Source organism: Hylobates moloch, unplaced genomic scaffold (genome assembly GCF_009828535.3).
Source record: "Hylobates moloch isolate HMO894 unplaced genomic scaffold, HMol_V3 SCAFFOLD_13, whole genome shotgun sequence".
NCBI classification, from domain to species: domain Eukaryota; kingdom Metazoa; phylum Chordata; class Mammalia; order Primates; family Hylobatidae; genus Hylobates; species Hylobates moloch.
Genome location: NW_026652288.1, coordinates 78,485,014 through 78,594,574, shown reverse-complemented (window position 1 = coordinate 78,594,574; position 109,561 = coordinate 78,485,014). Strand labels below are relative to the sequence as shown.

General features: G+C 36.8%; 1 protein-coding gene and 1 pseudogene across 6 annotated transcripts; one reads left to right on the top strand and one right to left on the bottom strand.

The window, feature by feature from the left end:
• The first annotated feature begins 24,707 nt into the window (after positions 1 to 24,707).
• Positions 24,708 to 25,023, top strand: LOC116480099 (cytochrome c, somatic-like; annotated as a pseudogene).
• Positions 25,024 to 49,264: 24,241 nt separating this feature from the next.
• LOC116480299 (uncharacterized) lies at positions 49,265 to 85,297 on the bottom strand. 6 transcript variants are annotated; one of them, XR_009209488.1, is made up of 10 exons: positions 85,161 to 85,254; positions 77,524 to 77,668; positions 75,020 to 75,113; positions 67,959 to 68,076; positions 65,691 to 65,833; positions 61,456 to 61,517; positions 61,117 to 61,253; positions 59,380 to 59,458; positions 51,587 to 51,638; positions 49,265 to 49,563 (listed from the first exon to the last, which is right to left on the bottom strand). XR_009209488.1 is itself a non-coding variant. In XM_032172269.1 (7 exons), the coding sequence occupies exons 1-5, from the start codon at positions 85,169 to 85,171 to the stop codon at positions 65,827 to 65,829; spliced, it is 375 nt and encodes a 124-aa protein (XP_032028160.1). In that variant the 5' UTR covers positions 85,172 to 85,297; the 3' UTR covers positions 56,878 to 58,503; positions 58,856 to 58,948; positions 65,691 to 65,826. The 6 variants fall into 6 exon arrangements, 2 of the variants coding, with proteins under 2 accessions (XP_032028160.1, XP_058282968.1); XR_009209489.1 differs by having other exon boundaries at positions 65,739 to 65,833; XR_009209490.1 differs by lacking the exon at positions 61,456 to 61,517.
• Between the last annotated feature and the right edge of the window lie 24,264 nt (positions 85,298 to 109,561).

The window sequence follows — 109,561 nt, the reverse complement described above, 5'->3', positions numbered from 1 at the left end:
GAGATTACAGGCGTAAGCCACCGCGCCTGGCCCTAACACTTGCACCTTTCAACCTGGGAAAAACCCACAGTGAATCACTGGCTGATATTAGAATGAGGAAGACCAGCCCCCTTGCCTCTAGATGGGTCAATTCTGCAGCTGGCACAAAGCCTAGAACATAGCAGAGATTCAATAAATACGTATTGAATGATTGAATAAATAGGGAGACACTTGAATATACATAATGGTACATACAAAGCAAATATTTTCTGAAAATATATTAATATTTTCTTTTTTGGTTTCTAAGTTGTAAATCACGGTAAAAAAGATTTTCCCACTTTAATAAAGGATTTTGCTCATGGCTTCTTTAACTACTTTTTAAGATTTTTTTTCTTATGATCAATACACACTTGAGTTTTTCACTATTGTGGCTAACATAGGTCATTGCACCACCTTAGTTTATATTTATTTAGGCTGTTGTGTCCTCCAAATTTGGAGCCAGCTTGTGTGCAACTTAAATTGACAGCTTTTTTTTTTTTTTGGCCTGGAGGTGGAATGGGAGCAGTAGTGGCTGGCAGCAGATATGGTTCCTCGTATCAAAATTCCTCCAGAAAAGAATAGAATTTAGGTGAAGATCAATTTAAGCCTAAAATGACCCCAAATTTTAAGAAGGGGAGAGAGGCCAAAGTAGGAACTTTTTAGGTAGAGGGAATAGCATTATATCGGCTCTGAGTTGGGGAGGAGCTACAAATATTTGAGAAGCCAAAAGAAGGCCACAGCTATTAGTGGAGATGATAAGAAGCCTGAGATGAAACTTGTAAAACAAGCTGGGGTCAAATTATACAAAACCAAAGTCTGGAGCTTACATGAGCCTATTTGAATCTTGTAAAGATCATTCCAGCTGTTTTGCAAAGAACGAACTAGAGTAAGAAGAGATTAATGGCCTGAACCAGGGAAGTTGCAGTGGGGTCGGAGGATGAATGGAAGAGATAAATTGCCAAGACTTGACAACCAATTGGTTGTTGTGGACAAGGAAGAAGGAGTAGTAAAAGGTAACAGATTTGGAGTATGAGACGGCCATAAAGACAAAGACAGGAGAAAAAGCAGTATAAGAGGAAAGCTAGTAAGTACATTTTGGGGCACATGATGTTTGTGGGGCCTGTGAAATGTCCAGGCAATTTGAAATGTGTGGCTACAATTCAGAAGAAGACAGAAATTTGGGAGCCACCTGATGGATATTATCCTGTGCTAGCAATGAGGTGGAATGAGTTCCACCAAAGAGAGAGAATATAGAGGAAAGAGAGAGAAGTCTTCAAACATATTCTTTGGAATCTTTTCTAAGCAATTGTAGATTGGGGTTTCTGTGCCATTTCTTACGTGAGTAAGTGGTAATGTCTGAATACTTACTTTCCAGCTTTCCAATTTAAGCAGAAGAATAAAATAATTGTTTTAGGGTGCTTGCAGTTTGGAACATGATTATAAATTAAATAGTATATTTATGAGATGTGAATCTTTTGAGAAATGCAGAAAGTAGGTCAGATAAAATAAATATTGCTACAAATAAGCACATCCAATAGGCAATTCCAAAGTGTCCTGATTTTGTACAGCAAGCCATCAATCTTCTAATACTTTTGGCAAGAGGAGAGGAGGTTATGGCCAAATGAAAATTGTAACGAACAGATGGCTGTCCTCAGGTGACAAATGTTTGACATGAGGCATGCAGACATTTCTCAGTAGGTTGAAAAGACCTTAATGACTGAAAATTTATTTTCGCTTTCTCTGCTTTAATGAAAGGGAGTACAAACTTCCCAGCCTTCTCAGGCAGTTTATTGTTATAGCTATGCTGCTGAAGACAAAACATTGACCTGTGCTATCTTGACAAGGTGGAAGACAGCTGCAAGGCAGAGTTACCAAACTTTCTCTGTTCAGGTGGCCCTTGGTGTTTATTATTCCACAGCATCCCAGGCCAAGAGAAATATCTGACACTTCAGTATAGTAAGTAGTTAGGTCCAAACAACTTAATAAGTATTTAAGTCCTAGCAAATTATTAATAGTAGCTGCTTAAAATAATCCACATAAATTTAAAGAGAAAATATTTTATGTCATTCTTGAATAACCACAATTACTTCCTAATGAGAAGCATGCACTCACTGGGCACTGCACAGCTTCTCAAACCTCAGAGTCAGTTTAGAGACCACTACCCTCACTTCCTGTTCCACATTACTTTTTGTGCAGTCCTTGCTTTTTATTACATAATCTGTGAAAAACCCAGCTTCTAAAAGATATGATGGCATGCAGAGGAATGGTATGCAATCTGTGAATTACCTTCAGCTTGTAATTAATTCATGGAACATCTGACAGGTGCTAAAGACCACTGTGTTTTCCTTAAAAATATAAAGCATTTCACAGTACTCTCTATGGATTTTCTGCATCACCTCGAGGTGCTTTGGCACATAGTTGGGAAACTGTAGCTTTACAGAGTTTGAAGGTAATCAGAAATCAAAATGGGATCAGGGAACAGACAGGCATTTAGGAGATTATCTCTTTGAGTAACCATTTGAATTTCTAACTATAAAAACCTAAGTTTTTTGAGGTCTTAAGAGGCCTTATCATTTGTTCCCAGTTATGCATCAACATTCGTTTGCATGATGTCCTTTCTAAATAATGGAATTAGTTTTCAGGATAAAGCTATAACCTTTTTTCCCAAGATACCATCAGATTTCTTGAGTTAAAAAGAAAAAGGTTAGGCGATGTTACTACTTCAGTGGGCAGAATCTCAAAATAATGTAGGTCTGGCAGGGTTTGATTTGTTTTCCTCTTGGAGTATATTGAACTGTTTCTTTAACACTTTGTTAAAGGACACAGTGTCAGAGCTATTATCTATTAGAGGGGACAGGAAACGACTCTGCATATAATCACTTGCAAGCCTAGGTATTTTATTAGACAAATGAAATATTAGGTTCCTACATCACCTTAATTGTGTTCTAAATTGATCTCAAAATTAAATCCTTATTTCCTGTCTCTTACTGCTTAACTTGCGTTTTTTTTTTTTACTGCTATGACAATATATTCATTGTAAGTTACAATTTATCAGCTGTCTATAACGTAACCATTGAGTAAAACAAGATTACCTTTAGCTCCTAAGCCAATTATGAAGAAAACTTATCTCTCTTTTCCCATTTTTCACAGAATCAACCTGATTCTAGAATATGTCATTTGTGAAAGGAAGAAGAAGAAAAAAATTACGGTACTTTTTTTTCTAGTGCTTATTGTGCGCTATGCAGTTTACCTGCCTTAGTGAATTTGGAGCTCACAAAAACTCTTGTCCAGTAGATTTTTGTTTTTTTCTGATGTGTAAAACATTCCTCGGAATCAGTAAGTGTTAGGGTAAGAATTCAAACCCTGCCATCCATGTTCTTTTTACTATATACTGTCTCCTCTCTCTAGGACATTAGGACAATGCAACCAGACAAAGCAAAGCCCACATCTCATCTGTGTCCCTCCATTTCAGTATCACGAAAACAGGATCAAGCCAAGTTAGAGTTAGCATTAGAGCCATCGATGGGGAATGTCCCACCAGCTAATGTGCAGAGAAATTGTTCATGGTGTGTTTCCTTACATTCCTGAGTTGAGATCATGAGGCTTACAAACCCTTAAAAACTTTACCAAGAAATCCAAAGAAATATGGTCCCAAGAAACTTTGGTACTGGGAGAGACTTTAGAGATTAGTTAGTTTAATGCCATATTATAGACAAGGAAAGAAGGACCAGAGTAGTTTAGTCACCATATCAAATTAATGAGGAGCTGCTTTAGAACCCAGGTTACCTGACACCAAATCTAGAGTTGCTTCTACTATGTCACATAGCCTTTTTTCCATCATGTGCTTTTTTCTTCAACAACACAACAACATGTATTCATTATAGAAACTTCTCTGAAGACTTCTGCTAAATGTCTTTCTATCCACATATATTCATATACATGTTTTCTTTTTAATTTTTATGGGTACATAGTGAACATATTTATGGGGTACATGAAATAATTTAATACAGACATACCATGTGTAATAATTGCATCAGAGTAAATGGGGTATCCATCACCACAAGCATTTATCATTTGTCTATATTACAAACATTTCAATTCTATTTTTTAAAATTATTTTAAAATGTACAATAAATTGTTGTTTGCTCAAACTATTGTGCGCTCAAATACTAGTTCTTCTTTATTCTATTTAACTATATATTTTTTACCTCTTAACGATCCCCATTTCCTGCCCTCGCATCCTTCCTAGCCTCTGGTAACCATCGTTCTAGTTTATCTCCATGAGTTCAATGTTTTAAATTTTAGCTCCCACAGTAAGTGAGAACACAAAAGGCATGTGTTTCTGGGTCTGGGTTATTTTATTTAATATAATATCCTCCAGTTCCATCCATGTTGTTGCAAATGACTGCATCTCATTTTTTTAATGGCAGAATAATACTACCTTAGGAATATGTATGTGTACCACATTTTCTTTATCCATTCATCTGTCGATGAACACTTAGGTTGCTTTCAAATCTTGGCTATTGTGAGTAGTGCTGCAATAAACACAGGAGTGTAGATATCTCTTTGATATATTAATGTCCTTTATTTTGGGTATATACCTAGCAGTGGGATTGCCAGATCATATGGTAGTTCTATTTTTAGTTTTTTGAGAGACCTCCATACTATTGTCTATAGTGGCTACACTAATTTACATTTCACCAACAGTGTGCAAGAAGCCTCTTTTCTCCACATCCTCATCAGCATTTAATATTGCCTGTCTTTTGAATAAAACCAGTTTTAACTGTGGTGAGGTGCTATCTCATTGTAGTTTTCATTTGCATTTTTCCAATGATCAGTGATGTTGAGCATGTTTTCATGTATCTGTTTGCCATTTGTAGGTCTTCTTTTGAGAACTGTCTGTTCAGATTTTTGCCCATTCTTAAATTAGATTATTAGATTTTTTCCTATGGAGTTGTTTGAGCTCCTTGTATATTCTGGTTATTAATTCCTTGCTAGATGGATAGTTTGAAAATATTTTCTCCAATTCTATGGATTATCTTTTCACTTTTGTATTGTTTCCTTTGCTGTGCAGAAACTTATGAACTTGATGTGATCCCATTTGTCTGTTTTTTCTTTGGTTGCCTGTTCTTGTGGGGTATTACGCAATAAACCTTTGACCAGACCAATTTCTGGGAAACTTCCCCAGTGTTTTATTTTGGTATTTTCATAGTTTAAGGTCTTATATTTAAGTCATTAATCTATTTTTATTTGATTTTTGTATTTGATGAGAGATAGGGGTCTAGTGTCATTCTTCTGCATATGGATATCAGTTTTTAAAACACCATTTATTGAAGAGACTGTTCTTTCCCCAATGTGTGTTCCTGGCACCATTGTCTAAAATGAGTTCATTGTAGGTGTATGGATTTATTTCTGTGTTCTCTATTCTGTTCCACTGGTTTATGTGTCTGTTTTTATGCCAGGGCCATGTTGTTTTTGTTATTGTAGCTCTGTAATATAATTTGAAGTCAAGTAATGTGATTACTCCAGTTTTGATCTTTTTGCTCAGGATAGCTCTGGCTATTCTGGGTGTTTTGTGGTTCCATATAAATTTTAGGATTATTTTCTCTATTTCTGTGAAGAATGTCACTGGAATTTTTTATAGAGATTGCATTGAATCTGTAGATTGCTTTAGGTAGTATAGACTTTTAACAATATTAATTTTTGGAATCCATGAACATAAAATATCTTTCCATTTTTGGTGTCCTTTTTAATTTATTGCATCAATGTTTTATAGTTTTCATTGTAGAGATTTTTATTTTTATTTTTTTTTATTATACTTTAGGGTTTTAGGGTATATGTGCACAATGTGCAGGTTTGTTACATATGTATCCATGTGCCATGTTGATTTCCTGCACCCATTAACTCGTCATTTAGCATTAGGTGCATCTCCTAATGCTGTCCCTCCCCCCTCCCCCCACCCCACAACAGTCCCCGGAGTGTGATGTTCCCCTTCCTGTGTCCATGAGTTCTCATTGTTCAATTCCCACCTATGAGTGAGAACATGCGGTGTTTGGTTTTTTGTCCTTGCGATAGTTTACTGAGAATGATGTTTTCCAGTTTCATCCATGTCCCTACAAAGGACACGAACTCATCATTTTTTATGGCTGCATAGTATTCCATGGTGTATATGTGCCACATTTTCTTAATCCAGTCTATCGTTGTTGGACATTTGGGTTGGTTCCAACTCTTTGCTATTGTGAATAGTGCCGCAATAAACATACGTGTGCATGTGTCTTTATAGCAGCATGATTTATAGTCCTTTGGGTATATACCCAGTAATGGGATGGCTGGGTCAAATGGTATTTCTAGTTCTAGATCCCTGAGGAATCGCCACACTGACTTCCACAATGGTTGAACTAGTTTACAGTCCCACCAACAGTGTAAAAGTGTTCCTATTTCTCCACATCCTCTCCAGCACCTGTTGTTTCCTGATTTTTTAATGATGGCCATTCTAACTGGTGTGAGATGGTATCTCACTGTGGTTTTGATTTGCATTTCTCTGATGGCCAGTGATGATGAGCATTTCTTCATGTGTTTTTTGGCTGCATAAATGTCTTCTTTTGAGAAGTGTCTGTTCATGTCCTCTGCCCACTTTTTGATGGGGTTGTTTGTTTTTTTCTTGTAAATTTGTTTGAGTTCATTGTAGATTCTGGATATTAGCCCTTTGTCAGATGAGTAGGTTGCAAAAATTTTCTCCCATTCTGTAGGTTGCCTGTTCACTCTGATGATAGTTTCTTTTGCTGTGCAGAAGCTCTTTAGTTTAATGAGATCCCATTTGTCAATTTTGGCTTTTGTTGCCATTGCTTTTGGTGTTTTAGACATGAAGTCCTTGCCCACGCCTATGTCCTGAATGGTATTGCCTAGGTTTTCTTGTAGGATTTTAATGGTTTTAGGTCTAACATATAAGTCTTTAATCCATCTTGAATTAATTTTTGTATAAGGTGTAAGGAAGGGATCCAGTTTCAGCTTTCTACATATGGCTAGCCAGTTTTCCCAGCACCATTTATTAAATAGGGAATCCTTTCCCCATTTCTTGTTTTTGTCAGGTTTGTCAAAGATCAGATAGTTGTAGCTATGCGGCATCATTTCTGAGGGCTCTGTTCTGTTCCATTGATCTATGTCTCTGTTGTGGTACCAGTACCATGCTGTTTTGGTTACTGTAGCCTTGTAGTATAGTTTAAAGTCAGGTAGCCTGATGCCTCCAGCTTTGTTCTTTTGGCTTAGGATTGACTTGGCGATGCGGGCTCTTTTTTGGTTCCATATGAACTTTAAAGTAGTTTTTTCCAATTCTTTGAAGAAAGTCATTGGTAGCTTGATGGGGATGGCATTGAATCTATAAATTACCTTGGGCAGTATGGCCATTTTCACGATATTGATTCTTCCAACCCATGAGCGTGGAATGTTCTTCCATTTGTTTGTATCCTCTTTTATTTCATTGAGCAGTGGTTTGTAGTTCTCCTTGAAGAGGTCCTTCACATCCCTTGTAAGTTGGATTCCTAGGTATTTGATTCTCTTTGAAGCAATTGTGAATGGGAGTTCACTCATGATTTGGCTCTCTGTTTGTCTGTTATTGGTGTACAAGAATGCTTGTGATTTTTGTACATTGATTTTGTATCCTGAGACTTTGCTGAAGTTGCTTATCAGCTTAAGGAGATTTTGGGCTGAGACAATGGGGTTTTCTAGATATACAATCATGTCATCTGCAGATATGGACAATTTGACTTCCTCTTTTCCTAATTGAATACCCTTTATTTCCTTCTCCTGCCTGATTGCCCTGGCCAGAACTTCCAGCACTATGTTGAATAGGAGTGGTGAGAGAGGGCATCCCTGTCTTGTGCCAGTTTTCAAAGGGAATGCTTCCAGTTTTTGCCCATTCAGTATGATATTGGCTGTGGGTTTGTCGTAGATAGCTCTTATTATTTTGAGATACGTCCCATCAATACCTAATTTATTGAGAGTTTTTAGCATGAAGGGTTGTTGAATTTTGTCAAAGGCCTTTTCTGCATCTATTGAGATAATCATGTGGTTTTTGTCTTTGGTTCTGTTTATATGCTGGATTACATTTATTGATTTGCGTATGTTGAACCAGCCTTGCATCCCAGGGATGAAGCCCACTTGATCATGGTGGATAAGCTTTTTGATGTGCTGCTGGATTTCGTTTGCCAGTATTTTATTGAGGATTTTTGCATCAATGTTCATCAAGGATATTGGTCTGAAATTCTCTTTTTTGGTTATGTCTCTGCCAGGTTTTGGTATCAGGACGATGCTGGCTTCATAAAATGTGTTAGGGAGGATTCCCTCTTTTTCTATCGATTGGAATAGTTTCAGAAGGAATGGTAGCAGTTCCTCCTTGTACCTCTGGTAGAATTCAGCTGTGAATCCATCAGGTCCTGGACTCTTTTTGGTTGGTAAGCTATTGATTATTGCCACAATTTCAGAACCTGTTATTGGTCTATTCAGAGATTCAACTTCTTCCTGGTTTAATCTTGGGAGGATGTATTTGTCGAGGAATTTATCCATTTCTTCTAGATTTTCTAGTTTATTTGCATAGAGGTGTTTGTAGTATTCTCTGATGGTAGATTGTATTTCTGTGGGATCGGTGGTGATATCCCCTTTTTCGTTTTTTATTGCATCTATTTGATTCTTCTCTCTTTTCTTCTTTATTAGTCTTGCTAGCGGTCCATCAATTTTGTTGATCTTTTCAAAAAACCAGCTCCTGGATTCAGTAATTTTTTGAAGGGTTTTTTGTGTCTCTATTTCCTTCAGTTCTGCTCTGATTTTAGTTATTTCTAGCCTTCTGCTAGCTTTTAAATGTGTTTGCTCTTGCTTTTCTAGTTCTTTTAATTGTGATGTTAGGGTGTCAATTTTGGATCTTTCCTGCTTTCTCTTGTGGGCATTTAGTGCTATAAATTTCCCTCTACACACTGCTTTGAATGTGTCCCAGAGATTCTGGTATGTTGTGTCTTTATTCTCGTTGGTTTCAAAGAACATCTTTATTTCTCTCTTCATTTCATTATGTACCCAATAGTCATTCAGGAGCAGGTTGTTCAGTTTCCATGTAGTTGAGCGGTTTTGAGTGAGTTTCTTAATCCTGAGTTCTAGTTTGATTGCACTGTGGTCTGAGAGACAGTTTGTTATAATTGCTGTTCTTTTACATTTGCTGAGGAGAGCTTTACTTCCAACTATGTGGTCAATTTTGGAATAGGTGTGGTGTGGTGCTGAAAAAAATGTATATTCTGTTGACTTGGGGTGGAGAGTTCTGTAGATGTCTATTAGGTCCACTTTTTTTTTTTTTTTTTTTTTTTTGAGACGGAGTCTCGCTCTGTCGCCCAGGCTGGAGTGCAGTGGCGCAATCTCGGCTCACTGCAAGCTCCGCCTCCCGGGTTCACGCCATTCTCCTGCCTCAGCCTCCGAGTAGCTGGGACTACAGGCGCCCGCCACCGCGCCTGGCTAATTTTTTGTATTTTTTAGTAGAGACGGGGTTTCACCGTGGTCTCGATCTCCTGACCTCATGATCCGCCCGCCTCGGCCTCCCAAAGTGCTGGGATTACAAGCGTGAGCCACCGCGCCCGGCCTATTAGGTCCACTTTATGTAGAGCTGAGTTCAATTCCTGGATATCCTTGTTAACTTTCTGTCTCATTGATCTGTCTAATGCTGACAGTGGGGTGTTAAAATCTCCCATTATTATTGTGTGGGAGTTTAAGTCCCTTTGTAGGTCACTGAGGACTTGCTTTATGAATCTGGGTGCTCCTGTGTTGGGTGCATATATATTTAGGATAGTTAGCTCTTCTTGTTGAATTGATCCCTTTACCATTATGTAATGGCCTTCTTTGTCTCTTTTGATCTTTGTTGGTTTAAAGTCTATATTATCAGAGACTAGGATTGCAACCCCTGCCTTTTTTTTGTTTTCCATTTGCTTGATAGATCTTCCTCCATCCCTTTATTTTGAGTCTATGTGTGTCTCTGCACATGAGATGGGTTTCCTGAATACAGCACACTGATGGGTCCTGACTCCTTATCCAGTTTGCCAGTCTGTGTCTTTTGATTGGAGCATTTAGCCCATTTACATCTAATGTTAATATTGTTTTGTGTGAATCTGATCCTGTCATTATGATGTTAGTTGGTTATTTTGCTCATTACTTGCTATAATTTCTTCCTAGCCTCGATGATCTTTACAATTTGGCATGTTTTTGCAGTGGCTGGTACCGGTTGTTCCTTTCCATGTTTAGTGCTTCCTTCAGGAGCTCTTTTAGGGCAGGCCTGGTGGTGACAAAATCACTCAGCATTTGCTTGTCTGTAAAGTATTTTATTTCTCCTTCACTTATGAAGCTTAGTTTGGCTGGATATGAAATTCTGGGTTGAAAATTCTTTTCTTTAAGAATGTTGAATATCGGCCCCCACTCTCTTCTGGCTTGTAGAGTTTCTGCCGAGAGATCAGCTGTTAGTCTGATGGGCTTCCCTTTGTGGGTAACCCAACCTTTATCTCTGGCCACCCTTAACATTTTTTCCTTCATTTCAACTTTGGTGAATCTGACAATTATGTGTCTTGGAGTTGCTCTTCTCGAGGAGTATCTTTGTGGCATTCTCTGTATTTCCTGAATCTGAATGTTAGCCTGCCTTGCTAGATTGGGGAAGTTCTCCTGGATAATATCTTGCAGAGTGTTTTCCAACTTGGTTCCATTCTCCCCATCATTTTCAGGTACACCAATCAGACGTAGGTTTGGTCTTTTCACATAGTCCCAAATTTCTTAGAGGCTTTGTTCATTTCTTTTTATTCTTTTTTCTCTAAACTTCCCTTCTCTCTTCATTTCATTCATTTCATCTTCCATCAGCGATACCCTTTCTTCCAGTTGATCGCATCTGCTACTGAGGCTTCTGCAATCTTCACGTAGTTCTCGAAACTTGGCTTTCAGCTCCATCAGCTCCTTTAAGCCCTTCTCTCCATTGGTTATTCTAGCTATCCATTCTTCTAATTTTTTTTCAAAGTTTTTAACTTCTTTGCTATTGTTTTGAATTTCCTCTCATAGCTCAGAGTAGTTTGATCGTCTGAAGCCTTCTTCTCTCAACTCATCAAAGTCATCCTCCATCCAGCTTTGTTCCGTTGCTGGTGAGGAACTGCATCCCTTTGGAGGAGGAGAGGTGCTCTGCTTTTTAGAGTTTCCAGTTTTTTTGCTCTGTTTTTTCCCCATCTTTGTGGTTTTATCTACTTTTTGTCTTTGATGATGGTGATGTACAGATGGGTTTTTGGTGTGGATGTCCTTTCTGTTTGTTAGTTTTCCTTCTACCAGACAGGACCCTCAGCTGCAGGTCTGTTGGAGTTTACTAGAGGTGCACTCCAGACCCTGTTTGGCTGGGTGTCAGCAGCGGTGGCTGCAGAACAGCGGATTTTCGTGAGACCACAAATTCAGCTGTCTGATAGTTCCTCTGAAAGTTTTGTCTCAGAGGAGTACCCGATTGAATGAGGTGTCAGTCTGTCCCTACTGGGGGGGTGCCTCCCAGTTAGGCTGCTCAGGGGTGAGGGACCCACTTTAGGAGGCAGTCTGTCCATTCTCAGATCTCCAGCTGCGTGCTGGGAGAACCACCACTCTCTTCAAAGCTGTCAGTCAGACAGGGACATTTAAGTCTGAGGAGGTTCTTGCTGAGTTTTTGTTTGTCTGTGCCCTGCCCCCAGAGGTGGAGCCTACAGAGGCAGGCAGGCCTCCTTGAGCTGTGGTGGGCTCCACCCAGTTCGAGCTTCCTGGCTGCTTTGTTTACCTAAGCAAGCCTGGGCAATGGCGGGCGCCCCTCCCCCAGCCTCGCTGCCGCCTTGCAGCTTGATCTCAGACTGCTGTGCTAGCAATCAGCGAGACTCCGTGGGCACAGGACCCTCCGAGCCAGGTGCGGGACACAATCTCCTAGTGTGCCGTTTTCCAGGCCCATTGGAAAAGCGCAGTATTAGGATGGGACTGACCCGATATTCCAGGTGCCGTCTGTTTCCCCTTTCTTTGACTAGGAAAGGGAACTCCCTGACCCCTTGCGCTTCCCGAGTGAGGCAATGCCTCGCCCTGCTTCGGCTCGCGCACAGTGCGCTTCACCGTCTGTCCTGCACCCACTGTTAGGCACTCCCTAGTGAGATGAAACAGGTACCTCAAGCAGAAATGCAGAAATCACCTGTCTTCTGTGTCGCTGGGGCTGGGAGCTGGAGACCGGAGCTGTTCCTATTCGGCCATCTTGGCTCCACCCTTCTGTAGAGATTTTTAAAATTTCTTTGGTTGGGTTTATTCCCAGGTATTTTATTTGTAGCTATTACAAATGGGATTACTTTCTTGATTTCTTTGTCAGATTGTTTGCTGTTGGCATATAGAAATGCTACTTATTTTTGTATGTTGATTTTGTATCCTGCAACTTTACTGAATTTATTTATGAGTTCTAATAGTTTCTGGTGGAGTCGTTAGGTTTTTTCAAATATAGGATCATATAACCTGCAAACAAGGATAATTTAAATTCTTCCTTTTCATTTTGGATACCCTTTATTTGTTTCTCTTTTCTGATTGCTTTAGTTAGGACTTGAAGTAATATGTTGAATAACATTGGTGAAAGTGGGCATCCTAATTGTGTTTCAGATATTAGAGGAAAGGCTTTCAGTTTTTCCTCATTCAGTATTATACTAATTGTGGATCTCTCATGTATGGCTTTTGTTGTATTGAGGTATGCTTCTTCTATAATAAGTTTTTTTGGTATCAGGGTAATACTGGCCTCACAGAATGAGTTTGGAAGTATTCCCCCATCATCTATACTTCAGAATAGTTGAAGTAGGATTAATATTAGTTCTTTTTTAAATGGTTGATACAATTCAGCAGTGAAGCCATTGGGTCCCAGGCTTTTCTTTGCTGGGAGACGTTTTTTATTAAAACTTAGCTGTCAACCTTTATTATTGGTCTATTCAGATTTTGGGTTTCTTCATGGTTCAACCTTGGAAGGTTGCATGTGTCTAGGAGTTTATCCATTGATTCTAGGTTTTCCAATTTATTAACATTTAGTTAGTCATAGTAGCCTCTAATTATCTTTTGAATTTCTCTACTATCATTTGTGATGTGCCTTTTTTTTAAGAAATACAATCTCTGATGTTATTTGAGTCTGCTCTCTTTTTTCTTAGTCTGGCTGTAGTTTTGTGGATTTTATTCCTCTTTTCAAAGCTCCAATATTTGTTTCATTAATCTTTTGTATTGTTTCCTCATTCCAATCCATTTGTTTCTGCTCTGATCTTTATTATTTCTTCTCCTAATTGGGGGTTTGGTTTGCTCTTGCTTTGCTCGTTGTTTAAGATGCATCATTATATTTTTTTTTTGAGGCTTTCCTATTTTTAAGTTATAAACTTAGTTTCAGGAACCTAAGGAATCTGGTTTGTGCTCTTTTCTACTGTGGCTGAGCTGGCACCCAAGCCACGAGACAAAGTTCTTCCCACTCTCACTTCACCTTTTCTTAAGCAGAAGGAGTCTCTCCTCATGGCCACTACCACCCCAGGCTCACAGTGAGTGCTGCTTAGCTACCACTGATGTTCACTCAAGGCTCAAGGGCTCTTCAGTAAGCCTGTGGTAAAGGCTGCCAGGCCTAGGTCCCTACTTTCAGGGAAGTCGGCTCCCCTCTGGCCTGGAGTGGGTCCAGAAATGCCTTCCAGGAGCCAAAGCCTAGAATAAGGGACTCAGGAACCCACTTCTTGCTTTAACCCACTGTGGCCCAGCTGGTACCCAAACTGCAAGACAAAGCCCCCTTTACCCATCCCTCTTCTTCCTCAAGCAGAAAGAGTCTCTCCCCATGACCACCACAGCTGAGGATGTTCTGAGTCACAGCTGAAGCCAGAATGGTACTGGATCTCACCCAAGGCCTGCAGCAAGTACTACCTGGCTACTGTTGATGTTTATTCAAAGCCCAAGTACTCTTTAGTCAGCAGTTGATGGATCCTACCAGAACTGGTTCCTTCCCTGGGCCAGAATGAAATCCCAGAAACCAATGGGTTCCCTTCTGGCCCAATGTATGTTTACACATGTCATCTGGGAGCTAGGGCCTGGAATGTGGGCCTCAGGACTCTGCCTCGTGCCCTCTCCAGCTGTGGCTGAGCTGGTATCCAAGTTTTAAGAGAAAGTCCTTTTTACACTTCCTTCTCCTCTCTTCAAACAGAGGGAAGGAGTCTCTTCCAGAACTGCAAACCTCACTGCCTGGGGTTGGGGGAAGGGTGACACAAGCACTCCATTTTCCACCCCAGGTAATGTATCACTAGGTCATGTGCACCCCAGGTCCACCGGCTCCAAGCCTTGCAAGCACAAAGACTTGCAATCCCTGTGGCCTACACTGCCTTTCATGTGCATTTAGAACCCCATAGCACTTCAGTCTGCAGAGGTTCAGCTAGTTGGAGCTCAGGTTCTAACTGCTGAGATGGATGATTCCTCTCTGGTGAGGATGGTCTAAATGCTCCCTCCATAGGTGCCGGCTGAATTCTGCCCTGTGTTGCTTTCCACTGTGACAGGCAATGCTAAGTTCAATGCAAAGTCCTAAAATCACTGTGCTCTCCCTACCCCAAGCACACATATTCTCTCTCCATACCAGGTGTCTGCTGCTGGAAAATGGGAGAGGGGCAGTGTCAGCAATTCAAGATTGTTTTTCCTACCACTTCACTGCCTCTTCCTTTGGTATGATGGTACAACCAGGTTCGGTGATTGCTCATCTGATTTTTGGTTCTTATGGAGGGGCTTTCTTGTGTGGATAGCTGTTCAATGTGGTGTTCCTGTAGGGGGAGTGATCACTGGAGGGTTCTATTTGGCCATCTTGCTCTGTATGATACATCCCATATACATTTTTAAAATGTGATTCTACTACGTATGGTCATTAGCAATTTGTTTGGTTGTTAGCAAATTTTTACTCAATGTTTTCTAAGTACCTTTTCACATAAATAAATGTCTATATCATAATTTTTGATATAATAGCATAGTAGGATATAAGAAAAACTTTGTTGTGGATGTTTATTTTCTTCCTAATTTGTTGCCATTATAGATATTCTTCCCACGAGCCTCTCACTATGTACAAGATATATAGCTATTATATATGGTATTGTACATATTACATACAGTCTCATATACTGTACATATATAGCTATCTATCTATTTGCATACCATCCAATTAATTTCTCAGGATATATTCCTAGAAGTACAATTCCAGGAATAAAGCATGTGTATTTCTCAGGACTTGCTAGAGAAACAACCAATACACACGCATATATATGGACACACACATACACTCACATGTATGCACACAATTTGTGTGTGTACATGGAATGCATACACGTGTTTATATATGTATGTGAAGAGATTTATTATAAATAATTGGCTTGTGCAATTATGGAAGTTGACAAGTCCCCAGATTTTCATGATGATTCAGCATGTTGGAGATCCAGGAGAGCCAACAGTGTAGGTTCTAGGCTGAGTCTAAGAGCCTGAGAATGAGGAGAGCCAATGTAGTTCCATCTGAAGGCTCAAGATCCATTAAGAGTAGATGCTTCAGCTTGAGTCCAAAGGTAGGAAAAAAATTGATGTTCCAGTTTGAAGGTGATTAGGCCAAAGGAATTATTTCCTTTTCAGAGAAAGATCAGCTTTCTTGTTCTAGTCAGACCTTCCACTGATTGGATGAGGCCCACACACATTGAGGATGGCAACCTGCTTTACTCAGTTTAGCAATTTAAATGTTAATCTCATCCAGAATCACCCTCACTGAAACGTCTAGAATAATGTTTGTTCAAACATCTGAGCAACCTGTGGCCCAGTCAAATTGACACATGAAATGAACCATCACAGCATGTGAACAATTTTAAGGTTTCTGATTCATATTTCCAAGTTGGTTTCTGGAAATTCTGTACTAATTTAAAAGGCACACACTAGCAGTGGAGTGTGTCCACTGTCCCTCATCCTTGCCAACACTAATCTTATCCAATTCTTTGTCAATATATAACCAGTCCTCATTATTCATAAATTCTGTATTCTTGAATTTGCCTAGTCATTAAGATGTATTTGAAACCCTGAAGCACTTTCCTGATCATTCATGAGCATTCATGAATGAATAAGTTGGGCAAAAAATTTGGCACATTTCCAGCTAAAGCTGAACAAGGCAACAATCTGCCTTCTTGTTTCAACTTTCTTATTGTAAACAAGCATTGCTTTTAGGTCAATTTAGTGCCAAAATTTTTGCATTTTTGTGCTTTTGCTAGTGGTTTTCCTGTTTAAAATGGTCCCCAATCCCAGTGCTAAAGTGCTGTTTAGTGTTCCTATATGTAAGAAAGCTGTAATGTGTCTTCTGGAGAAAATGCTTATGTCCAATAAGCTTCATTCAGGGCTGAGTTACAGTGCTGTTGGACATGAGGTTAATGTTAATAAATCAACGCTATGCTACATCCAGAAAAAGCAAGTGGCAATTTGTTCATCTATATATGAGGCAGCTCTGGAAAAATGCTCAAGTAACATATATAGTCCAGGCTGATGACATGGAAAAGATGGAAAAGCAGCGAACTTTGTAGATTTATAAGATGACAAGTAAAAAAAGAATAGTAGATAGCCTTGTTGTGATGCTAAATGTCAAAGAAATTTATGTTCATGTCACCCAGGGTTAGGAAAATGTTAAACCCTTCTCAGTTACTGTATATAATAAAATTAAATTATATTAATATATTAATCATTTGACAAAAATGTTGTCACTGAAATCTTACAGGAGTCTTATCCTATATTTCCTTTAAAAGCAATGACTCAGTACTCACTACTTTAGTATTCTCAACAACTTTATAGGACATAATTACTGTGAATAATGAGATCAACTATATGTGAAATGTGATTTCTTCTTGTTTTAAATTGCATATCTTTATTATTGTTAAAATTGGACTTTTCATGTTTATTAACTGTTTTTCCTTTTTCGTCAAGGGGCAGTATAGTGTAGCAGTTAAGAGTGTGTACACTGTCTGACATGATTTCTTAGCTCCTTACTTCTTTGATATCAAGAAATCTGTATTCCAAACATTTTCTGCCACATATGTTATTGCTTTTACTTTCTGAGTTTTTCTTTTCACATGCAAAATGAAGGTGTGATTATTTTTAATTCCAACATTGTGGGCTTTATGATCTGTAAAATGAGCCTGATATATATAAGATCAACTCTAAATTTATTCCCACCACATACATTTTGTGAATCAATGACTATTATCATCTTTCCCAGAGGCAGAACATAATTGATGGGATGCTATCACGTGATATCTACTATCTATGATTCCATCCTGAGGGACTCATGTGTCTGAAGAATTTTGGAGTGATTATATTCCTAGGAGTTGTTTTCTGGATATATAAATAATATTTAAATTGTTGGGCTAGCCTAGTTTCCTTATGTTATGTTGACTCAGATTAGCAAATGAAACTGGGACTCATCTCATCAAGTAACGATTCCAATTTTTGTTCTATATTATAGAATGGATTTGGACTTGATTTTCTCGTGTTCTTTATGTCTTCACTTGCCTTTAATTATTCAGAGATAATTATCCTGAAGATGAATCGGTATGTTTACTTCTTAACATAGTTGACAATCACATAATCACTGCTAATAAGTAAAGTAATTTTTGGTAATTTTAGCTAAAGAAAAATACAGTCACCAAGACTTGTACTTAAGATGGCTAATTTACAGCTAAAGTCAAAAGAATATTTAATGTGTAGTGTGTAGAAGAAATGAAGTTAGCAGTACAAAGCCATTCATAACTATTTTCTGAAGATGTTAATGTTTAAATCTGGTTGTCTGTACCTTTCCATATAACAAAATGTTTCAGCTGTTGTTCAAACTTGCTTTGTTAAATTCCAGCCCAGAATCTATACTTACTAGATTATGCTAAGTTATATCTAGCCCATCGCAACATATGAGTCGCCAGAAGTAGCCAGTCCAGAGGATTTTTTTTTAGAATTATTAATGAAGCTTTTATTTAAATGGTCAGATATCATAGAGAAAAACATACATTCTAGGAGAGGAATTATGCATCTGTATGTACTAAACTGTATCATTTCTGGATGCCCAGTATTTTTTGAACTCCTTGTCTATATTTTGATAATTCTCCATGCTTAAAGTTTTGCTTTTTCAAAGGAGGATCCAGAAAATTCACTTTTCTAGACTCCTTTGCTTCTCAGCTGAGGACATAACATTCACATTCTAGAAGACTGATTCAAAAGTAAGCAACCTGAAAGTGTAGCATCCATTTTTCTGGAAAGTGAGTTAGCTAGAATATGCAACTTTTGGTGGTAGAAATTTCTTTGTTGGACCAAATCTCTGTGTGCTCTTGGATGTTCAGTTCTGTTTCCTTAGCTCCATCTATATTCTTTAACAAATTCCTTCCTACTTAGATTAGGCAGGATGTACTTTCTGTTTTGCAAATTAATAAAAATAAATTGAGGATTTTCTTTTTTTTTTTTTCTTTTTTTTTGAGACAAAGTCTGCCTCTATTACCCAGGCTGGAGTGTAGTGGCCCTATCTCAGCTCACTGCAATCTCTGCCTTCCAGGCTCAAGCCATCCTCCCTCCTCAGCCTCCCAAGTAGCTGAGACTACAGGTACACGGCACCACACCTGGATAATTTTTGTATTTTTTGAAGAGACAGTTTTACCATGTTGCCCAGTCTGGTCTCTAACTCATGAGCTCAAGCGATCCACCCACCTCAGCACCCCAAAGTGCTGGGATTACAGACATGAGCCACTGTGACTGGCCAAAGATTTTTAATCAATATAATATACATATAGCTTTCTAAAAATAAAAGGTTATAATAAACATCAGATACATTCCCACATTTCTTCATTTCCAGTGCCATTACCCAGAGACATAACAAATTTAGTTGAGTCTTCTGACATTTCTCCCTCTTCCATATCTAAATTATATATGCACATCACTTTTTCTTGATTTATCACATGTAGATATTACTTATTGACTTACAAATTTCTCTTTTGCACTAACCTGTCTTCCTTTCCTCTATCTTCTCAATATCTTATAAAACATTTGCTTAAGTTATTGTCAGTATTTACTATGTACATATTGTTTATTAATGAGTTAAGTAGTATACCATTATTGTATTTTACTTTTTTTCAGTCTTTTGCTACTCTTGGAATTCATAACTGCTTTATTCTCTTTCTTGTTTTGTCTGAATTTCCATATACCTTTACAAATCCAGTGTCATTTCAACCAAACTCACCACTATTATTTCCTCAAATGTACAAATAACTATAATAATTTGTAAAGCTTACCTCTTGTTATGAACAAAATGTTTGTGTCCTCCCAAAATACGTATATTGAAACCTAATCGTCAATGTGAGGCTATTTGGAGGTAAGACTTTTGAGAGATGAATAGTTCATTTGGGCAGAGGGAGCCCTCCTGAATGGGATTAGTGCTCATATAAAAGAGACCCCAGTGATCTCCTCTTCCCTTTCCACCAAGTGAGGTTATCATTGATGAACCAGGAAGAGAGCCTTAACCAGAGCCTGGATCTACCACGGCGTTGATCTTAAACTTTCCACCCTCTAGAACCATGAGAAATAAATTTCTCTTGTTTGCAAGCCACCTAGTCTACAGCATTTTTTGTTGTAGCAGCCCAAATAAATTAAGATATCCCTGGAGTCTTTGTTCTTCCTGCTTTGACCTATACTGGTTACTTTCTAGCCTAAGTCATGGCTGTCCTTGTAAAACTCCACTTTGTAGCTCTCTGTGTTTGGTCGTCTATGTTCTGGATACAAATATGCCTCTTTCTTGTTTTTCTACCACATTTTGCTAGGACACATCTTATAATTACTTCTTGAACACATACATATGGGATTTTGAGTCCTTGCACTTTTGCAAATTCTTTATTAAATTCTCAGTACTTGATCATTTGGGCATAAAATTGAATATATTTTTTCCCGTATGATTTTTCTATGAGCAGCAAGTCTCCTTTTAATAAAAAGAATCAATTTCTCTTGTTAATTATCTTTCAATTTTTTATTTCATACAAATCAATTATTAACTCATGGCCATAATAAAGTGGGTATAACAGATGTCTACATTTTTAGCGAGCATTTTTATATCTAAGTATATTTTGTCATCATTAAAAGGAGCTAAATATTTTACTATGCTAAATTTATGAAATATTCTACATACCATCAAAATAATGTGAATATTAATTGATAGCTTTTTGGCTATCTTCTTCAAGACCCAAGAGAATTTAGTGAACTATGAGAAAACTTGGACTTATGATTTGATAGCTATTCCCAGCTGGGAGGATGAAAACTGTTTTGAATATTGTCATTTCTAACAAAATCTACCAGAGAAATCCTGAGATTTACAGGTGTTATGAAGACTTCTTTGATGCTTTAGTTTATTGCCAGAAATTCTGGCATCTCGATTTTACTCTCCTCCTCTATTTTTTTCTCAATATCTTACACAGGCATTGAATTATGTGTGTTATCACCACCTCTTCCACTTGATGGTAAACTTTAGGAGAATTGGATATTTGATAATTTATCTTTGTATTTACCTGAGTGGCTACCATTTTACTTTGCTTAGAGAAGGTGTTTAATCAATGTCTATAGAGTTAAGTCATTAAGCGAATCTTTGGTTGACCAGGTTCAACAATGTGATAGTAGTACTGTCCCAGTGAAAAAATAAAGAATGGATGTTGCACGGAAAAAGATATTGATGTAAACAATGGGACAAAAATATACACAGAGCAAAGGTAAATATAAGAATACATCTTTTAATAAACTCATCTGAAAATTTTACAATAATGCCTTCAATGTCTTTGGCAGACACTTTTAAATAAGACAAGAAGGATATTGATTTTTAACCAACAAGGGATTTGATTAGTGCCCTATTCTTGTTAAGATTAGGGCAATACCTTAAATTCAAAAAGTTTTCTCTCATAAAAACCTTTTTAAAGAAACGTATAGGCCTTTTGAAGCTCATCCATGCAAATACTTGAGGTTGAGATGCATTCGCAGTTTGGAAAGTTAACTTTTTAAAGGCTAGAGAAAAGATGAAAAAAAAGAATGAAGAAATCTGAGTAGAACTAAGTATGTTAATTAGAGGAGGAAGTTAAAAAAACAGAGTGCAAGGATCACCTAGGTGTTGGGATTAGCATCAGGATCAACCATGCAGAGGAATTTAATTCATCTGGGAAATCCAACTGAGATTTGACAGCTCTCTCATTATCTTATTGTGTTTGCTCATCCAACAAAGGTACTGGTTCATTATAATTTTTTATAACACTGAGGTGAAGCATCATAAGATTTAACTCTAAACATAACACCTACTCAAATTGCTATATTTCCTGGCTTACCTCTTTCTCTTAATCTTCTTGCCTGCTAGGCAAAATTCAAGTTCCTTGAGGGCAGGATTTACATGCACAGAGCATTTATTTATTTACTCCAAGCCAAACTGTATCCAACTTTATTAAAGGTATTTTTCATAAACAATCATGGTATTTCAGGTAGGACATGGGCAGACAATCATTAACAGTATGCAACAACTTTCAAACTCCCTTCTTCAATGGGCTACCAAAATCAGAAAGCCACTATAAAATGCAATGAAGTCTTTATTTGATGCTCTAAACAGGAAAAGTTTAGAATGAAGGTTGACATCTCCCATTTAGCATGTTGTTTAACAACTTTTCCCAAGCTGACCCTCACTTTTGGGAAGTGAAATGAAAATGGCAGAATTTATCTGAAGACCTACAGTCTAGAAATGCAATTGCTGCTCTTTTGTGGGGTACTAGCAAGTCCAGATTGCTTGACTGGTAACCAATTATTGAGGGTCAGGTCCCAAAAGGTGACTGGATTTAAGGGAGTTAAGCCTATGCTGAAGGTGGAAAGGGAGAAGAAGCATTAAAATGAATTTGTTTTTCTACACCACGAGCATTTGTGCTAAGTTGGATACGTGTGTCAATACCCGAGAATCTCTTTTGGGAGCTAAGAGGAAGTCTCAAAACTAGAAGGGAAAGGTGTTTTCCCCACATCAATCCAGCTTCAGTGACATTCTATTAGTGACATATGACCCTTTCCGAAAAACAATAAAGTGTTCTGTGAGCCAACAGCATAGCTTAAATTCTACATTTTTATAAAACTTGATAAAAAACAGTATTTCAAATTTTACAGTCACCAGAAGTCCAGAGTTATCAAAAAATGCACACACTTCACTTGTCATCTCACAACACCTTTAACTTTCTGTGCCTGGTCTGTTTTGACATCTTTGTTTATTGCAAAGTTATTTCCATCCTTGCCAACATAAGTTTTTCTCTTTTTCTCTTTATATAAACATTCTCCCTTCTTTGTAGGGGCCTTTTCTGGCTTGGGCTCTAGCTTTGGAGAAGGAGGTCTAGCAGACAATCTTGTGGATCTTTTCTGTGGTCTGTTCTTAACCTTGGTCCATCCTTCAGCCTTTTTCTTGGGCATGGTGTCAACAGCTGCGAGTCATAGGTACTGGCTGCAGGGATGCAGCTATACATGAGCTTTGGTGGGTCCAGGGGTCATTCTCACCTTTTCGCACTGCTTGCATGGCATTGAAAAGTATCCTTTGATGTTGATTAAGGTGGGACGTTTCTTCTATTCCTTACGGATTTTCTATTTGGTTATTTACAAGTTGTTATTATGCAGATCTGAAGTTCAGTGGTTATAAAAATTTGTTAGAAGGAACTGTCCTGAACTGAACTGTTTAGAAGGAAACACTGAATGTTGTCCCTGGATCAATTAGTTCAGTTGGAGGACCATGGCAATAAAGAAGGGTCCAGTTTCTATTACAGCCACTGGTTTGTTTTCCCCTCACATCAAAAATGTTTTTGTGCTGACATAAACTCTACCCTAATCTCAATTAGGTGGGATGCACACGTGTGTGAATGAGTCACAGCCGTTTATCAACAAGTCTGAATAAGCAGCTTAGTATCATGACTCTGGGTCAATAATATAATGCTTGTAGAGGGACAACACATTATCAAAGTCAGTCACACTTATTGAGCAATAAGGTGAAGTTTAAAACTGAATAAAAAATTCCTAACTCCTTTCATCTATTAGCTGCTCCTAAATGTTCCAAATTTAGAAACTAAAATCTATTTTGTGTACTCTTAAAAGTTTAATATGTTCCCCAACCCCCCAGGTTTTAGCTAAAAGAGCCAAATGAGAGGCAGATATATTGACTTATTAATAAATTATCATGATTAATAAATCAATATTATTTATTATTTTAAAAACTCTTGTCGCTCTACTTTGTGAAAATTATAAGGCAAAACTGACCTTGGATAACTAGTTAAGCCTTTCTTTCTAATTTCTCTGCTCCAGTAAGCATGTTGTAAGGTCTCGACTTGGTAGTAAATTAATGATTGACATTGAAATAACAATCTTTATAAATTAGGTACTGAAATAAATGAATGAAAAAAATAGTACTGTAGTCTAAATGATATCAGTAATTTTCAAATTTAGACTTAAATTTTAGAATGATCAAGAAAATAAAAGCTTATTTTCTTTTTAATTATGATTCCTTTTAAGAAAATAAATGCTGTTCATAGAAAATTAGAAAAAATAAAATGATAAAGAATAAAACTAAATGGCCTACTCACATTCTGTGATAAGAATATAACTCAGTGTAATTTTTATTCTAAATTGATAAATTATAATTGTATATATTTATGGGGTACAAAGTGATGTTATGATTTTTAAATACAATGTGGACCAGTGTGGGCTTCCCGGGAAGTGTCTCAGAATGCTGGGGAAGCTGGATATGCATCTCCAGTTCTCTTTTCCTCTTGAAGAATACATAGGCTTAGGGGAATCCTTTCCATGTGGCCTTGTGCCTATCTGGGGGAGAGGGAGGAGTGGTATCATCAAAGTGAAACCTTCTGATGCAACTTTCATCCAGTTCTGTGATCCATGCAGGTGTCCACATGGACATTATATATATGAAATATACATATAAATATATAAGAATATATATTTACATAAGTATATATAAATATATTTTTAATGTTTTTAAAATAAAAATGTAAATATCTATTCATAAATATTGTCAATTACTCTGTAAAGGTGTTATACCAAGAAGATTAAACTTGAGCAAGATGGCAGAATAGGAAGTCTTAGGCTTCACTACTTCCTCCCAATAGAAAGTTTAACTAACAACTATCCTCAGACAAGAACATCTTTGCGAAAACCCCAATGCTTGAGAACAAGACTTGACCAAATGTTTTAAATAGTTAAGTCGCTTTGAGTCTTTTAATGTAGAAAATCTTTCTTCCACTCCACTCTGTTTTGATATATGGAGATGTGCCCTTTATCAGCATTCAGATATCAGGATTTGGTTTGGATTTCATTTATTGATGTGCCTTTCTGCTCAACTAGCAATGTGCTTTGAATATGATGTTCATATAAATAATTAAGATATAAATTACATATAATAGAATAATCTTGTAAGTGGGCATTCTTTTTGATGATAAGCTAAAGCGTTTCATAAAGATAATGAATAAACTTCCCTCCAAAAATTAGTAATGTTTCAAGGATGTTAGATTTTGTTAGGATTCAAAATACAAGAGAGAGAAAGACGTTTGGCTTCTGAGAAAGAACCTTCGTAGTACAAGCATGAAAAGATAGAATTAAATATGAGTGATGCTGAGGAATGCAAGAAGATTTTTGTTTAAAAGTGTCCCCAGTGTCACACCATGGAAAAGAGGGGCAAGCACAAGACTGGGCCATATCTCCATGATTTTTGGGCAGAAGACAGGTCAGTCTGCTGCATTCTCTAATACAGATGCCAACAAAAACAAAGACATCAGCTGGGGAGAGGAGACACTGATGGAGTATTTGGAGAATCCCAAGAAGTACATCTCTGGAACAAAAATGATCTTCACCGGCATTTAGAAGAAGACAGAAAGAGTAGACTTGATAGCTTATCTCAAAAAAGTTACTGATATGTAATAATTGGCCATTGCTTTATTACAAAAGAGAAATGTCTCGTGATTTTTTTTATGTGTACCGTAATTTAACTGATCTCATACACCGGAATCCAGATCATGAATGACTGACAGGATATTTTTGTTGGGGAGTCCTGATTTAAGTAAGACTGGCTTGTGGTTAAATAAATACGATTAGTTTTTAAAAAATTGATAACAAGTCTTATCAGTAAATGCTGTCACTGTTTTCTCTCAGCCAAATCCACATACAAGGGACATACCTCAATCTAATAAAAGCCATCTATGACAAACCCACAGCCAACAAAATACTGAATGGGGAGAAGTTTAAAGCATTCTTTCTGAGAACTGGAAAAAGAGAAGGATGCCACTCTTACCACTTCCCTTTAATGTAGTACTGGAAGTCCTAGCCAGAGCAATCAGACAAGAGAAAGAAAAAAAGGGCATTCAAATTGATAAAGAGGAAGTCAAACTGTTGCTGTTTGCTGATGATAAGATAGTATACCTAGAAAACACTAAAGACTTCTCCAAAAAGCTCCTAGAACTGATAAAAGAATTCAGCAGTTTCCAGATACAAAATTAATGTACACACAGTAGCTCTCCTATACACCAACAGCAGCCAAGCCGAAAATCAAATCAAGAACTCAACTCCCTTTACGATGGCTGCTATATATATATATATATATATACACACACACACATATATATAATCTATGTACATATATGCACACATATATATGTGTATATATGTGTGTGTATTATATATGCACACATATATATGTGTATATATGTGTGTGTATTATATATGCACACATATATACGTATATATACATATATGTGTGTATATACATATACACACAAACACACATATATATATATATATTAATATACCTAACCATGGAGGTGAAAGACCTCTACAAGGAAAACTACAAAAACACTGCTGAAAGAATTCATAGATGACACAAACAAATGGAAACACATCCTATGCTCATAGATAGTTAGAATCAATATTATGAAAATGACCATAATGCCAAGAGCAATCTTCAAATTCAATGCAATTCCTATCAAAATACCACCATCATTCTTTACAGAACTAGGAAAAACAATCCTAAAATTCATATGAAACTAAAAAAGAGCCCACATAGCCAAAGCAAGACTAAGCAAAAAGAACAAATCTGGAGGCATCATATTACCTGATTTTAAACTATACTATAAGGCCATAGTCACCAAAATAGCATGGTACTGTTATAAAAATAGGCACATAGACCAATGGAACAGAATAGAGAACCCAGAAATAAAGCCAAATACTTACAGCCAACTGATCTTCAACAAAGCAAACAAAAACACAAAGTGGAGAAAGGGCCAGGTCTGTAATCCTAGCACTTTGGGAGGCCGATGTGGGTGGATCGTCTGAGTTTGAGACCAGCCTGGCCAACATGGTGAAACCTCATCTCTACTAAAAATACAAAAAATTAGCCAGGTGTGGTGATGCATGCCTGTAATCCCAGCTACGCAGGAGGCTGAGGCAGGGGAATTGCTTAAACTCAGGAGGCAGAGGTTGCAGTGAGATGAGACCGTGCCATTGCACTCCAGCCTGGGCGACAGAGTGAGACTCCGTCTCAAAAAAAAAAAAAAAAAAAAAAGTGGGGAAAGGACACCCTGTTCAATAAATGGTGCTGGGATAATTGGTAAGCCACATGCAGGAGAATGAAACTAGATACTTATCTCTCATCTTACACAAAAATCAACTCAAAATGGATCAAGGACTTAAATCTAACCCTGAAACTATAGATATTCTAGAAGATAACATCAGAAAAACCCTTCTACACATTGGCTTAGGCAAGGATTTCATGACCAAGAACCCAAAAGCAAACACAATAAAGACAAAGATAAATAGTTGGGGCTTAATTAACCTAAAGAGCTTCTGCACAGCAAAAGGAACAGTCAGCAGAGTAAACAGACAACCCATAGAGTGGGAGAAAATCTTCACAATCTATAAATCTGACAAAGGACTAATATCCAGAATCTACAACAAACTCAAGCAAATTAGCAAGAATAAAAACAAGCAATCCCATCAAACAGTGGGCTAATGACATGAATAGATAATTCTCAAAAGAAGATATACAAAAGGCCAACAAACATCAAAAAGTGCTCAATATCACTAATGATCAGGAAATGCAAATCAAAACCACAATGTGACACCACCTTACTCCTGCAAGAATGGCCATTATCAAAAAATCAAAAACTAATCGATGTTGGCACAGATGTGGTGAACAGGGAACACTTCACTGTTGGTGGGAATGTAAACTAGTACAACCACTGCGGAAAGCAGTGTGAAGACTCCTTAAAGAGCTAAAAGTAGGAGTACCATTTGATCCAGCAATTACGGTATCTGGCCAGAGGAAAAGAAGTCATTATATGAAAAAGATATTTGCACACTCATGTTTATAGCAGCTCAATTCAACAATTGCAAAAATATGGAACCAACCCAAATGCCCATCAACCAAAGAACGGATAAAGAAACTCTGGTATAGATATACGATGGAATAGTACCCAGCCATAAAACGGAATGAATTAATGGCATCTGCAGTAACCTGGGTGGGATTGGAGACTATTAGTCTAAGTGAAGTAACTCAGGAGTGGAAAATCAAACATCCTAAATGAAAGCTAAGCTATGAGGATGCAAAAGCATAAGAATGACTCAGGGGGAAAGGATGGGAAGGGGATGAGGGATAAAAGACTACAAATTGGGTTCAAGATATACTGCTCATGTGATGGATGCACAAAATCTCACATATCACCACTAAAGAACTTACTTATGTAACCAAACACCACCTGTTCCCCAAAAAACCTATGGAAAGTTTTTTTTAAACTTAGTTTAGGTACAAACCTCTTTGAAGTTGTTTTGAATATCAGATATAACAATCCAATGCACCTCAGCATGGGCTGGTTTTCTTCTTAGAGGCTACCTCATACCCATAGATTTAGCATTTCAGTGCATGGAAGTGAGGCCTCTGCATTCGTAAGAATAAGCTTTGCCGATTGCCCTGGGCTTTGAAGAAACGCTGTCTCCACCATTTTTTTTTTTAAAGAAACATATATAACCACTTATAAAAAAAGTAAATGCTATTACTCTTTTCTCCTTCTAAAGATATGATTAGACCTAATTAGTACTGTTCAACCTTTCACAGAGATGGGGGAATGTCATCTCACAACCTATTGGAGATTGGTTTTATATTTAGATTTCTATGACTAAATATATTGTCATAGAAATCTAAAGACGATAAAATATAGTAAATGATATTAAATATAATAATAAATATATTATAATAAATATAGATAAATTAGTATATTATATATAAACATATGATAATAATATATAACTGAATGTATTTAAATACTGGGGAAATTTGTTCACTGTCTCAGAACCAAGCATGATTTACTCGGGTTTTAATTTGTGTTCATCAGCCTGTTAAAGGCAAGGGCTGAAGATAAGGTAGCAATGTCTGCTTTACATTTTTGACTTTTATGCCAATCTAATTAGAATTATCTGAATCTAAAATGCTGCATTTTATTTATTGAAAGGCATTTTAATGTGGTTTATGTATAATATCACATAAAGAATATTTAACACTTCTCCCATTTTACAGACAATCTATAAGGTCAGATGCCTTTAAAAGTCAGTGTGACAAGAAATAGCAGCATGCTGAACTTTGCTTTTGAGCTCTTTACTAAGTCAGACTAACTTATAATTTAGAATTGTCTTTTAACAGCTATTCAGAAGCACAGAAAATGGTAGAACTGTGTATGCATGATTGGTAATGGTGATTTTCAACTCATTAGAAGGAATGAAGTAGAGGAGATATACACAAATTTATGAATTATGTGTGACCATAAGACTTAAAATAATTTTAAAAAAACAGATCACAATTTTAAAAATATATAAAATGCCATATGAAATGACTTCAGTAGGTTAGAATAGACTTATGCCTAAGATGAGGGGAGCTGAATGAGATTTTAGATAAATTTTAAAATTAATCTTCTTAGCAGAAATGCCAGTTATTGAAAATTATTTATCATAGGCAGGTATCTGATGCCTCTTGGTTAATAATTTTCTCAAAATTATGACTCTCCTCAAAAACAGTCATACAGCTTAATGACAGTTTCCCCTTGTTTAAAGGTATGTTTCTACTTCATTTCTCTAGCAATTTTTAAATTTTTAATAGCTTTACTGCAGAACTTTGGGCATACTTTAGAAGGTATGCCATTCTCTATTGCCCTGACAATTGGATGATACATTTCTGTCAATTCCAGAGATTAAAAAATACTAGTATCTTTTAAATTTGTTTTAAATTTGATAGACAGTGAGGACCAAGGAGTGGATGAAGTCCTTACTTGGTAATAAAGAGGATTACTTCATGGCAATTTTGGTGATATTATGAAACATCAATAAAAATTACGATGTCTGAGGTAAGGCTATCTTTGCTTAAGATTATAAGGGTTAACAATTTCTCTGCTTCATTGCTAAAGATAAACAACTCTTGGGAGTAAGTGCTTTTTTGCTTCACATAAACACAAGTGCACATTTACAATCTGTCAGTTTCAGAATATGGGCATCACCTATGCTGAGTGTTAGCCCACAGCTGGGATTAGATGACACAAAATTATTTAGTCCATTTTACAAGTGTAACTTTTTTTCTGGGTGGTTTGGTTTGTCTGTTTTATAAGTATCACCTTGGCTCTTTTCATTTTTAGGAGTACATCAGTTTTACATTTAATATATAAAACTTTAAATGACATATTCAGGGGACATTTGTGAGAGTGTTCCCTGCTGTCTACATCATTTTCCACCCATCATCAAAACTCGACAGGTAGCCTTGTGATGAATACTTTAAAAGACTGAGAACATTGTCTTTCACTAAGAAATGCTACCATTGGGATGAATCAGATATTGAATAAAAGCCAAAGATTTTAGGAATACTATTAATGTCCTGGGTACGCCAAAATATCTTGGTTGGCATATTAATGAAAAAATTGTTGACTGTGTATTTCCGATTCCGATTTCTTTTTGAGATTTTGCTTTACCTAATCTCAATAACAATAGTAGTAACAATGGTAATGAGAGCTAACCTAAATTAAACATGTACTATATGGCTGTTTATTTGTTAAGGATACACTATCTTATGAGGTAGATAGTGCTGTTCTTTCATTTTATGTGAAGAAACTGATACTCTGTGTATCAGTTTTCTATTTATTCATAACAAATCACTACATATTTAACAGCTTAAAATAACAGCCATTTAATAGCTCATAGTTCTGTAGGGCAGAAGTCCAGGGGCCACATGGCTCGGTTCTCTTCTCAGGATCTCACAATGCAAAAATCAAGAGGTCAGCTAGGCTGTGTTCTCATCTAGAGCCTCTGGGGAAGAATCTACTTCCAAGCTCTTTCAGGTTGTTGGCAGAATCTAGTTTCTGGAGACTGTGGAACAGAAGTCCCCGGTTCCTTGCTGGCTGTCAGCTGGGGGTCACTCTGCTCCCAAAAGTTGCCCACATGCCCTTGCCATGTGGCCCTTTCATCTTTAAAGAAGACAGTAGAAATTTCTTGACAAAGAAATCTCTGACTTTGTTTGTCTCGGACCTCTAGACCCAGACTTAAAAGGCTCATGTGGTAAGTCAGGTTCATCCCTTCTTAAAGTCGATTATGCTATATTAAACCATGGGAGTGGTTATTCTATAACATTCACAGTTCACATCCACACACAAGGAGCAGAACATTATACAGGGAGTGGTTCACTGCAGGTGATGTAATCATTCTGCCTGCTACACTCTGATGGCATAAATAACTTTCCTAGGCAACACATCTAAAATTTACTGACATTTGAACCCATGGCTGACGCTAGAGCTTTGCCTGTTTTGCCACATGGACCGCGCGTATTGAATTTAAAGCTACAGATTAAGTAGAGAATGTCTGGCCATTAGATTAGTATTAAATGATGTTCCTTGGAATTCTGGAGTGGTCCTCAATAGACCATATCATCTTTTGCCCCATTCTAAACCCATATTTGTTTTGTATCTTTAATGTTATCACCATGATACATGTATTTAGTTTAAAAATCATCACCATGAAGCTTATTTTTACTTTTTATTTTGAAATAAACTTCACTTCCATAAAAACTACAAAACTTAAAAGTCCCATATACCTATCACAAGATTCCTCAGTTATTAACCTTGTGATACATTTAACTTACTATTTTCTCTATATGTGCATATTATTTTTAATAGATTTGTGATATGGTTTACCTTATCATAAAGTTCACCTGTTAAAAGTTCATAATTCAATAATTTTTAGTACATTTGTAGTGCTAAAATCTAATTTTAGTAATTTTAGATTACTTCCATCACCCCCTAAAGAAACGTTACACCCATTATTGGTTATTCTCCTCCTTCCCCCACTTAGCTCCAGCTAACTACAGTCTACTCTCCATGTCTGTAGATTTGCTGATTGTGGCCATTTCATATAGATAGATTATACAATATGTCGTTCTTTGTGCCTGGCTTCAATCACTTATCATAATGTTTTCAGGTTCATCCATGTTGTAGCACCTATCCATACTTCATTCCTTTTAATGGGGACATGATTTTCCATTGTATAGATACACTACATTTTGCGTATCCTTTTATCTGTTGATGGACATTTGAGTTGTGTGTACTTTTTGTCTATTTTGAATATTCTATACAAGTTTTGTGTGAATATAAGTTTTCATGTCTTTTGGGCATATATGAAATTTCTGGGGCATCTAGTAATTCTATGTTTAACCGTTTGGGGAACTCACAATCTGTTTTCTAAAGGAGCTGCACTATTTTACATTCTCACCAAGCACTGTTTGAGTGTTCTAATTTCTTTACATCCTCACCAGTACTGGTTATTATTTGTCTTTTTTATTGTAGCCTTCCTAGCATGTGTGAAGGGGTATCTCATTGTGACTTTGAATTGCATTCCCTTAATGATTAATGACGTTGAGCGTCTTTTCATGTTCTTATTGACAATTTGAATATCTTCTATTCAAATTGTTTGCCCATTTTAAAATTCTGTTATTTCTAGGTAAGTTATGAGATTTTTATATATGCAACAGTTCTTCTTAACAATTTAAAAATATACATATTTTTAATTGACTCACAATCATTTAGATTTATGAAGCATATTTTGATGTTTTGATATTTGCATAAAATAAATAATGGTTGAATCAGGGTAATTAGAGGATCTACCACCTCAAACATTTATCATTTATTTGTGTAGGTAACATTCAAAATTCTCTCTTCTATTTGAAAAAATACAATGAATTATTGTTTATTATAGCCACCCTACATTGCTATAGAATACTAGAACTTCTTCCTCCTATCTACCTATAATTTTGTATTCATTATCCAAACTCTTCCATCCTCTCTTTCTCCTATCCTTCCTGGACTCTAGTAGCCGCTATTGTACTTTCTACTTCTATAAGATCAACCTTTTTTTAGTTTTCACATGTGAGTGAGACCATACAGTATTTATCTTCCTGTGCCTGACTTATTTCACTTAATATAATGCCCTCCATGCTCTTCCAGAGTTCAGCAAATGATGGGATTTCATTCATTTTTAAGGCTGTATAGTATTCCATATGTCTATCACAATTTCTTTATTCATCTGTGGATGGACACATAGGTTGATTCCATATCTTAGCTATTGTGAATAGTGCTGCAATAAACAAGAGAGTGCAGATATCTCTTTAGCATACTTCTTTCTTTTCCTTTGGATATGTACCCAGTTGAGGGATTGCTGGATTATATGGTTCTAGTTTTAGCTTTTAGAGGAATCTCAACACTGTTTTCATTAATGGCTGTACTAATTTACATTCCCACTTTCAGTGTATGAGTTCCCTTTTCTCTACATCCTCAACAGCATTTGTCTTTTGTCTTCTTGCTAATAGCCATTCTAACTGGGGTGATATAATGTCTCATTATGGTTTCCATTTGCATTTCCGTGGTGATTAGTGATTTTAAGCATTTTTGTATGAATCTGTTGGCTATTTGTAAGTCTTCATTTGAAAAATGTCTACTTAGATCTTTTGCCCAATTTTAAAAAGGATCATTTGGTTTTGTGCTATTGAGTTCCAGTACCTGGCCTGAATATTAATCCCTTATCCAATGAATGTTTTGCAAATGTTTTTCTCCCGTTCTTCAGGTTGTCTCTTGACTCTGTTGATTGTTTCCTTTACTGTGTACAAGCTTTTTAGTTAGAAATAATCTCACTTGTCTATTTTTGCTTTTGTTGCCTGTGTTTTTGAGGTCTTCACCATAAAATGTTTGCCTAGACATATGTCTTGGAGGATTTCTCCTATGTTTTCTTCAAGCACTTTAATAGATTAAGGTCTTGCATTTTAATCTTGAATTTTTTGAGTTGATTTTGTGTATGGTGATAGGGGTCTAGTTTCATTTTTTCTGCATATGGATATTCTGATTTCCCAGCACCATTTATTGAAAAGGTCGGCCTTTTCCCAATAAGAGTTCTTGGCACCATTGGTTGGCTGTAGATTTATGGATTAATTTCCGGGTTCTCTATTCTGTTTCATTGGTCTACGTGCCTGTTTTTATGCCAGTACTATGCTGTTTTGGTTACTACAGCTTTATAGTACATTTTGAAATTAGTTAGTGTGATGCTTCTAGCTTTGTTCTTTTTGCTCAAGAATTTTTGGCTATTTAAGGTATCTTGTGGTTCCATACAAATTTTAGAAATTTGTTTCTATTTCTGTGAAAAATGTCGTTGGTATTTTTATAGGACTTGCATTAAATCTGTAAAATGCTTTGGGTAGTATGGTCATTTAACAATATTAACATTTCTGATCCATGAGCATGGGATATGTGTTTCCATTTGTTTGTATCTTCTTCAATTTCTTTCATTAGTGTTTTGTAGTTTTTCTAGTAGATGTCTTTCACCTCCTTGGTTAAATTTATTCCTGGGTATTTTTTTTTTTATTGCTATTGTCCATGGGATTGCCTTCTTGATTTCTTTTTCAGCTAGTTTCTTGTTCACGTCTATTGAAACATTACTTATTTTTGTATGTTTATTTGTGTCCTGCAACTTTTCTGAATTCTTTTATAATTCTGAGAGGTTTTTTTCGTAGAGTGTTTAGGTTTTTCTGTATATAAGATCATATCATCTTCAAACAGGCACAATTTGACTTTCTCCTTTCCAATTTGAATGTCCTTTGTTTTTTCCTCTTTCATAATTGTTCTGGCTAGGACTTCCAGTTCTATGTTGAATAAGAGCGGTGAAAGTGGATATCCTTGTCTTTTTCCAGTTTTTTTTTTTTTTTTTTTTTTTTTAGACAAGGTCTTGCTCTGTTGCCCAGCTTGGAGTCACAGCTCACTGGAGCCTCGACCTCCCAGCCTCATGCGATCCTCTGTCAGCCTCTTGAGTAGCTGGGACTACAGGTGTGCACCACAATAGATAGTTATTTTTTTTTTTTTCATAGAGACAGGATCTCATCATGTTGCACAGGCTGATCTTGAATTCCTGGGCTCAAGCCATCCTCTCTCCTCAGCCTCCAAGGTGTTGAGATTACACGGATGAGCCACTGCACCTGGCCCTCATTTCAGTTCTCAAAGGGAGAACATTCAGCTTTTTCTTGTGTAGTGTAATATTGGCTGTCGTTTTGTCATATACGGCCTTTATTTATTGTGTTTGGGTATGTTTATTTTATCCCTAATTCATTGAGAGTTTTTATAAAGAACGGATGTTGAATTTTATCAAATAGTTTTTCTGTATCTATTGAAACAATCATGTGATTTTTGTCCTTTATTTTGTCGATGTGATATACCACATTTACTGATTGGCATATGTTTAAGTGTCCTTGTATCCTTGGGATAAATCTCACTTGATTATGGTGTATAATCTTTTTCATGTGCTGTTGGATTCAGTTTTATGCAATAGTTCTTTGTGTATTGATAGTGCCCTTTGAAGCACATTTTAAAATTTTGAGGAAGTCCACCTACTTTTTCCCTGTTTGTTTTTTTTTGTTTGTTTTCTGTTTTGTTTGTGTGTGTGTGTGTGTGTGTGTGTGTGTGTATTAGGTGTCATGCCTAAGAAAACATTACCTAACTTAAGGTCTTAAAAATTTACACCTTCACAGTGTATTATAGTTTAGCTCTTAAATTTAGGTCTTTGGTCCATTGTGAGTTAATTTCATTGACTGTGTGAGGTAAAAGTCCAACTTCATTCTTTGGCAAGCAAATATTTAGTTGTCTTAGTACTATATGTTGAAAAGACTGTTCCCCCACCACCTCCATTAAATTACTTGGCCCCGTTGTTGTTAGCCCATTACCTATAAATGCAAATATTTATTTCTGGACCCTAAGTTCTACCATTCACTTATATGTCTGCTATTATGGTAGAACCACATGTTCTTAATTACATACATAGTTTTATAATAAGTTTTAAATGCGGACGTGCGTATCTTCCGACTTTGTTCTTTATCAAGATTGTTTTGGTCATTCTAAGTCTCTTGTATTTCCAAAAGAATTTTAAGATTAGCTTGTTAATTGCTGCAAAAACAAAAAGGAATAAAAAAAGCAGTCAGCTAAGATTTTGATTGGAATTGATTCTGTAGACTAGTTTAGAGAGGTTTGCCATCTTAATATTAAGCATTTTGATTCATAAACATAGTATGTCTTTTCACTTATTTAGATGTCCTTTAATTCCTTTCAACAATGTTTTATAGTTTTCAGTGTACAAGTGTGGTGTTTCTTTTGTTGCTTTTGTCCCTGAAAATTTTTTTCTTTTTGATGCTATTGCAAATGAAATTGTTTTCTTAATTTAATTTTCAAATTGTTAATTACTAATACATATAAATATCACTGATTTTTGTATGTTGATCTTGTATGCCATAACTTTGTTGAATTCATTTATTAGCTTGAGTAATTTTTAGTATATTCATTAGAATTTTCTATACAGAAAATTATATATTGTTCTATATTTCTGTACAGAATATTATCTGCAAATAGAAATAACTTTACTTCTTACTTTTTATCTAGAAAAACCTAATTGACCTCGCTAGAATCCTCCAATAATGCTTTTATATCAAACTTTTTTCTTCTGGTCCAAATTCAATCCAAGATAATGTGCTGTGTTTACTTATAATTGCTTTTTAGTCACCGCCAATAGATAATTCTCCTCAGTATTGGTTAATTTTTTTTTTTGGTCTTTTATGACTTTGATATTTTTGAATAGTACAGGCTGGTTGTTTGGTAAAATGTTCCTCAATATGGCCTTCTCTGTTGTTTTCTCACGATTAGATTCAGGTAATATTTTGTGGTAAAAATTTTATAAAAATGATTTTGTGTTCTCAGTGAGGTACATGATATTGTTTTGCTTGATTACTTGTGGTATGAATTCTTTTAGTTATCATTCCTTCCAGTTATACTAGTTGGCCTTCTATTTTAATGTTCAGATCTCTCTTCTTCTCCACTTAAAAAATCATGCAGGAAATGGAACACAGTATTGGAGGAATACTGGACTTGTGAGTTGGGGTGCAGCTGTGGAGGTTAAATGTACTTTTGTCTCAGACCACACACATTTTAAAGTGAACCTGCCTGGGACTGTTCTTCACCACTTCCTGGGAAGTCTTTATTGCGTGATTTACTGTTTCGTGGTATATATGAGATATTTTCTGTTTGTCCCCTTGGGTCTATGTTCAAACTTTTCTCACTCTTGCTTTTGCCCAGGGTACTGACCTCTATGGTTTCTTGTTGGGTTCTGTCAATGATGGATGCTGGCTGGAGCTGGCAGCTTGGAAAAGAGTAAGTTTGAGGCACTTGCTCTTCTAGCTTGTGCCCTGAGAGGTGACTACAGGTTGGCTGTGTCCTGTGCTAAGGCCACATCTCTTGCCAGGTAGACTTTCCTGGAAAACTCACATCTTTGGTAATTGCTCCTGTTCCTGTTTTTTTAGGACTAATGATTGTAATAGCTTCACACAGTTGCCAGCCTCAGGCTACCCTATCATCCTTTTATCAAACTTATCTTTTCACCCAGTTTGTAAGATCTCCGTGAGTGTAAGATCTCAGTTTGACAAATATGCCATTTATCCTTTTTCTTTATTTACATCCTTATTTTATTTTGGTGGGGATCATTATTAAATTCACCAATAGCTTTCTGTGAAAAGATACATGGATGGTACAATTTTTGATACCTCAAATCTGAAAATTTCTTTGTTTAACCCTCATTTCTGATTAATTTGGGCTGGGCGAAGAATTCTAAGTTGAATATATTTTTCCTCTTAAATTTTTGAAGATGTGTTTTACATTTTCCTCTACCTTGTGTTGTTATTAATAAGACCAATACCAGGCTGATTTCTGATCTTTTTAATAAAATAATGATTTTTTTCTGTAGGGCTTTTATGTTTACTTCTTTGCTCCCGGTGTTGTGGAATTTCTTAAGTCTCTACTTCGTGTGGATCTTTTCTCATTTGCTATATTGGAAACTCAGGAGATGCATTCTATCTGGAAATTTTGTGTTACATTTTCTATTTCTGAGTATTGCTGTTTTGAACATTAGACTTCTTATACCCATATTCTAATTTTCAATTTTCTCCCTAGTTTTATTTTTTTTTTAAAAGCTAGATCCTAAGAAATGTCCTTAATTCTATCTTCCAGAATTTGTATTAAAATTTTTATTTTTGGTATATCTATACATACATACATATATATATTGTGTATATATATATGTATGTATGTATATGTATTTGGTTAATTATATATGTCAAATTGACTGAGCCATTGGTTGGCCAGATATTTAGTTAAACATTATTTCTGGGTTATCCATAAGGTATTTCTTGATGAGATTAATTTTCAAATTAATATACTGAGTAAAGCAGATTGTCCTCCCCAGTGTAAGTGGGTCTTGTCCAATGTGTGGAAGGCCTGAATAGAGTAAAATGCTAAGCAAGAAAGAATTTGCTCTCTCTGCCTAACTGTGTCTGAGCTGGGACATTGGTCTTCTGCCTTCGAACTTGGACTTGAGCTAAAACTTACACCATCAGCTCTCCTGGTTCTCAGGCCTTTGATTTGAACTGGAACTATACTATTGGCTTTCCTAGGTCTCCAGCTTGCCAACTGCAGATCCTGAAAATTCTCAGCCTTCCAACCTTTGTATTTGTGTGTGCCAATTTCTTATAGTAAATATCTTCGTGTGTGTGTGTGTATGTGTGTGTGTGTGTGTGTGAAAGTGTGTGTGTATCTCCTATTGGTTTCTTTGAAGAACCCAAACCAATACAGATTTTTATATGCGTATATTTTTTATTTCTAAAGCTCTTTTATTATTTTCTCAATATCTCTTTGTGGTAGCTTGTTGCTCTTATTTTATAAACACTTATTTTATATCTACGTGGGAGTTAATTATACATTTTTTCCTTTTATATTTTATTCTATTCCCTGAATTGTCTCTTTCTCCTAGAATTTCATTGTTTGTTTTGGCTTTTTTATTTTGCATCAGAGGCATAAATACCTGATGAGCCTTTAATGTCTGCTCATATTTAAGAAAGAATCACTAGAATATTGATTAGAAGTTCTGCATGTATAGGTGGGACTTATCTACAGGTGAGCTTACTATAAGGTGCATCAGAAGCCTTCCAAAAGTGAGTATTTATAGGTCTCTTTTGTTAGGCTACTGAGTTTCCCCAGAAGGGAATCTTTCTTGCTCTGCTCTTGGGGATGAGGCTTATTTCTGGTATTTTGAGAGCCATGCAAATGAAACGGGTTAGAGGGTGTCATGGACTGAATGTTTGTGTCTCCTCTATATTCATAGGCTCACCGGAAACCAACCATTCTGGACTTTGATCTTGGACTTCTGGCCTCCAAAACTGTAAGAAAATTAATTTCTGTTATTTAAGCTACCTACTCTGTGGTGTTTTTTTATGGCAGCCTGAACAGACGAATACAGTGTGTTATCTATGTCTTCCTCTTAGTACCACTCTTTTTAATATAATGTTTTCATGCCTCTTATGTTGCCTTGGTTGTACACAATGTCCTTGGATCTGTTGTCTTATCTCTACAAGGCTGAACCTTGAATTTTCTGCCAAGGAAAGGAAGGGAGTATATGCCTGGTTATGCAGTATATAGGTTTGGTGCGAAGGTCTAAGTGCCACATCTAAATGCTTTCCACAGATCCACCTGCTTTTAGCCCCACTCTGAACACTTCCCATCAGGCAGATGACTCCAATTCATGCATGTCTTGGGTTTTACAGATTGAGTTACCTTGTTTCTTGGAAAATTTATTGCCATCTTTTTCTTATTATTGTCTCCTCTCCTGTCTCTTTCTCTTGGAAACGTATGTCTTTGAAATGTTCTAGTTGTTGTTTTCCTGATTGTCATTTTATAATAGTCATTTTAATGAGGTCCTTTGTAGGAACTGGACACCGAAATATCATGGACTTGATTAATTCCATTAGTTCTCCCATCCTAGAGAGCCATTTTTTTCAGACCACGTCTGCAATAGATTGCAGAATGAACAGCAGGGACAGAGGACGAGATCAAACTGGCTGGAACACCTAGAGCAGGGGAGGGAAGTAGGAAGCCTGTGTCCCATGATAAAGCCAATATTTAGAAACCAGACTCTTATGGAAATCAGTTGGCCAGACAGTGTTAAGAAGCAGTGATAAAGAACAAACGAAGGCTTCCAGCTGTCTCTGAGCCATCATAAATGACCTCCCCCAACCTTCCTCCTGCCTAATAGCAGAGAGGGCAGGGGAAACCACAAAGAAGCTGGAGGAAACCACAGAGAAGCTGGATGTAAGCAGATGATGCCTCTTTTCCAAGTCACATGAGAACTAGACAGCCTACAAAGGGGAAAAGGGAAAGAGGAACATTATATTAGATAAAGAGGCAGAATTTTAGGAATAATTGATACTGACTCTTTAAATGCCAAAATGAGACTGCTTAAAGAATAAAAATGGATTAAAGGGCTATGCACTCTGTACAAAATGTATTTAAGAGGATCACTAAGAAGATGAACCAACTGAAGTAACAGTATCAGCAAGTTGAACACAGGAAACTGGGTGGAGGCCGGTTTTAAAAACATTTTTTCCAAAGCATTAACTAAACCGCAACATTTCACTCTTTCTTTCTGACTGCAGTTGTGCTGTAATGGCATCATCGATTATTGCATTAAGTATTACGGACATACGGGGACTATGAGATATTTAGCAAAAACTTTTTTAAACCTCAATTTATAGCCTCTGGTTGGGTGACCTTGGGAAAGTGAGTAAAGTTATTATTTAGCTACATTTCTTTCAATCAAGACAATAGCATCTGCCTTGCAAGTTGTTATGCTGTTATGCAGATCAGAGAAATTGTCTTAGAACCATGCCTAGCTCTCATTAATGACAATTGTTGATAATTCAGTACAAAGACAAAACACAATAAAACTGAACATGTAAGCACAAAATAACTAGGAGAGATTAACTCATTAGCAAGAAAAGAATTTGAGAAATTTGTTACAAATCTGGAAGTGCTAAGTTAACTTATCACAAGTGGAGCATCTACAACCAAAAAGCAGCAGGGACAATTTCAGCAGTTTGCTCAAGCCAGAAAGGAGACTGAAATGTCACACTTCTTTTGCATCATGCATTAGGAGATTCTGTGCTATGAGCTTTGCAAGTCAGATTTTGTGTGATGGGCAGAAAGGGAGATACCAAGTTTGAAACTTTTCTCTTTGTTGCGGCCTTTAAATACTGCCGGGGTAGTATGGCTCATTAAAAGAAGATGAAGCAAAGTCTAGAAATATACGTTTTACATTTCAGTCACATAGGAAGCTTGATGCAGAGATTTTCAGAGGACATTTTTCAAATCATGAACTTCTCAGAATTAAAGGCCTCTAAAGAAACCAACTTTTCAGATCCTTTATGACTCACAAGATGGAATTTTCTGCTCATATGTCAAGACACTGAACACATTTGTCTTAAAACCTCAGGGAGAGAAAACAAGTTTATTATTGATTTGTTCAAGGAGATGGTAGTGCAGATTCAAGCGGGTTATGTGTGTAGTGGGGGTGCCAGTGTAGTCTGCAGCTGAGTGCCCTGCTGGAGCTAAAACAGGACCAGGCATGTCTGGAGGACAAGTGAGACTGGTTCACCAGAAATCTATTTATATTAGGAATGAAGCACCTCCTAGGACGTAAATCATCCTGAAGGGAAGAGGAATCAGTTATATGGGGCTGGTTCAATGGCAAAGACTATGTCCCCTGACAGGTAATTTTGAAGATAGTATGGTTTATGTTACTTAGATTCTCAGCCTCCCAACCTTCCTCCAATTTTCTAGCATTCGTATACATTTTAGGAATTGTGATAGTTTTAGGTGTCAACTTGACAGGGTTAAGCAATACTCAGATATCTGGTAAAGTATTATTTCTGGGTATGTCTGTGAGAGTGTTTCTAGAAGAGATTGGCATTTGAATCAGTGGGCTGAGTAAGGAAGAGCCACCCTTACCCAATGTGGGTGGGCACCATCCATTCAGCTGAAGACACAGATAGAACAAAAAAGCAGAAAAAAAAAGGCAGATTATTTCTCTCTCCTTTCTAGAGCTGCAGTTCTCTTCTTCTGCCCCCAGAACTCCAGATTCTCTAGCCTTCAGCCTGGAACTGAGAGTTACACCAGCAGCCCCTTAGGCTCTTACATCTTCAGACTCAGAGTAAGCTATGCCACTGGCTTCCCTGGCTCTCCAACTTGCAGATAGCATATTGTGAGAATTCTCAGCTTCCACAATTGCATGTGCCAATTCTCATAATAAATCCCCTCTCATCTATCTGTCTGTCTATCTATCTATCTATCTATCATCTATCTATCTATCATCTATCTATCTATCTATCTATCTATCTATCTATCTATCATCTATCTATCATCTATCTATCTATCATCTATATCTATCCCATTAGTTCTGTTTCTCTGGAGAAGATTAATTCAGGTATTATAAATAATTTTTGTCATAAACCTGTAAAAACAGCTCTTTAAATTATTTGGAAAGAATCAGCCCTTTCTATTTACTTGTGTTTCATAGCATAACATCAAAGAGTGAGAGTTGGGGGGTGTGCACTCAAACCCCATCTATCCATCTCCACTTCTGCATGAAATATAGAATGTCTTTCCTAATCTGAGGACTCTAGGGAACAAAGATCCCTTTGGCCTTTCAAGGATCTTAGAGGATGGCAGCAGTGACCATGAAGAGCTGGGTCAGCATTGAGCCTTGGATGTTCACAGATGTAAGACACATTCATGTGACTACATAGATACAACACAGGCCTCAGAAATGAGAAAAGAAGAACAAGGCTAACATTCATTCATTCAGCAAGTAATTGTTGACTAAATGACTAAATTGCTCAAATGCTTGGATGCTTTCCAGTGAGACAACTTTGCAGCAGCCTAGAGATTCTTCAATAGACCATTTGAAGGAAGGTCATTGCCTATGAAATATGAACTAGATTTCTTTTTTTTTTTTTGAGACGGAGTCTTGCTCTGTCGCCCAGGCTGGAGTGCAGTGGCGCAATCTCGGCTCACTGCAAGCTCCACCTCCCGGGTTCACGCCATTCTCCTGCCTCAGCCTCTCCGAGTAGCTGGGACTACAGGCGCCCGCCACCATGCCCGGCTAATTTTTTTTTTTGTATTTTTAGTAGAGACGGGGTTTCACTGTGTTAGCCAGGATGGTCTTGATCTCCTGACCTCGTGATCCACCCGCCTCTGCCTCCTAAAGTGCTGGGATTACAGGCGTGAGCCACTACATTTCTTAATGTCACCTCCATGAGGACAGGAGTTTTACCCATTTTAATCACTACTCTAAACCCAGAGCCTACACTGGGAACACATCCATAATAAGATCTACTAAATACTTATCAAATTTGTTGAATGACTATGATTTCATTTACTATTCTGGGCAGATTGTTCAATAAAACATGGTTTAATGATTAATTTTGTGTTTCAACTTGGCTGAGCCATGGAGGTGCCCAGATACTTGGGTGAACATTGTTCTGAGTGCGTTTGTGAGGGTATTTCTGAAAAGACTAACATTTGAATTGGTAGACCAAGTACAGCAGATTGCCTTGCCCATTGTGTGTAGGCTTCATCCAATGTGTTGGAGGACTGAGTATAACAAAAATGCTGAGTAAGGGAGAATTCACTCTGCCTGACTGTCTTGGAGCTGAAACATCAGTCTTCTCCTGCCTTTGAATTCAGACTAGCACTATAACATTGGCTCTCCTGGGTCTCCAGCTTGCTGACTGCAGATCATGAGACCTCTCAGCCTCCATAACCTGTGAGACAATTCTTTATTTTATATATATATATAAAAAATATATAGTGGTAATAATGGCAGTGTTGATGGACCAAAAAGGAAAAAGAAAGAAATGGATACATAATTGTAGTAAATATTTATTGAATAAACATTAACTATTTACTTAATAAATAACAGCGAAGAAAAAGAATTAAGTCATGAAACTTCCTTCTATTGTGTAATTACTTCCTTGCAGCTGGACATTGTCCAAGAAAAATACTTTTTGCAGTATCTTCACAACCCAGCAGCCACAATGACCTTTTAAAACATAAGTCAAATCCTGTCACTCTTCTGTGCAAAACCCTCCAATCGCTTCTACCTTACTCAGAGTGAAAGCCAGAATCATTACAATGGCTTAAAAGACCCTGGATAATCTGGCCTTCCATTGCCTGTGGGGTTTCATCTTCAGTTATTCTTTCCTTATTCACTGTGCTCCCCACAGTAACCGCTTTGCATTTCCTCCAACATTGCGGAAATCTCCCCAAACATGGACTATTACACTTGCTGTTCTCTGTGCCTGGGTCACTTTCCCTCCAGATATTCATATTGCTTGCTTCCTTACCTCCTTCAAGGCTTGGCTCAAAAGTCTTCTTCTAATGGACTCCTCCCTGATCACCCACTTGAAATTGAAAGGTGTAGACAACCCAGATTCCACTTTAGTGCTTTATTTTTTTCTTTAGGACTTATTCTCTAATATGCTATGAGCTGCGCTTCCTTAGTTTATTATTTCTCTCTCTCTCCACTAAAATAGAAATTTCATGGAGGCAGTGGCTGTTGTCTATTTTGTTCCCTGCTGTATCCACAGCATCTAGAACAATTCCTAGTACATAGAAGGAATTCAATATACTTTTGGTGAACGAGCAAATAATTGAATGAATACTATAAAGATTTGTCTAGAAGCTGGGTGTGTTGAAATTGCTTGTCACAAAGCCAATAGCATCAAAAACCTTTTATAAATCACCTGAATGTGAAACGTTTTTACCAGCTGTTATTCTTTAGAAATTTGAGTGTGTGGTGAGTGTTACTTGCAAATTCTATAGCTCTTTATTTCTCTAAGTCATATTTTTTCATGGAGTCCCTATTTGGTCCACAAAATGGGAGATAACTCAATATTATTAATCACTGGCTGCTTTGTCCTTTGTCAGAGTTGCGTACAGGTCCTGGGAAGCTAATGAGGCCCAGAAAATTTGGCAAGGGCCCTCTGTTTCTTTCCCCTGGCATGATCACTGATACACTTGCATGTTGCCTTGGAGGCAATCTGCTCTTCTGCACCTCTGCCAAGGTTTGACAAGCTGTGTCCTTGCCAAGGCTTAGAGCCTTGTCGTCTTGAGTCTAGGCTTCCTAGGTTCATCGTGGCACTGTGCTTCCTGCAGTCTTGCTACCCTCCATGGTTTTAGCAAGGGAATGGGGTATAAATTCCGAATTCTCACAAAATCCGCAATTACCTTCCCATTTGTAATCCAGGGACTCTCTTTCTCCCAAGGGCTGCTACCAACTTCTCTTCTCTGAAAGAATCCTTTGTAATCTCTGCTTGAAAGCCTTTAAAAAGGTAATGTTGGTCTCTCTCATGCAGGATGGGAAAAAGATGCTGAAACAGTCAGATTTTCTCTTTGAAAAAACATTTTAAAGAAAATATTTTTAAAATATATGTTTAAAAACATATTCAAAACCTAAGAAATAATTTTCTTAGTGAGTTTTGCTACAGAATAGTTGTGAGGTGAGTTTAGGGACTTTGCTAAGGGATAAATGAAAAGCCTACCAGGGTACACTTCTTGAAATAAAAAAGAACATTAGGGTTTTTTGTTGTTGTTGTTGTTGGTTGGTTGGTTGGTTTTAAGAGACAGGGTCTCCCTGTGTCACCTCAACCTGACTACAATGGCCTGTTGATGACTCCCTGCAGCCTCAAACTTGGGCTCAAGCAATCCTCCTGCCTTAGCCTCCCACATATAGAGGACTACAGGCACATGCTATCACAACTAGATAATTTTTTTAAATTATCTTTTATAGAGACTGAGTCTCACTTTGTTGCCCAGGCTGGTCTTGAAAACCTGGCTTCAAGCAGTCCTTCTGCCTAAGCCTACCAATATTCTGTGGATACAGGTATTACCCTCTGTGACCAGCCAATATTAGGTTTTAAATAATAATAATGGCTTAACAATTCTAATTTATACAAAGTTTTTTTGGAAAACATAAAATGAGAGATAATAATGCAGACAAAAGTTACATTGTAGCAGAAGAACAGATATTTGTAGCATGAAAGTAAATGTATTTTAATGGGAAAAATATTGGTAAAGTGTTTTAAGGTTAATAATTTGCTAGATCATGTGCAAATGGGAAATATTTTTTTACAATTTTATCCACAAGTGTGTTTTTTAGAATACTCTAAAATATGAAATATAATGGAGAAAGCTGATACTCTATGTGGACTTTCTTGTTTTAATATCTGTGTATTCAGCTGTTTCCCAATTCATTACGAATTCTCAGTCTTTGCTTTAGTTTTGTTCCAGTCATTGAGCTGAGCTTGAATGAAGTAGCAGAACAGAGATTCCATCACAGACTCTTACTCCGGAGGTTCCTGGCTTGACTACTAGAAATAGAGCTCCCACATACTTGTTTCAAGATGGTTCTTTGACTCAGTGTGATGGATAATTTTATGTGCCGACTTGGCTAGACTATAGTGACCAGTTGTTTGGTAAACACTAGTCTAGATGTTTCTATAAAGGTATTTTTTTAGACAAAATTAACATCTACAGTGAGTAGAGCAGATGACTCTCCATAATGTGGGAGGGCCTCATCCAATCATTTGAAGGACTTAAGAGCAAAGACTGAGGTTTCTCAGAGAGGAAGGAATCCTGCCTCCAGGCTACAACATAAAAATTCTGCCTGAGTTTCCAGAACTTTGGACTCAAGACTGCAACATCAACCCTTACTTGAATCTCCAGCCTCCTGACTTGCCCTGCACATTTCAGACTTTCTGTCCCCTACAATAATCATTTGAGAGAGCCAATTTCTTAATGCAATTTTTATCTCAATCTTAGATAGATAGATGATAGATAGATAGATAGATAGATAGATAGATAGATAGATAGATGATAGATAGATAGATAGATCGATCGATCCTCTTGGTTCCATTTCTCTGGAGAACCCAACTCATACATTCGATGTGGTACATTTGAAATGATAGTATGATTAAGTGTCAAAGTGGGCTTTCCATTTGATGCCAGTGTGCAAACTGTTGATTACCAGCTTACAGCAAAACAATGCCAAAAAAGTATAGAAAATGGGAGTAAGCATTTAGAAACCATTATCACAATTGACATACCATGGTATCCAAGCTCATGATCAGTGAACTTATCATGTTTGGTAGGACATAGATCAGTATGGATACTGTTGAACTTGCATTTATGAGGGAGATTTGTGTGTGGTTCACCTGTGTACTATTCATGTGTGATATTTTAAAGTTATTCTGTTAATTAGAACCCACAATTATTTTAAAATCTGAGAATAAATAAGCATTAAATATTTATAACTTGTTATTTTACTTTTTAATTCAAAATTTAAAGTTTTACAATGTAACATTGTTAGCTATGATTCAGAAGTAAAATTCATATTATTTGTATTTAATTCCAATATGCATATGGCCTTTTTCTAAATGTAGTTAATTTGATTTTTTTTTAATCAAGAGAAAAAACTTCTTTCTGAATGTGGCAATTAAGTGTGTGATTCCAAGAATGGAAGATCAAAAGAATCCATACTAGTTTTAGCTGGAAATCTGATGCCTCAGGTAGAGAGTTTAGTTTTGTGGTTGCCACTGATGGAGAAATGTGTTAATACCACAGTGTGATACTTTTGGAGATACGCTGGCTAATGAAGTAATAACATGAAAACTTAAGCAGAACTTGCATTCATAGCATAAAGAAATGTTCAAATCTAAAATAATTCTTCCAAAGAAAAAATATTGAAATAAAAAGCCAGCAGAAGTAGATGTTCACTATTTCACATATAAACATTAGTGCTTTATAGATTACCTGTAATGTAACAATACATACAAATGCTGAATCTTAAACAAAAGAATGTATAAGAGATTTTTGCTTGGAAACTTTGGGATATTTTGCAGCAGAGAAGGTAGCTTAAGTACCTTACAATGATATCACAGCTTAATGTATTCTGGAACTGGTGAATGATAACGGAAAACAAAGTCCGAATAAAGAAAGCTAGCAAAGTATTTTTCAACACAATGTGATAAATGCACAGATATTGCTAACATGACAGTTCTTTCATAGGTATGTGATTTAAATATGATGGCGATTATTCTGTCAATGAGTGTGGTCCAGAGTTTGTTTAGTATGGGAAAAAATTCTGATGGTATAGTTATAATGGCAGGAAAATAATCCAGAGTAGCTACCTAGATCAAGGAGCTTGTCCCAACATGTAGATTAACTCACTGTTTCCAACACTGATAAAGTCTTGCCTTTAGGAAAAAAAGGGGATAAAAAGTAAGCTAAACTGAATAGCAAGATAAGTAGTAAAAATTATGAATTATATAAAGGCAAATACTATAAATTTAGGAATGTTTCCTTTTTATATAATAAAGAAACTGGTTGTAAACAACAACTAGGTATGCTGACATAGACGGTTATCAAGAGGAAAAACTCTATCAAGAACAAACTCTTCATATTTCTACAACATGCTTTTTTTTTTTTTTCCTGAGACAAGGTCTCTCTTTGTCACCCAGGCTGGAGTGCAGTGGTGTGATCACAGCTTATTGCAACCTCGAGCTCCCAGGCAGAAGCCATCCTCCCACTTCAGCCCCACAAGTAGCTGGGACTACAGGTGCATGCCGTCATGCCTGGCTAATTTTTTTTTTTTTTTGTATTTTTTGTATTTTTTGTATTTTTTGTAGAGACAGGAGTTTCTTCCTGTTGCCCAGGCTGACCTTGAACACCTGGGCTCAAGCAATCCTCCTGTCTCAGCCTCCCAAAGTGCTGTTGTGAGCCACCAGGCCCAGCCTCTACAATATTGGAACAGTTTGTTCTGAACTTTTTAAAGATCTTCCACAAAATGCTAGACTTGTTTATTTTTCTTATATCTGTGGCATTTTTAATGATCTTTAATTTTTTTCATGCAAGAAAAGAATGTAACGCATTTCCCAATGGAAGACAAGAAGAAGGGATAAAATGAAAGTCAGAAGCTTGGAAGAACAGTTTGTATTGACTGTTATTGCATGTCTCACAATTGAGCAATTATCTATGAAGCAGGTGATCTTGATGAAGCACATCAGCTAGATAAAATTCCCATAGGATATTTTTGGAGAGAGAAAGTGAGGCATGGGGTGAGTTTGCTTTAGGATATGGATATGCATCTATTACATAGGCAATTATTACCATTCTTTTGTTCTTCCTTACTTGGTTCCCCTGTTTAATTTCTCAAAAGACTAAAGATAGCATGAATAAAGCATATGTAACTGAGTATTAATTATTTTTCTCTACTAAAAGCATTCCTTTTTTGGCATTCTTCTTTTTTGGTAAATCCAATTTTCTTTTTCTTTTTTTTTTTTTTGAGATGGAGTCTCACTCTGTTACCCAGGCTGGAGTGCAGTGGCGCAATATCGTCTCACTGCAACCTCTGCCTCCCAGGTTCAAGCAATTCTCCTGCCTCGGCCCCCCAAGTAGCTGGAATTACAGGTGCCCACCACCATGCCTGGCTAATTTTTTTGTATTTTTAGTAGAGATGGGGTTTCACCATGTTGGCCAAGCTGGTCTCAAACTCCTGACCTCAGGTGATCCATCTGCCTCGGCCTCCCAAAGTGCTGGGATTATGGGCATGAGCTACCACGTCCAGCCTGTAAACACATTCTGCCATATGTGCCTAGAATCCTTGATGATCATGATGGTGATGATAATGATGATGGTGATGTTTATGTTGCTGATGTAGATCACTCTAATTTAAAAATCTACAATATGTGTCTCTTTTGTCCTCTTCCTGGAACAGCAAACTTTACATTCAAGGGCACCATTTGATTCTGTCACTGGAAGTGAGGCATTTAATCTTTTGAGATATCTTGGTATAATGCCACAAAAGCTTTTAAAATGGCATTTTAGTGGAGAAAGATGTTCTGGCTCATCAACAACTACAGTTATGTACAAATTATTGTCCCAAATTACCCCTTTTTTCTTTGCTTGTTCTCCAATCTGAGACCTGCAGGAAAAAAAAAAAAACTGATTCATTTACTCATTTAGCAAACCTGTACAAACCTTTGAAGGATTATACTGCCAATAAATGTGGTTCTCTCTAGTCCTTACTTTTTGGAACAAAGAAGAAATAGTCACCTGCTCTCTTGATCAGTTGAGATATATGGGGTCAGATCCTAGCTTAGTAATATGTACCTGACATGTCAGAAATACTGATATTTAGTGAATCTGAAACAAGTAATAGTTGTAAATTTTTGTTGAGTTCTGTAGGTTAGAGAATGACAAGGTCTATCTCCACATTTTATCTTGAGTCAGCACGACACACAGTTGTCTCTTTCTCTCCTGCCTCCCTCTAGTTGCCCTAGTATGTAATGCATCTCTCCAGGTATTTGCACTGTTGTAGGCTTAAAAGACTTTTACTATTGAGATGATTCAAGCAGGAAACGGCAGTGTCAGGGCTTTATGTATCTGTGATGACATTGATGACTTTGTCTAAGGCCCCAGGTACAGTCAAAGAGACTATTTTGGGCAACACTCTTGCCTTACCAGCAACATGTGACCAGCTACCTACTGGGTCTATTGTATCCACCCTGCCTGATCAAAATGCAGTTTGGGCTTCTGGAGAATGACTTTAATAGGGTCACAGTAGAGTCATACTGAAAGTTGTGAAAACTAGAAGTGTGTAGCTAGATCTCTGGTTTTGTAGTCATAAGACCTGAGATTGAGCTAGCTCCAACACTTACTAGCTGGATGATACCAGGGAAGTCACTCTAACCTCGCTGAGTCTGTTTCCCAAACCATATAAGGGAAATAATATCACTTCATGGACATATTTTGATGAGTACATGCAGTAATACAAGAAGAAATTTTTACACAGTGTATTCAAATACATAACGGCACAGTAATAGGTCCTCTACATTTTACTCACACTTTTATCTTGCAGTTTATTCCTAAGGCTGCTGGATCAATTAGTAGCTCTCAATAAGAAATGGCCTTATTTGAACTTCTTATGATTTTCTAGACATTTCCTGACATTTCTAAAATTTTCTTGAATCTCTTTGTCACGTTCTCCAAGGAGACTCATTTCACATTTAATTTGAATGCTTTCCAGTGCATCTGCCTTTTCTCTGCTCAGGAGTCTGCTCTTGCTGTGAGCTGGTTGCTTATGTACACAGCTTCAGGCTGCCCAGGCTCAGGCTTCACTCACACTTTTCAACATGGCCCTGATCCCCCTGAGGAATCTGCTGTCTTCCCTGTCTCCCCGACCTGTCTCTGGGTCTAATTTACCTCTTTCTCGCCAGCTGGTTAGAAAATACTACACTCTATAGAAAGAGGGACAGGATCTCCTACTGGAGGAGTTTAGGTGTCTCCTGAGCAAGTTTTCACAGACTTACTACACAATCCTCTCCAGCTTTCCAGACGTGCCCCTCACACACCAGCAGTTTTATCCCCACTTCCATCTACTGCAGTTTTGTTTGGCACAGACTATATTGCTGAACCTGATCTATCGTACCAGGCTTTTTTTTCTCAAGTATGTGGATTGTTCTCTCAGCGTACCCACTGGGACTTTCTCTAGTCTATTGTTTCTTGTCACTCCATACACACTAGATTCAGATTGTCTTCTTTGAGTCTCCTGGACTGTGTGTAAATCAGAGATTGTGTCTAGACACTGGTGAATATGCCAATAAACTGCTTATACCAAAGTACCACAACCTTACTTAAGCCGTCCCATTCACTATAAATAATTTGGGTAAGAATAACTGAATTGCTTTAAAAACAAGTGTTACATATAACTGGATAAGCAGCATCAGAACATGTAACTCCTCAAAAAAAAAAAAACAAACCTCTTTTTAATATTAATACCCGTCCTGATGGATTGGCCGCTTATCATTATAAAATACCATTATTTGTTTCTAGTAACAATTTGTCGTTAAATTTGTCTATTTTTCATATACTCAGGATAGTCATTCCAGCTCTTTTTTGGTCATTGCCTGCATATCACATCTTTTTCTATGGTTTTACAGACATACCTCAGAGATATTGCAGGCTGGGTTCCAGGACACTACAATAAAGTGAATATCACTGTAAAACAAATCACATGAACTTTTTGTTTCCCAGTGCATGTAAGTTATGTTTACACCACACTGTAGTCTATTAAGTATGCAGTAGCATTATGTCTAAAAAATGCATGCTTTAATTTAAAAATACTTTATTGCTAAAAAATGCCAACAATTATCTGAGCCTCAGTGAGTCATAATGTTTTTGCTGGTGAAAGATCTTGTCTTCATATAAATCTTTTTAGATATGTACCATATCTTAAATAGAATGAAAGTAAAACATTGTTTTTAAATACTAGCTAAATACCATTGCCTGCTTGAGCCTATTAGTCTGAAATTTTACTCTCTCTTAAAATACATTAGTTTTAACAATGTAATGAAGATATCTCAACACTAAAGACTATTCTTGACTCACCAAAAGAAATCAATTAAAAAGGAGAAAGTTCTACCCACTTAATTCAGTGTTATCTAATGCACTACTTGAAATTCCCTGTACGCGGTCCACATTTTTCAAAATGCTCTACTAGTGAGAGCTGGCCAACTTTTCTACTCTTTTTAGAGACACATATTTTCAACATAGAAAATACTTGGGGCTCATCTCATTGAGCATAGCCAAGCAGCTAAGGATGTGGAACTACATATGGTGGTGGTTCTAAATTGATGCCTAAACAGTCCAACAGTGTGAAACAAGGAACGACCATCACATTAAAAGGAGCACTGGGTTCTTTTAGTCACCATATATTTCTTTAGAGCAAAGTAGAAATCTTATTTGTACGTCTAGACTAATTCTTTTTTTGATATTCGAATCAGTCACTGAACAAAGTCACTATTTTAGTTGTCACAATGGTTGATTTACAGAACGTTAGTGTTACGAAGTTTATTGGAAGTCATTGAAACTGAACTTTACATTTTCTATATGAGAAAACTGAATACAGATAGGTGAAATCAATGCCTTGGGCTCTCCCTGCTACTTCATGGCAAAACCAGGCTCTAGAGCCCTGCCCAGTGACTTTTTCTCTACACCAGTGGTTCCCCCACCGGGTTGCACATTAGAATCACCTGAAGAGGCCAGGCCCAGTGGCCCACACCTGTAATCCCAGCACTTTGGGAGGCCGAGGTGGGCAGATCATGAGGTCAGGAGTTCGAGACCAGCCTGGCCAATATGGTGAAACCCCATCTCTACTAAAAATACAAAAATTAGCCAGGCATAATGGGACATGCCTGTAGTCCCAGCCACTTGGGAGGCCAAGGCAGAAGAATCGCTTGAACCCAGGAGGTGGAGGTTGCAGTCAGCCAAGATTGTGCCACTGCACTCCAGCTTGGGCAACAGAGTGAGAATCCATTTCAAAAAAAAAAAAAAAAAATCACCTGAAGCAAAAAAAAATAGTGACACTTGAACCTCATTCTAGACCAATTAAATAAATCAGAATCTCTGGGGTGTGGGTATAGGGCATTGTACTTTTAAAAGCTCCTCAGATGATTCTAATATGAAGCCAAGGCTGAGAGTCACATTTTATGCCAGTCTCTTGCAGAGTAAAAATATTTACAAATATTAGCTGATGGATTCAATTTTTTTGCCTTTGCTCTCTAAGTGTTGATGCTGAAGCATCTATTGCCTTAAGGTGTGATAGAGAAAAAGCCAAGGGCAAAAAAGTCATTGTTCACCTTTGATTTTCGAAATAGACTTTAAAAAGTGTTTAGCAAAAAGAATTTGAAAGCTAGACTTTCCATGGCAAGGGCAAGGCTCTTGAGAGAGAAAAGGCTTTTCTAAATTCCAAAATCTTTCTTTGTGGTATCAAAAGTCAGAAGCTGTTGGACTCAGACGTGGAGTATAAGTGAGCCACATAAAAGGAAAATATCAGGCTATGTTGAAAGAGGCATCTCCAATTACACAGAAATGAGGGTGAAACATTAATGATGACTACTTTCTTAGAGAAAACTGGAAGTAAACAAAAGATGTGTGTCTTAGGCTGGCTACCTGATGTAAAGAAACAGAAACAATAGGGAAGAGAGAGAGGGGAGAGAGAGAGAGAGGAGAGAGAGAGAGAGAGACAGAGAGACAGAGAGAGAGAAATTTTTAAGGAATTGACTAATGTGATCATAGAGGCTTGCAAATCCAAAATCTACAGGGTCAGTTTATAGGCTGGAGACCCAGGGCAGAGCCAGTGTTGCAGTTCCAGTCCAAAGGCCAACTTCTAGAAAGACTTATTCATGTAGGAGGAAGAGTGTGCCAGGGGAGTCTTATTCCATTCAGGTCTTTAACTGATTGGATGAGGCTTACCTACATTACATAGAGCAATCTGTTTCACTCAAAGTTCACCAATTTAAATGTAACCCTTATCCAAAAAATATCCTCACAGAAACATTCAGAATAATGTTTGATCAAATTTCTGGGTACAGTTACCCTACCAAGTTGATACATAAAATTAGCCATCACACCTAGTATATGCCCAGTTGTGCTTCTGTTACCTGTCACAAATCCATACGGGTCTGCAGCAACCTCAATTCTTGCCTCCTCAGAAGAAAGAATTGAACTGAAGGGCATAAGGCAGAAGAAGAGATGGAGGCAAGTTTTACAGCAGGAGTGGAAGTTTATTAAAAAACTTTAGAGCAACAATGAAAAGAAAGTAAAATACACTGGAAAGAAGGCCAAGTGGGCATCCTGGAAGTCAAGTGCAGAATTTAACCTTTTGACTTGGGGTTTTATATGCCGGCATACTTCTAGTGTCTTGAATCACATTTCCTTTGATTCTTCCCTTAGGGTTAGCTGCCTGCATGCATGGTGGCCTGCTAGTACTTGAGAGGTGAGCATGAGCAGTGTGTTTACTGCAGGTGTACACACATTCACCTGAGGTGTTCTTCCCTCTTCCAGTGAAATGCCCCCGGAAGGTCATATACCAGTTAAACTCCACCATTTTGCCTCTTAATGCACATGCTCAAGCCCACTCACACAATTCCTGAAATCTTATTGGGAAGCTGCTGATCACCAGTTACAGGCATTTTTGTCTATTGGGAAACTGCCTTTGCCCTGGCTCTGGCTAAAACCAATTATTATTTTAGAGAGGTAGTGTGACAATCACCTGACACCTCACTATCACCTGATGGTTGCCTGACATTCCTGGTGGAGTAGGGGGAGGCGTCTCCTGCCCCACTCATACCTGGCTAGCTACGTACTGTAACACTTCTGCCAAAACTATCTCTTACTCTCTCCTTTCTGTTGTGCCCCAGCCAAAATTCAAGGAGGAAGAATATCTGCTCGTAGAATGATTTTAGGGTCAAAATGCAAAATGATTTATAGGAGACAACTTTATATACCAGAGGGACAACATGAGGATCCACACATCCTAAAGCTTTATTTCCTACTAGAATTTTTTTAAGTGGGGAGAGAAGCTACATGTAGAATAGCACAGGACCGAAAAAGGTTACCCAGCATCTTGAATATTGCAGCTGCTAAATAAATGTTAGTTGCCCTGGAAAAAATATTTATCTATCAAAATATAGATCTCTGTAAAAAATAAAGTTTCTGATTCGTATCTAATGGTTCGCCTGCTATTATAGCTTTTAAATCAGAGCTAGATTACGTAATGTATTTTGTGTAGTTGGAAGAGCTGGGGAGAGTTAAGTATGGGGAAGAACATGGGCAGAGATGTGCAGATACTATCCGTCAAAGTTTTGAGTACTAGAACAATAACGCATAATAAAATTAATTTTCTCTACAAATTTATGTTCTTTCACCAGTGAGTTATTTTCTGCATTTATGCATAGTAATTTACTGAGAAAAAATGACATCAAGATTTCTTAAAATGTGTTACGGGTAGATAATGATTTTAAAAGCGGAGAAAATATATGTAATCATTGAACAGGTGTCTGCTTGCAAAAAGAAGTAAATAAACATTTAAAAACAATTCTTCATCAGAATGAGTTTTACTTCTAAAATATGGTGGACAATGTACTCTGTGGATACTTGGTACAAATTCATTTGAAAGGCATCTTAGATCTTTTACTCAGTGATCAATTTCTTGTCTTTATTTTTATTTTAGAAAACCAAAAACAGAGAGACTATAATTACTCTGGATAATACAGACCAATATTCAGCTATTCATTTGTATTTTATAGCTCTGTGTGACAATAAATATACATTTGTATTTGTTCCTTATTTTAATCCTTCATTTGGGCAACAAGTGATTGCTATATTATTAGCTTTTTGTGTAATGTGATATGCATAGGGAACATCTTTTACCTATCTAAGACCATATTGGCAATAGATTGAGAATCCAGATGACTGGAATCTATGAGACTTATTCAAGGTATTGCTTTGATGGTTTATAGTAGGTTTTGACTTAGGTCAAAGAAGATACAATATTCAATTTGAAACTATCAGCATATTTGTGTTTCATATGTAACCAAATACTCTAATATTGAGAGTAAGTTGAGATTAGCATGACATTTTAGCCACAGGACTCTGGAATACCAAAATCTTTCTCTAGAAAAATACCTCTCACAATTTTCTGGAAAGAGATAAGTGACGATGACAGTGACCAGCTAAACAAAATAACACTTTATTAAAAATCGAGCCTTTGCTACTTCAAAAGCCACTGACAAAGTCTGGTAAATTGTGCTGGGATTCAATAGAACTCATGCCTAAGTGATATACAAGAGTGACCATCATCCTGTTGAGCTGACATTTAGAAAGAATCACTCCCATAGAACAAAAGCTGTATCTGCTAGCTCCGAAAGACATGGAGGCAAGGAAGCAGAAAAGAGTTTTTGCTCCATTTGCCCAGCACTGAGTTAGCCTAGACCACTTGCTGTAGACCTTCAAAGATCAAGGCAAGGTCTCCTGCTGTGCAGGAGGGTGGAAGAAAAAAAAAGTGTGTGTGTGTGTGTGTGTGTGTGTGTGTGTGTGTGTGTGTGTGTGAGAGTGTGTGTGTGTGTGTGTGTGTGAGAGAGAGAGAGAGAGAGAGTCAGAGATAGACAGAAAGCTGGTACCCTTACCACTTTTCAAGTGTGGAAGAAGGAAAACTGGGGAAAGCAAAATCAAAGCCCTCTTGAAAACTCCAGCTGTAGAAAACTCAGCATGTCAGCAACCAGTGGCCAAGCAGTTCAGCTCTAGCTCCTTAGATGGAAGGAGAAGGAGAGGAAGGATAGAACTGCTGACTATTGAGCTGATTTGGTCATGGAAAGGAGGTAGAAAAGAAGCCCAGAACAACCTTAAGGCTAACATCTGTCCCATAGATAAGTTCATGATTCTGTGAGATTTTTGGTTTTCACAAAATATTTTTTCAGCCATATAACGTTTATTTCTTTAGACTCATAACATACATTTTTTAAAAGTTTTCCAGCTCCAGAAATATAATTTCAAGGAGTATACACTCAAAGTTCACTCACCTACTCAATACTCATTGAGAGTAACACTGAGTTTTTTGAGGGGTATAAAGAAGAACTAAGATGAATCTGCCCTTGAAGAAACTTGCATTTTAGTAGTCATTGTCAAAAATAACTAGCATACAAACTATTAAGTAAAAATTGCCATAAAATATATATATCTCAAGGATACTGAGAGCTTAGAGAAAAATGAAGATTTTTTTAAGCAACAAATTTCACTATGATTTGTATAAACTCGTATAATCGGTTTTGAAATGACCATTTAGAAATTATAAACAGAGCACATATAATACTTCTTTAGAAGAGACAAAAAAAGCAGATAAGCAAATATACACCTGAATGATTCAAATACTGATGCATCTGCTCCAAAGCTCTAAAACTAATTAGATATTTGGTTTCATGATTGCAATTAGTCTTAAAAAAAATAGGCATCTATTAACATAGTTTGGCATTATAATGACAAACAATTAGTGATAATTGCTCTATTCTGGAAAGAAAGAATTAACGAAAGTAGTTGGCTTCTAAATAAATTAAAAAGTAAGCTTGCTAACTTAATTTTTAAAATTTGGTATGGGGAATTTATTTTAGGAATCTTCCACTTTGGATGTATAAAGAACTTGAAGAAAATAAAATTCTTTTTCTTGCTTTGGCTATTTCTCATTAGCTTTCCGTTACCTTTCCGCCACCCTCCTAACCCCACAGACTCTTACATTATCCATTTACATTTCCACTGGAATATTAGAGAAAATATCAGGGTATTTTCGAGAGCCTGGAAGCTGAGAAAAATTCCTTATAAGATGGAATTAATTATAATCACTTGAGAGATTTGAATAATTAGTTGAAAGTTACAGAAGGCAGATATCAGCTCAGTATAAGGAAGAACTCCCTGAAGATTAGGAAGAATTAAAAACCATTTGCTTAGATGTTTCCAATACCTCAGTTTATTCAAAGGGGAATTGGAAAGTCCTTTACTGGATATTGTAGAGTTGATTGATGTAAGCATTCACTGTGACCGGTGAGGAGCTAGGCTTGTTGATATGTAAATTTTCTTTATGAACAGAAAGGCTTTCTGTCACTGAAATTATTTTCTAACAAAGAAGTTATTTGCGTTATGTTTCTGTCTCAGAAAATTGTATCCCCTACACAGTTTATTCCCTGAAATTGTTTTGAATTGATCCATCCAGATAATCCTGCACCTGGTAGACATGGGACTTCCAGGGGAAGAATGAACTTGGGACATAAAATTAGATATGAGATGCTAAGTTGCACATGCACATTCTTTTTATATCTATTACCTCCAGTGTATTGGAGAATAATTAAATATTTCAGAAGAGTGGATGTAACTATAAGTTTTAGGATGAGAGCTTGGTGTCATTCAGTTGAGTTAAATAGAATGTGGTCAGATGTCAGCCATCTTTGGCACTTATGCACAAAATTTCCACAAATATAGTTTGATTGCTGATAAAAATCCCTGCATTCTCCAACACTGTACATCTTCTGATATGCTAAAACCATGGAGAGAGTGGCTCAGATCTCTGCGCATTATAGAAGATGAAAGAAAGTACTACAAAGGTCAAGCGAGCAGATATACTAGAAACTGCAGCAATGCAATTATTGGATATGTCATTATGGGTCACCATTGATGACTGGTGGAACTACCACCGCTACAGTGAGTAGACAGACTCAACTTTGTGGTTTGATGTTATTCAGTTTATAGGTCTCCTAATCAGTCCCACTCTGGCATAGACAGATATCACCAACTTCGGCCACACTGCTCATAGAACCTGTACAGGACATCAGATTGCAACATCAACACATATCTTCAGATTAGCATGATCTACATTTTGAGACCCTTACCAGTGAGCCTAGCCTTCTTCATAGCTAAGCAACCCAGCACTTGTTATCCTTGCCTAAAACCCATGATTTTCTTGTCAGTTAGCATGTTTTTGCCTGCAAGAAACAGATAACCCAACATAAAGTAGCTTAAACAATAAAATAATTTGTTGGCTGTCGTAACTCTCCAATTTCCTATGCCCTTATAATGTCGATTTCCAACACTGTTGCCCTAAAGTTTTCAATATATTTCACCTAAGCTTTTTTTTTTCAACTTTTATTTTAGATTCAGGCAGTACATATGGAGGTTTGTTACCTGGGTATACTGCATGATGCTGAGGTTTGAATTATTCGGTCACCCAGGTGCTGAGTATAGTACCCAATAGTTAGTTTTTGAGTCCTTTTCCCCTTCTCTTCCTGCCACCTTTAGTAGTCCTCAGTGTCTGTTGTTGCCATCCTTATGTCCATGAGACCCAATGTTTAGCCCCCACTTAAAAGTACGAACATGTGGTATCCATTTCACCTAAACTTTTGAAGTTGTATCCTACCTGGTAATTCTGCCACTCATTAATAATTTCCTACAATAGCCGTTTATTCATTCATTCCACATTTCAAGTGCCCGCAATCCTGTTTTGGGGGAAAAATACATCCTTGAATGAGTTATGTTGCAGTCTCTAAATTTAAGGAGGTGTGTTAGTAGGGAGAGGGTAGGCTATGGTGCAACATCAAATGATAACAGAGGTTTACTCTCTAACTATCCATCTTTTATAGAATGACTGTGGCTCTGCTCCATGCCAGGTTTACCTCAGGACCTAGGCAGATAGGCCTTGATCTGGAAATGTGCACGCTGGTATGGCACAAGGAAAGAAAGTGTGACAAAGCACAAACTGTTTCTCAAAATTTCTGCCTGCAAGTGACCGATATCATTTATATTTCACTGCTCAAAGCAAGTTGCTTGACATAACTGACTTCAATAGTGAGGGAATCATACACCTCTTCCAAGGAAGGCACATGGATATTGGTGAAGAGTAGTGCAATCAACCATGTGACATTAAAATTTAGAGCAGAGATCAGTAAACTACAGCCTGCCGCATCATTTTGTAAATAAAGTTTTATTGAGACATAGACACACCCATACATTTACATATTATCAATGGCTGCTTTTGCACTACAATGGCAGGGTTGAGTAGTTGTGACACAGATCATATGGCCCAGGAAGCCTGAAATATTTACCATCTGGTCCTTTACAGAAAATATTTTCCTACCTTGATTTAGAAAAGCAAAAAGATATAAAATAAACTGCAATATTTAATCATGCATTTCCTGTGTTTATTAGCTTTTAGCAACAATGATATTACTTTCTTTCTATACAGACTGCATTAGGATACAAGGCATATTTTTGAAAAAATATTGGTTTCTGGTGATGCACAATCTTCTGGTAGCTTCAAGATTCCATCCAGCATTTTTAAGTTTGGCAAACAGGAGAATACTCTAAAGCAAAAGTTAAAAAAAAAAACAAAACTATATTGACAAAAGCATTTTATTTCACTTATTCTCTTTATAAGTGAATGGACTTTGCCTATTGTTATAAGGAAGATGAATGGCTATCACTTCATTCTGTGTTCCTTATCTTTGCAGTGGAGCTAAAATAAAATATTATTCTTATTAATTGCTCTGATGACCTTGCCATAGCTTGCCCTTTCAGGGATCTAACAGATCTTTCAGCAGGTGGTAAATATTGATCAGAGAAGTGGGACTGTCTACAATCTGTTTTTGTAAGAGAATTTCATTCCAGTTTTTACAGTCTTATAAGGGAAAAAAAAAATCAATGAGTGGATATAGCCAACTAACCATGAGAGAAAGAATGAGATCATGATATATGTGCTCATTAAAAGTTAAAAGTTCAGAAAGAGAGAGAAAGTAAAGCAAGCCCACAATATTCAGTGATAGTTAAAGAAGAATTCTGGCTGATAAAGATAAAAGAGGGAGTGGGAAATAATATTGTGCTGTTATTTTTTCCTGAAAGAGCACTTCTAAAGCTCATATTTCAAATTCAGGGAGTCATTTCTATGTTCAGAAACAGATCCTTCAGTTCAATCCAGTTAACAGTGGTCATATACATAGTGGCATTAAAAAGCAGCATTTTCTTTAGAATGACAGCTTTTCTAGATCTGGGAATTCTGAGGGCTCTGGCTGGGAGAAATCTATGGCATTTGAATTTGCCTGCATGAAAGATACTGAAACCTCTTAGCAGATATGCTAAATCAGCTAATGATGGTACTGACCTCCTGGAACGCCCCCATTGGCTGCATGATTTTCTTAACATGAATTGCTTCCTGTGCATCTCTTTAAATCCTCACAACAACTCTGTCAGATTGGTTTTTATCCCTCATTTTCAGTAACTTATTCAAAATCGTAAGGCCTGTAGGTGACAAGGCAAATATTAAAATCTATGTCTTCTGGCTTCAAAATTCATACTTAGCTGGCAAGAATTTCTAGCCACTGATTTTTTTTAAGTCATGCAATAATGAACTGATATCATGTTTGACTCCAAGAGAATGATAGAGAAGTTTGCCTGTAGGTGTCCCAGAAATGGGGCCACCTTCTAACCTACTGGGACTTACACTATTAGCTCTATCATTAAGTCCTTTCTCTTTTGAATTGTGCTGTCTTCTTATTGGAGGATCTGAAACAAAGGAGGAAGGGAAAGCAATCACAATTCTAGGTGATAATGGTCAAGAAAAGCTTGTACCTTAAATAATTCTGAGCATGGTGTATAAAAAGAGTCATCTGAAGCTCTGGCCCAAATCCTCAACACAGATACCCAGTGACAAAATGAAAGCTGTTATAATCTTCAAGGTGTGGATTTTTGGCTGGGTAACTGAACCCATATTTGAATGAACTTCTGACTCCAACTTAGTTCCTTAGCATGAGTGGATGCTTAAACCTTTTCCTCATACTCTAAAATGACCCCATCATTCCGTTCAGTGTAACCCTGCACTACCTAAGTTAATATAACCTGGCTTTTTCTAACTTGAAAGTCAGCGTATATACACCTTGGACTCAATCCAATAGAGTTAATACTGGAAAAACAGAAAAACCTCATTATATCCCTCATTCCTACATAACTCTATACCACATCATGAATTTTGCAGACGGAATTATAGTAAGACCTCAGGGCATATCCAATTTCAGACAATTCATCTTAATACTATTATTGTAAGGCATTCTTTGAAGAGAGGTAAGTGGCTGAGTTGGGACCAAAATGCTTTATAAAACCCCACATATGAATTAACAAAACTGAAATACAATACTATTACCTTATCCCTATGACTAGAAATGTGCTTTCTTATGAATGATTTTGAAATGTCCAGCTAAACCTCCTCTGATTATAGGAAATATAATTTTAAACCTCCAAATATTATTATGGTTAAATATTAGCTCAATATTATAGCAAGTGTGCTGCTAGTTTTCACTGTTATTTGAAAGCAATTTAAGAATTTATTATCACAGACGTGAAATTTTGCTTCCAGACTCCAGTCATAGGGGAGACAACTGCAGTAATGAGATTTATGTAACAACAGAGATTAGAATTTCTATTTTGACAAATTTTCATTGTACATCAGGTGTTGAAGAGTCTAACATCATATAGGCTTCTGGAATACAGTTGCTGTTCATGGGAAAAGAGCAGTGTGAGAAAAGAAGATGGTGAAAATTATGTCTTTAACTGAAATTGAAGTAAACAAAAGATTGTAATCATAGAATAGAAATGGACCCTGCAGATAATCTCTTTGTTTGACAGATTCGCCTGGGAGGAGAGATGACCTCAGTCATGGGTGCAAATACAGGTTGTAGAATTCAGTTTCTTGTTTTTATCCTTTTAATTCCCGTAAGTACACTAATTAGTGGTACTGGGAATTAGCTGGAGATAAATAGGTGGGCATATTACTGGGTGCACACTTGAAGGTTTAGATTCCATTATTATCATTAGGAATGTTCCCAGTTGTGACAAAGTAATAAAAATGGTTTCTTCTTGGCAGGTTTTTGAGCTCTTTCAAGCACTGGAGTAAATTGAATTCTTCGTATTCACTTAATGTTGCCCTTGGGGCCCAAAGAGTGAAAGTAAAACCAGAGAATAAACAATTTATAAAATTGTCACATAGAACTTAATAAAATATATATATGTATGTATGATTTTTTAAAAGACATAATATCTATTAAGCATGTGGGAGAAAATGTGTGGAATTTGAAAGTCTAAAACTAAACAACTTTGTATAGGTAAGAGGAGCCTGTAATAGGTATACAGGAGCCTAAAAATCTGCACAGCAACTATAAATTAACCAAGAGAAAAGAGTGTATTAAGAAAAAATCTTAAAAAGATGAAGAAAGATTAGTTCAAAAGTCTTTAGATGAGATCAGAAGCATGAAATGTTCAACACAGAGCAGATTCTATAACTATTTGCTGGGTAAATTTGAGCAAGAGACGAACGATATTTTAAAATATAGTTAAAAGTATAATATTCAACGAAGTGCAAAAGATGACTTAGGGTGTCTGGGGCCTTACTGCTTCCTGTAATTTTGGTGGAACTCACAAGGATTCCTCTTGAGAATAAGGGATTCCAGTGGAGTGCACCATAAACTGGAGAGTCCAGTAAGAGTCTCAATGTGGTTTTCGGCCAAAGATAAATGCTGTATCTGAGGTATCTTTGGTAATTGTTTGAAAGACGTAAAATGGTTTTTGCTCATATTTAAAATTCTGCAGCTGGATATAAAAGATAAACATCTTGTTACTTGTCTCCTAAAAAGAATGGTTAACTACCAAATCTAACATAGGACTAGCATGCCTTATGTAGATAATAACCCCTCAACAGAGTAACAGTGATGTTACTGTCATGATGGTCACATGCAAACTATGTGACAAATACGGTTTGCAAAAAAAAGAAGGAATATTTATATTAGAACATTAAGAGAAAATAAGCAAGATATATGAGACCATAAGTTTGTGGAGCACAGGAATCTGTTTTCTTTTCCAATTAATGTGCTTGGTACCTGACTTGGCCCATGGTGGATTCTTGATATGTCCTGAATAAAAGGATGAACAGCTGCATATCATCTCAGCAATATAAAAGTGGACACACACAAAAATAACAACTTGTGAAAAATACTGCCTCTAAGTAGTGAAATTATAGTTATTTTTCTTACTACCTTTCTGTAATTTAAAAACTTCTATATTGAGAAAATAGCACTTTAAATCAGAAAAGAGGCATTTTTAATATAAGAGAAAACTAAAAATACCCTTAGAAACAGTAAAATGTGTTAGGCATTTAAATTTAATACATTTTCCTGATAGATAATGCTTCTCAATGTGTTTGCCTTAAAACTGTAACTGTACAAGACTGTGCAAATAGAGAAAATAATTCAAAATCTATCACTGACATCTTGCCTTAAGGAAAAATTCCTTTATGTGTAAGTTAGGATTTAATATCATGAGATAAATACAGGGTACATATTTATGGGCCTTGGGCCCCACAAAGACACTTGGTAAATGGTCATTGCTAATGGGAAAGAGGGTGCTGTAAAGAGAGAACTGCAACAGAGAAGCATTAGGGAAAAAAAAAATCCCTTTGAACCACCCAGATTTCATTGTAATTTTTTTGAATCTATTATTTTTATTTTTCTTGTTTCCTTCCAGTCCCTCTCCATATGTATATTTTATATAGATCTCATCTTATCTTTGATGACTTTTGGCTTCTGCTTATTTCCAGAATTCATACAGACTTCAGGAGCACTTCAGTACTATGACAATTTCTCACTGAAAAACCAGCCCAAGGAGTTCCTGCCCCCTGCCTCTCTCCCCGTTCTCCTCTGAAATCTGTTATTTTCTTGTTTACCAGTCATGCTCTCACTTTTTCATGGGTATCCTTTTATCCTTTCAGTATCTCAGATTCACCACATCACAGATTGCCCCAGTCGGTAGGAAATGTTAGGGGAGAGAAGAGGGGCAAAACAAGTGGGTGGTGACACAACTTTCTCTGTCCTGGCACTTCCTGCCTGCTGGACTGTTTCTCTCTTGTGTACAGCTATAATGGCCTCTTTCTGAGACCTTCTCTCAGCCAGTGCTCAGAATTATATCTTAACCTGCTCTATAAATTACCCTTCCTTTTTGTGGATGCTCAATTTCCTTCATCTAATTCACTCCTGAGGACCTCTGTTGGCCCCTCTCATTGCCACCAAAGCTCACTCCACCTACCCATTCTGCCTGCTGAAGCAAATAGCAGCTCTCTGTAAAAAGGGTTCTCTAGCAATCCCTGAGTAGAAAGAGATTATTTTTAACAATATGAGTTTGGAATCCTTGAGAGACCAAAGAGTCTATATATATATTTTATTTTTAGTTTATTTCTGTCCTTAATCTGATAACCAGCCTCCACTCCAATAACAGAACGTTACCCTAAAGGCTACTATTGACAACTACCTTGTAAAGTCTTTCCCTATAGGTGTTCAATAAATATGACTAACAAAATTAATTTCTTAAACCATAATGTATATGTCATGTAATTGCATTTTCTAGTTTATAACACAAGGAAAATGGCAAACTTTTCTGCTCATACAAATAACTTTCCTAAAAATTGGTAATAAAATATTAATTTGAAAAAAATAGATGTTTCCCTCTAAAGTATGACATTCTGATATACAAATTTCTCTTCTGGCCTTGCCGTATGTGCCACTTTAGTGCAAAGTGTCACCTTCAAGACCTGACCACATGGGGCCAGGTGCAGTGTGTACAGCCAATGATCACATGTATCCAAATAGAAAAGACTTAACTTTAACCTGTTAACTAGACATGCTACAGAGCAGATACCTTGGCAATCTTATGGCACTTAAGTCCACCAGAGAATTATCCACTAACCAGAGGGTTTCAACTCGAATTAGTCTTCTAAGAATTCTGTTAAAATTTTCAACTTGGTAGGGATCCCCCAAATCCTGAAATGAAATGTTCAAATTCTGAGGAAAAACAAATAAAAAGAAAAAAGTAAGGTTTTTGTCAACTTTAGTTATTCATTTAAAATGTATTATATATATTAATTATACATCCAAACACAATTATGTTGTAGCAGTTTTCAAGATAGGGAGGGTGAAGATCTTGATCAGAATTAGTGAGCAGCATACAGGGTTTGGGAGGGTTCCACGGGTGTATGGAGGAAGAAGGACAGGATTCTCAAGCAGATTCTGAGATTTTCTAGGTGTGTAGAATGGAAGGGATAAACTTCTGACTGCTTTACATGATCAGTAATCATTAGCCTCACTTGAAAATTCTCAGAAATCACATTTATAAAATTTTCAGAGTAAGATAACATCATTTGGAAGATGAAAACTATGATTTTGTTTAAAGTAACTAGAGATACATACCTAAAAATGATTTGGTGTGCTTCAAAGATAGTGAATATTTTATTTTCACTTTTATTATCAGTCCACTTTGGTGTAAAATACATTGCTACCACTCTCAGTGGTCGCATTGCTCTTGTAAACTGCATTCCTAAAAGTCAACTTAATTTTTTATTTCCATATTTTGCCATCAATTTCTGTCAATAAAGGTATTGAATAGAATGACAATCCCTTTTTTAAAAATTTGAGGCCAAATAATTTGCTGTTTTTAAGGCAATGTAGACATTATCTTTAGAAAGATTATTAACATATTGATATTTTTAGATATTATACTTTATAAAATTTGATACTTGAAATTTTATTTTCCAAAAGCATATAAGGTCTTTATTTTAAAATAAAACTTGAGAAATGATAAAAGTTTATCTGTATCACCTGTGCATTAAAATCATCTCCCCAGAAAAGATTTTTTAAAAATTTACCACTATTTCCCAACTAAGTTTTCTATGATAGTTTAATTTAGCCATTCTCTTACAGTATAGTTATTGAAAGGACAATCAATTTTTCTATGACAGTTTATTAGCAAGGCTCCATTGACCTTAAAGTATACCCAAGGTTAAAATTGCAAGTATAAAGAAGGAATGAATATAGACACCAAAATGACTACCCCTAAAGAGAGTCTGGGAATGGATGTCAAAGCCTTAGATGTATTGTTTAAATTTTTTAAATAAATAAGTGGATGTGTTGTTTATATTTGTACTAGATTGTATCCATTCTTTATATATGAATAACTTAAAATTAATTTGAAAAGAGAGAACCATATTGGGACAAGGTCTTCTATTTTCTTATCTTCGGGCAAGTCAGTTCTCTTCCTGGATTTCCTTTTCCTTTCTGAAAATAAGACATTTAAACCAGACCCTATGTGAAGCTCCTTCTCATCCCCTAATTTTGTAATTCTGTGGTATGTAAGTCTGTGAAGCAAAGGAGGCGTCAGGAGTCCTCAACAAGGAGTTTTAGGCTCTGTTTCATTTCTGGAAGACTTCTTAAACTTTTCAAGTATAATTTTATCCCCTGAAAATACAAAAATATTAGCCTCTCACTCTGTTGTGAGGAAGTTGACTTATTCTTTTGTTGCCAGAAACACTTGTCCCAGTTAAATCTTCAATCCTCTGCCTAAGCATGACTTGATCCAATTGGAGTTAGGAGCTTGAGTAGTCACAGCCCCACAGCTTTGTAGTGGTCAGGTTGACTAACTGCGGGGGATGTTTCAATGCTAGTGGCTCAGTCAGCAGGGTGATTTTCTGCACCAAGAAATGAAAATCCAGCTCCCTCACTGGTTAAAAATTTGATTTATTCCAGGATAGCTTTGTTTGAGCTGGCTGCTCAAAAGTTTCATCCTGATGCATCGTTCAAAGGATTCCAGATTGCATCGTAAACTCATTGATACGGATTATTGTCCAACATTTGACATTTTTATTATTAACAATTTTGTTCTTCTCAAATATTTTAAACTTATTCTCAAAGTTCAGCAACATCAGGTTAAAATGAAGGTTAGAAAATATGTAACATATTATGATGAAAAGAAGGGGGAAAAAGAAACAGAGAAGCCCAAACACCGAGAGTTTTACAGAAAGCTCTGAAGAGATGTTAAAAAGTTGTGTTATTTATGCCCTTTAAAAAAAACAGATGTCACAATTTAATCAATGGAAAAATAGACTTTAAAAAAAAAAAAAAAAAAAGATCTCACCTTGCAGTCTTCCCAGTTTTCTTGTAGTCATGTTTCCAATTTGTTTTTTCAAGAACTCTTTTCCTTGGGGGCAAGGCACACTCTACTTGTCTGAAAAGTTGCTCTTCTTCAGAGGGTCCTAGATAAGAACCAGAAGTTGAGATTTTGGAAGTATGTTGAGGGGGCAGGACTGGCATCTTCACTTGCTATTTGGTCAGTTGTTTGAAACTCCCACTAGATATCACAACTGGGGGAAGCATGATTTGACCCACATAGTGTGAGCAGTAATAAAATGATTTAACCCACTCCTGTCTTCCTAACCTGTTTGGGGGAAAGGTTGAAGACAGGGAAAGATCCAGGACTTCACCACATTTTTCATTTTCTAATAGTTGAAAATCATTTTTTTCAAATTTTGCCAACTGACTTTCCTCTCATATCTTCTAAGGAAAATTGAGCTAAACCTCTTATTTGACAACACTAAATCAGATTCACAGTTATGACAATAATAAATTAATCAAAATATGACAATTAAATATCTGAACCACTCAGTTTTCTCATTATCCTTCTGCTATAGGAGCCTGTGGCTGTGTGAGAGGCTTACTACTGAGCCCTCTCAAAACAAGATGAGTGATACAAAAAAGGGGAAATATGAAACAAATCAGCAACTTTATTTCTTTTTCATCTTCTTTGCTTAAAAAGCAAAGGAAAGTTTTTTTAAAACTATATTAAGGCTATAATATAGGTTATAAGGTTATTAGGTTATTTAAATAGTTTTTTTTTTTTGAGACGGAGTCTTGCCCTGTCACCCAGGCTGGAGTGCAGTGGTGCAATCTCGGCTCACTGCAAGCTCTGCCTCCCAGGTTCATGCCATTCTCCTGCCTCAGCCTCCCAAGTAGCTGGGACTACAGGCGCCCACCACCATGCCCGGCTAATTTTTTGTATTTTTAGTAGAGATGGGATTTCACTGTGTTAGCCAGGATGGTCTTGATCTCCAGACCTTGTGATCTGCCCGCCTCAGCCTCCCAAAGTGCTGGGATTACAGGTGTGAACCACCGCACCTGGCCTAAATTGTTCTTTTTTATACTATCCGTGGTCTAAGTTTCTACAGATGACTGACTTACCTTTAGCTTAAAATTTCACTCATAGATTTATTTTTTATTCAGATTTAGCACATCACTGTGAAAATGTGACAGTTAAAATATAAAATATCTCTATTTTTTATACCTTAAATTCTGGGCATGTATTTCAAGGTTCACAGATAATTTAATTGCTTTCTAGAACTATTAAAAGGAGAAGGGAGTTACTTCTATTAATGGTAGAAAATACTTTTTTTTTTTTTTTTTTTTTGATGGAGTTTTGCTCTGTTGCCCAGGCTGAAGTGCAGTGGCACCATCTCGGCTCACTGCAACCTCTGCCTACTAGATTCAAGCGATTCTCCTGCCTCAGCCTCCTGAGTAGCTGGGATTACAGGCGTGTGCCACCACGCCTGGCTAATGTTTGTATTTTTAGTAGAGACGAGGTTTCACCACGTTGGCCAGGCTGGTCTGAAACTCCTGACCTCAGGTGATCCACCCACCTCGGTCTCCCAAAGTGCTGGGATTACAGGCTTGAGCCACCGCTACTGGCCTAGAATTAACTTTTAACCATACATAAATATTTCTGGCCCAGTCAAGTGAGAACAATCACTAGGATAGTGATTTCATCTTCATATAATTTTCTCTTTGGGGATTGTGAAGTCATTCCTGATTTTCTTTCTCCTTTGTGTCTCAATTCAGTTAGTCACCTTATCCTAGCAGTTTTCCCTTTGAGAATCTGTCCCTTCATTTTCAATGTCCAGGTTCTCATGTCTTCCTACTTAAACTGTAATTACTTTCTCTTGAATCTTCTTGCTTGCAATGTTCTCTCCTCCAATATAAATGATACACATTACCATACAACCTTCCTAAACACAGCTTTTACCCCAGGACTCACTACTCAAAACATTTTGGAAATTTCTTCTTGCCTACAAATCCCAGCTTGTCAGATAAGGCTTTCCACAATCTTATCTCAACTTTCATTTCCGAACTCATTTCTCACTATTTTCCAACATTATCATCCTTCAAATAAGGTTTGCACAAAACTTTCAGGGTTAGGGAAAGAATGTCCTGTTTCGAGTCTGGAGTTGGCTGGTAGGTAAATGTGGGACTCCAGATGACTAATTTTAATATCCTGATCTTCAGTTTTTCATGTCTGCAAAAAATAGGGGGAAGGCCTAAATCAAGGGCTGACCATGAATTGAATTTGGTGAGAAAACATGTTTGTTTGGCGCGTATAGTGCTTTATAAAAATACTGATTTCTAGTACTTTAAGGACAATATAGGCTTTTTTAATTGCCATAGGCCCCTACACTCTCTTGTGCTTCCCCTCTGATATTATGTCAACTTCACTCTGATATTACGTCCACCAGGCCCCTGAAAGCAACCCTACACTAAATTACTTCAATTCCCTACCAGTTCTATCATGGTGTATTTCTATGAGTCACATCTGGTACCATTTGCGTGCACTTTCCCCACTCTGTTTTTCTGGAATGCGTGACTCCCCTCATTTCAAAGGTAAAAGAATAAAGGAAAAGGACACTGAGGACATCAAAAACAAACTTTGCTTTTGTGGCCTGTGGGCTTTTGTGGACTATGATAGAAAGTAATAAGTTCATTTGTGAAGAGTTTATGGAAGGCAATAAGAGGGAGTCCAGTATTTTATTATTTCGGCACAAACATCAGTTCTTACACCAGGGGCAGGTGGAAGCCAGGGTGTAGCCTTCCCTTTCAGTCATTTCTCTGGTAATGAACTCTACTGTTATCACCCAGGAAATCCTTTGACCCAGAATGAGGCAGTATCTTAACCGACTTACACATAAAATATCCTTATGTTAGGAAATGTTCTTCTTCATTGATGAGGATGATTGGATTTAAAAATCATAGAAGTGGAAAACTGGAGCAATCACCTAATTGAACAGGGAGACCCTCAGGCTGTATTGTCTTTCACCCACCCCCACTTCAAATTTGGCAGCTTTCTCTGTGCACCAGATAACCCAGAGTTATTAAACTCTTCCCCGTATTGTTTGTTTGAGTGTTATTGATCTTCTGCTCTTTAATTATTTCTTTTTAAAGTAGCTTTCAAAGCTTTCTTTGAAGTTGGGGGCCAAAGTTCACTTCCACTGTGAGGAGTTGAATTAAATTGGATTTTTCTTTTTTTTCTCAGACTTGGTTGGTAATTGAAGATATATCTTAGCAGCTGAACTACAGTCTGGAATACCTGACAGTTCAGGGATGTTGACTTTCACTTGCTCCCTCTCAGCCTGTTCTTTGTCCCCTCACTGGATTTGTAACACGTAATAGCAGTCACTGAATTAACTTCCTGGGATATTTTCGAATGGAAAGAATCTATTCTTTAAAAGAATTCTGCCAGCAGTTTACTTTTTTGCTTTACTTAATTGTGAAAACTTAAGTCAGTCTTGATCTGGCAATCAAAGCCTTAGGCAATTGCTATTTATCACACACCAGATAACCTTTCCTGTCTTATGAGCTCTTCCTGAATGTACAATTGAGGCAATTGAGATAAACTGAAGTAGCTTTGATGGGTGTTTCCAGATCTAATTTGGAAGGAGGGTAATTCTTCTCAAAGTGCTTTTGAAAAGCATTTGTTCTCCATGTCACAAAACAAACTTAAACCAAATTAAGAGCAATGAAGGAGGGACATCTATTTCTCCCTGGTTTGAGGCGATGGGATTTTTTCGAATGTTTTCCATCCCCTAGATCATGCTCTGGTCCTTTTATGACTAGTCACTTACAAGAGATTGGGTGTTGTTAATGATCTATAGAAGGAAAATATGCTTTTATCTCTGCAGAGCAATGATGTCCTCTGCATGAATGGCCACCATGGTCATTACGTTGGATTGGTTTTGCTGAGTGATGACCTCAGCACATAACCTGGCCACTTAAGTCAGGGAGAGAAGGAGACCTTTGGACATTCTCTGCACAGGCTCATTTTCAGTTTACCCTCACATTTTATTTCCTTGTCATCTCCAATTTCTGTAGTTCTCTCTAAACCCCGACCCAGCACTTGTGCTCAGAATTCGATTTCTTTTTGCCTCATTATGGCTGCCACAATTATCAACCACCTGCCCCTGCACTCACACACTCATGCCAGCATTTTTACTTATCAGTCTATTCACTTCCTATTCAAATTTCTTTCTTCTCTCCCTTTCCTCATACCTCTTAAACCAGTGTTTCTCATAGTATGGCCTTCAAGTCATCTACAACAGAATTCCTTGTGATAATTTTTTACAAATCTGGATTCTGGGAGCCATCCCTTACATCAGATTCTGTGGGAGCAGGGCCCAGGAATCTGACTTTTCACACACCTCAAGGTGATTTGTTCACACACTAAAGCTTAGGGACTAAATTAAATCCTTCCTGCTTTAGCCTGTGATGTAGCTCTCTCTTCCTTTTGCTAGAGGACTCCTGACACATGTGACACACTCAGCCACCACTTCTCTTGGTGTCCTTCCTTACTAATTCTTCACAATTTCTCAGTCTTGGAAAAAAAAAAAAATCTTCCCAAGGTCCTGAAAGGACAACTCTAATTTATCCCTAGTAGTACTATCTACTCACATTTTAAAAATAGGAGTCAGTGCTTGGCTACAAATAGAGCTGACAGAGTTAAACCATAAGAACATATTTTACTCAAAGTATAAGAAAATTACGCTATTTTAGTTCCCCTTCCTTTGCCAACTGAATTTGAGTGAAAGAAGACAAGCATCATGTGGGGATCCACTGAGAGGGAAAATGAGCAGATGAATAGACCTAAAGCCACTTTTCCTAAATCAACAGTAAAATTGTGCAATATACAATATTACTGCAAATCTGCTAATATAGATGGAAGATAGCGAAGATTTGATGTTTCCTAGAGACTAAATACTCACTGAAGCAGGAATTATGTCTAATATTATTTCACTGGCTTTTGTGGATGCAAAAAAAGGCATGAGAAACGCATGGCCTCTGTTCTTACAGAATTTATAATCTATTGAAAGCTGCTTATTGAAATCAAACATTATGTATATGAAGGACTGCAGATGGCGGTTATTCAGATTATTATACTATTACCCTTGTAAAACCTGATAGAATAAAATAATAATAGCAAAACATAGTTATTCCACCAAATTTAACGTGCTGTGTGAAAATGTAAAATGAGACTACCTGGTTTATTTAGTGTGATGGTTAATTTTAGATATCAACTTGATTGAATTAAGGGATACCCAGATAACAGGTGAAACATTACTCCTGGGTATGTCTGTATATTAGTCGGTGTTCTCCTGAGAAATAGAACCAATATGAGATTAGATAGATAGATAGATAGATAGATAGATAGATAGATAGATAGATAGTAGATAGATAGATAGATAGATAGATAGATAGATAGATAGATAGATAGACAGATAGATAAAAGAGGGGTCATTATGGGAATTGGCTTACATAATGATGGAGGCTGAGATGTCCCACCACAGGCTGTCTGCAAGCTGGAGAACCCATGAAGCCGTTGGTGTAACTCAGTCTGAGTCTGAAGGTCTAAGAACCCGGAGAGCTGACGGTGTCACTCAGTCTAAGGATGAAGACCTGAGAACGCCTGAGAATCTGGCAGCCTGCTGATGTAAGTCCTAGAGTCCAAAAGCCAGGGATCTTTGAGTTCTTATGTCCAAGGGCAGGAGAAGATCAGTGTCCCAACTCCAAAAGAGAAAGCAAATTCATTGTTTCTCTGCATTTTTGTTCCCCCTAGGTCCTCAACCACTTAAATAGTGCCCACCCACACTGGCTGAGGGCAGATCTTCCTTACTCAATCCACTGATTCAAATGCCAATCTCTTCCAGAAATGCCCTCACAGACATTCCCAGAAATAATGCTTTACCAGCTTATCTAGTTATTCTTTAATGCAATCAATGTAACACCTAAAATTATCCATCACAGCCTGTGAGGGCATTTCTGGAAGAGATGAACATTTGAATCAGCAGGCTGAGCAATGATTTGCCCTCACGAGTGTGGGCAGGCATCACGCAACCCATTGAGGCCCCAATAGACCCTGATGGAGTGACACTATCATCTCTCCTGATTTTCAGATCTTCAGACACAGACCAAATTATACCACTGGCCTCCCTGTTTCTCCAGCTTACAGACGGTGTATGGTAGGACTTCTCAGTCTCTATAATCATGTGATTCCTATAATAAGTCTCATCTATCTATCTATCTATCTATCTATCTATCTATCTATCTATCTATCATCTATCTATCTATCTATCTATCTATCTATCTATCTGTCTATCATCTATCATCTATCTCTTTAGATATCTCTCTCTCGATGTATAGATGTATATATATATAGAGAGATGTATATATCGAGAGACAGAGGTGTATTTTATTGGTTCCATTTCTCTGGAGAACCCTGATGAACACATTTAGATTCTATTTTGATGTTGTTGGAAAAAACCGATATAGAATTAAGTCAACTTAAAGTCATCAGTTGAAATGACAGTGTTATTCGTTATCATAAAAAATAGTAAATAAACTAAATTTCCAACAAAGATTATTGGTTAAATATATTTAATATATTTAATGATACTAATATGATGGAAAATTATGCAAGCTTTAAAAAGTATGTTTTGGATAATGTTTAATGGCATGGAAGAAATGCTGACAATATTATTCTGTTAAGTGAAAAAACTTAAGAAATAAAAATTACATATATGTATGTGTGTGTAAAAAGTAAATGGAAATAAAAGTCACAGTGGTTATTCTGAATAGTCAGTTACAGGTTCTTCTTTATCTTTCAGTGTTTTCCAGTATTTATTACTGGATGTTAGTTATTTATATAATCAGTTATAAGAATATGCTTTCAAAGGTAGCTTCACTTATCAACAATTCTATGGTCTTGAAAAAGGAAAATTTTACCTCCAAATGATGTCTTTTTTTTTCTTCAAGTAATGTCTTTTAATCTACAAAAAATTCTACTCAGAGGATGTACACGAAAAAGGCACACATTTATTCTTTTACCTTCTCTTACTCTTGGGTAACGCGGTTGACTTCCTTGAATGTCATGTTGTTCTACCTTGTGCCAAGTGAGGTACTTACAAGAATCTGATGGAAGCTTTAAAACAAGAGAGAAGAGAGACACTGTATCATCTGGCAATATGTAGTTCTTTTGCTTCCGTGTGTAAAAGTAATGCGAATCCATGCCAGACACTTAGCCAAATTGAACTCCAAATATCTAATGGTGTGCTCATGGAAATCATCTTATCCAATCTAAATTATGTGTTCTTATTCAACTTCGCATCTCCAACACCTGCAACTGATTTACATTTGATGGTAAATGACAGCATGAATAAATATATGTACCCATTCATGATCCCCTTTAGACCAATTTATATAAATCATCCTTTAATATGTTTTAATATCTCATGAGCAGTCTCATTCCATTTACAACAGTTCTAATTGTTAAAATGTCTTCATTACATGGACCCTGCTTATTACATAATCCCTCTAACTTGCTCCAATTGTACGAGTTATATTTTTTTAAGGCTACACAGACAATAACTCCACGTATGCTTACTGTTTTAAATATTTAATTATAGTTGTCATTCTTTTCCTAAGTTATTCAATTATTACTCATAGATAATGGTCTATAAATTAGTAAATATTTTGGTGGTTATTCTTGGAAAAAGTTTCAACTTATTGACATTGCTCTGAAAATGTGTAGTTCAAACTGAATGAAATATTTCAGGTACAGCCATCTTGTTCTGGACAGCATATTACTGACTAGAACATGTGCCAAGATCACATTTGGGGCAATTTTAATTGTTTACTAACATTGGGATTGTAATCGATCAAAATTCCAGTGTTTTATATAACTTGTTATTATTTCAAGGTTAACACAAACAAAAGGCATATTACTTGAAAAGAATATTATGTTAAATATTTACACCATAGAGTCATTCTTCTGTTAGCCAAAGTTAAACACGTGTACAAACAAACTCAGAATATTTAGTTTAAAAAATGTTAAGTATTTGGAACAAATACTCTGTTCTTTAGAGCAGAATTTGGCACGTGCTGCCCCAAAATAAGTTGAGAAGTGCTGGCTTTTTAATAATAATTTAACTTTGATATTTTAGCTGCATTACTTACTCACTGAATGACCTTGGCCATGCTCCAATAAATATCCAAATATCTTCACTTTAAAAATAGAACTAGTAACAAAAGCTGTCTACCTTGCTATCAGTAACACTAAAAAGTTAACTTATGCTTGAGCCATTCTTGGAGATATTCTGAGGGTTTGCTAACGTGCTTTCAAGGAATGAACTCATCCTTTTGTACTATTCTTTTAGGAAAACAATAAACACAAAACATTTTAGATTACTAAGGAATACAGCCCACAACCTACTCTTAGCTGTTCAGTTTATATAATTATGGAAGCCTCTTTCCCAACACCTTACGTGAGTTTGGAATTTTTCTTTTCTTGCTTCTATTATAGAATAAAAATTTCTTGGAAGTTAAGTTATCTAGGACTGCCACACCCACTGCTTCTGTGCTATTTTATGAGGCTTGTGCTGGGAAAAGAAAAATTGTTTTAAGCTAAAGCTGTGTGTGAGAGGAAAGTTTTCATTTTTCACCAGACATCTACTTTTGTACAAAAACCCATTTTTTTTTTTAAGGAGCTAAGTGGTTGATTTTGGAACTTCTGACATTGTAGGAAAATGAGCTGCTGCATGTTTTTATGTATTTCTATGTAAGGTTGTCAGAGTGGTGCAGCTGTGTGACAGTTGTTTCTTCCTAAAGGAAGAGCGAATATTTGTGTCTTGCCCTGTAATTTTTCCTTTTTTAAATTCTGATGGGCCAATTGATTAATGCATTGTTCAATAAATTTTTTTGATGCTAGCATGCTTCATCACATTTTATTCAAAAATATATATTACCACATTATATGTCAGGCACTCTGTTAAACACTGGGGATACAAAGTTGAATAAAACATGATAATTGTGCCTGAAAAACTAATTTTCTGTAATTTGGTAGGTAGACATTTGAATAACTCACCTTAAGCCAGAGGGATGCCTAGAATAATTATGTATGAAGGGAAGGGCGAAAAGGCGTGTATGATTCCAGTTAGATGGCTTAGAGAGAATGTCTTAGAAGTGGTGGGTTCAGGAGATAAGAAAAATGTATCTTGCAGACAAAGGAAATTCCAGAAAGAAAGGAAAGTAAATCTCAGAATAGAGACAGAATTTGCACTCAGCAGGAGAAAGGAAGGAGTGCCATTTTGGCTTTAATGGTCATTATCTTTTCTACTCATCTTCTCCTCCTTTTTGATCTTCCTTCCTGCAATCCAACTTCCTTCTTTTTTACTCTTTGAATTGTAACTGAGAGTGTCAACTTTTCATTTCTCCTCTCGCAATTACAAGGGTAGGGATAAACAGCTAATACACTTATTTTGAAACTTTGAATATCAAATAAAATATGTTCTATAAACTTATCATCAGGTAAAGAGTTAATTAAAAATATTTACCAAGGATGATATTCCAGAATCCAAACGTGGGTAGAATGTTCTTCTCCTTGATGGAGCTGACCCAGTGTGGGTCTCACTTGGATCAGAGTAGTATGATGAATTAGATGGACAAATCTCTTGACTACTTGTGTTTTGACCTGAGGAGCTGAGTAAAAGAAAACTCTTAAAGTGTTCATATATGTGTTTTAAAGTTTTTTAATGTAAGTATCCTTGTTTAAAACGACAACAGGCATGGCACAGTGGCTCACACCTGTAATCCCAGCACTTTGGGAGGCCGAGGCCAGGGGATCACTGGAGGTCAGAAGTTCGACACCAGCCTGGCCAACATGGTGAAACCCCATCTCTACTAAAAGCATAAAAATGTGCTGGGTGTGGTGGTGTGTGCACCTGTAATCACAGCTACTTGGGAGGCTGAGGCAGGAGAATCCCTTGAACTCGAAAGGTGGAGGTTGCAGTGAGCTGAGATAGTGCCACTGCACTCCAGCCTGGGCAACAGAGACTCCGTCTAAAAGTAAAAAAAAAAAAAAAAAAAAAAAAAAACACAACCAACAACAAATTATAAGCATTAAGTTTTCCCCTAAAAGAAAGATAATACCGTAGATTTTAGAAGGATTTTTACCTCTTTTCACAGTTCTAAGCAAATTTTTATGGCTAATGGTCTGTTAAGACAAATTCCCTTCAAAGGTAAGAGTGTCTACATAGACTGTGTGTCTTAGAAAAAGGCATCTAATAGTATACACGAACACACACACACACACACACACACACACACACACACACACACTCGCTTATAAGATACCAAGGAGTACAGCCCTCATGCTGATATTGGAACATCATTCCTAGTAGAGCTACAGCTGCAGATCTGGCATGTACAGCCATCCTTAAAATCTCTGCATGATTCTGGAACTTAAACTTTCCCGAGATTTTTCCCAAGCCTGTTATATTTCCTCAGATTAGCGGCAAATGACTTAAAAAGTCAGATTCTTTAATCAATTTTACTCACTTTGGAATGCCACTCAACCCTTTCACATAATAACAGTCCAGTTCTCCTTGTATTCCTATATTTATACCACTGAGATGTAAAATATATGTTATACTAATTCTCTGGTTTTTTATTTATTATTATTCTTACGCTTTTCCCTTTCTCCTTAGAAATGGTGGTAAGTTTCTCTTTCTGTAATTGATGTTGTACGTTATGTTAAGCCAATAATTTTAAAATATTTTAATCTAAATATTTTTTGCGTGTGAAGTAAAACTAGAAATCACATCTTTCCATAGTTACGGTCTCTTTTTTTCTCTTGGTAGATTATTTTTCAGTCTCCAAGAATCTTAAGAGAAAGTATTCTATATTTTTAGCACATTTATTATGACTAATAGCAATTTCACTGATAGGAAACTACAAACCTCTTGTTTATTAAGGTTGCCTTCATGAAGTACAATGTAGAAACATCTTTCATTTTTCACTTATAACTGAGCTAGTACAGTAGAAGAGCACAATTATATTCTAAAATAGCATCGTTCTTTAAAAAGTTTCATATTCTAAAAATATCATTACTATGCCATTAAATTTTTTTTAAATGACCTATGATCAAGAAGAAAATTATTTCTCTATCTGCCACTAAATTCAAAAGTCAAGAATTTGGTCTTAATTATGTAAAAAAATCGAAACATATATGCATCTCATTTCTGTCTCACTTGAGCAATTCTTTAACAGTTTGGATATTGTTTCTTGAAATTATCAAAAGGCATCATGTCATAAAAACAAATTAACAAACATTACAGAAACAAACTCAAAATTTCTGAATTTTATTATTCCTAAAGCAGATAAATCCTGCCATCTAAAACTGGAGTTTTAGCCAGTAATTATGAGAAAAAATTGAGGGGAAATAGAATAATATATCAGAGGATTAACAGGAGTGAAAGTTTAACTGACTTTTGGGTTCATTTGTCTTTACTAAAATATGCTAGCCACTTTATGCCAGAATAAAATAAGAAAAATAAGGACAATGAATATGGATAAATCTTTCTTCAGTGACTTGTGTCTTGTGATTACAAACTCCAACGATGGTTACACAATGAGGGGTTGGGTTAATAGAATAACCTGTAAGTCTCCCTCTAAAGTATGAGACATGGTTTTATCTTGCTTATATAATCTCCTTAAAGTAGGAAACAAGGAAAATAAAGTTCATATAATTACAAGATCTGACAAGAAAGATCCAGTTGATTAGGTTTTTATTGTACCTTCTTGTGTAGTTTTGCAAGACTAAGCATAACAACCTCAAGGTGAAATTAAGTTTTAAAGTATAAGTGAAAATTATCTCATCATCTTAGTTTACACTAGGTTTCTTTCTGGTTTAAACTAGAACTCTTTATGGCATTATCCCGGTAATGACCAGGCATTTATTAATAATAGAAGGTAATTAAAACTTTAGTAATACAAGTAAGTAGGCAGCTAAACACCCTTACCATCTTTCTCTCTCTGTCTCTCCCTCTCCTTCCTTCCCTCTCTCTCTCTCTCTCTCTTTCTTCTCTCTCTCAATGCATTTCATTTTTTTCAGAATGGACAGAAAAATGAATCGAAGAATGGTTGTGTTTCATCTAAGAAAATTCCACTCAATAGACGACTAGTCTGATTGTCTTTGAGTGTGAAATCTGCTTGTAGGCCCCAAAGTCTGCATCCTTTTCTCACATTCTTATATTACTCCAGACACCACACCAGGGTACAGTGATAAAGGGCAGTGTGCTGGGAGGAGCTTGTGTTAAAAACCTCTGGGACATTCTCAGAATCTTAGTTCTGTCACTTCTATTATAAATTTCATATGGAATTTTTCTTCAGTCTGCTCCTTTGGAGAAATTTTAGCAAAACAAGATCATTTCTGATCATTTAGTTTTAAAAATAAAATAAAAAATATCATACCTACCAGATTATATAACTCACTCAAATTTCTCCTCCATCTACAACTGCCTTAATGTGTACATCATTGAAGTCAAAATGGCAAGACCTGCAAGTCCTAGGAATTTGAAAAACAGTAACTGCTATACCCTCGTTAAGGCACTTAGCATAATCTCTGATCCTCAGTTCTGTATCTTTAATATTCAGGTGATAATGTGGACTGTGCCTCAGGGATAGGGTGTTTTGTTTTGTAATATTACTGGTATAATGACAAGTGCTGCTATTACTAAAATTATACTTTTACAGTTTACATTTATTGACATTTACTATGTGGTAGGCACTATACTAAGAGATTTACGTGAATTAACTCATTTAATATCATTCCTATCACCTAGTGAAATGAATAACATTATTTCAACTTTAAAGATGAGGAAATTTAGGCACAGAGAGACAGGGTAACTTGCTCAAGTTACATTAGTAAATGACCAGTGATCTTAACTGCTAGAATTCATACAAGATGCAGATAACTACTGTCATTCCTTAAATTACTGAAGAGATCTATCACCATTAGGGTGCAGTTGTTACTAAGAAAAATCACTAATATTGATTTTTCTTATTTTAATTACTTCACTTAAACACATATAAATAATTGTACTAGTTAATAGAACATGTAAATTCAAGCAGTTATTATTTATTGAAAACAAAAGTTAAGCGTTCAGTAGTAGAACCTATGAGAACGCCATTCCAGATAACATCAAACTGTTTTTTAAATGCTCCCACCTCCCCTCCCCAAAAGAAAATAAAACCAGACAAATGCAGTTTAGTTGGTATATTGGTTTACTCATTTTTAATCTTTCTGCCCGCAGTGAACAAATAGTTATCATAAATTACAAATCTAAACCTTTATGAAAGAGGAATTAATTTTATTAATGTTCCAATATAAAGCTGCCGTGGAGAAGATGCCATGGCTAAAACTGTACAGCATTTGTCAGCCATGATTTATAGTGTCTTTAAAATAGCTGGCGTTATCCGAATTGGCCATCTAGTCTTGGTTGAAAAACGGTGTAGAAAGGCTAACAAAAAGGATCAGGTGAGCTGAGACTGCTGGATGAACAACAATAATATAACTTATCAATTCATGAGCCCTTTCATCAGAAGATTGCAATGTTCTTTACAATCACAAATTTATAAGCCTCATAAATTGTCTGCAGCAATGGTTGCTATCTGTTTAATTAAAATGTCAAGTTGGTGATTATGTAACTTTGTAAGGCGAGTGAAGGAGGAAGTGACAGATGGCCCACTTTCTAAGGTGAAGTTGAGCTCTTAAGTTGCATAAAGGTATGTTGAGCACACATTATACACAGGCCATGGGCTCCTTTAAGACATGTAGGGTTGTCAAAATAGTATAGCATGTGACTCAGTTTCTAAATGTTCCATTTATACTCATTGCTTCAACATGAGGGCTTGTATTTAGGAGGAAGGAAGGAAAGCATGTTCAACTTTATTTTTCATTTAGCAAAGGGCACCCTTTCCAATCTCTCAGCCTCCTTTTCCTTCCAAAAAAATATTGAGCTAGAGTCTCAAATTCAGTAGGATCTCGCCAAAGCCAGGTACTTCTGAGGAATGGGCTAGAATAGAACTACTACGAACTCCATAGCATTACATTTGGATGAAAGGAAATGTGAATTCAGCCTCTTTGATTTCTTAGACCATTTTTAAAAATATTTAAAACCCAGAATTTCTGTCCTCTCTATGCTTGTATTTTGTTTGTAAAATGGGTCATGATTGTACTCTTTACATGCCAGACATGGTAATGAGAAAACTGAAAGTATTCTCAATGGAGTTATCATAAAGCCAGGAAGAAATTTGATATTATAAGTTGTTAATTTCTACACTGGCAAATTTGCTAGATTTTTTAATTTGAAGTTTATTACTGTATACTGATAGCTTTAAATTGAGTTTCTGGAAGTAAACATGTAAATTGAGTAAATAATTGTTTATCAGTGAACTATTCTGTAAAGCTAGGTGTTTTAGAGATATTCCAAAAATATTTCACTTATCCCAAAGCCTAGGATTTCAACGGATGTGTCCTAAATGATTTACATTGTTGATTCTAAAAGCATACAAGAATAAATTTCAATTTTGAAAAATACACAATTGCAATTGCTTTTTCTCTGCCTCAGTCTGAATGAGTCAGATTTTATGTGACCCAATTTTTGTTCTTATAAATTTTGCAGGTCCCTATTATTTTAGCCCCATAAACATTCTTATAAACATTTATAGGCCACCAAACTAAGGTGCAACAAAAGTAAAAGAACAAACACCTATAATACTTCTCTAGAGGTAAAACTTGTAAACTTCAATAGCTACTAGTTGGTTCACTAACATTTATAGAAGCAAAAGATATATTCAAATAACAAAACCAATGAAGATAGACTGAACAATCTCTATGTTCCCACTATGAAATTATATTTAGAAATGTTTAGAGCTTTATTGTAACAACATTTATAGCTGCAGCTTGAGTGGTTTTCAATACTTGAGGAATATCTACTACTCCCTATATTGTTACAGCTTTGAAAATTTAACCACGTACAACACTCTGAGCTAGAAGAATATAGATACTAAAAGAAAATATGTGACTGAGGTAGATCTCGCTAGCAGAAACAAAACTATAAAATGCCAAATGAAATTGACAGTGTTTTAGGAAGGTGGGATGAATAAGATTCTTGTTTCATGATGTGCAGAAATGTGATTGAAGAAATACTGGCATCGAGGAAACTTTTATCCTTCCCTCTCTCTTACTCTCCCCTTTCCTTCCTTCCTTCCTTCCTTCCTTCCTTCCTTCCTTCCTCCCTCCCTCCTTCCCTCCCTCTCTCCCCTCCCTCTCTCTTTCCCTCCTTCCCTCCTTCCTTTCCTTCCTTCCTTCCCTCCCTCCTCCACTCCTTCCTTCCTTCCTTCCCTCCCTCCCTCCTCCCATGCCTCCCTCCCCTCCTCCCTTCCTTCCTTCCTTTCTTCCTTCCTTCCCTCCCTCCTCCACTCCTCCCCTCCTTCCTTCCTTCCTTCTTTTCTTCCTTCCTTCCCTCCATCCCTCCTCCACTCCTCCCCTCCTTCCTCCCCTCCTTCCTTCCTTCCTTCCTTCCTTCCTTCCTTCCTTCCTTCCTTCCCTCCATCCCTCCTCCACTCCTCCCCTCCTTCCTCCACTCCTTCCTTCCCTCCCTCCCTTCCTTCCTTCCTTGCTTCCTTCCTTCTATCCCTCCCCCATCCCCTCCCCTCCCCTCCCTCCCTCCCTTCCCCTTCCTTCCTTCCTTCCTTCCTTCCTTCTTTTGCTTTTCACAATTTGAAGATTAAAGTTTAAATTGTATCCTGGGTGTAGGCTGGGTGTGGTGGCTCACCCCTGTAATCCCAGCACTTTGGGAGGCTGAGGTGGGTGGATTGTCTGAACTCACGAGGTCAAGAACTGCCTGACAACATGGTGAAACCCCATCTCTACTAAAAATACAAAAATTATCCAGGTGCAGTGGCACAGGCCTGTAGTCCCAGTTACTTGGGAGGCTGAGGCACGAGAATCTCTTGAACCTGGGAGACAGAGGTTGCAGTGAGGCGAGATTGCACCACTGCACTCCAGCCTGGGAGATAGAGTGAGACTGTGTATCCAAAAATAAAAAATAAAATTAAATAAATAAATAAAAATAAGTCGTATCCTGGGTATCACTCTTTAGGCTGTCTCTAAAATCATTTTATAAAGATTTACTAGTTGAAAAATAACAATGCTGAAAGTAAAGATTATTTTATATGGAACAAATAAACCTTTTGTTATAGTGTACTAAAAGAGTTTTAGCAAGTAGAGAAAAAATGAAGTTTACAATTCTGCATAGAACTACTATCCACTTTAAACTATTGTTTTGTATGCTAATTTCTCCAAATTAATACACATTTAATTTTTAATATTAAAATCAAGTATCTTGACGCTGTTTGAGATATACAGAGTTGGCTAAACAAATAGAGCTTCTATCGCTCCTTTGATATTCTAATCCCTTACCTAAACACAATTCATTTCTTAATTATAGGTAGTAGTAAATGGAAGCTATAAATAAGTTTTGTACACGTTTATGAAACCACAATGTACTTAATCTTGAAAATTTAAGATGCAAATATCAGTTTTTAAAAAGTGAGAGCCAAGTTATATACTAATATTAAAAAAAAATTTCAAGAAACCTGCAAATCCCCAATTGTATATTGTTTAATTATCAGCATGTTTGAGAAACAGTTACAAGACAGCTATGAAATTTAGGAGCGAGGAAACAAATGTTGGGTTTGGGCCTCTATTTAATCTAATTTGTGGCTTTAATGAGCTGGTATAAGTCATGTTTTTATGATAGTAATTTCATTTAAACTGAAACACTAATAGATATTACCTTTCAGCTATCTTGCGTATTTTTCTCATGAAAATCACAAATGCTTTCTTGAAGAGTCCTATGTCTTTTAGACATACCATTACTAAAGGAGTAAGCCCACCTCTCTCCATCACAACAATGATCACAGAAACTGCATTGCATTTGTAACCAAGTATTAGGGGAGACGGTGGCAGCTGAGTTTGCTTCTCTCTCAAGGCAACCATAATCAGTAATGCAGGCTGCATGACTTTATGTCTCTAAAGGAAATTTAATCTGGTAACACTATCTACGTTTGTTTGGCTTTTTTCTCTCACTCAACTAATGATGAAGGTTGCTTTTAATTTTCCTACCTTTCAGACATGTCTTGCAGGTGCAAAAAGTCCTCTTGCCTTCATAAAGCTATTTTTCTGAAGACATTTTTCATCATGTTCCCTGGAGGGGATATGAGAGCTGTCCACCAAGAATCTGCAGCCTCTTTTGGGGGTCTTCCATGGATTCACTGTGACCAAGGAAACAAGCTGTTACCTAGCAACAGGGCCCTTCAGGAGGTATTGTTACCAATCTCTCAGAGCTCGTCAGAGGAATTCCTGTGCTCCTGGAGCAGCTTTAACAGGGATCATTGTTTCTAGGGAGTTGTCTAAACTGTGATATAACTGAACCTCAACTACAGAAACATAAATGTTAGCAGAGGGGATAAATGTCCATAGCATCCCTGGAAGGTTCGCTGTCTTTGGTTCCATTATTTTTTGAATAGTTTGCACTGGCTTGGGTTTCTTGAAGTTATACTTGTGCAATATATCCCCCAGTATTTGGTTTCTTGCTTCTCTTCTGTAGAAAAAGAAGCAAAATGGAAGATACCTAATTCATGCTTGAAGTTTGCTCAAATAAAACTCCTATGATTTGAAGACCAGGAATTCTGCCTTGTTCATAACAAGAAATAAATAATACATATTTATTTCAAAGCAAATTTTTTACTTTTCAGAAAAAAAAGGAGTATATGTATACTCACTTATTGATCCAACTATCCTGCTCTGAGTGTCTGCTATGTACATAGATAGCATTGTGAATTTTTAACTTCATGAGCTGATAAAATGAATGTCCTCTAAACTTGAAAGTTGTATGTCTCCTTTCCCAAAAATAGAAGAATGAGCTGTGTTTCTGTGTACTAAGAAATTGCTGTCTGCCCAAATCATAGTAAACTCTCCCATAGTCTTTACTGCTTCAGAGAAAAAGATATTTAGGAAACCATTTTATTCAAAATCTAGTTTCAAAACAAGATAATTTGCATATCTTGGAAAAAGCATCCTGTTTCTTTTTATTATTTTTTTCTGTTCAGTAGTAATCTATCTATGGACTAAAAATGTTTCAGTAACCTTACTAATGTGTTCATATCAAAAATTGAAAATACATTCTCCTCTACTTTGTTTCTGTCAGGAATTAAATTTTACATACAAACTGCTTCAGGTGATAGCTTTAAACCTTCCCAATCCCCATCAATAGCTTCCTGAAACTCTCCTCTCTTGTTTACTTCTGCAAAGGGTAGCTTCTTTAAAACGTGATCATGTATGAGTATGTATTCGTTCACTTACCCTTTTTTACTTTTAATCAATGTCAGATACCAAGAGTTGTGTTAAGAAGTTGAGTGTAGCCTGCAACTAACTACACTTGGATCTTACTGATCCAGAAATAGTCCCCATAGTTAGAGTAGTTACTTATAAAATGGTCATTAAAGTGAACACAGCACATATACATCATCTATACTGCTTTTTGTTATGATTAATATTGGGTATGTTCTGATAAATCCATCATTATTATAGAGAAAAAAAATTACTTTTTTACCAGTTTTTCCAAAGACAGATCACAAAGCTCAAGGAATTTAATATTCTTGTAATGGACTAGATAATTCAAACTAGCCCATTCCAGAAGAAAAACAGCTGGGAATTAAGTTAATCCACTTGAAATTGTTTTACAATAATCAGAACATTCAAAACCTCAAGGCTCAGGATCCCATAGATCAGAGCCCACCTTTTTGATAAACTCTTAGTAAAGTCGTGGAGACTAGAAGCGAGATAGTTTGTGACACATATGCTTCCCAAAAACTAGAATAGATTTTTACTGAATAGTGGTATATCTGATGGTATATGTTTCTCAAAGGTCCAAATGTAATAACAAAAATGAAAAAAACTGCTTCAGGGTGAAACTTAGCAGAAAAATCTTCTATGTCAAAAAATATAATTTAACATATTTGCTAAAGATTCATACATTGATTTGTTTCTATCCACATTAGCATAATTTTTGTAAATGGAGTTTCACTGTTGTTGCCCAGGCTGGAGTGCAATGGCACGATCTCCACTCACTGCAACCTCCGCCTCGCGGGTTCAAGCAATTCTCCTGCCTCAGCCTCCCGAGTAGCTGGGATTACAGGTGCACGCCACCATGCCTGGCTAATTTTTTTGTATTTTTAGTAGAGACAGCGTTTCACCATGTTGGCCATGCTGGTCTCAAACTCCTGACCTCACGTAATCCACCTGCCTCGACCTCCCAAAGTACTGGGATTATAAGCGTGAGCCACCATGCCTGGCCCAAGTTAGTGTAACTTTTAAAAATTTTCAAATGCCTAAAATATTACATCTAAACTTTCTGGATACTTTTCCCATGATAAGGACAGAGATGACAAATGTTAGACATTTTCCTTTCTTTTCCTCTCTCTCTCTCTCTCTCGCTCTCTCTCTGTCGTGTGTGTGTGTGTGTGTGTGTGTGTGTGTGTGCCTATAAACCACAGAACCAATGTCATACATTTTCTTTACTCTTATCTTTTTTAAGCATCCTGGGAACTTTCCCAAGTCCAAAAATTCTAGACCAAGATTATCCAAAAATGAATAAAACACAACTAAACTTACCTTTTTAGCTTTATAACTCACAACAATTGATCCATACTCCTAACTGCTTTAGGCAAAAGCTATGTAATACTCCAGTTACTCAACTCTGACTTTGCTTAGAATTATCTCGGGTGCTTTTAAAAAAATCCAGTGTCCAGGCCCTTCCTCAACTAAACAAATAATATCTGAAGGTGGGTGGGGCCCAGGCATTTATAATATTTTAAAGTGTTCCTATTATACACTCTCAACTCCTCACTTACCTGTACCTACTTCTGTGGAGCAAAATGTGGTTGAAGAAAAACACACCATTAGGCTGGGCGTGGTGACTCATGCTTGTAATCCTAGCATTTTGGGAGACCGAGGCAGGCGCATCACTTGAGGTCAGGAGATCGAGACCATCCTGGCCAACATGGTGAAACCCCGTCTCTACTAAAAATACAAAAATTAGCTGGGCATGGTGGCAGGTGCCTGTAGTCCCAGCTACTGGGGAGGCTGAGGCAGGAGAATTGCTTGAACCAGGGAGTCAGTGATTGCAGTGAGCCGAGATAGCGCTACTGCACTCCAGCCTGGTGACAGAGCAAGACTCTGTCTCAAAAAAAGAAAGAAAGAAAAAGAAAAAAAGAAAAACGCACCATTATGCTGACTGGTCTCACTCCAAAATATATAACCACTCACCTCAAGGTATTGTCTGGCAGTCACACTAAATTCCCAGAACCATTCTCCAACCTGCCCCCGTCCCACCCAGTCTAGTAGATGATTTTCAGTTGTTCTTCCTTTTTTTTCTAATTTCCCTTATTTCTGCCTCTATCCTACTCTTGCCTAAACAATCAGAAAAGGATTTGCACAGGGTACTATCATGCATGTATCCACCTACTCACATCTACCTGCTCACTTACTCTACTTTCCCCTCTAACAAGTAGGCCTTATCAGCGCTTCCATCTTCATTTGTGGACTGGAGTCTGTCACTTCATCTGTACTCGAAGTCGTTAAACAAGAAAGTCTCTTCCTTCTCCATCATTAATAACTCTTCTTTACTGCATCATTCCCACAGCATATAAGCCTGCTGTAACTTTCCCATTGAAAACAAAAACAAAAGGTACCCTCTCTTGTCCCACTTCTCCTTTCAGCTTTCATCCCAATAGATTGCTTTAATGTCTTCCAGCATATGAGAAAAGCATTAAAAGTGCTGTCTATGCTTGCTGCCTCCAGTTGTTCTCTTCTGAGTCTCTTTTGAACTCACTCAAGTATCTTCAGTTCATTGCTCCACTGAAATTACAGTTGGCAAGGTCATTAATGATTTTCAGGTAACTAAATTCAATGGTCAATTCTTAGTCCTTATTTCCTTTACTTGAAAAGTACAGTTACTCTCTCCTTTCAGCACTCTCTTCGTTTGGCTTCTAGGACTCTACACCTCACCAGCTGTCTTTTTACTTCGTAGTCCCTTTTGCTGTTCCCTACTCATCCCCCACCAGCTCCTAACCTCAGTATGCCCAGAGCTCAGCCTCTAAACCTCTTTCTCTCTCAACTCAGTCTTATTTGGATAATGATCTTATGCAGTCTCATGGCCTTAAAAACCATCTATATGCTAATGACTCCAAAATTTATAACTCCATCCTAGATTTCTCTCCCTTGAATCTCAGACTCATATTCACCTGCCTACTTGAAATTCCTCTTATATGTCTTAGATGCATCTCAATCTTAATCTTCCAGAAATATACCTTTAAGCCTCCTGTCCAAATCAGCTGCTTTCATATCTTCTGTCTATTCAAGCCAAAAATCTTGGAATTATCCTCAACTACTCTCTTTCTTTCAAATCCCACGTCCAATCCCTCATGAAATCCTATGAGCTCTACCTTCAAAATGTATTCAGAATCTGATCACCTCCCTTCCCTTCATGGCTAGCCTGTTATGAGACCCCTACATTTATTAGTATCATTACAGCAGCTGCTTTACTGGTCGTCTGCTTCAGGCCATACCTCCCTACAGTCTATACTCCATAGCACTCACAGGGATTCTGTTAAATGCAAGTCACTCTTCTGATTAAAATACTTCAATGGTACCCCATCACACAAAGAAAGAACAGTATCCGTACAATGGACTACAAAGCACCAATGTGTCTGATTTTTTTTTAAATAATATCTATCTCAAAATTGTAAGCTACTTTTGAAACAACCACAAAACAATCAAGGTTTAAATTGACTAAAGTTCTTGCACAACTTCCAAGTTGACTAATATCAGTTAAGAAATGCTAAGCATTTGGTACGTGTTGTTAGACAATTAAAAATACTTTTTTTTTCTCTTAGGTCTTAGGATCTGTTAAAATAAGGAATTTGGAACATGAGCTGTTAAAAAATAAAGGCTGCCATTTACAAATACCTCTTGCAGAGTATGTTCTTAATATTGTGAAATCAAATCAAAATATAGAACTTGGGGACGTGGCCTACCTAGCAGTCTCCTAATACTATACTTCCTTCAAAAATGATACAAAACGAAAAAGAAAGGAAAAGTATATCTACAGAAAAACCAAGCACTCAGTAGATCTTGAGAACAGAGACTAGTAAAACTTCAAAATAACCATGAATTTAAACGTTTGGTATGTCTCGCATGCACCAGCTTCAGCCTTATCCCACAGGAAGACTAGGGCAAACCAAGGAAAACTATGGGGAGGACAAGAAAGGAAAGAGGCCTAAACTCAATCTAAAACTATCAGAAAGTACCATGAAAGTGTTCAGGCAAATCAGAGCACGAGCTACAGGGAAGAGACTTCAAAGTATGCAAGATGTGAAAGCACAGGCTTGATATAAAGGGGCCTTTTTTGAAACACAGCTTTTGGGAGAGAATAAAGGCAAAAAAAATAGTGAGACATACTCTTTGGCAACTGGGAGGTTTTGATGGTTAATTTTAGGTGTCCACTTGACTGGATTAAGGAATATTTTGAGAACTGGTAATGCCTTACTTCTGGGTGTGTCTGTATGGGTGTTTCCTGAGAAGATTGTCATGTGGGTTGGTAGACTAAGTGGGGAAGATCCACCCTCAATATGGTGGGCACCATCTAATCAGCTGGGGTCCCAGAGAGAATACAAATGCTGAGTCTGGCTTTAAGTGGGTACACTCTTCTCCTGCCCTTGGACTTCAGAACTCCACTTTGGATTCCAGGACTTACACCAGTGATTTCCTGGGTTTTCAGGTCTTGGGCCTGGACAGTTACACTATTGGCCTCCCTGATTCTGAGGCTTTTAGACTTGAACTGAGCCAGGCTACCTCCATCCCAGTGTCTCCAGTTTGCTGGTGGCTAGTTGTGGGACTTCTTAGCTTCCATACTTTCTTAAGCCAATTCCCCTAACACATCACCTCTTAGGTATCTATATCTGCTTATGTATCTATATCTGCTTATGTATATGTACATATCCTAATGATTCTGTCTCCGGAGAACCCTGCCTAATGCAGAGGTGAAGAGGAAAAGAAGAGAAAGGAAAATCTTGAGGTCTTGTAAGGCAAAATAGAAAAAACTATATTAGAAGACTCACAAACCCTCCTGTGTTAGGCAGGATAATGGCTCCCCAAAGATGTCCCCATCTGAATACCTGGAAACTGTGACTGTGTTACCTTACACAGCAAATGAGAAGTAAGGTAGCCAACGGAATTAGAGTTGCTAGCCAGCTGACTTTAAAATAGGAAGATTTTCCTGAATTTTCCAGGTGGGCCCAGTGTAATCACAAGTGTCCTTAAATGTGTAAAAGGGAGAAAGAAGAGTCAGTGTCAGAGTGATGTAATGGAGGAAGACACAATTGGTCATTGCTAACTTTAAGAGGGAAGGATGCCATGAGCCAAGGAATGCAGGAAACCTCTAGAAGCTGGAAAAGGCAAGAAAATACCTTTCTTCTGAGCCCCCAGACCCTCTCAACACTTTAGACAGAGTTATGCTTTTATGAGCTTTGTAAATGGGCTTCTGCATAAGAGTTAGATTGACAACAGCCAGTTAGTCATTAGTAATTCCCATGGAAATGAAAACCAACAGTTGAGGGTGGGGGAAGGGAAGATTCAGAACATGGTATCAAAAAAGGGCAGATTGATTTGTAGAATAGGGTAGTGAGAAGCAAGGGGCACTGGGAAAGTGAAGCATGCATAAAGAGGCCATGTGATGGTGCTCAATAATGAGTACCTACAAAGCAAGGCTACAGGGATGGCCTTAAATACCTCTACCAAAGTCTTAAACACATATGATACATAATTTTCTAAACTTCCCAATTTTTCTGTGATCACTACCTGCTGCTTTTGTAATCTGTTTGAAATGAAGCAGTTTTACAGAGCAGTGCAAATCTAGTTTTATGTCAACCAGACTAATTAGACAATAGCTTTGGTTTGGGGGGCAGGTGCCAGGTGCTCTGAAATGTTCAACTTCATGTTTCTCCCAATTCCAAGTCTCAGTCTGTTTTGAGACCCTGACAGTAGTAAAATGATTCTTACTTATCCTGACTGGACAGATGGTAGTGAAGGTGCTATATAAGAAACCAAATATTATTGTTCCTGGGACTAAGATTTTACCATCAACTTAATATACATTTACTGAGTAACTACAAGGCACCAGACATCGTGTTGGGTCCTGAGAACAGAGTGGAGAACACACAGAAGCAACCTGTATCTTCCTGACAATATGTACAAATCAGGCATCTAATGCTAACTTACATCAAATGCACAACTAATTGATTAAAGCTGTTATGTCTATTATGATAGAGGTATACTGGGTGTTTATTTAAGAGCTTATTGTAGGAAAAGGGCCTAATCTAATTTAGAAGTTTAAAAAATGACTTCTCCAAACAAATGGCTAGTTAATTCGTTTTCTTCTACTCTTTCTTCACATTGGTCATTACCTACTACCAAGTGACTGACAACCATAGTAGGTTCCCTGTCTGTTTGTTCACCACTTGGTATCTCTCATGTCAAACACAGAGTCTGGTGTATCATAAGTATGAATGAAGTATTAGTTAAATAAGTGCGTAAAAGTACAAATATCTAAACTCATCCTGCTCACGTGGAAGACGGAAACAGTTCACAGCTGAGAAATGATTCTTTTTTTTTTTTTTTCTTTTTTTGAGATGGAGTTTCACTCTTGTTGCCCAGGCTGGAGTGCAATGGCACAATATTGGCTCACAGCAACCTTCGCCTCCCAGGTTCAAATGATTCTTCTGCCTCAGCCTCCCGAGTAGCTGGGATTACAGGCATGAGTCACCACGCCTTGCTAATTTTGTATTTTTTAATAGAGACGGGGTTTCTCCATGTTGGTTAGGCTGGTCTCGGACTCCCCACCTCAGGTGATCCGCCCGCCTTGGCCTCCCAAAGTGCTGGGATTGCAGGCTTGAGCCACCGCGCCTGGCAGGAGAAATTATTCTTAAGCTGGAGAACACTTCAGAGTTAACTACTGGGAAATGTTTGTGCATTTACATATGAGTTACTTATAGAAAACATTTCAAGAGGCTTCTTTCAGTGGAAATTTATTTCAGTTCCTCCTTGACCTGGCAGCTTCAGAAGAAGAAGTGAGATTTTTCCTGTAACAGTATGAAGAATAACTGATTGGGAAACAAGACACAAACTGAGAAAAATTCCATGGTACATTCGTAACATAGATGTATGGATCCTGCCTTATAGTCCAATCTTCGGGGAGAAAATAATCAAGGAAAAAGCATTTATTTTCTTCTTGGAAGATTAAATTGGAGATAAATTAAAGTTTTTCCCTTTTTTCCCCCAGGGTATGAATAGTTATGTTCTTAGTTATGTTCTTGGTCTAACAGAGTTTTGAGTACCTGGCCCAAGGCCTGGCACATAATAGCCATTCAGTGGTAGAGTGAAACCAATGAAGCAGAAATGCTTGGGGAGATTGACTTTTCTAATCAGAGGAGAAGATCTTAGCTCCAAGGGTAAACAGGCAGGCTAAGGGCTTTAGTAGCACTCATTAAAAAGCAGGCTAAGGAAGGACTACACCTACTAGAAAAAAAAAGAAATTTCTATTAGTTAGAGGTTTCAAATCCCCCCAAACCAAGACCGGTATCATGGTAAAGGCTAGGTTGGGGCCCTGGACAGAGTATGAGAATGTGCAGGTGGCATCCCTCTGGATTCAGAGATTCAATGGACCATGAGCGCTCCAGCTGCATAACTCATTGAATTGTCTTGCCAGTTTCTACACTGGCTCGACTGGGCATAATTCAAAAAGGAAAAGCTCATATTCATTCCATTCTTCTGGAGCTCTGTGATAGCATTTAAAAACACCCAAATGGGAAGTCTTCCACGTATAGTATTATGATATTTCTTCATGTAATTACTAAAAGATATAGATCTAATTGTTCTGTAATACTCATACCCATTTTATCCAGATGTTCAATGGATCTATAAATCTCCCCCTGGTATTCATCATAGTAACTATAGCAGAACCTTCAACTCATTAAAAAATGCTTTATAGTTTAGGCAGTAGAAGGAAGGCTGGCATCAAAACATTTTGATCAAAAAAGATGACAATGTAAAGGTTCAGTTGCGGCAGACAGTTTTTGGAAAGTAACTGGTAAAGCATTTACCATATCCTAAATTTGCACTCTTTGCAAACTTATGCACATATATTCCGCTTTCAGAGTAGTTTTCAAACTGTACACAAACAAAAAAGGTGGAAGATTTTTAATAAAGAAATTGCATTTACAGATGATCTGTATTAGAATATAATAGATCTCCAGTTACAGTCAATTACTACCTGTGTTGTACAAGAGATACCTTCTATTTTAGTTGCTAATAAAGGGCTACACAACTCAAAAAAAAAAAGCAGGCTAAGAGAAATCAAAACTTGAACTGGAAGAAATTGTTAGGTAATCATAAATTGTTATTCAGTAAATATTGTTACTAGGTAATTGATACCAGGTTATAACAACTGATGGAAAGTATGAGGTGGACCAAGTGCTTGTCATTTTACATTTTTTAAATATCCTTTCTTTATATGAAATTTTATAACATAAATAATTATATATACATATATTTGCATGTGCATGTTTATATATGTATGTATAAAATCTAGTCACAGATTTTTCAAGATTTAACTCAATTAACTTATTACAAATTCACTGTAGAAAAGCAGTAGTTTCCAATTTTATAAATATGCAAAATTTTAGAAAATTAATTGACATCAAATTTACAGTTTCTTATTTTCCAAATAAGGTAACTAAAACAATAGAAATATTATATATTTCATCATCCACTTCTAAAATGAAAAGATATATTAGTTAATCCAAATATAAAAAAAACCACTATCTTAAAATAAAGGCTGATTGTTTAAAGTAACATAATGTCTCATCATGAAACTCGACTATGTTTTCTTTGTGTTCCTTGTTTTCCCTTGGTTTTGCCATTGCTAACTGTGGACCAGCCTTTGGGACTTCGGCAGCCACAGCTCTGGAGTCCATTCTAGAAAAGAAACAGGCCGCTGAAGTAGGAACATTCTATTTATTTAGCAGATTTATCATCCTTGAAACCCACAGAGGGCAAAAAGGCACATCATACTAATGTAACTCACGTGTTGTGGTATGATAACATCATGCCTATGCAAAGGATTTATGTGAGATAGGAAAAACAGTTTTCTTGCTTTCAGATAAGTAATGGCATAAATTAACAACAGGTCTACTGTGAAGACTTAAAATGTGAATGCAGAATGGTTTTGTTAAAAGGTGCTGGAGAATAAACTAAAGCATTTTTAGGGTTGCCCAAATCTGATGTTACAGCACTGCCGATTCTTGGAATATTAAAATTTTTCTTATACAGATATAATCTTGTTGAGACTAACACAAGCTAATTGATAAATTCTAAAGATTTTGCTGTCTACAGTGGAAATGGCAACTAGCCAAATGCCAAGAAAACTCACTTTTTAAAATTTTTATTTGCGAAAACTATGATGCAATATTTGCTAAGCGTTTCATTTTGTTTTGCCAAAGGCTATTTAAATCTCTGGCTTCCCAGCCTTCTTTACAGGAAGGGAGCTTAATAAATGTTCAACATGTAATGAAGTTGCTCTCTACTTTATACTTCCCTGTTTTTTTTGTTTTTTTTTTGTTTTTGTTTTTGTTTTTGTTTTTTCTTTTTGAGACAGACTCTCTCTGTTGCCAGGCTGGAGTGCAGTGGCACGATCTTGGCTCACTGCAACCTCCGCCTCCCGGGTTCAAGTGATTCTCCTGCCTCCATCTCCTGAGTAGCTGGTACTACAGGCGCATGCCACCATGCCCAGCTAATTTTTTTTGTATTTTTAGTAGAGATGGGGTTTCACCATGTTGGCCAGGCTGGTCTCAATCTGTTGACCTTGTGATCCGCCTGCCTCAGCCTCCCAAAGTGCTGGGATTACAGGTGTGAGCCACCGTGCCCGGCCTACTTTAGACTTCTTTTATTGCACCCTAGTTTGAATCTCCAAATTCTAGTCAATAATACCGATGTTCGCCTATATCACATCAACCTTCAAAAAACATTTATTCCTAGAAACTTATCATGTTTTTGTTACTTTCCTGTTTAAAGTCAGTTAACCTGTCATAACCAGAAAAATCACTGCTAAGTGCTTATTTATAATCCCTAACAACGAGACTCCATTTGTGACTTTGTTGTGTTGGATGTTTTTCAGATTACCACCTGCTTTATATTTTAATGTGAGCTATCTGGGCTGATAGAAATCAATCTAAAGGCAAACAAGTAATTTCACTGAATCTGAAATCATTTTAATTACCTGAAACTAACTGGCAGCTCTGAGAGAAATGAATAAAAAAGATTATTATGATAAATTCTAAACAAAACCCCAAAATTGTATTTTAAATAATTTATTATTATTTTATTCAGTGAATTACAAGGTTCACTGTTCACTCTATTTTCCATTGGCAAAATTTGATAACATAAATAAGATAAATGAGGCCAAAATACCAAATGGTCATTGCTTATTAAATTATAAGATAAATCAATTTTTATAAAGAGTTTTCATCTCAGTCTAAACAAAACTATGTTCAGGTTGGTTAAAAATTCTATCACCATTCACAGGCCTTTTAGCACTTTAGCTTCTACTGTGTGTGCTAGGCACTGTGCTAAGTGGTAGAAATACAGTAGTGAACAGGTCAGATTTATTCAAGGAAGAAATATGGTGAAGGTGAAAGAAAGAGTAGGAAATTATTAATTAGCATGAAAAGTGTTACAATAAAAGTAACTAGAACAGTATGGAATCCCTTAGAAGGGACACTTGATCAGCTGAGGTGGAAGAGAATCAGAGAAGGCTTTCTAGAAGAACTATTATCCAATCTGACACCTGGAGGTTAAGTAGGAGAGAGGCAAAGAAAGGGAAACAGGAGAAAGGACAATACAGGCAAAAGGCAAAGGCTGGAGGTGAGAGAGAGCGTTGCAGTTTGAGTACCTTTGGTAGTTCAGGGTGGCTAGGACTTAGAATGAAAAAGAGAGTAACAGAGATGAGGCTGAAGACACAAGCAGAAATTTGTGAAGATTTTATACGTAGGGTGACAATGTAAGTTATCATCTGAACAAAGACCCTTTTGAGAGTTGAGGGGGTGCTAGCAGAAGATCCTGGAGCTAAAATCATAAACTTAATTGTCTCAGGCAAATGGAGATACGTGCCACTTTATGAATAAGTTTAACTTGATTTTTATAGAAATGAGAATTATTAGGGGGGTTTAATAATGAGAATGAATTATATGATCAAAGTTGTGCTTTACCAAGATCACCTGACTGCATTGCAGAAAATGGATTGAAGGGAGGAGAACTGGAGGCTGGAGGCAACTTAGGAGAGTCTTGCAAAAGTCTAATAATTATACCAAGAGGATACAGCATGGGGGAATTTGAGAGACTCTTTAGGAGTTGTTACTGGCATAACTAATTGGACATGGAGAATTAAGGGGGAGGAAAAATCAAAAATGTCATTTCAGATTTCTGACATTGACAACTAGGAAAATGGTAGTACCATGCACTGCGATGGGGCAGGAAAACCTTTACTTTAGAACATGTTGGGCTTGAGGACCCTCAAGAACACCCAGATAGAACTATCAGGCAAATGTACTGTATTATGTGTTTGGAACCCAGAAGAGAGAGAGAGAGAGAAGTTAGGGACAGATGTTTTAGCGGTTTCAAAATTTTTGAAAATGGAAACCGTGGGACTGGATCAGATTGCTTGTAGAAAATGTGAAGAGTAAGGAAAGAAGAGAGGTCAGGACCAAATTGTGAGGAACACTAACCTTTAACGGATAAAGAGGAGAGTAAAAAGAGAGCCATAAACAAGACTGCGAATGCCTTGAGAGATAGAAACAAACCAAGTAGGATGCCTCAGATACCAGAGGAAGAGTGTTACAGGAAAGCATCAAAAGCTGCGGGAGGCATTAATACGAGGTGACTGCCTCCAGTGATCTTGTAAGAGCAAATGTAATGACATTAATGCAGAAGCCAGAAGGCAATTTCCAAAATGTGTGTGTCTTGTCTCATTCCGTTTCCCCTTTCTGTAACTCTTTCCACACTTTTAACTCTTTACCTCACTCAGTCCTTTTGGTCCTTCAAGATAATTAGACCACATTGCTCCCTTATCGTTTTGTGCTTATCCTCATTGTATCCCTGTATTGTACGTTTGTTGAAATAATAATTTATTTGTTAGTTTTCCCAATAGGCTGTAGGCCTCAGAAGACAAAAAATGTTCATGATTATATCCCCAAGTCTTAGCATAGGACTTGCCATAGATGTGAGCTATTTAGTAAATGTTTATTGAATTAATCCAAAAGGAGGCAACTATTCCTGAAGGTCTATAATTCAATATGAAGTGGTAGTTCAGGAAGAGATTGCTCTAACACAAAAAAACAAGTAAAAACAAATTTTATTATAACTACACCCATTTAACTATATCTACAAACTAACTCATCTACATTTAATTCTTGTATTTCCTTTCCAGCTCTTTGAGTTTATTTGTAATAAGAGAGCTATTTCATTAAATCTGTATATTCAGAATTATAAGTTAAAAAGGCTTGCAAATTCAAATTTACTCACTATTTATTTCCTGGGCATCTGTTAGTACAGGGTAAGGTTTGTTGAGATGTAATATTGTTTTATTGCACTTAAAGAGATCTACTAAATGCTTATTTTTCAAAAGTTGTAATAATTAGATTTTATGAATTTTCATGCATCACAGACAAAAGTATGATGTCATATTTAACAAAAAAGGCAATGAAATGTCATCGAGATATTTATAGGGCGATCAGTTACCTGTCAACAAAGTATAATTCAAATCTCATTTTGAATTTTGTCTGAGAAATTATTATGACTAAATATAGAATTAAATATATTTTGTCTGTTTTCTTTTTTAGTAAGTTAAATCAAAGGTAGAAGTAAAAGAGCAAGAAGAAAAAAATCTTACAATTTAAGTCCTAATCCTATTCACCTCCAATAAAACTAATTTCCAACCACATTAGAAGAATAACAAGATATATTTTTAAAAATTTAAATACAAGGATGTTAGCAAAAGTCATCTAACTTTAAAATAATAATTTAGATGCCAATCACATGGAAGTAAACTAATAAAGTAAATAAACGAATTACTGAGAAATGGAGATTCTTCCATCCAATCCTCTTTCTTCCTTTCTTCTTTCCTTCCACGGTATTTACTGTATCAAGAAGTGAAATAAAATAGTTGAGTTAGTTTTGGGCAATATTTCAACTCTTCTGGGAGGAATGAAGTACATATGCAAGTATGAACTACAAAATATTTATCATGTAATTCACATAAGTTATGTGTACCTTAAGGACATTTTTTTCTGATTTTTTGCACAAGGGAGCCCCACATTCTCATCCTGTACCCGGCCGGCCCCACAAACTATGACCTACAAGAAGGGTATGGTGTCCTGAAAGTGAAGAAAGTGCTTTCCAGATGGGGGAAAAGGTCTGTCAACTGTGTCAAATGCTGGTGAGACTTGAGAGAGATGAAGACTCATAATTGATCATTGTTTTTGGCATGGAGACTATCTAATTAAGCTAATTCTATCAGCTTAGATGGTAAAGTATATGTGCATAATAGTTTAACTCTTGTAAAAATAAGGGAGGAGGTACTATACACTCACTTTTGCCTGTGACATTTTCACTTAAAGATATCGGTTTTATTTATTCTAACTATATCTGAAGTACAAATAAATTAACTTTTGTTTAATGACAAAATAGAATCACCCTAGAACTGAAATAATTTAAGAACTATAATTATACTTTGTTTATGTCTTCTGTTGTGGCAGGTAAACATACTATTTTATTTTTCTTTCTCTTTTTCTTCTTTCCTTTCTTTTTATTTTTCTCCTTTACTTTGAAGATGCCCACACTAAAAGGACTGAATTATTAGATCAAATCTGGTGCTAAAAATAATAGTTCATCAAAGAAAAATCTACATTTTCCTACTTTGTCTGCAACATGAAACGAGAGAGAGAGATGAAGTACAATGATTTGCCCACCTCCGTGTTATTGTTTACATAAAAATAAAAATTTCTAGTTTAATCATATAGTAGCTCAAGTCAGCCACTAGATGGCAGATGTTACCATAGTCAAGAAACCCTTTCCTCACAGAAAACTGTTTATAAGCTCGTTTAGAATAACAAGTGGCAGAGAAAAAAAATTCGATTGATTCATCCTCTCCATCCTTCCTGCTCTTGAAGAATTCATTTTGGGGTCGGATTTCTATGACAGTTTTCCTTGCTTAGAGATGGAAGGATTAAAACTTTCCCCTATATATAAGATGGAGGATTCTGAAAGTAATTCTGGAGACTTACCAACTCCATAAAATATAAAGTAGAATCACAAAACTGGTTAACAAATTGCATTTAAATGACTATGAAGATGAATGGCAATGTTGCACTGCAATGTTTTCAACCAACACCAAATGGATAACCCCACTGATGCTGCATCTTATATCTTACAAGGAAGGAAATGACATATAGATCAAAAAGCAAAACTATGTATTTACTTCTGTGTTGTACTAGTTATATTACATTTTTAAAACGTTGACATATCGTTTGTTCATTTGATCACAATGTTGGTTACTTATTCCTTATATAGCAATATGAAAGCAACATCAGCTTGTAAAATGGGAATCTTTTTAAGTTTATAAATACCCTAAAGCACAAGAAACATTGATCTTTCTCCTTTTTTTTAGAGACAGGGTCTCACTCTGTCACCCAGGCTGCAGTGCAGTGGCAAAAGCACAACTCACTGCAGCCTCCAACTCTTGAGTTCAAGCAATCTTCCCTCCTCAGCCTCCCAAGTATTTGGGATTACAAGCATGCTGATCTTTCCTAATAATAATTAAGGGCATTCTTGCTGTTTGATAATTTTGTGAAATTTTTTTATTAAAGTAGCTGTTGATATCTTGCAATATTTCATACCCAATAACTTTTTGTGGGGGAAGATGGGTAAAAATTAAAAGAATGGGAATTGATTAGCAAAAGGAAATTTTGGAACTTAAAAATAAAGAGTCAGGATCAGAAGATAAACCAAATTTCCTCCCCGAACTCTCCATCACTCCTGAGACACATGCCATGACATGCTCTCTCTTTGGTTTTCCTTTCATCTCTCTACCTGCTCCTTCTCAGTCTGTTCCTTGAGGTCCTCTTCTGCCTGTTTCTTAAATTCTTTTGCTCTCAGCTCTTTTGCTTCTCACACTTTACTATTGCTGTATGCACTCTTGAAGGATAATTTAATTCTTTCATCAACAGTGAATACACTGGTCTCTCTTCAAATCCTAGGAGTTCATATGGCTATAGTTGGGTTCTGGCATTAGACTGCCTGGGTTTGAACGCTAGTTCCACCATTTAATCATAGGTGATCTTGATAAATTACTTAACTTCATTGTCTTAGTTTACTGTCCTGTAATTTGAGAATGTTAATAGTCCTGCTATCTTGTTAGGTTAGAATAAAGCAATTTTCATAATGCATTTACCACGGTATCTGGCAAAAAGTGAAAACCTAATACATTATTCCATGTAGGGCTCTTTCTTAGAAAATAGAGCCAGGCCTACTGGATGCCTCCACTCAGATGTCTTATAAAAACCTGAAGACAATATATCCAAATCTTTTGAATCAATACCTCACTTACCTATCCCCAGATCAGGTCTCTTTCCTAAATTCCCTGCTCAAGTTAGTGGCAACAATAGTATGTAATTTTGTCTCTCTAATCTCTCATATTTATTTAGTCCCTACATCCTGTGGACTCTACCTGGTAAGTATCACCTAGGCTTATCTTCTTCAGTTAATTCCTATTCCTTAAGATTGTTTAAATCCATTCATTAATTGAGTGAATATATCGTCAACAGTAATGGGATCTGCAGACATGCTAATGAAGAAGGCAGTGAGGCCCTGTTCTCCCTGGATTTATAGACTACTGAAAAGAAGGCTGACATAAAACAGAGAAATTGCAAATAACTCTTACCTTAATTTGTCTCCTCAGCAATGCCTCACCTAGATTGTTAACATTATTTTTCATTCTCTCTTCTTTCTACCATATCGGTCAAAAATTGCCAGAATTTGTATCCTGAGATTTTGCTGAAGTTGCTTATCAGCTTAAGGAGATTTTGGGCTGAGACGATGGGGTTTTCTAGATTACAATCACGTCATCTGCAAACAGGGACAATTTGACTTCCTCTTTTCCTAATTGAATGCCCTTTATTCCCTTCTCCTGCCTGATTGCGCTGGCCAGAACTTCCAGCACTATGTTGAATAGCAGTGGTGAGAGAGGGCATCCCTGTCTTGTGCCAGTTTTCAGAGGGAATGTTTCCAGTTTTTGTCCATTCAGTATGATATTGGCTGTGGGTTTGTCATAGATAGCTCTTATTATTTTGAGATACGTCCCATCAATACCTAATTTATTGAGAGTTTTTAGCACGAAGCATTGTTGAATTTTGTCAAAGGCCTTTTCTGCATCTATTGAGATAATCATGTGGTTTTTGTCTTTGGTTCTGTTTATATGCTGGATTATGTGTATTGATTTTCATATGTTGAACCAGCCTTGCACCCCAGGGATGAAGCCCACTTGATAATGGTGGATAAGCTTTTTGATGTGTTGCTGGATTCGGTTTGCCAGTATTTTATTGAGGATTTTTGCATCAATGTTCGTCAACGATATTGGTCTAAAATTCTCTTTTTTTTGTTGTGTCTTTGCCAGGCTTTGGTATCAGGATGATGCTGGCCTCATAAAATGAGTTAGGGACGATTCCCTCTTTTTCTACTGATTGGAACAGTTTCAGAAGGAATGGTACTAGTTCCTCCTTGTACCTCTGGTAGAATTCGGCTGTGAATCCATCTGGTCCTGGACTTTTTTTGATTGGTAAGCTATTGATTATTGCCACAATTTCAGAGCCTGTTATTGGTCTATTCAGAGATTCAACTTCTTCCTGGTTTAGTCTTGGGAGGGTGTATGTGTCAAGTAATTTATTTCTTCTAGATTTTCTAGTTTATTTGCGTAGAGGTGTTAATAGTATTCTCTGATGGTAGATTGTATTTCTGTGGGATCGGTGGTGATATCCCCTTTGTCATTTTTTATTGTGTCTATTTGATTCTTCTCTCTTTTCTTCTTTATTAGTCTTGCTAGCAGTCTATCAATTTTGTTTATCCTTTCAAAAAACCAGCTCCTGGATTCATTGATTTTTTGAAGGGTTTTTTATGTCTCTATTTCCTTCAGTTTTGCTCTGATCTTAGTTATTTCTTGCCTTCTGCTAGCTTTTGAATGTGTTTGCTCTTGCTTTTCTAGTTCTTTTAATTGTGATGTTAGGATGTCAATTTTAGATCTTTCCTGCTTTCTCTTGTGGGCATTTAGTGCTATAAATTTCCCTCTACACGCTGCTTTAAATGTGTCCCAGAGATTCTGGTATGTTGTATCTTTGTTCTCGTTGGTTTCAAAGAACATCTTTATTTCTGCCTTCATTTCGTTATGTACCCAGTAGTCATTCAGGAGCAGGTTGTTCAGTTTCCATGTAGTTGAGCAGTTTTGAGTGAGTTTCATAATCCTGATTTCTAGTTTGATTGCACTGTGGTCTGAGAGACAGTTTGTTATAATTTCTGTTCTTTTACATTTGCTGAGGAGAGCTTTACTTCCAACTATGTGGTCAATTTTGGAATAGGTGTGGTGTGGTACTGAAAAGAATGTATATTCTGTGGATTTGGGGTGGAGAGTTCTGTAGATGTCTATTAGGTCCACTTGGTGCAGAGTTGAGTTCAATTCCTGGATATCCTTGTTAACTTTCTGTCTCGTTGATCTGTCTAATGTTGACAGTGGGGTGTTAAAATCTCCCATTGTTATTGTGTGGGAGTCTAAGTCTCTCTGTAGGTCACTAAGGACTTGCTTTATGAATCTGGGTGCTTCTGTATTGGGTGCATATATATTTAGGATAGTTAGTTCTTCTTGTTGAATTGATCCCTTTACCATTATGTAATGGCCTTCTTTGTCTCTTTTGATCTTTGTTGGTTTAAAGTCTGTTTTATCAGAGACTAGGATTGCAACCCCTGCCTTTTTTTGTTTTCCATTTGCTTGGTAGATCTTCCTCCATCCCTTTATTTTGAGCCTATGTGTGTCTCTGCACGTGAGATGGGTCTCCTGAATACAGCACACTGATGAGTCTTGACTCTTTATCCAATTTGCTAGTGTGTGTCTTTTAAGTGGGGCATTTAACCCATTTACATTTAAAATTAGTGTTGTTATGTGTGAATTTGATCCTGTCATTATGATGTTAGCTGGTTATTTTGTCCATTAGTTTATGCAGTTTCTTCCTAGCATCAATGGTCTTTGCAATTTGGCATGTTTTTGCAGTGGCTGGTACCGGTTGTTCCTTTCCATGTTTAGTGCTTCCTTCAGGAGCTCTTTTAGGGCAGGCCTGGTGGTGACAAAATCTCTCAGCATTTGCTTGTCTGTAAACTATTTTATTTCTCCTGGCACATATACACCATGGAATACTATGCAGCCATAAAAAATGATGAGTTCATGTCCTTCGTAGGGACATGGATGAAACTGGAAATCATCATTCTCAGCAAACTATCGCAAGGACAAAAAACCAAACACCACATGTTCTCACTCATAGGTGGGAATTGAACAATGAGAACACATGGACACAGGAAGAGGAACATCACATACCGGGGACTGTTGTGGGGTGGGGGGAGGGGGGAGGGGGAAGGGATAGCATTAGGAGATATACCTAATGCTAAATGACGAGTTAGTGGGTGCAGCACACCAACATGGCACATGTATACATATGTAACAAACCTGCATGTTGTGCACATGTACCCTAAAACTTAAAGTATAATTTAAAAAAATTGCCAGAATTTTTTCCTTAAAACTAAATCTAAATCTTGAAATACTATCCAAAATACTCTAAAAGCCCAGTTTTAAAATAATAGACATGATCAAATCATATCTATTTAAGTTATTAAGTTATTCAAAGATAGTCTAATATTAAGAAATCCATTATTATGTCATTAAATTAACGAGCTAAAGAGAAAAATTATTTGATTATCTTCATTAATGTGATAGACACATTAGACAAAATGTAATGCCCATTCATGTTAAAAATAATCAGTAAACTTTCTTAGCATATTACAATATATTTACATCATCCCAAAAGCTTTGGAAACTTTAATGTTTAATATTTAACATTATAATATTTATTCTTGAAAGGCAGGAACAAAGCAAAGATACCTACTATATCCACAACATTTAGCATATTGCAGACACTAACTGTATTAGTATACAAGAGCTGCCATAACAAAATACCTTAAACTGAGTGCTTAAACAATCGAATTTATTTTCTCACAGTTCAGGATACTGGAAGATCAAGGTGCCAGCAGGGTGGGTGCCTGGTAAAGGCTCTCCCCTTGGGTTGCAGGTGGCTATCATCTCACTGTGTGTTCCCATGACCTCATCTTTGTGTGCATGAGGGGACAGAGGGGTGTGTGTGTGTGTGTTTGTTGGGGGAGTGAAGGGGGATGCTAGATAGTATATTTCTCTGGTGTCTCCTCTCATAAAGACACTAATTTTATTGGATTTGGGCTCAACTCTTGTGGCTTCATTTAATCTTAATTGCTTCCTTACTCCAAATAGAGCAACACTGCGGGTTAGGGCTTTAATATATAAATTTTGGAAGGACACAAACATTCAGTGTTTGTGTACCTTGGTACACTAACCAATGTAATTATCAAGCATGAAAAAGCAATTATGGGCATAAGTTTGGGAAACAGAGGTAAAACTGTTTATTAAGAGAACATGTGATTATATATCTGGAAATCTCAAAAGAATCCATGGGGAAATATAATAAGCAATAAGAGAATTCGATAAAATAATGTTATAAAATGGCATGTAAAAATCAATAGCATATGTAAGTATATACGTATACATATATATAAACAAAAACAGTGAGAATATATAAATGAATAATAGATCTCATTTGTGATAGAAAATAGAGAAAAAAGAAGAAAGCACCTTGGCATCAGCTTAATCACAAGTGTCTAATATTTATAAGAGCAAAACTATAATGTGCTTTTGAAAGAACTAGTCACAAATAAATGAAAAGAAATACCATCATCTGGGAGAGAGAGAAGGAAATATCATAAAGACGTTAGTTCCTCTTACTTACTTAATACGTTTAATTTGATCTTAGTTCAATGTCTCTAGGCTTTTTTCTAGAGTTAAACAAGTTGATTATAAAGTTCATTAGGAATTTAAAAACAAGTAAGAAAAAGCAGATAAACTCTAAAAAAGAAAAGCAATGTTCAGGACAAGAGCTGGAAGAAAAAACTGTATCAGATTTCTTTAGAAAGTACTATAAAAACTTTATAATTTAAACAGTTCGATATTAGTACATGAATAGGCAGACTAATGAAAAGGTAGGAATTTCAGAAATAGATACAATCACATGTGAACATTTAGTATGCTTTATAGGTAGCATCTCAAATTGCTGGGTAGAAGATGGACAGTTAAATAAACATTGCTGAGATAACTGGATAGCCATATGGAGAAAGATAAAATTGGATCCATTTCTTACACCATAATCCAGGATAAATTCCCAATGGATCAGATATTTAAATCAAGGCTTTAAAAAGGAACTGTGCATGTATTTTTAAAAAGCAGTTATGAATTCTTCTATAATCTGAAAATGGAGAAACATTCCTTAATATGACTCAAAATCTAGAAACAACAGAAATAACATATTTTGTTATATAATTATTAAAATTTTTCACAGTAGAAATATAACATAAGTGAAGTCATAAATACAAATCATAGCATGGGAACAAATATCTTGCAAACTATACCAGAAAAGTTAGTAATACTGATACTCAATACAAAGATATTCATAAAACATAAAAAGTTTTAAAGATTGAGAAGAAAAATGCCAGGAACTCTATAGTAAAATGGACTGATCTGCAGAAAATTGATGATAATGAAAAAAAAAGGATTTTTCTTTTTTTTTCTTTTTTTTTTTGAGATGGAGTCTTGCTCTGTCACCCAAGCTGGAGGGCAGTGGTGCAGTCTCGGTTCGCTGCAACCTCTGCCTCCTCTCGGGTTCAAGCAATTCTCCTGCCTCAGCCTCCTGAGTAGCTGGGATTACAGGCATCCGCTACCATGTCCAGCTAATTTTTTTTTTTTTGTAGTTTTAGTAGAGACAGGGCTTCCCCATGTTGGCCAGGCTGGTTTCAAACTTCTGACCTCAAATGAACCAACCGCCTCAGCCTCCCAAAGTGTTAGAATTACAGGTGTGAGCCAACGTGTCCGGCCAATTGTTGTCAACCATATGAAAAGTTGCCCAACTTCACCCATGAAGGGATAGTTATTGACTCAGGGTGATGGTTACACGGATGTTCATTACCTACCTGTATACACACATCTGATTGTGTCACTCATCTGGTTGTGAGCTGCAGATGGCTTCTCAAAACCTGTAAGATAAAGTTCTAACAACTTAGCACAGCATTTAAGAATTTTTAGTCAGGATTCTGCCAAGTTGGTTAGCCTAATCCCTCACTGTTACCCAACTCCACATTATGCTGTGATCACATCAAAAGTTCTGTTATTCTACAAATTTGTTGTGTATATTTTTTTTCATACCATGCCTTTGCACCATGCTATTTCCTCTGTCCATGATGTCCTCTCCTTTCTTTTCTGCTTGGAAAAACCTATGATTCTTTGACTCAAATGTCAAACTTTCATGTGAAGCATTTTGCTTACTCCTTTGAGTTTCCACAACACTTTCTTCAGGCTTTGATTAAAGCACTTCTTTAATCAAAAGAAGTTGTGATTAGCAATCAGCTTTTATGTATGCCTTCACCATGGAGAGGTATTTTTCTTGCCCCAATCTCCCTAGCCAATTTCCAGTGCCAAGCAAGCTGCCTGGCCACAAAGAGACATATAAGAAATTTGTTGAATACAATAATTATTATGCAGTTGCCAAAGAGATGTCAGCATTTCCTGTACAAATCTTCTTTCAGGAAGATGTCAAGGGGAATGGAGGCTGGAAAGCAGATTCTTACAGATTATGTTTACTTAACAGCCTGAGTTTTGGCTGTTAGTCAGGAGTCTTTTGGTTACAGGACAAAAATTCAACTTGAATCAGCTCTGAAATTGGCAATTTATTTGCTTCTAAAACCACACCTTGGAAATGGATTTGGTTTCAGAAGCAGTAATTTTTCTCTCTGTCTCTCGTTCTGACACACACACACACACACACACACACACACACACAAGCACTCCTCTGCTTATTGCTGATTGCTGCCTTCATCATCTTAAGCCTATGATCTCCATGAGGCAACAACTGGCAACAGATAACTCTGGGGTCATATGCTTGCAGCATTTGCAACTAACAAGGAACAGAGCTACTTCCTGTCAGCTCTGGTTTAAAAAATTCCATGAAAGTACTCCAACTGCCCTGAGTCATACAAGTATCCCTAGGCTATTTTCCATGACAAAGAAGGTGGAGTATATGATTGACCCCAGTCTGGTACCATGCCTGTTCTGGGAATGGGATAATGTGATTGGCAGCTTCCATCAGAACTATATTTTGGAGGGCAAGAGGAGCAGCTTCCAAAGAGAATAAAGACTTCTTCTTGCCTACAGAGGGTAATTCTCCACTATAGATATGAAGAAAATGACAAGATGAAATATTATGTAATTTTTGTGATTAAAACTTTCATATTCCTGATATATAAATACTGTAATTCAAACACATTTTAAAAGTTTATCAATCAAAATAAAAAACTGCTCAGGAATCTCATTTGTACACTTTCATCTTTTGTTTTCTTTCTTCTTTCTAATTATTCTTTAAATAAGGATCTACCTAAAGAGTACAATTCTCTAACATGAACTTTCTAAATCTGATAAATTTTGTTCTTTGTCTATTATATTCTTTATTCTTTTACAGGGCCTATTTCTGCTAAAATCAAAGAATATTCAAAAAGAAAAGAAAAAACTGAAGAGAAAAAGCTTTTCTTATCTATGAATAAGTTACTGCTCAAGGATATTTTGAGAGTGGAAAAAAATGGAGCAAGCATGTCCATGTTCAGTCTTAACGGAATTTTCTAAGGGTACTTGTGAAGTTGTTAAACGTCTATATCCAGAAACTTGGGCTAGCTGGCAAGTATCACCACCCCACTCTGGGAACAATGTGACTGCAGGTAGAAAGGGTGATTGTGAGGTGTTACCACACTGGCTTGGTAGCCCCAACAAGCAGCTTTTTCTTGGACAAATATGATCCACATGTATTTAAGTGCCCATTATGTGCAAAGAATTGTCCTACAAGCAGTGGATGGATAAAAGAAAGTCCTCATGAGATTAACCCTACATAGGAAGAGAAATACGAAAAACTGCTGGGTAG

Coding starts and splice junctions, on each gene's coding strand:
- LOC116480299 (XM_032172269.1), bottom strand. Junction 75,114..77,523: donor ATTCTGGAATATCATCCTTG/GTAAATATTTTT, acceptor CTTGTTTTAAAG/CTTCCATCAGATTCTTGTAA. Junction 68,077..75,019: donor TTACCCAAGAGTAAGAGAAG/GTAAAAGAATAA, acceptor GTTCTTATCTAG/GACCCTCTGAAGAAGAGCAA.